Source organism: Pteropus medius, unplaced genomic scaffold (genome assembly GCF_902729225.1).
Source record: "Pteropus medius unplaced genomic scaffold, Ma_sr-lr_union100, whole genome shotgun sequence".
NCBI classification, from domain to species: domain Eukaryota; kingdom Metazoa; phylum Chordata; class Mammalia; order Chiroptera; family Pteropodidae; genus Pteropus; species Pteropus medius.
Window position 1 is genome coordinate 18147023 of NW_024342473.1, and position 144179 is coordinate 18291201.

The following is a 144179-nucleotide window of genomic DNA, read 5'->3' on the forward strand; positions in this document are numbered from 1 at the left end:
TTGGTTTAGAACTTTACCACCTGTTTTTCCATCCCTAATGATATAATTTGCTTGTATCACACTATATATATTTTTGTGTCTTTGTGCAAATGCACAAATCCATGGGTGCCTCTTTAAATTTCCTAACCTAGCTGACTCCTTGCCTCACTCTTGTGTGTGTAGCTTGGCTCACCTTTTTCACTGCTGTTTACTATTCCATTAGTAAGACTATAACACAGCTCATTTATTCATTGTACTGAAGGACAGTTGAGCTGTGTTCTGCTTGTGATGATTTCAAGGCTAATAGGAATATTTCCTTACGTGTCTCCTGAAATACATATGTATGGACTCTCTAGAGTATATACCAAAGAGCATTTTCAAAAAATGATATAGTAGTCCCCCCTTATCTGCAGGGGATATGTCTCAAATCCCCCAGTAGATGCCTGAGACCATGGATAGGACTGAACCCTCCAGACATCATGTTTTTTCCCCTATGCATACAAACCTTTTCACTGAAAGGAAGCGCTTTATGGCTGCTCTTTGGCATATCTGAATTACCGGCATCACTACTCTTGTGCTTTGGGGCCATTATTAAGTAAAATAAAGGTGACTTGAACACACGCACTATGATACCATTACAGTCAATCTGATAACCAAGATGGCTACTAAGTGACTAATGGGAATGGAGTGTATACAGCATGGATACGCTGGACAAGGGGATGACTCATCTCCCCAGAGTGAGGTGGAGCGAGACAATGTGAGATTTCATCATGCTGCTCAGAACAGCTTCCAGTTTAAAACCTAGAATTGTTTATTTCTGATACTTTCCATTTAATATTTCGGACTGTGGTTAACTGAGGGTGACTGAAACTGGGAAAGTGAAGCCAAAGATAATACTACTGTATTTTAAATGCATTCTGGATAGTTAATGACAAAACATGCCAGCTTAATGCAAACATGATTTTATTGTAAATCTTAGCATTTTAGCCATAATGGGAAATATTGTTCATTTTAATATCTATCATTTCTAGACGTGTGGTCAGATACTTTCGCAGGCAAGATTAGCATTCAGGACCCAATGCCACCTTGAGCCAACTCTTCTTCCTCTCCCTTCCCCCATGTTCCTTTGTTGTGTGGGTCTTCCCAAGGGAAATAAAAGTGAATAATCTTAAATTGATTTAGTCAGAGGCAGATATTTCTTGGGGATTTTTGTTTTCACCAGCTCTGACTTATCTTGCTTTGATGAAGAGCATGTGAATTATGAGCTCTGGGGAGCCGAGTCTATGCAAATGTCAGGTTAGGCTGTGAAATGTGCATAGTGTGCTCCGTCTCTCTGAATTTCTTGAAACACATATCCAAGTGATTACCACACTTAGTATTTCCTTCACATGCTCTGTGATGGATCAAACATTAGCATTAATGATTATTTATTAATAATTATTAGACAGTTTGAGATTTGATATCTTAACTCTATGAGATATCCCAAGTTTTTTTATTAGCTTTTAAAGAAATTATTTATTTATTAAATAATTTAAAAAATTCGATTAGAGTTGATAATTGATGTTATTTTATCTTAGTTTCAAGTGTATAGCATAGTGGTTAGACATTTATATAATTTACTATGCGATCCCCCTGATTAGTCTAGTGCTCACCTGGCACTATACATGGTAATTACAATATTATTGTAATAATAATTATTCCCTATGCTGTACTTCACATCCCCATAACTATTTTGTAATTACCAATTTTTCCATTAGATTTTGTTGTAAGCATTAGGAAAATTGGGACACACAGCTAGTGATTAATTGGAATTTCACTTTATTGAAGCACTTAGTTTTGTAATAAAGAAGTACCTTTCCAGCATGGTTCAAAAACTGATCAGAATTAACTAGCAAAGAAATATGGGAAATTTATTTAATTGAAAAAGATGTTTTAAATTATAACAACAGATCTAAAATGACTCTTATACTAATTTGTGTATATTGCATTTAATCAGAAATAAAATTGGGAAATTTTTGGTTATACTAATATTTCAATAAAGTTACATAATATGGTTTTTAAAAGCTTAGTTTATAAGAGTGAAACACGCTTCTCCTTTAAATCTAAACTTTATTTAAACTTTATGCAAAATTCTTTATATAACTTTGGTTGCCAAATAAGGCAAGTATTCCAAATAAGGAATGAGATCATTTGTTCTTTACATTGGGTCTCTATTAAAGCTCATTCGGTTTTTTGCTTCAGTTTTTTAGAGTTTCTGTCACATCTCACAAAGATTTTCTCCTGGGTTGGGTGCAGTTGTTGGTCATCCATGTTTTCTGAGCAAAATGTTATTCTGAATAGAAAACATAAAGCAAACACAGCATTAAGTTTTAGAAGGAGCTTATTGAAGTGTTTCACCCTTTGTCAAATACCCGATTGATGTGACACATGCTATATATATATATATTTTTTAATTAGATTCTTATGTTGCAAATATTTTCATAACTTCAGAGAAAAGCAAAACCCAAGTCAGTGAAAGCAATCAGTAAAAGGCTTTCCGGAACTTTGCTCTGAGATGATTTCAGTTCTATAAAAACAAAGTCCTAGAGGCAGTCTTCCCTTGTTCTAACCGCTCATCAAAGATTTGAGAGTAACTATTGTTCTTTTTACTACATCACCCTGACTCTAGGGCAAACATTTGCAGTTCCTTCAACTGTTCCTCACAGGTAGGCTTCACTCCTCAGCCTTCTTTTTTGGACTTAAAGGTCCCTGGGCATGAAGCCATTGTCACCAGCCTCTGTCTGGCTGTCATGTAAGCCCCGCCCCTTCCTCTCATTGGTGCAGACACTGTCCAGCCAAAGAGGTCGTCACATTTGTTTTAGGTCTCTCTTGGAGACCTGTCGATAGACTGATTTCACCAGTTGCTTGGCCTGAGGTGCTATTTTGTGTTACTAACTTCAATTGCATCTATTAGAAAAAAATTAACTGTAGTAGCAGTGAATTCTAGTTTATGGCTTTTTTTTTGGTTTTGTTTTGAATTACTCGTCTTTATTCAAACAAACTTTTTAAATTAAAATAGTGTATAAGCCAGACAAAGACAAATACCTACATGTGAAATCTAAAAAAAAAAAAAAAAGTCCAACTCATAGGAAAAGCATAGAAAAGTGGTTCCCAGGGCCTGGGGAGAGGTGGAAATAGGGAGACGTTGGTAAAAGGGTACAAACTTTCAGCTATAAGATGAATGAGGTCTAAGGATCTAATGTAAAACATGGTGGCTGTACTTGGTAACTGTATTGTATAAATAAAATTTGCCGAGAGGGTAAACTTAAATATTCTTAATAACGACAAAAAAAGATAAATATGCGAGCTGATGCCTGTGTTAACTAGATAAGGGGGAATCCTTTCATAATCATTTGTATATCAAATCACAAATGCTTTAAATATTTTATAATTTTATTTGTTAAATATACCTCAATAAAGCTGAAATTCAAGTGTTATGAGTAATTTGTAAATGCATCCTTGAAAAACTGAAATGGTAAACAAATAAAGTAAAATATTAAAGATCCTCTTCTCCATTCTCCTTCACCAATGTCACCTCCCTCTGTGCTATCATGGTTTGTTTTCTGTCTTTCCAGATCTATTTTTATGCATTTACACATATATTGATGTTCACATGTGAATATAAAGATTTTTGTAAATATTTTTCTGAAAGTTTTCCTTGTCACCAAATAATGTACTTGGAGACCTGTCATATGAGTACATATCAATTTAATTTTTTTCACCTGCTGCATGGCATTCTACTGTATGAATATAGCACAATGCATTTAGCTATTTTTCTATTGATGAATACTGAGATTTTCCCAATGGTTTACTATTTACAAATAGTACTGCAACAAACATTTTTTGCACATATATTCTTTGTGAACATTTTTAGTATTTCTTTAAGGCAGACACCTAGAAGTAAATTCTGGATCACATTATATTCCAGGACATACATACTATGCATATATAAAATTATGATGATGTAAACTCCGTGAGACCAAGGCCTTTGTCTCTTCTGTTCACTGTTGTGTATCTAGTGCCCACAACAGTGACTGGCAGAAGGTAGATAGATACTCATCAAATATTAGTTGTTGAATGAAATGCCCCTGCAGAAGCTCTGGAATTTATACTCTCACTACTAGTATATGAGAATGCCCATTTCTCCACACCTTTACCAGATGTTTTCCGTCTTTTAATTTCTGCCAAACCAATGGGTGACTGGAGATAATGCCATTGATTTTTGTTTTGCATTTAGATGATTACTGTGGAAACTGAACATCTCATTGCATTTAGCCAATTGCTGTGAGGCTAATACTTTCTGCCTTTTCTCTTCATCCCGCAACAGACCCTCTCATTCCTTACTTTGTGCCTTGGAGAGAAAAAGTCCCCTCTCACCGTATTCCTCCTGTGGAGTCACAGAACAAATGACTTAACCAGTTTTTTTGTTCTTTGTAGTCAGCAGAGAGATTATGAGTACAGGTCTCAGTGTTTGCATCCTGGCTCTGGGATTTTGGTTTGTAGAAGGTAATTAAAAATTGGTAATTGTTATTAGTCTCATGAGATATATATTATAATTCCCATTTATTACTAAAGAACTTAGTCTCAGAAAGGTGCAGTTATTCTGAGTTATTCTACCTATTTATTCTACGTAGATGGTAAGCAGTGAGGCCAAAATTAGAGTTTAGGGCTGGCTGATGTAGAGGCCATCCGGTCCTGTCTAGATTTTTCTTTGCTTTCTGCCTAGCTCTCTGGGAATGTCTCCTGGCCTCCCCAAAGCCTGTTATGGTACAGGTTCAACAGCACCAGCCTGAATGCATGTCTTTCTTCTTAGACTTCCTAGGCCATGCAGTACTAGACTCTTGCTCATCAAAGTGTGGTCCATGGACCAGCAGCAGCAGTAGCACCAGGGAGCTTATTAGAAATACAGAATCTCATGCTCCACCCCAGACCTGCTGAAGTAGAACTGTATTTTAACACAGTTCCCAGATGATTTATGTGTACATTAAGTCTTGAGAAGTTCTGGGATGGAGCACATTATTAGTTAAATTAAGGCATCTTGTTTTTCTAATTAGGTCCTAGAGTTCCTTATGCCAAGAGCCACAACTGAGATTTTTTTGGGTATCCCCCAATGGTATCTGATATTGCGAAGACAGGTAGGAGGCACTGAGTAGTTACAACTTAAAAAAACCTACAAGCCCCATTGTCCTTCCTCTCTTTTCAGCACGTACATCCTGTAGCCATAAGGAAGGGTCGATGTGCATATATATTAATGTCCAGCGCCACCACTCTGCTAGATTGCACTGAGGAAATCAGATTAATAGGGCCGAGAACAATGGAGTAAGGAGCTGTTGGAAGCAGTGCATGGGCAACAAATGGACAATGAATCAGACAAACCTAACTCAGATCTGGGCTTGGACAATTACTAGCAATGTCCACAAGCTGTGTAACTTCTGTGAACCTTAGCTTTCAAATCCACACAGCCAGTACTGCCCATTTCACAGGGTCATTGGGAAGATTAGACGAAATTCATGCTCTAGAGCACTTAGTTCAATGCCCACTGTGCTTTGGAGCTCGGTAAATGCCTTTCCCACCCTTCTCCTCTTTCCTTCTTGAGAATCATGTGAGTAAGCTCTAGTGAGGATGGTTGCATTGTCATTTATACTACCTTTCAAGTCAAGTCACATAGAATTGTCAGGGTGAACAGCCACTATAACTGAGGAATTACCCTCTAGCTGAGAGAATGTGGGGAAGGGTGGTGCTCGGAAGTAGAGCTGATCTCAAGTGCCAAAAAGTTGCATAAGAATGGCTAAGCGTGAAAGAGGAGAGGAGCAGTTTAATTTTCTCAAACCGATCATGTGGATAAAATCTGTTGGTAGACTGCAAAGTTTGCTCTTCGTAATTGCCAGGATTTTGTATCCCAGGAAGATAAGTCTTAGAGAAAGGACTCGGGGGAGACGAGGGGCGCATTGCCCCTTCCTGGCAATGAAACCTGAGGGGTGAAGGAGGAGTGTAGTTCAGAGCTGAGAAGCCTACTGTTTTCCTTCCCTACTGGGGATAAGCCAAAGAGAGAAATGGGCTTCCCAATAAAGGAAGGTGGGAGAAGAGAGACACATGTCCTGAACACAGGGGAGAAAAGATAGGGAAGGCTCTGTGGGAGAGAGAATTCTCCCTTCATGGAGACCTGCAGAACTGCAGACAAGTATAGTTGCTGTGGCAAAGTACGTTGGGCATCTCTTTGCCTGGCTGAGAGGACTGAAGTAGCAGCTGGACTGTCCTTTCTTTCCTTTATTTCCTACCCCTTCCCTAACTCCTTCTTGTCCCTGGAGACCTTGGGGCCAAAGGAGAGGTTAAAACACACAGAGCAGCATTTCCTAAGGGTAATCCATTGGTCCACATCAGAATCTCTTAGTAACAAATGTGTGTCCTGGGTCTCTTTACAGACCACAATGAATCAGAAGCTCTGTAGGTGGGATCGGGAATTCTGCATACTTAATAAGCTTCTCAGTGATTCTTTGGCACTCTAAAGTTTGAAAGGTGCCACCACAGAGCGAGATTTTGAGACTGTGATCATTAAAAGCATTTTTCTGGGTAAACAACAAAAAAGAAATGTCACATCTGGGTCATTGCCACTCAAAGTGTGGTCCTTGGATCAGCAGAACCGACAGTACCTGGTGATTCATTCATACGTGGGATTTGAGACGCATTGGGCCAGTGAGGTGGTTCTCAAACTCCAGAGGCAGGAAGCTACTAACCACGGGCAGTGGGAAGAGGCTAGACTGGGACTCAGAAGACCTGAGTGCAGGTCCTTTTGTCTATGGCTGTGTGAAGTCAGGATGGTCATTTCACCTTTCTGAGTGTCTGTACTCCATCATTAGGACCTAATAGTGTTCATTTCATAAGATAAATGCAAGTATTAAATTGTGAAAGTGCTGGCATGTGTAGATCTAGATGTTAGGAGGAGGTTAGCTAATCACTCACCTTTGCTGTATTTCTCCTGCTTTGACTCTGATGTTCTTTAGAACAAGGCCTGAATTGAGGGGCTCTCTCCCCCATGGGATGATGGTTTGAACCGTGTTCCAGACATTGGTCCACACCGCGCTGTTTTCCTGCTTTAACGTGATCATGACCAGCTCACCAATATCCATATCCAATGTGATAAGAAAGGAATAGGTTTTATTACTAATAATTCCTTCACTCCTTTGAAGACACAAAGGAAACCAGACACAGTCAGTTTATTTGTAACAGCAAAGTGATGCTTAGACACATTTAGGATGTGTTAGCTTTGCCCGAGTGACTTGAGATGGTCTTTTATGCTATATTTCTCAAACCAGATTTGTACAGATTATTAGTAGAGATAGCAATAGATACGCCAGGATAAGAAAGATTTTACAGACCAGTAATATTGGAAAAATCATACTATTTTCTGAGTTAGCATATTAAAAATGCTCCAAGAGTTCCACGATAAAAATTCTAGTTAACTTTGTTTAGCTCGGGCTTCCTAGATTCTAGGTTAACAAATTAGGGAAACTGCTCCTGCAGAGACAGTGAGGCTCTGGCAATGGCCTCCGCACAGCTATCTGTAGGTCTGATTAACTTCGTAGAGCCAAATCACACTCTTCTTTTCCTAGTGATGCTTTTTTCCTCCCCATCTAAATAGAATCTTTTATTAAGACCACAAAGCATAACAGTAATACAAAACCACATATTAAAAGGATGCACCAATTTAGAGCAAGATTTAATGCATATTCATGGATATCATTACTAGGTTTACTCACTAAACTCCAAGACATTAAAAATGTCCAACATTGACAGAACACCTAGATGCCCTTTCCACTATTTAGAACAATTTCCTGGGGAGAAATTTGGGAGAATGTACAGGTAACATTGGTTTTAGGGTGAGACAGATGAATGGAGGGTTCCCTTGAGTGGCTCGTCATAGCACTTCTTGCAGAATGTTGTAGAGCAGCGGTCTCCAAACTTTTTGCACCAGGGACCGGTGCTCCTATGAGAATCTAATGCCTGATGATCTGAAGTGATGCTAGCGCTGGGGAGCGGCTGCAAATAAAGATGAAGCTTCGCTTGCTTGCCTGCTGCTTACCTCTTGCTGTGCAGCCCGGTTCCTAACAGGCCATGGACTGGTACCGGTCCACGGCCCGGGAGTTGGGGAACCCTGTTATAGAGAATCGTTTACCAGTGTCCCCACCCCACTAGGCTGGGAGCACAAGGATAGGGTCCTCTCTACCTCTAGTGCAGAGCACCAACAAACACTTGCTCAGTGACTGCTTCTGTTTGATGAACAGAGATCATCAATTTTTGGAAGCTGAGGACTGTCCCCGGAGTTAGTGGAGGGCTAGTGTCACTTTCCAAGAAAAGCCCATGCTGAGAGTCGAAATGCTGAAGAAAAGCAGCTAATGGGCCTTTTCTGACCAGTGAAATTGGGGTGCTTCTGAAGGAGGTGTGAGGCCACTGCTTGTGTTGTGAGCAGGTGTGTAACAGGGAGGGCAGATGGGAAGGGCTGGCAGGGCAGGCTAATTGGGATGGGAAATTTGTGCCAAATTGAATGATACCAGTTTTATTTCTGGGCTACTTTTCAGAACTCACTGGAAAGGCACTCAGGGCCTTCCCGTGGACACCTGCTTTGGCCCTCACCACTCCTCCCTGCTCAGATCTACTTTTGCACTGTGAACATGGACTGGGCCGGCTCTGGCTTCCCTCTGCCCCGAACTCATGTCGCAGTGGGCCCATCACATACATAGGTAGCACAAACATAAAGCGATCGGTGAGACTGGGTGAGGCTGAGGAGGGATGGTGACAAGGCATTGGGCTTGGGTGAATATCCCATCTGACCGGGTGTTTGGGGCAGTCGTAACGGGCTGAGAAAAATAAGTTGTGTCTGGCCTAACCTTTGAAAAAATTAAGACAATTAAGCTTGTCATCGCCATAGACAGGGCTGCTCCTCATACTCACAGAGTGATGGGAATTTTCTGCATTTCCTCTTTTGTTCCGAGGAGTGACATGGTAAAAGTTGTTTCTACTGGTTTCTCAATTTGGTTGAAGAACTGCATCTTGAACTGGTAATGATAAACTAGGGGTGGAGGGGGAGGAGAGGAGAGAATGAGAGAAAGAGAATTTAAGCAAGAATTTTTAAAATTAAAAATCTTATATTTTAAACATTTAAAAATGCAGAAGAAAATGTCCAGATGGATAGAGACCTCAATTTTTTCCCCTTGGGGGCTAGGATTATGAATGCTTTTTCTTTTATTTTTTTTCCTTCTCTATATTTCCTGAATGTTTACAGAAGACTTATATATTGTGTTTGTAAAAGAATAACAATAAGTATTACCCAATAAAAGAAGGCAGAATAAGAATTTAGCACATCTGGCATCCTCACCCATTCTTAGATGCAATCCTGTTGGATTGTTCCATGTATCTGGTAGGGGTCCCCTTTCATAAATCAAAGGATATGTGTCTTTTAGGCACCTGACAAAGGCAGGAGGACACACTGTCATTCTTCACTTTTGCCTCTGTTCGTTAAGGTCAGTTTTGGGGTGGGGCAGAGCTTCAGCTTACAAAGATGCCCTAATGACCATGTCTGTATATTCTGGGGCAGTTCCTGGATACTAGCTCAGTAGGGAGGCGGGGCGTGGGGGTGGGGTGTCTCAAAAAGCACATTTTCCAATGAGATAGCTCTAGTTCTAGTACTTGGGCCTATAAGTTTTCTATCTTATCAAATGTCCAGAATGTCCTTCTACTGGGTTGTTTGGAAGAGAAAAATTTATTTTATTTTATTTTTTTACCCAAATACAGTTTATATTAATAAAAGCAAATTGTTTACTATCAGCCTGCATTGTCACACCAACCAGCAGTGGGATTGTTTTCAAAATTCCCCCACCTCATTCAAAATGGCTAGTGACTGGCTGCTTGGACTTCTTTTTCTTGCTCTCTCCATTTTTTCTAAGTATCTGTAGTGTTTTAGCTCCAAGATTGCAAACAGGTTTAATAAGGCATGTTAAAATGATTGATAGGACTTCTTAGAGCCCTATGTTGAGACAGGTTCTGAGACCTTATCCAGGCTCTTGAGAAGATTGGTGTCTGCCTTGGGCAAAGGATAGGGAATTTATAGTATGCTTGCTGTGTATTTGACTTTTTTTGTTCTAGATAATGATTAATCTGTCAGTCCTGATACAGTGCCTTGCACATAGTAGGTGCTTAATACACATTTGTGGGATGAATGACCTTACAGTTTGCTTGGGAGCATCAGCATATGTATTAACATTTAGCCAGATGGAAATCACCTCTGAGAATGTAAGGCCTGAGTTTAAAGCTTTGTTATATGAGAATTCCTAGTGGAAAGCATAGATGATGAAGCTAGCCACATGAGCATCCATCCCATGTAGCCAGCATGTGAAATTCATCATCTTCATGAATCAATCTACTAACTTACAAATGGTACATTTCCACTGGAGGTTGGTAGCTACACACAAACCTAGCAGCTGTAGCTAGTGACGTGTTGCCAATACTCCAGCTGCAGGGTGTGCCTGTGTTGCTGGGTTTCTGGGCTATTTACACAATCCTACCCTTTGGCATAAACCGATCTTCCCATCTGGATTTTGTGGTGGATTTGCTCCAGTGCCCTGTACATAATAGGTGCTTAAATCCTCCAGCCTGGAATAAACTAGTTTGATGCTCTCAGGACTATAAAGCTGTGGGTGAGAAATAAGATAAGGGCTGCGACTCGAGGAAGGGTCCCTAAACCCTTGGGTGGCAGTGGTGGAGACAGGGACTCTGGCCTATCACCCCAGAAGCCTCTGGAGAAGTCTTACACTATTCAGGGTCTGTCTAGGGAACTCTGTAACAAATGGGCACTGTCGTAAGTTGAACTGAGGCAAAAAGGAAAGGTCCGTTCAAAGACACAGGCCACAGGCATGAGAGGGGAGGTGGTGGGAGCAGCGAACCCGGGGTAACCTCTTAACGAGGAGGCAGGGCCTCTTCCCGAGTACCCAGAGAATAATCATAGCAATCCATTTTAACGCAGCTTAATATATATTAATTGGAAGTGTACTGGTGCTTAGCCCAGTGCTGAAAGCTGTCAGGGCTAAAAAAGTAATAGAGCTTAAATGGTGGTATGCATGATAATAATATTGGCTAATATTTATTTTGTTGAACTGTGCCAAACATTATGTATCTATTATCTCATTTGATCCTTACATCATGATCTTTTAGAGAAGGGGTAACCGAAACACAGAGAGGTTAAGTGACTTTTCCAGGACTAGACAGCTAGTAAGTAGCATAGCTGGGATGTAAGCCCAGGCCACCTGCCTCCAGAACTTGAACTTTTAAAAATGTTTATGCCTGAGACCAAGAGCTTTATATACCCTAAAGTTGAAGTGTGGAAAGAGATTTAAGTTTAAAAATGTCATAACAGAATTATTTAATTAAAAATAAATCAGAAACACCCTAATTCACAAATAGAGAAATGACTATGGACTAATAATGACGATTATGATAACTACCATTTAGCTATTTCCTGTGTCCCAGACCTTGAGCTAATAGTTGCACATAAATAAATATTTCTCTTTACAACTTTTAAGATGCCTGCTATATTCTCCCTCCCTCATCATTTTCCAAATGGAGAAGCTGAATTTAAGTAACTTGTCCACTGCCATGAGGCAAAAGCCTGGTGAAGCCGCACTTAGATGTTAGTCTGCTGATTCCGAGCTCATATTCCCAACCACGAGATTTACTCTTATGAACTCATTAAAAGATACTTTTGGAATGACTTCAAAGCTTATAAAAGAAGTGGGGGAAAAAAAACCACCAAACAACAACCAGGCTATGAAATTGTCTATGTGATACGAGACTAACTATAAAACAGAATGCATAGAAGGAGGGGCACTCCCAAAAAACGTTAGGAGTGCTTATCTCTGGAGAGTGGAGAGAGATAATTTTTATTCTCTTCTTTATGCTTTTCTGCAAGTTCCACATTTTCTACAATAAGCATGTATTCTAATTAGAATCTCGTCGGGAAAAGAAAAGCTTTCAGAAGTATTAAACTTTCAGAAGTTTTGGTCTTGGCCTTGGAGAAGCTTGCAGCTGGGAAGCGCCATCGCTTCTGTGACTCTCCTCGCCCTGTGCCTTGTCTCGCAGGCGTCGATGTCAATGTCTGATCTTTCTGAGGACAGTCTTGGGGTTCTATTGATGCTCGGATCTCTACAGGTCACAGCACGCACCAGGCATCTAAGGACTGCTTAGGGGCTATTTGTGTGAAAACAAGGCAGGGCACATCCTGCAATAAAGACCCTACTTGTGAATAGGACTAATGAGAAAATAGCTTTCTTTTGTTGAGATCCTACTATGCATCAGGCTATGTACTAAGTGTTTTACTTACGTTATTTCTGTCCTCATAACAAGACTAAATAAGGACAACAAGCTGGTTAGGCTCTGTTTTCTATACCTACCCTGCTATCCAGTCTGCCCTGCTCTGAATGGCAGGGTGTGACCCCACAGCCTACAGCTCCCAGGCTGCCTTGCCAGATGGTTTCTGGTTGAGACTGACCTTGGGGAGGCACCGGCAAGAGACCAGAGAGAGGTCAGGATGTTTTTTTCTGTGCTCCTTCCCTCTTTGGAGCCTGACCACACAGTAACTGCACCCCATGATTAACTGCTGTCAGTGGCCCCTCCTCCACAACGCCCATTCTCCTGGGCTATTCCCTTCCCTCACTCATTCTGGTCTGTTGTTAGTTTTGGGGTGCATTGATACCCTACATTTGTTTCCTTAATACCACCTGCCCTCTGTAAGGAGCCCCATCTGCTTTCTTCTGCTGACCAAGGCCAGTGGAGTCCTATTTTCTGCTGAGACCTAGACAGATAGGGTGTCAGTGATCCTGGAGAGTTACAGATAAGGAAGCAAGAGATTTAGAGCAGAGTCCAAGGTCACCTAGATAGTGAGAAGTAGAGCAGAATTTGAACCTAGGTGTCTGTCTGATTCCTAAAGACCCTTCTTCCCACTGTCTGCTGGGGCTCTGGTTCTGCAAGCTGACTCTGCCCTTTGAACCCAAATGACAGACACTCGGCTCCTGAAGAAATGCTGCAGTCAAAACCTGCTCAAATGAAGCCACTAAGATAAAGTACCTGCCGGCTCCCACCCATGAACATCCATCCTGGGCTATCACTGCTGCAGATTCCTCCCACCTGTCCCCTGAATAGACGTTAACCCTTGAGCAGGGATAAATGTTTCCTGTCTCTGCCCTGGAGATGGGCTTTTGTCTTCCTTAGCTCTTAAATTGTGAGTTGGAGGAGATCGATTTCCAGGTCTTAGATGCCATGGTTCCCCAAATCTGGGGGAAGGTGCTTGTGTAAAACCCAGGTCGGCCTGGTTGATCCCAGAGGTCCCTTTAGCTTTCACATCCTCCAAATGAGTATTATCTGTCCCTTTGCAGTGTCTCCCTGGGGCGGGACCTGTGCAGGGAGTCAGAACCTCCAAAGATGTGTGAGCCGTGAAGAGCCTGAATGAGCTCATAAAAGACTGTGGACTATGGAGGAAACAGAGATGAGCGAATCAGGATGCCCTTATGTCTTATCTGCAGAATGCATAGCACGTTGATAGCGCAAGGAATCCCATATTACCTGTCCTAGGAAAGTCAGTTTTTTAGAGAAATCTTGAAATTAATTTTTTTTAAACAGGAAAGAGACTTTGAGACTGAGAACTAATTATTTGTTCTTATTTTGAATTTTTCTAAGTGTTTTTCTTAGAAAAATAAAGACAATTTGCTTATTATCCCCCCATCCTCCTTCCAGGATGATGATGCTCTTATAAAGATTAAGGAAAAAAGCGTGACTAATTTTGCTCACTTTACCTTATGACATGTTTAATAAGGATTTTACAAAAATGACTTAGGGAAAATGTTTTTGATCCTGTGACTGCAAACGGGCCAGCACAACACATTCCTCAGTTCAGTCAGGAGAAATTACTTTAGGTCTTAAAGATGAAATGCATGAAATAGTCCATTAACCCTGAATGTGATCAGGCAAACCACCTACAGCAGGGATGTGAGGCCTCTGAAGATTCTCCCCACCGGAGTCCTCCCGGGGTTCAGATACCCTAAAAATCCAGGTTTTAATCTAGTGTGAACCCCACTGGTGCCATTTAAAAAAGAAAAAAAACTTAAATTTATTTTCACAAGGCAGCCGCTGTGAGCATCGGGTTGTGGAATTTATGAAGAGAGAATATTTTTTCTTTTTCTTTTTCTTTTCTTTTTTTTTGGTCTCATGGAAAAAATGATTTCGAATCATTAGATATTGGCTCTGGGAGATATTATGACTATCATTGCAAACATCAAAGGGGCCTTTTTTCCAGTGTATCGATTTTCTCTTGTGGAGATGGTAGGAATGAGATCTCTTATGTTTCCCTGCAGCACCAAGGGCTCGCTCCTAGATTTGAAACGCCTCTAACTCAGGAGGAAGGCTGAACATCATGGGGTTGAGAGGCTCACAGACGCTATTGTACAGAAGGCCACCACCTGAGGCAGCCGGTGCTGGCAGGGGGGTTTGTTGAATTAACTCAGAGTAGGCTCAAGGGAGGAAGAAGCAGAATGAGTGGTTTTCTTAGCATATGTGTGTGCGCATGTATGTGCTTAGGTTAGTGACCAGCCACATGTGGGCTTAACAGTACCAACCCATTTAACTTATGTCTGATGTCACAAGATTGGATGCTTGCCCCTTCTGCTAGGGGTGGAGATGGAGGAATGTGTGTGTGTGGGTGGGGGAAGGTAAGAAAAGTGTGTGTGAGTATGTGAGGGGTAAGGAGCGTGTTTATGTGTGTGCGCATGGGTAAGCAGAGGTGTGTGTGAGGGGTAAGGAGTGTTGGGCTGACTGGCGTCCTGCCGCCCACTGTTTGTGCTGTAGGTGCTTCATGTGGGATGGCAATGAGAGCCCTCAATCGAGGAACAGAAGCCCTAGGTTGAAGTGTGACTCTGCCATCTACCACCACATGGTCGTGAACACTTACAGCTTCTCTGCAGCTCAGTTTCCTCATTTTTAAAATGGGTATTAAGAGCTCTCTCACACGGTTGTTGTGACTAAAAGTGCCAGGCTTCTAGAAGATATTAACCCAGTGACACCTGTTCCCTTCCTACATGCTGGAGTGACCAGATATGGTCCTGAGCCCCACCCATAGGTGCCAGTTTTAGTGGTTCACTCCCATGCTCATCCACACATAATTGCTTTGTGCCTCACAATGGTTTTATCACTAGGTCAAGGTCACATGTGTGAATGGCAGCAAAGCCAAATTCTAGACACATCTGATTGCCATCCCAAGCCTGCTCTCCCTCTCTCCTATACTTACTGCTTCTCCTGGAACTCTCCCTGGAAATGAGTGAAAACCTTCCAAAGAAGTAGCTGAGAAAAGCTAAAGATATACAGACTCCTCAAGTCACAGTCTGGCTGGTTATCTCACCAGCCAGAAGAAAAGAGTGTTCTCATCAGCTGGAGCAGCAACAGAAGCAGGTTCCCACCGGCTGGATGAGTCCCAGTGTGCAGGGAGAAAGTGTGTGTGTGTGTGTGTGTGTGTGTGTGTGTGTGTGTCAGGGGCGGTGGACTGGCCTTGATCCTACTATCAGGAGGCCCTGTAGAGTGAAAGGAGTAAGGGCCATGGAATCAGAGAGACCTGTGGCCAAATACTGCATTTGCTACTCACAAACAGTATGACTTTGGGAAGATTTAACTTCCATGACTCTCAATTTCTTTATTGAACAGTTAATTAATCCCCACCACCGCCACCCCACCACCTGTCTCTGTCTCTCTCTTTGGGTTGTTGTGAGGATTAAATGATAAATGCGATAATTTGTGCAGCTCATTCAGCATGGCACCTGGTCAGAGTAAGCCCCCATAAGGGCCTCTTTCCTCCCCTCCACCCACTTACCTCATCTGACTGCTACGAGGATTAATTAGATAAGTCCTTGCTAAGCAGAATTTACCCAATACAGATTCATTTCCCTCCCCTCTCTCTTAAAAGACTGGCTCCCAAACTGGTAAAAGTTCCTCCTGAGAGAACGAGGATGGAAGTGGGTGATAAATTGCCTCGTTTCACTCAGTGACTGTTTCCCAATTCTCCTCTGCTACGGCTGTGCTCCCCCAGTGTTTACCGGAGTTCTGGCAGACGATTGTAGAAAATAGATCCTTTGATGGCTTTGTCAACAGATCTTGGAGCCAGAGGAATGAGCGCCAAGCTAGTCATCTTCTGTGAAACTACAGCTGGGAGGCGATGTTTATCTTGCCCAGCTAGACCCTGCACTAGAATATATAGTACAATTAGACGTCCTTGAAAAATATGGATTGTGGGTTCTCTGTAACCAGGGTTGAACAAGTCTATTCTTTTACGAATCGATACGTATTCATCAAATGCTGGAGGTGGCCAGTGAAACAGTCTCCAGGGGCTTAAATCAGAGATGATCATGACCATGATGGGTGGAGAAGGGTACAGTTAGGGTGACCTAGATTAAGGGCTTCATGCTAGCACAGAACTTTCTGTGGTGATGGAGATTCATTTCTGTACTCTCTGATGCAGCAGCCACGTATCTGAGTACTTGAAAGGTAGCTAGTGTGACTGAAGAATCAAATTGTTGATTTTATTTAACTTAAGTAATTAAAATAGCCACACATGGTTAGTGGCTACCACATTGGATGACATCGCATTATACAGACTGCAGCATCTCGTGAGCAGCCACTTCCAGACAGATAGAGTCTCACTCGAGTGTAATTCCCGGCCATTTCCAGGGCAGTTTGGTGTGACCACAGGGCTGCTTCTTCTCATCAGTGACCAGATTAGAACTTTGCCCATTACAAGGACTGAGGCAGAACTGGGGAGAATTTGGAGGGCCTTGAGGAGAGGAGGGTGCAGTGCAGGCCACAGCGCATCACTGGAACCTCTGTCAGGGGCTGGAGGTTTATATTCTGTCAGGTTCCAGGCTGTCCTGCCTTGTAGTCCTGCCTCCATATCACCAACCCCATGGGTCCTATTCTCATCTGTTGTCCCTGGAGCAAGATGGGTAATTGGTAATAAAGAGACCTAAGTGTTGTTTCCAAGGGACTCATGGCCTGTCTTCCTTGGACAGTAGTTAGCACGTACCGCATGGCAAGGGTTTGGTCTTCACCAAGTCTCCTGAGGTAGGGACTCTGCCTATGTTGGCTAGGCAAAGAAACGAATGGATAAGAACATTGATTTTGGTAGCCACAGGGTGAGTAATGCTGCCCTGACACGATGCTTTGGTCTCCATAATAGGAAAGGAGCTCACATGGGCAGCATGGAGTAGCCGGGCACCCAGGGTCCTTGGCAGGGACGAACTCAGCCTGGCTTGTACCTACTGCTCTTTCTTCGCCCTCTTCCTTTTCCTCATGCTCGCTTCCCTTCCCCATCTCCAAACCCCCAGCAGATATCCTGGGGCTGGACCGAGCCCCTCACTTCAAATGTACAACACAGCCCTGGAAGGCAAAAAATGACCTTCTTTCTTCCCAGCTGATCTCAAGGAGAAAGAGAACCCCTCATCCTCTCCTCTTTCCCCTCCTTCACCCCACAAACAGACCAGGGGCAGGTTACTGAGATGAAAAAAAAAAGATCACTCAACTAGTTGTTTGGAGGTCTGGGTCTAAAGGTTGGCTCTGCCAAGAATTCACTTTGTGGCCCTGGGCATATACTTTTCCCCGTCTGGGCCTCGGTTTCTCCATCTGTGAAACTGGAGAGGTTGAACAGTCTCTCGAAATGCTAACCTTACAGGATTAAAGTAGATCCAGTGAAATGTGATTATCTGAGAAGCTTAATCACTCCAGGCGGCTTTACCACTTAAAAGAGGAGCTGGTTAACCCAAGCGAGAGAGTGTCTAACCCACGCCTATGGCAGGGGAGCTCTCTTAAGCAGGAGGCCTTCCAAACACCCCCACCTGCTCCCAGATATTACTGGCTCCTCTATCTTTAAGGCACAAAGAGTGAAGGGGACATGCCAGACCCTCAGCGCCCTCACTCCAAGTGCTCTCAGAAGCTATCAGCCACCCACGATGGATTTCTGTCATTCCTGGGCCGTCTTGGCTCACGGAAAGGAAATGTGGCTGGAGAGCAAAAGTTCAGATAAACAAGGAACCCTGCGCCTAAAGAAATAAGTCACCTGGGAGACTGAACTTGGGAGTGTGATAGTAAAAGAAACACCGCACTGGGATGCAACCCTCCAGGCTATGGGTAGGTCACTCCACCCCAGGTTTACCCTCCTCCTCTTAAAATGGGGGAGTAACCAGCCCTGCTGACTTTGTTTGGCTGTTGTGGGAGCCACAAGAAATCAATGGCTGCACCTAATGTTTTGCATAAAACGCTGTGCAAATGTGTAGTGCTGGTGACAATGCATTCACCTTCCGCAGATACAAATATTTGCACGGTAATAATCAAACAGCACAACACCGGGCTCCTCCCAGTGCTGGCAAACAGAACACGTGCTATGAAACCGTAAGAAGCTAAATCACTCACGAGCTGTTTTAAGGATTAGGCAGAAATGTTAATGGCAACAGATGTTGCCTTGTTCCCTCCAGGAGGATTTAGGCTTCGGTGGAGTATTTCTCTGCTGGCTTCAGCCCAACACATGGCCACAGGCCTTTTTCTGACCTCCTGTTCAACCCAGAGAGTAGCAGGGGGTTGGTTTCTGCCTGAGGTAAAGGATCTGACTGGGAAACACTGGAAGCTGACCTTCACCTTGAGAAGGCCTCAACGGGACAATGATATGCTGTAAGATCAGCTGATTCAATCTTTAGAGGAAATAGGAGCTGCAAATATAGCCAGGGGGGTTGTTTTGTCATAGGGGTCATGAGCAGAGATGAAAGCACTGGGTTCTGGCTTGGGTTTGGGGATGACTCCAGGTCCCTGTGACAAGAAGACCTGGGTGGTTGAGGTAACTGTTCCGGGCCTTCTGGGTCATACATTATAGGGGACCATGAAAATGGATGAAGAGAGGCCAACCCAGGGGTAATTCCAGAAAGTATTAAGGCTTCTCTTTTAGCACTTGGCAGCAAGTTGGCCACATTCTTGGGAAAAGAGAGGCTGTGTCAACATTGCTGTCTGGAATCTGTGCAGTTTCAGAAACACTAAAGTAGCAGAACCTGAAGACACTGCAGAGAAAGACTGTAGGGAACTTGTGAACCTTCAGACAGGTGGCTGCATCCTGTCCTTCTGAAGGCTCCAGGCTACCTGTACTCACTCACCTCTGAAGGGGGACTGGGCTCTTGTCACCAGGAAGAGCCTCCTGCTCTTCTTGCCGTGCCACTCCTGGCGGATGTGGTAGCCCAGCGTGTTGCAGTGGCCCTTCTTGCAGCTCAGGCACAGGCCCTGGCTGAAGCTGTTCATGTCGCTGCACAGGTAGGCCGTGCTCTGCATGCTGGTGTGCAGCAAGGAGTCGATGAAGAGGTGCACTGACCGCTCGTGGGAGCATTTTATGGTCTGGGTGATGGCTGGAACACAGGGCAAGAAGGTCGTTATCACCCTTTAATCTAAAGTAACTTCAACTCAAAGGATCACCTTGTTTCTCAGTGCAGAGTAGCAGCACGTTAGGAAGGAGGGGTGGGTGCATGTAACGACGGACCAAAACCGACAGAAAGAGTGGACCCATCTCAGTCACTTGGTGTGGAAGCACCCTGTGATCAGTGTGCTATCGTAGGCATTTTAAAAGGAACCTAAGTCACTAAGAAAATAACAAATTATTTCAGAAAGCAGGATAGTGTGATTTTTTTAAGGAATATTTCTTTCTTGGATGGTTAAAAATGCACAAGTGCCTTTACTCATCCACTCCCTGTATCTTCACACAGCTCCTTGAAGCAGCTGTTACAAGTGAGAAAATGGAACTCCAAAGATATTCACTAATTCATTCGAGCTCACCTAGTCTCACCTAGGTGGTTAGGATGACAAAGCAGTTACCAGGTTACCTTCTGTTCAGGTACGGTTGTGAGAACCACCCTAGAATAGGATCACTTTTCAACATAAAGGTAAAGAAAACAGAAAAACCACACCAAATTTGGGCCAACTACATAAACATACTTGGTCATCACCTTGAAGTTTAGCATAAAAGAGCAAATAGCACTCATTGGTCAGAGATTCGTTAACTAGGCAGCTAGTTACCGAACACCATCCTAGAGGCCTGTGTTGAGCTTTGGGAGGATGTAGATCTGGGAGGAGGACTAGATGAACAGTTAGCCAGGAACTATTGGTGACGAGAGGGGCGATGACTCCAGGGAGATGTACAGAAAGATAAGGGGAAGATCTCTCTCGGGGCCTGGGTGGGTGGAAGGCTGGGAGTCTAGCCAAAATGAGATAATGTCGAGTGGGAAGGTCATTCTGATACGGTCATTCCCATATGGGAGAGGTGCAGGTGGTGATGTAATCGCAAGGGAGTGTGTTCTCAGTTTGGTTTTGGATGATTGGGGTGAGAAGGTGGTACGTGGGGGTGGGGTCTCCAGTTGGCTTACAGTGAGTTGGCATGTTTTACTCAAGATGATTTTTTATAATAACGAGAAATTCAGAATGCCTGGGGGAATGTATGGTTTTTGCTGTCATTTGTGTTCTTTAATCCTGTGCGCCTTATAAATGTAGGTGTTAATGTTTTGGTTTTAGGATTTGAGAGAGAAGTGGGATCACAACCCAGATAATGCCACATTCAGTTTTTGCCCCGAGGTAAAGGAAGTCACAAGGACATATTCAGAGCTGAATTTCGAATTGGAATTTCAGTACTGTCCTGGAGGCTCAGCTGACTAAACCTCTCAGGGGCGGAAGAATTACTTCCACTCTTGTGTGACCAAGGATCAAGAAGCCATGATCTGTTAAGTGGATCCTCATGTGGCCCAGAACAGTGGAAGCTGCCTGAGTGAGGAAGCTTCTGGAGAAGGAGGAATAATAAGCTCAGGCATCAGGAGTCAACTTTTAGAAAGGCTACTTAGCCCGGGAGAGACTTTGCATGGATGCCCTGGGTGAGGGTTAGAGGTGGGGATTCCTGGTGGTGCCCTTGGCTCCTACTCAGAGCTCGGGCTCCAAGGACCTCTGTCTGATAAGAGGAGGGGGCTGCTGGAGAAACACCAGCCCTTACCCACTTCCACAAGCCCTCTCTCTGGGTGGACTTGGTGACCATACACGTTGCGCCCCCCTCCTTGCCAAACTCTTCCCAGAATCCACAGAGTTGGTAGATTTCACTGGATCCAGAGGCCCATGCAAGTGTGGAGAGTGCAGGCCAGTGCAGGCCAGTGGCTATTCTTTTTCCTCACCATTTAGGCCGTGCTTGGTAATATGTCTGTAGAGCTCCAGGAAGTGGCAGCCAGGCTGGAAGGAGCCCCCATTGGGGTAGAAGTCATAATGTGCTATGGGCTCTTTGATGCCCACACTCAGGCCCATGTGCCCCCGAGTAAAGGTGTGAATGGCATCCACAAAATTGGCATCATCTGGTGAAAGACGGTCACTGGGGGGACTTCCTTCAAATAGAGGGCCCGCAGCATCCAGCCCTAACAGCAAAGCAAGGGCAAGTGTTAGGTGTGAACAAAGGAAGAGGAGGAAAAATGCTTTTTTTTTAGCTTTTTGATGTTATTACACATTCATGAGCTAGCAAGAAGAAGAAAATCCTAGGACTTACTCTTTCTCTAGAAAATCTTGCCGTAACCTTTTTGCAGTAAAACCATGATGCTGAAAATTGGACACATGCTGGGTGTTATCTAAGGGGAAAAGAGGTTTGCAGGAACTATCCAGTATTAGAAATAAGGTTACAAGGGAATGCTTGATTTATTTAAGCAAATCAATTTTAAGTACCTCTCAAGCTAGTTTCAAGAGCATCTGTTTGCATACAAAAAACCCACAGTGCTTATTGTAAGTAGTTCTAACCTACTCATCAAAGAAAAGAATTTATTTGCCTGCATGTCGTCATTAATTTCCCTAAACAAGCTGGCTTTTCTTGTACACTAATGTCATTTCATTGGAATGTCCAGAACAGACTTGGGACATCACTGTTCCCTGGTGAAAATAATGTGAGCAAATAGGACTACTCAAAGCTCTGGTTCTCAAGTGACAGATATGTTTGCATGAGACAAGTGGCAGCTCCTGGCTGATTGTAGTTGGGGAGTACCTATGTACTCAATGTTTTTTTCTTTCTTCCTTTACCTTCTCTGGAGGATGCTTTGATGTCCCACGTCAGCCCTGGCTTTCAACCCTGTTGGGGGCTAAGGAATTGACAAGGGGCCATGAGAGCACCTGTTACCAATGAAGGATGTCTTGGTGCGATTTATATTCCTTTCTTCATTAGGCTGACTACAAAAAGACAACAGAATAATTAGCCATCCTGCTGCCTCTGATGTGTGTGGGCCTAGCTAATAATGCCTAATATGACCCACGACACGAGCCAGAGAGGAGAGGGTCCTGGGCCTGATACCACCTCTGCAATTCTGATTCAGCCTTCTAGCCCTGGAATTTCGATGATGGACCTTAACAGCCTTTCTGTGGAAGGCCTGCTCACGCTCAGGCTATTGAGGGTCAAATCATAGGTGGGTATATATTACCGGTCAGGACTCTGCCTTCCAGTCACCGCAAGATGAAAAAAAAAAAATAAGAACAAGGAAATGAATTCTCATAATGAGAAATTTACTTAATTTAAATGTCTGCCATTATCTCTATCTTTTTCCATCTTAAAATAAATCTCTTCTTTTATGAAGTAATGATAATAGTAGACAGTAGTCACCAAAAATGTTCTTACTTGATAAAATAAAAGGGCATGGCAATGCTATTCATCTTAAACTTTTTTTGAATTATTTTAGACTGTGAAATATTGTCTTAGCCTGACCAGTTTCGAAGGACGAATAGGAGTTTGGTCGGGAGACTAGGGCTCGGTGGATGATGGCAGTAAGATATTCCAGACAAAGAAAATAGTACACACAAAGGCCCATAAGCACAGGAGGCCACAGAGCATTTGTGAAGTGGAGAAAAATCTAGTGTCATGGCGGCCTAGAACTACTGGGTGGAAACAGTGGGACAAAAAGCTGAGGAGCTCTGGGGACACTGCACTGAAAAGGTCCGTTGCCTGGACAATTGTAGGAATCAGTGGGTCTTGGGGACTCGGCTGGAGAACCATCTGGTCAGGTGTGTTTTTCCTGCTGTAACTCCAGGGCAGCGTGGGGGATGAGGTTTGTGTCAGGGACCCTTGGGGGAAAGGCCCTGCACGCCTTCAGCTCTTCCTGGATATCTAGGGCCATTCCTAAGATGATGTAAAGCTTGGGATGAGGTGGTTCTGGGTGCAGAGTTCCCTCCCTCAATCCAAATGGGCCCCAGAGTAAGACAGATGTGGAAACTGAGGCACAAACATGGCTGATGTTACAGCAAATTTAGAGCTGTGATTCTTTAACGTGCTCACATTAGACTTTTTAAACTATTGGTTGAAAAATAAACTCTTTCCTGCTATAAACGTGCATAGAAAATCTACCTTTTCAGTCCTTTTTGGCCTGTCTAAGAGAGGCATTCATCTGAGGAAAGGCAATAGGCATGGAGGCTGTGATTTCTGAATTATCTTGGAACAGCAGTCTATGACAGCACTCGCGTTTGAAATAGTGCTGCACGTCCTCCCTAGAACACCAGGAAGTGAAGGAAGTGAGGATGTGTTAATTATGAGACCGTCGGACAAGCAGGTCCTTGCTCCGTGCCCCCGTGCAATCATGGAGATTACAGTTGAGGGTTATGAGGCACGGTTACCTGTAATTCTCCCAATCTTGTGCTTTCCGCCGATGTAACTGCCAGCGAATCCTGAGACGTGTGCACCCAGGCTGTACCCAATTAGATGAACATTGCTTCGAGAAAATGGAACAGATTCCTGGAAGACAGCGGTAAGATGGTTGCAGGAGAAGAGCTGCCAGGTAAGAGCCTTTTGTGGGTCCAGCTCGCTCAGGCTCCCACCCTGTTCTTTGCGCCCAATTGCAAATGAAGTGCTTAATTTATACTCCAGACCCAAACTGGTTTCTCACCTTGCAGACTCTGTCCTCTCCCCTTTCAGCCTCAGCGACCTGGGACCCTGCCTGGTGACGCTGCCTCCTGCCTGTCTGTTTTGAACTGTACATGAATGCCCTGTAGAAGCCATCCAGTTCATTCGTGTGAGGTTTGGTTGGTTCACAGGGTGTGTTTAGATCCCTTAGCACATCCAAGGGGGTAAACATAAAAGGAATAGTGGGTGGGATGGGGAAGAAGATGATGATTCTACAAAACAGAGGTGCAAGTGAGGCAGCTGAGAGAGCCTTGGGGCCTGGTCTCCATCCTGGCCGTCTCATTCCTATGAGCTTAGCAGAAGTGGTTCTCCTGTCTGGGTTGCTATTGGAAACCAGCTTAATTCAGTTGGTCTTTGAGGAAGCGTGAGGAAGGGAGATCAGGGCAGGTCTTACCTCCAGCCATCGGAGAAGAGCCGCAACCTCCTGGCCCACAAGGCGGGTATTGCGGACAGCAACGGTGTAGTGATTTTGGGCCAGGGTGATCCAGTTTGCTAGCCCCACATTCACTGGCTGGGCCAGCTGAGACTTCAATGCGGCCACCATCTGCCAGATCCAGTTTTCCAGCAAGCCGTCCACCTGAGGGTGGTCCCACAGTGTAGTCAGCCTCCCCAGGAGGGGACGGAGGGAGCATTGCACTAATTTCCTCTTTCTCCCTATTCACTTCTTTTTCTTCTCCAACTCTCTGCTAATGCTGGAGCCTTCTCTCCAGAAGAAAGGGCTTTATAAGGGGGTTCCCAGCCTCAGCACTATTGACATTTGGGGACAGAAGCTTTTTTGTTGTGGGGCCGTTCTGTGTTTTGTAGGATGTTTAGCGGTCTCTCGCCTCCATCCATGGGATGCTGGCAGCAGCATGCCACCCCCTTCCCCACCGCCCAGCCAAGTCGTGAAAACCAAAAATGTCTCCTGACTTTGCCAGATGTTCCCCAGGAGCTACAACTCCCAGCCTCCAACTGAGAACCATTCTCTTAACATTTTCCTATTTTTAGGACTTTCTAATCCTTAAAACAATGGAAAAGTCTGTGGAAATTAGGTACTGAAAACTGACCCCTCCTTTGAGGGCCAGCTCCCACACCAGCTCCTCTGGAAGGCCTGCTCTGCTGCACCTCTGAATCCCACCCCATTGTCTCTCACCCACTGCATTCTGCTTGCCTTAGAGGGACTAGCACTAGGAGACAGAACATACTAAATGCTCAACAAATGTTTATGGGGAATTGGTGTATGTACGCGCCTTGTTTGAGAACCAATTTGCAGGGAACTGATGGGTTCACAGAGCAAAGGCATTCGTGCTGTGTCTTAAAGAATAAAGGCCCTCTCTCAGAAGAATAGGGCTGGACAGGTGAATGTGGTGGTGGTGGGGTCCAGGACACCCCAGACATAAGGAAGAGCACGTGAGAGTGTGGTATGTCTGGCAAGAGGAGAAAAGTCATTGAAGTGATTGAATACTAGACTACAGAAGTGAAGCTGGAAAGCAATGCTGATGACTTGGCATGTCACCTGGGGTAAGGCGCATTCATTTAGTAAATGTTTACCCAGTGCCTTCTATGTGGATGCAGTATCTTCGATTCAAATCCAGACTTTCCCGGTTACTAGCTCAGTCAGTGATCTTGGGCAAGTTATTTAACATTTCTGTGGCCCAGTTTCCTCATCTGGAAAATAGGATAATAATAGTGCCCTCCTTCCAGGATTGTTGTGAAAATGAAATCAGGTAATATACGCAAAGCACTTAGAACAGTGCCTGAAGCATAGTAAACACTCAGTAAATGTCAGTTATTGCAGCTGTTGTTATTGTTTTTTAATTTTTTATTATTTTATTTTTTGCTGTTATTATTATTACTAGTAATAGTAGATGTATTCCAGTCTGGACAGGATTTTGAGAATAAAGAGCTCATTCTGATAAAAAGACCTTAGTAAGAGGACTTCATATTGCATTGGTTAACAAGATATTTACTCAGTCACTAATTCCGTTAACAAGTATTTTTGGAGCACCTAATATATAATGACTAATGTCCCACAGGAGAAGAAGGGAAAAGATACTCTAGGCAGAAAGCACAGTCTGAGCCAAGGCCAAGAGGAGAGAAATCACATGGTATGCAGAAGGAGCCATAAGCACACGGGCGTTGCTGGAGCTTAAAGGGGGAAGTAGGGAGAGTGAGGGGGAGGCTGAGAGAGTGAAGATTAAATAGGCTGATGTATAATGTAAAGGGCCTAGATCAAGGGCCCATTTTTCATTCTAGGGTAGAAGAGATGGGGGTTTCAAGAATATTTCCAACTAGATGGCAAGGAAAGTTTTCTGAGTCACGAAATAGATCCCCAAAACTTTAAAGGTTTCATATTGTGAACTAAGCTTCAAACTGTGTGTGGTCTGATAACCAAAGAGTCAGAATTTTCTCTTGGGGACAAGTCCTCATTTAGTTTGACTTCAATTATTGCCCACGGTATTCTTTCTCCCTTTCTTCTATAAGTAATAATATTTTCAGTGTCACTGAAAGGCTACACTTTCTCTAAGAGGCTATATTTCTCAGCCACCTTTCCAACTAGGTATGGATGTAATTAGTAGCATTTCATAGATGCTTCTGGGAAAGTTAACCTAAAAAAACACTATTTTATACCAAAAACCTTTGAATTGAACACTTTAAATAGATGAATTGTTGGTATGTGAATTATATCTCAATAAAGCTGTTTTTGGAAACTTTGCTCTTTGACTCCTTTGTGTACACCCTTTACTACATTGTGCTACCTGGAATAAAGATGTGATGGCTAGTGCTCTAGCTGCCATCTTGGACTATGAGGATGAGGGTCCACATCTAAGGATGGCAGAGTAGTGAGCTGGAAATTAGCTGGGTCCTTGAGGGCTTCATTGACTAAAGCCCTTTAACTAGTTTTGGACTACGTATCTCTGAACTATTATGTGAAATGGAAACAAACTTCGGTCTTATTCGAACCATTGCCAATTGGATTTCTGTTATTTAACCAGCTGAATTTAACCCTGACGGACACAACATTTCATTGTGAGACTGTCTTCTGGCTTCCTAATTCTTCTTGTGAAATATGCAGTGTCACCTGCTTGGACTACAATGGCTATGGACCCTCATTTGCTATGTGACCTCTTTGAGTCACATCTTATCATCTGAAGCGTGGAGATAATTATACTTTCCTCCCCTTGCTTACTCATGGAATCGAGACAATCAATGAAATAATGTGTAGAGAAGCACTTGGAAAATTAGAATGTGCTCTCTAAATATTAGGCATGAAGTCATTATCACTGGCTCCCTATCTTTTTATTAAAATTGAGTACACTAAGGAGAAAAAGAGAAAATGTAAAAACAGAGAGAAAAAGGTGTGTCAGAATTTCCTACCGACCACCCGTGGATTATCATCACCAGAGGCAGAGAGGAGTTGAAGCCGCACTGTTGTAACGTGTCAGGGTGATGGAGCCGAATCTGACAGCCCTGATCATTTTCCCCTTCGAACAGCAGGAATCTGGTCTTTGTGTCCTGAAATGTCTTCTTTGTTTCAACAGCTTGAGAACTTCCAAATGGCTCTGGAATATAAGATTGGGGGATGATGGTTAGCCTGGCATCTGTTCCACTTCTGTCAGCCCTGGGACAACCCAAAGATTTCGAAGAGCACCAGCCAATGGGGTTCCTGTGAGGTGATAGATATAGTCATGAGCCGCAGCTTAGGGAAATCCAAAAGAACATTTCTAGGAAATGGCCATGTCTTTCCTGGAGAATGGAGAGTGATCTAGGAGGACCCAACACAGAGGCGGAGAGGGCCAGATCCTCTGTCCTGCTATCTTGCTATCTTGGTGACTATGCTAGGGAAACAGTGAATAATGCATCTTAGATGCATTCTCTCATGTAACTCAATCTGTTCTCACTTGCAGACAGATTATATCACATAGCCTGACAAAGACCAGGTTGGGTTGGGGTGAAGAGAATCGCCAAAGGAGTTGTGGATTCTGCTTAATGGAGAGGTGGCTTTCAGAGAGGACTTTTCTGGGATAGTGATGCTCATGCTGGCTTTGAAGAATGAATGAGGGCTCTTGTGTATGTATGGGTAGTGGGTGAGTGGTAGGAGAGAGCAGGGCTTTCCAAACTGAGATAACAACTGAGTATGGGCATGGGACCTTGTGGGCATAAGGAGGCAGGAGTCTGAGCAAAGCTGGGCAACCAGAGAGGGATGTTGAGGAATCTGGACCTTATACTCTAGATCAGGGGTCTCCCTGGGCCGTGGACTGGTACTGGTGGCCTGTGAGGAACCGGGCTGCACAGCAGGAGGTGAGCGGCAAGCGAACCAGCGAAGCTTCATCTGTATTTGCAGCCACTCCCCAGCACTAACATCACCACCTCAGCTCCACCTCTGATCATCAGGGATTAGATTCTCATAGCAGCACCGGTCCCTGGTGCCAAAATGGTTAGGGACTGCTGTTCTAGATGACAGGCTGCTGCCAAAGAGTTTTTTTTAGCAGAAGAGGATAAACGAATATCCATTTGGAATTTTTTAAAAACTATGTGAAGATGGGGTAGGGAGAGAAAGATTGCTTTTAATATTTCACCTTCTTTTGTTAGCCTCTCTTCTGGGGGGACCCATCCTGACCCTGAGCCACTTTGGGGTGGGGGTGGGCTGTTACCCAGCTCTGCAGTGCAACCCAACAGCTATTCAGGCCATGGTGTTGGCCAAGGACACATACCTCTGCTCAGGCGCTGGGTGAAGCCTGAGGAGGTGCCATGTTCCCAGGGTTGTGGCACTCCCAGATAGATGATATCTTTTCTGCCAAGATTAGGAATCAGGCCAATCACCCTCCCTTCCAGCAGAAGGTGGGCTTCCCTGTGGCTGAGGGGTATACACAAGCCACTCAAGCATTTTTGGGACAACCTAAAGATTTGTCCCAAACATTTAAATGCATCCCAGTTACTGAGGACCTCAATCATTCTTTCTGAGCATAAAGTCATTCAGGCTTCTCAAATAATAAGTCTTGGGCTCTTGGTTTCAGGGGACAGCAGGACTGAGAGATGATGAACCTACAAAGTGCAAGGGGAGGTATTAATGAAGCCAATTTTCCTACCCAAAGGTTATTAATTTGAAAGGTTATTAATTTTCAGCAAAGGGCAATGATTTTTCACCATGATGACAGAATGAAATGTGTCATATTTTATTAAAAGGAGAGGTGAGCAAGAATCTGAATAACTTCTCTGAGATAATGAAAAAGATTTCTGCTGCCCAGTTTGGCCCTTCCAAGCTTAGGGCCTTCTGAGCTTGTCTTTGGCTCCTGGTCCGTGTCCCCTATTTCATGGTGTACACTGCTCTCCTGTAGTCTAAGTCAGAAGCCGAGGTGTCATCTTGCATTTCTGTACCTGCCTTCTAATCAGTCTACAGCTGCAGGTTCTCAAATATTCCTAGACTCCAGTGCCCTAGTCCAAGTGCTTGGTTTGTTGCCACACCTCTGTTCGGTCTTGTCATCCTCCCACATGCTGTTGTTCAAAGAATCTTTCTAGAACAGAAGTGACTACTAGACCTGTTAGTGACTTTAAGCTTCTTGGTATTGCAGCCAAGGCTACCACCCTGATCCTCCAACTCCTTACCTCTCTACGTCCTCCCGCTACCCCAGACTGCCAACAGTTCCCCCAGACGCCTTTTCACAGCCCCTGCATCTTTGCACTCTTCGTTCTCCATCTCTGCTGCTCCCTAGTGAACTCTGGTCCATCCATTAAAAGGGAACTCAGACATCGGCCCCTCCAGGAAGCCTTCTCGTCTATCCAGAGATAGTTACTTCCTTTTGCTGCCAGTTCTGTACTGGGTCCCTGATCCTAATGTCCTTGTCTTGTGCTTTGGTAACTTATTTTTTTCAGGCATGTAGTGTTTCCTCCACCAGTCTGTGAACTTACGGAGGGCAGGGCTAGTAGGTGTTTAATAAATGCTTCGTGCACGATGTGGTATCTGTGGGATCCAGGTCTCAGATCAAAGGCTAACGTGTTTGTCAGCCATTTATACATTGGAGCTAAATGTAACTAATTTCCTTTTATTCGGTGGTGGAATAGCTACATATTCCTTCACTTCAGGATAGCTGACTGGAATGCTAAGATGACTATATGAAAATAAAATGAGGATAGAAATAACACCTATCCTATGAAGTCGTTACAAGGATTAAATAAGACGATATCGGCGAAGAGATCAGAACAGTACCTGGCACATCATGAGCACCTGGAGAGCTGTGTTGTTAACATAAGTACAGCTGTTCCCCAGCGCTAGCACCACCACCTCAGCTCCACCTCAGATTACCAGGCATTAGAGTCTCATAGGAGCCAGTATCTTGCATTTTTGATCTGTGAGATCCTTTCTGTGAAAATGTATCCCAGATGCCCTCACAGGACCAATTTTGTCTTATGTGTATGTACTCTAGATTTAGCTGGGAGAATAAGTTTTGGTCCCTGTGCCTGGGGCTTCAAGGCTGTTCAGGAGAGTCTTACAGAAAAAGAGTTGTCAGATGGAAAGGCCCATGAACAACTGAACCAAACTGTGTTCTACTTTTTCTTCCTGGAGGCATGGCTTACTTTTAGCATGCATATGAGAGAGGAAGTTGTGTATGTAAATTCAGGTATTCATTCATTTCCACAACAAAGACTTATTAAGCATATATTATTATATTGTGCTCTGCCTTGGGCCTAGGTTAGGTATAGTTGGAGGCAAATAGGGCATGCCCTCTCTTTTTTAGGAGTTCCCAGGGCAGCAGGAGAGGTAAGCATGAGAACTAGCCACTGCATATAGCTTCTGTGAGTGCTACAGTGGAGGGATCCCCTGAGCAGGGGCTTTAGAGAAGATGCCAGGAGAAGATGAGTCTAGATACTATCAGTCGAGTCTAGAAGAATGAAAGATTCTTTAGGAGCTCATATGTAGGAGAAATTGTTGAAGAAAGTGAGGCTCTGGTGCTTGAAAAAATAAGATTTCATGGAGGACCTGGATGTTGAAGGGCTGCCATAGGGAAGAAGGCCAAGAATTCTTTTGTGTGACTCCAGCAGGTAGAAACAGAATCGATGGATGGGTATGACATGGAAAAAATTCTTGACTTTAAGTGGGTCACAAAAATATGTGGTAGAGGAAACAGGGACAAAGAGAAAATAAAGGCAGTAAAACAACAAAGACAGAAATGTGAATAGATTAGTACCCACCCTAACATGTACACTATGTGATCCCATAAGGCTGCTGGAGATGGGCTATAGATTTTGTTCTGAGCTTCCTATTGGCCAAATCGAAAAAGGAAACAAGAGCAGTCAGAGGATTCATGGGGTTTACTTGATTGCACTTTCTTTGTCTTGAAGCCTGAGATAGTTTTTTATGGGTTATTGTAAAAAGAGGTCACTGGGTAAGAAAGTGGCCATTGTCTTGAATATAATCCCTACATAGTAGCGAGCTTTATGTGGTTGACTCAGAGTGGTCTGAAATCCTTAATAGAAGCAGTGGCCACAAGCGCCAAACAGCATTTAAGTACAGAGAGTCTCCGCGAGGCTCTTCAACTATAATTTAGCAGCAGTCCCATGGATGAGGGAGGCAGGGGCCACTTCAGGCCACATTTTGGGTGTGAAGAGTAGAGCCCGAGTTTATGAGTCTCCATGACAGTCTGACTGTCCTCTTCACAGAACACATAGAATACTGGAACATCCTCAGCTGAGTCATGGCTTCAAGGACTCACTGCTGTCGCCCGCACCCATACCTTTACTGAAACCTCTCTCCCAGGTGTTAGCCCTGCACAGAGCCAGCTCGACTGGGCATCTCTATCTGGGGAAACTTTTGGCACTGCAAACCCAGTGAGGCCAAAATGGATTGTTTTCTTTCCTCCCAATCCATTCTTCTTCCTTCTTTCTGCATTTCCTATTGTGGTTTGTAACACCATCATTTGTCCATGCTGTTTTTCAAGCTAGAAAGCTTGGAGCTGTCCTTGAATGCCCTCTCTGTCCCCTTGGTAACCCACTAGGATCATCAAATATTGAGGACTCAGACTTGGGATTATCTTCTCTGCTCCCTGATGCTGGCCTAGTCTAGGACCTCATCCTTTTTTTTTTTAGTTGTGGTATTGTAATAGACTCTTAACTGTTTTATATTTTATTTGTAGAATTAATACATACTAATTAATATATACATACAATCTGAAAAATGCTGATGTGAATAAAGAATCTCACTATGCAGGAAAAACCCACAAGCAATATTTGGAGTGTTTACTTCCAATCTTATGGCAATGTGGGTATTTATTTGGAGTGTCTATAATTGAGATCATATTATGTGAATGATTTTGTGTCCTTCTTCACCTGTCATGATAATTTCTTATAGCATTAAAATTCTTCAGAAACATGCTTTTGAAAAGTGGCATAAGTTGCTTACTTATTCCATTATTTTTGGACATTTAGGTTGTTTCCAGGTTTTTTTCTTCAGTTACTAACAATGCTCTGATGACCATCTTTATACATAAAGTTTTTATCTGAATCTATGAATATTTTCTTAGTATAGATTCCCAAAAGTATAGATTTCTATTCGATCATGGATGTGATCTTATTTATATCTCTTTTTACATAGATATCCAAATTGATTTTCAGCACTTTTCAAGCTAATATTTATTGAGTGCTTACTCTGTGCTGGGCACTTTCCCGACGGTCTTATTTGTATTAACTCATTTAAACCTCACAACTACTCTGTGAGTCAGCTAAGGATTCCATTATGAGTGAGGAAATTTGTTCCAATTGTATACAGTAGGATCAGCTCCTTCTCCAGGCATGTTTTCTGAAATTGTCATTTTCTCATGTCTTTAGAAGAGATAAAGACACAGCAATGATAAGAATCTGGGGATGAGGCAGTGGTTTTGAGAGAGAATATTTACTAAGATAAGTGGTCAAATCCTTTGTGGGAGTCAGCCCCTGTCATTTGGAAAGTGAATTGATGGGCCGAGGAGGCCTGGGCTTCCCTCTGCATGGCAGCAAGATCCTGAGGCAGTAAAGTTTTCTCAAAATTAGTCAGAAGAAGTCAGGTGCAGCCATTACAATTCTAATATTAGGTTCCTTGCAGTAATGATTTCTCTAGTCTTAAGGCAGCCCTTAGGTTTGAGGGTTCCTAATATTTCATACAAGAACAAATTATTTCATTTTCTTTTGGGTAAGGACATCATTATGTGAGTGACTGCAGGCAATGAGCTGGCATAGAAGAGAATCAAGGATTCTGCAGGAATCAGGACCTGTCTTCTTCCCATGATGCCTGGGCTGGATGCTCCTATTAGTTCAATGTTTGTTGAGCGCCTCCCATGTATTGGCCGGAGCTGAGGACACGAGTGCATAGACAGCAGCTGCAAGTATTAATATGCCCCTCGCAGACTTGTTAGTGAAATATCTTCACATTCATGATGTAAATTGCTAACACAAAATGTGCGTGTGTGTGTGTGTGTGTGCGCGTGTGCACGTGTGATTTCCCTTTGTTAGCCTGAACTACTGAAAATATTCCCAGACCTGGGACAAATGCGAGGAGTCCTCTGGAAGTCCATAATTTCATGATTACCCTTTAGGCCATGTCCTCTGCTCAGGATGGAACAAACCTATGAGATGAATGTTGCCATAGCTCTGACCCTGGCTGCTGTGTCAGGCCCGTGATTTGTACATGGGCAACATTGACTTCAGAATTTCTAGGACTACTCATTCATTCATTCTTCTTACTATCAACACTTCCTGTGTTCCTACTCTGTGCCAGGCATTTTTCCACAAATGAAACTTGCCTTCAGCTAAATTGTTTCTGGAGCAAGTATCAGGTTTTCTTCCTTATTCTTTAAAAAAGTGTATTTGGTGCAAAAAAAGCAAAGTAGCAGCAGAAAACAAAACGTTTAAAAATATACTTGCATTCTCTTCATCTTAATGGGTTGACTTTTTATTTTCTTGTGTTTCATTTCTGTAACCAGAAGAAAATATATTTTTCATGTGACTGTACAAATATAACTGCTTTTTGCTTTTTTTATTTTACATTATATAATAAACATCTCTCCCTATTCCTACAGTGTTCATACTCATCATTTTTAAAAGCTGAGTAATATTCCACTAAGGGACCGTTTTGTAATTTATGTATCCATTTCCCCCTCTGGGACAAGCAGTATATTTCCAATTTTTCACCTTCATAAGTAGAGCTGCAGTGAACTTCAGGCAGCAAGCTTTTCCTTTCAGAGAATTATTTCCACTGGGATAAATTACCTGGTATAGAATTACTTGGTTAAATGGTGAGACTGGGGGTGGCTCCATAGTGTAGTGGTTACCACGCCTGCTTTACATGCAGCAGGCCCTGGGTTCACATTCCAGGTACAGCCACGGACCACACCCCGGGTGCGCCAGGCCCCGGGTGCCCACATGAGTGAGCGTGTGGGAGGAGATGCCCCGCCTTCAGAGATCAAGTTCTTAAGGGGAAATGGCAACATCCATAGGTCAGAGGTGGAAGTGGGGGGAGTGGGGGAAGGAATTAAAGAGGAGAAAAATAATAATAAATGGTGAGGTTGTTTTCCTGACATGGGAGGTGAAGCAATCTTGGAGGTGAAGCAGTCTTACAAATAAGTCCTCCATGGGGTGTCAGCCACAATTATTACCAATCCAGAGAACCCATAATACCCAAAAGTTCTCATTAAAAGTGATAATGGGGTGTTGGGAGCAGGTGGAAATGGTAAGGCAGGTTGAAGAGCTCTTTATGTGGCTACCATTTACTTTTTGCTAGTAACTCAGAATTTCTTATTTTATTCATTCTTCACAATATCCCTACAAGGAGGTTATCTCAAAAGGAAACTGGGTCTCAGAGAGGGTAAGTGTCTTGACCATGGTCACAAGAAGTAGTTGAATTGTGAGTCTCATGCCAAGAGGGGCTCCTTTGCAGTCCAGGGAGTTGACGTCACTGGGACAGACCCATAAACCTCCTTTACCAGGCCTTCAGCACCCCACAGGAGGCTGCCTAACCATCAGGTCATTGAAATCAGTCTTTTCACAATTGCACTCCCATGGACTAGAGTGTGGCTGTGTTGAATTGCATTTATGTGGCGACTTAGAAGAGAACTCAGAGTCTGAAGTGGAGGCATATCACATGCAGCAGGCAGCTGAACACGTTCTTGTTAGGTCTGCTGCATCTGCTTGAAGAGACAATGTGACTTTAAAAGCTCAGAACTATTTCACTCATATTTAGCTATTGGTGAATTATGTGCGATTGTGTATTGGCAGATCTCCATGAGGTCCTAGATTCTCGTTAACTGATCCTGGTTGACCTTGAGCAAGTCATTCATGTTTGTAGGCCTCAGTTTCCTCATCTGGAAAATGAAGAGTTTGGACCAGCTGACTCTGAGGTCCTGATGGTGGTACAGTGAGATGTCCTCTGCTCACTGAACCAGCTGGACCAGAGGTCTAGAGCTTACTTTCCCTCCAAACCGGCTGGGCCTCTCGAAAACCAAGAAAACCATTCCAGGGGCCCTCCGGTTCTCAGATATATGTGTCCTAAAACTGTTCTTTCTATCTCTGATTTTCAGTAAATAAAAGATGCCAGAAAGAAGTGTTTTTGAGGCTGGAGTTGATCAGGCAAAAGAAAAAAAAAAGTTACAGAGCGGTGGTGACCTGGGGACTCTTGGCTCTGTTCCCATGGGAATGCTCCCTTCTCTTGTGCTGGAATCTGAGCTTGATGCTTTACAAAGATATGCACTTGCAGCATGAAGAAAGGATTCAGCATTAACTTGGTCAAACAGCCCAAGGTTACTCTTTAAGGCAAGAGTAAACCGTGGGTGGAGAATGTAAGCCGAACACGTGAGATATGTTCTCTAGGGCAGGGCTTTGGGGGCCCTCTGATGAAGAAATAGTCCTGACTCACCAATCCCTGAGTGTTCCTGGGGCTTCCCTGTGTTTCAGCTTGGAGCAGAGGGGGCAGGTCAATGGGCCCTCTTAGATCTTACATGTTAGAGACTGAGGGACTATCGTGATTCCATTCAGTCATGTATTCATTTGGCCATTCCATCACACATTTGGTGAGCACCTCCTCTGTGGCAGGGATTATGCTTAGTATTGTGGATACAATAGTAAATAAGACATACTGTGCTTTCAATAAGTTCATGGTCATATGGTAGAGGTGAGTAAATAGACAATTGTTCCACAGCTTGGTAAGTGTTTCGATGGCTAAATGATAGGACAGGTATCTATCCAGCCACAGAGTGATTAGTGTGAAGGCAGCTAGAGTACCCCATTGGTGAGCAGTGTCACCAGTTCCCCAGATAATCTTCGGGATTCCAAATCAAAGGCTGGTCCTGAGGGGAGGAAAGGACTATGGAATGTGGGAGGAAGATGAACCCATGTGTGATCAATATGTCACCTCAAGACTCATAGAGCTTGAGGTCATAGTTATAGCCTATTTCCTGAGACCCTTGGTGCCTCTCATCTCCTTTGAGACTCCTGAGGTCCTGGGGTCTGCAGCACATCTGTTCCCATTCTCTACATGTTCATTTCCTGATGATGAAATAAGGAGGGGTTCAGTGTCTGATCCAAGGCCAACAGCTGGCTAAAAATATCACTTTAATCCCCTTTCTCTATATCACTCTCCATACATCTAGGTTCTGAGGCTGCCAAACTGTTCTGAGTGTGTTCTTTTGTCCTTGTTTCTTAAGATATTCTTTTGGACCCATGCCCTCCCTTCACCGCCTATGTCTGGAGGCACTGTTGATTGCTGCCTGCCCCCTCAGACCATGACACATACCCCAACAATTTCTGGGGCACCGTGGAAGCAATGGTAGAAGCGGGATAGAGTAGTGGAAAGGGCACTGGCTTTAGAGCTAGTCGGCTCTGTATTTGATCTATCACTTATTAATCAATAACTCTATCAGTTAGCTGTGTGCCTTTGGAAGCTCACTTAACCTTTGAGAGCCTCAGTTTCCCTCTCTTAAATTGCAGGTATGAATATCTCATAGGGTCATTGTAAGAACTGTATGAAACTTGGTGAAATGTCTGACACAGAGCTTAGCAGTCAATACTTCACTTCTCTTTCCTTTTTAAAACTTACCTAAGATCTCTTCCATCTTATGTCTTGATCCAACATAAGTTCTTCCAGTTACGTTTTGGTACTTATTTAACAAGGTCTTTGCCAGCCTATTTAGCACCTTTCTGTGAATTCTGTATACCTCCTTGAGGCAGCACATTACATGTCTTGGCAAGAGCGTTATGTCTTTGTGCCAAGAAGAGGAGGGCCCTCTTTGGAGTGAGGATTTCAGCCTCCCCTCTCCCATTCGTCCAGGCTGTTTTGGGCAGTAGGTCTATCGACCTTATGTAGCAGCTTTGGAGACTACTAGGCTGGTTCTCTACCTCTACCAACCGTGTGCTCCAGCCATGCCATTCAAATTAGGCAGCTCCAGGAGCCAAACCAGACTACAGATCAATGGGAAACAAAACTCTGACTGCAAAACACACCCAGCCAGGGTTCTGCCCTTAAACCACTACTAAATAAATATTTCCATTTCAGGATCCCTTATGTTTTACTTAATCTTCTATATTTGAGGGCAGTGATTCTCACATATCCACATGCTTAAGATTCAGACTCCTGGGCAGAATCCTCAGAGCAGCAGATTCAGTAGGTCAGGGGAAGTTTGAGAGTCTGCATTATCTCAAGGTGGCAGATCATTCTGAGAATAACTTGCCTAGTGATTGAGAAGCTTTGGATATCCCTAATGAATATAGGCAAAGATTCTCAACAGAATATTAGCAAATCAAATTCAACAGCATATTAAAAGGATCATACACTATGATCAAGTGGGATTTATCCCTGGGATGCAAGGATGGTTCAACATATGCAAATCAATTGATACACCACATTAATAGAAAGAAAGACAAAAATCATATGATCATCTCAATAGACACAAAAAAGCTTTTAAAAGTCAACATCTTTTCATGATAAATGCTCTCAACAGATTGAATATGGAAGAAGCATACCTCAACCTAATAAAGGTGCTGTATTACAACCCACAGCTGACATTATATTCAATGGTGAAAGGCTGAAAGCTCTTTCTCTAAGAGAAGAAACAAGACAAGGATGCCCACTCTCATCGCCCTTATTCAAAATAGTGCTGGAAATCCTAAGCAGAGCAAATAGGCAAGGGAAAAAAAGGCATCCAAATTAGAACAGAAGAAGTTAAATTGTTTCTGTTTGCTGATGACATGATCTTGTATGTAGAAAATCATAGACTTCAGCCAAAAGAACCATTAGAGCTAATAAATGAATTCAGTAAAGTTCTAGGCTACAAAATCAACATACAAACTTTAGCTGCATTTCTACACACTATCAATGAACTATCTGAAAAAGGAATAAAGAAAACAATCTCATTGTTTAATGAAATCCCTATCACAATTCCAATGGCATTTTTCACAGAAATAGAAAAACAATCCTAAAATTTGTATGGAATCACAAAAGACCCCAAATAGCTGAAGGAATCTTGAGAAAGAACAAAGCTGCAGGCATCACACTCCCTAATTTCAAACTATATCACAAAACTATAGTAATTAAAACAGTATGGTATCGGCATAAAAAAAAAGACACATAGATAAACAGAACAGAGTTAAGGGCCCAACAGTAAAGCCATGCATATATGCCTTCACTGACCTTAGACCCAGAGGCCCTTGGCTTCAGCTGTTGAATATGTCAGGGGGTCAAGCTCCTTCACACGGAGTCCTCAGTGACCTAAAAGAGTAAAAGTGACCCCCACAGGGAACTTCCCAAGTAGGCAGCTTTCTCTCAGGCAGACCTGGGTCTGGGGGATGTAAAAGTGCTTTGAGCCATGGAGAGCCCGGTATAAGGAATTCTACACAGGAAGCTGCCTTAGAACTTGGAAACTGGGCAGCGAGGGGTGTGCTGGGACCCAAAGGTGCCCACTTGTCTGGCTTAGCTTCAGAAGGGGTGGAGGAGGTGAAAGAAATCACATGTTTCTCAGTCAGGAATCTTCTGCCCAGGGCCTCTTAGAGGCCTTTCAGAGACTGATGCTTTCCCAGCCAGTCCATCTGGGCTGGTACTCATAGAGTGTTGGGAGCGAAGATATTTTAAATGTGTCAAAAATGACAAATGTTGAAAAGTGCCATTGACATCTCTGGGAACTCACAGTTCACACTGGCAGCAAAGAAGTGCCAAGCTCTTTGGAAGAAATTGAACTTTGGAGAAAATTGGAAAGTCTTCAAAACAGGCAGCTCCTGCTCACGCTCCCAGATGTGGGTGGCAATGAGGTGGGCTCTGCATGCGACAAAGAACAAGGAGATCAGTGAAGACGGTACTGGGGTGTACCAGTGCCTGAGGTCTTGGCAGAGGGAAGAGGCATTCAGAGAGGACAGCAGGAAGGAGCAGGAGCATATCCAAACAGAAGTGGGCAAGCGGGGCCTGAGGCTGGAGTTAGCAGAGCTCACCGCCTGTAGCACTGGGACTGCAAGACTGGCCTGTTAAGTGCTGCCTGCTGATCTGAGCAAGGGCAGCAGCCAGAAGCGTCAGAGGCTGGAGGTGAGCCCAGGCCTTGGCCCAGAGCGAGGCTGGAACAAGGCTCCAGCGTGTCTGGATTTGAAAACACCCCAGGGAATGTTACTAGAATTCAACATCTACCCTGAAGATAATGCATCTTAAGAGGAAGGTGCCTTGGTATTCTGTTTTCACCATAACCTTGTTCTGTATGTAGTGTTACTGGGTCTTTGCTTCTTCAGGGAGATGGTTCACCCTGAAGCTGGGGATAGGGCAGATGAGGTGGGGCCACTCTGGACCATGATCTGCCAGAAGAAGGAGGGTGCAATCACCCACAGGGGTTGGGGTAAGGCCAGTCTTAAGTGAGTCAAGGAAGCCCCCAGGTACTCTCTAGAGAAGACACAACTGCCCCAACTCCCACAGCCAGAAGAAAAAGAGGGAGGAGAGAAATTTCACAGTCATCTCATTGTCAACATCATCATCATCATCATCATCATCATCATCACTATCATCATCATCAATGCTTGGGCTTCTTATATAACCTGTTGAACTCGTCAAGGACTTAACTTTTCTTTCCTTTTCCTTCTTCCAACCAGATTTACCAACTTCCTTAATCTGCTCCCACATCTCTCTTCTTCCAGACATTCACTCATTCCCCCCACCTCCCCAGTCATCTCCCACTCTTCCCTCCTTTTTCTGCCTTCCCTCTGCATCAGCAACTGCAACTCACTGTAGACATAACCAGCTCTACTGCTTCTGGGCAGGATCTGTTCCACCCTTCTCCGTCCACACCCTCCTCATCCCACCAAACATATGTGCTCTTGCAGTTTCCTCTGCCAGTCGTCCTTTCTCCCCTTCCTATACCTCAGCCCTCGACCTGGAAGGAACAAGAATGTGTGCTTTGGGGTTGAGGCTTCAGGAAACTTCTGACAACTGGTCAGACCAGGGGCCCCTCTGTGTGCTCCCAGGCTCCTGTGCACATCTGTGTAATTCTTTGTGTCCTTGCTGATATTACCACTAGGCTCTAAGCTGAACGTGGTCCTAGCATCTGGCACAAGGCTGGCACAGAGGTAGGTTATTTGCTGAATTGGATTAATAGGATCATTTCTTTTTTCTGCTCTTCCTAGGGAAAGAGTTGTCACAATGAGCCAATATTTAGAGGAAGAGAAGGGCAGAGGCAAGGAACTCACACAGTGTCACTTTTAATACCCACAGTCCCCTTCCAGGTGGTCATGAACTATTGGACCACTAGCACAGAAATCTCTACCTCTTCCTCCTAAGAATGAGCTGGGGGAAAAAAAGCACTACCAAGATATGAAGAAAGTTCCAGACATTCTTTGGAATTATGGGTAGTCCTTTGTTTTGTCCTGTCTCAAAGTCCTCCAGACCCCAAATCAGTTTCCTTCACTTTCTCTTCTGTAATTCCTCACTTATTTCAAGTCTTATCATTTAGTTTTTAAAAATTGTCTTCGTGAAGGCTTTTCTGATCCTGAACTGTTTGTCGAGATAGTATCAGGGGTTATGGAAAGAGAAAAGTTTTATGGTCAAATAAATTTGGGAAATGTTGTATTAAGCAACATAATCAGGCTTCTTGATGGCCAGAGATTTTAAGACAGTACTTACTGTGTATTTAATCTCTAGTAGGGGCAAATGATATGCAGTGTTCTTAAACTCAGTTACTTCAGCATAGGCTGTACCTATCCCCCATTTCTATTTGTGGCCAGGCATTTCTGGGACTGATATCTCGGGACACACTTGAGGAAATCCTGTTTCAGGACAGTTTTCCACCACGCCTATATCCTGTGGAGCTGCACTCACCCTCATCTGTGTGTGTCGGTGTCTCAAAGGCTGGTTGGTGCGAGCTGCTCCAGTGAAGGCACGGCTTTATGTGTGAGACACAGGCCTGGACACTTTGAGAGATGCAAGGATCTTCTCAGATGTTTGTTATAGGTGGTGATGCAGGAGAGTGAGAACCACACAACACCCCGCTGCAATCATTGTTACGGCATTCCCATCACCCAGAGATGACCGCTCTCTTAACTTTTTTGTGCATTTCCTGCTAGTCTTTCCTATGTAGATATATGTCATGTAGGATTTTACTTATGGGTTTTCTTCAAACCCAGAGGGTCTGTTGATTAACATTTCTGGAATAAATAGAAATAGAGACACTTTAGAGAATATTTTAGCTGGCTGGGAAATGATTTTTTTTTTTAATAGGCAAATTTAATGGGTTTCAAGTTGTCCTCCTAGGATCTGAAGCCCCCAGAGCTCTGCAGAGGTACTTAGGGGGCTTCTGTAGGGGTAGGGAGATACAGAAGTGGAGAGGGTAGGTTCCTGACCACCTACCTTCATTTCAACCCAAACAAAAGTGCTTTCAGGTTTTAACATTTTCTGCTTGAGATTCTGTTTGTTGGAGGGCTTCAATTGCTGACATATGTTCAAAAACCACAAATCTAGAATAATTACTCATTTAACAGATTAAAACAAGACGAAATAAAAACTGGGGTTCAGACAACTTAAAACACACGTTAATCAATTACATCTGGATACTGGATCTAGAACCTGGGTTTCTTGATGCACCATCAAATCCTTGATCGACACACTTTCACATTTATTTCCTTCTGACTCAGCCAGTTTCTAAAGAGAAGAATAAAAGCTAGCAAGGAACAAATAGCAGCAAAAACACCGTAGTAAATCCACCGAGAAAAGGTTAGGGGAAAGATATGGAGAAATCCCATCTGCTCCTCATTTCATCTGTTTCACTGCCGTTCTTCTGCTCGGCCTTGAAATGTAAAGAAGCGTATGCTAAGAGCAAGAGCTGCTTCTGCCAAGAATAACTCATGAAGAGACACAGTACAGTACCCCAGTCTCCAGTGAAATGAACTGTTTAATCACAATATTCAGCCTATTGATGAAGCACTCTGTAAATAGGAACATCTTCTCAGCAAGTCTCCTGTGGGAATTTAAGAGAAAGAATAATAGAGACTTGGTCTGTTGTGATTTCTGGGGTCAGAGTACCTACAGAGGTGGGGGCCACCTCTGTTCAGTGCAGTGACAAGGTGGCCTGGAGGGGACAACAGAGGGGTTCAGAAGAGCCTCTTTTAATCTTCCACTTTGCCTGGCTGGTTAGAAGTGTGGTTTATTTAATTATAATGATGCTTATACTTACTGTGCACTTCTTGTGCCCTGTGCTGTTCACTAACTTCTCATAAAACACTTTGAGGCAGCCAGAGACGTCCTCGAACTCAGGCAATTTGGTTCCAAAGTTGACATTCTTTTTTTTTTTTTTAAGATGGTGAAGCTTATTCATTTATATGAAGTATAATGCATGCACAGGAAGGTGCACAAATCCTAAATGTATAGCTCCAACAGTTTCTACATATGTTTACAACCAGTGTAGATACCACCCTGAGCAAGACAGAGAACATTTCTATTCCCACATGGTGCTCTTTAACCTGTCTCCAGGCAATGCCACCAAAGATATAACCACTATTCTGATCTCCATCACTAGACATTGGTTCTGCCTGTTCCTGAACTTCATGTAAGTGGACTCATACAGCACGTGTACTTTTGTGCCTGGCTTCTCTCACTCAACAGTATATGAGGTTCTTCTATGTTGTTGCATGTACAGACTGCATCTTAATAACTATGCCATACTGCCTCTTGTCAGGTTAACTAGCTCCATGTTACCTTCTGAAAATGTCTCCTTGGAAAGTGGTTTGGGTTATGCAGAGTTGGCTGAGCCTGAAAGGGTGAAGTGAGAACACAAAAGATTAAGTTCAAGGGATAGTTAAGAAGAGAAATTTGTAGATAACTTCCAGGTGTTGTACAGTTCTCAGTCTCACTGGCATAAGTTCTTCATTTGCTTTTCTCCTTTTACAGAACAAGTTTTGTCACCTCCTCAAACAGGTGGGCAGCATTCTTGGGCATCATTTAGGGCAGTGGTTTTTCAACTGCCCCATTCACCCTCCCCTGCTGGGGGCATTTGACAATATGGTAGCATTTAGAGACATTTTTGGTTGTCAAGACTGGGGGAGGGGGGATACTGGATTCTTGTGGGTGGAGGCCATGAATGCTGCTAAACATCCTACAATGTACAGGACAGCAACCCCAACACCCCAAAGAATTATCCAGCCCAAAATGTCAACGGTACCCCCATTGAGAAGCCCTGATCTAGGGTCAACATGGAATCTGTTCCTTTTTCTGGTACAGGAAGAGAAGAAGCAGGCGGAATAACACGAGCTCTCGATCTAGAGTTAGAAGACCCCTGGAAGTTCAAGGCTCTACTTTGTCACCAGCCAGCTATCTGATCTTATTCAAATCACTTCACCTTTACGAGGTTCTCTTCCCTCATCTTTCTCTGGGAACTGTGCTACCTGCTTCTACTTACAGGCTTGTTGTCAGGATCAAGTGAGAATGTCAATGGAATCGCTTTGAAATGCTTACATGCTATTATTCTATTTGACTGCGATGGCAAATCAAGCTCATATGGGTGTTTTTGTGTCTAATGTCAGTGCAAGAATATTTTCAGCGGGGTTTCTGTTTCCCTGTGTTCAATTTCCAGGGTCATAGCCTCACTCTCACATTTGTGTGGGAAAGGAGCTCACATACAAAGGGTGTTTCCTGCCACTGTGGGCAGGGCTTCAAACAGCCCTGCCATTCTCTGAGGCTGCAATTCTCAACACTGGACTCGCAGTCCAGAAATTCTCGTTTAAATTCTAGCGAAACCTCCAAAGGGGTTCGTTTCATAAAAGCAAGGTATTTTTAATGCTGAATCTTGGACTTGATTCTGTCACATGAGAGGTTGAGGGCTATAGGCCCTCCTGGGTGAGGATATGGAATGTTATGATAAGGCTCAACTGATGGAATATTGTTCAGGTTAGTGTGCTGTGCTATGTCACGCAGAGAGGAGCATAAGTCTCTGTGAGCAAGAGGTAAGAGGTCTGGTGCTGTGCAAAACTTATGCCAAAAATATGTTAGGTATTTATTGAAACCATGGAGACTTTGCTTTGTGAGTAAATAAGAGAATGAGGTGGGATAGTCAACAGTTCTTATTTGAATACGGTGCTGAAGGGAGACTTAGTGTGGTAATGAATAGTGTGGGACATGGATATTTTGACATCATATTGTAATTATTAATAATGTAAGTATTGTTTGGAATCTTAATACAGGGTTGAGGTGAGTTGAATTCTTTCAAGCAAAACATCCCAAATTCTAGTATTCAAAAACATATAGCAGAGTTCTACTTTCAGCCAAGATAGAATAAAAATATTTAGATTGATCTTCTCACCTTAAACAACCTGACAAAATACATGAAACAACAGTTTTCAAACATTGGGCAATAAGTAGCATAAGACAGTGAACTTGAGAGAGGGGAAAAAATGAGGAGAGCTCTACCATCGCCCAGTTTGCAACCTGAAGAGTTTTTAGCCAATTGGCCTCCTCCAGTGGAGGGGGAGACAGGGCTGGGAGTCAGCTCTAAGGCAGCTTGAGCTTACTGAGAAGAATCCTAGAGAGAGACAGCTCTAGATATCTGCAGAGGGTCCCCCTAGAGTCTTCAGCTGATAAAGATGAGCACAGGCATGTGAGGAAGCTATAGGAGGCCAGGGTAAGAATGACCAGAAAAGAGCAAGGGGAACAAATCCCCTGGCACTCGTATAGGGCTGGGAGGAGTTTGTGTTCCCTCCTATAGAGTGAAAACGCCTTGTAAACACAGGATATTGGCTAGAATATGCGAAAGGTTATCACCTCAAGAGTGGGGCACATTAGCCTTAGACTAAAGGTTACTCTGGTCCCACCTAACAAAGCTTTAAAGCAAGCCTCAAAAGGATCAAACTGTTCTCAAGTAATTTAACTGCATCTTAGAATAAAGCTAAAGAATATTTAAGATAATGCAAGACTACCCAGCAGCAAGATAAAATTCATACCGTCTTATATCTAATTGAAAATGATCAGGAATGCAAAGAAGCAGGAAAATACAACCATAATGAAAAAATCAATCAATTGAAACCAATCTAGAAATGATACAGATGATAAAATTAGTAGACAAGGATATCAAAATAGTTGTTATAACTATATTCCATATGTTCAAAAAGGTAGAAGAAAATGTAAGCAATAAGGAAGATACTAAAAAATCAAAATTAAACTTCTAGAGACTGAAAATGTCTGAGATGAACGACACATTGTGTGGGATTAACAACAAATTAGACATTGCAGAAGAACAGATTAGCAATAGAAACTATCCAAAATAAAGCACGCGGAGAAAAAAGACTGAAAATAAATGAACAGAGCATTAGAGAGGTGTGGGCAATTTTAAGCGGCCTCATATTTGTGTAATTGTGCATTCCAAAGGAGAAAAAAGATCCAAGAAGCTCGATGAACCCCAAGGATAAGAGACATGGAAAAACTACACTAAGGCATAGCATAATCAAATTGCTTAAAATCAGTGATAAAGAGGAAAATTTAAAAGCTGCCAGAGTTAAAAATAACATTACATACAAAGGAACACAGATAAGAATTTAACAGATATCTCCCTGGAAACTATGCAAGCGGACAGTGAAGCAACATCTTCTTCTTCTTCTTCTTTTTTTTTTTTTACAGGCAACCATTGATTGACCTAACAGATTGCAAGGACCTTGTCAGCTTACAATCCCTTTTTAAAATTTTTTTTTTACCCTACAGCACCTGCTCTTCCTAGGTGGTCTCCCATCCAAGTACTAACCAGGCCTGACCCTGCTTAACTTCCAAGATCAGATGAGATCAAGATCAAGCTTGTTCAGGGTGGCATGGCTGCAGATGAAGCAACATCTTTAAAGTTCAAACAGAGGTGTGCAGTCAACCCCTTTGCTTTTGGGTCAAATGTAAGTTGGTGGGGGTTAGGACACAAATGTCATCCCTAGAGGCTAGCTCAGAGACAGTAGGAAAGAAAAGCACCCATGGCAAAACTTTGGAGACAGTAAAAGGATCAATGGTTGTCATGGGCTAGGGGGAGGGAAAGATGAGTAGGCAGAGCACAGAAAAATTTAAGGACAGTGAAACTACTCTGTATGATACTATAATGGTGGATACATGTCATCATACATTTGTCAAAACCCCAGAGAATGTACGGCACCAAGACTGAATCCTAATGTAAAGCATGGACTTTGTGTGATGATGATATGTTAATGTAGGATCATTAATAATGGCGAATGTACCATTCTTGTGGAGGATATTGATAGCGGGGGAGGTTATGCGTTTGTAGAGACAGGAAGTACATGGGTACTCTCTGTACTTTCTGCTCAGTTTTGCTGAAACCTAAAAATGCTCTAAAAATAAAGTTTATTCATTTTTTTAAAAAAGCACTGACATGTGGTGGTCAGCTGAAGATATAGCCCAGTGTCCACACTCGTGAGAGATTACGAAGAGAGAAAAGAAAAAGTAATGGAAATTTTACAATGATGCTAAGCTGGTCCTACAAAAAGGGGTTCAAATTCCAGAACACATTAAAAGACATTATTTTCCCTAGAAAAATGTGCTCCTTCTGCTCTATTTCCCCAGCTCAGTCAATGGACACCCCTAAGCTATGAACTTCAGGCAGCGCGAATCCTCCATCTATTTAACCCCATCTCCAGCTGGTTACTAAATCTCACTGATTTTGTCTCCAAAATACTTCTGTTTGCTTTTCTTCTTCTTGTTCTAATTTGGGCCCTCGTCATTTCTCTCGAACTCGCTCTCTGACATGGGGGATGTCATAGTACCCCTCTGGGTCAGAGTTTGCCCCTTTATAAAATAAGAGGATTGATTCATGGTTTCCCAATGTCCTTTCCACTTTTTAAAGTCTGGTTTTCAGATTTTAAGGATACGTATGTGCAGATCTTTATTTCTCATTAATGAAGCTTGATTCCGACGTGGTTATATCTAGAGAGAAGCAGGTTATAAATTATACATGTGCCCTGCACAAAGTTTTTGCTGAATGAATAAATGAGAGAGTTTTAAGCAAAACCCAAACAAAAACAAGCCAACGAAAACAGACTCAAACCCAAATAGTTACATCTTACAGAACAGTCTGTGGTCAGCTTAAAAATGACCCCCACCCCCACCCTAAACTATCCACATCCTAATCCCCAGGACCTGTGAATATGTTTGTTACCTTATATGGCAAAAAAGGATTTTGCAGATGTGATAAAGTTTAAGGATTTTGAGATGGGAAGATTTTCCTGGATTATGTGGTTGGGCCCAATGTCCCTATAAGACAGAGTCAGAGAGTGAGATGGGAAGACTGACGCTGCTGGCTTTCAAGACATTACGTAGGACGGGGCCACGAACCAAGGAAGGCGGGCGGCCTCTAGAAACTGGAAAAGGCAAGGAAATGGATTCTCTCTTCAGAGTCTCTGGAAGAAACAAAGACCTTCTAATGCCTTGATTTTAGGACTTTTGACTTGCAGAACTGTGAGGTAATAACTTGTGTTGTTTTAAATCATTAAATTTGTAGTCATTTGTTACAGAAACAATAGGAAAGTAATACACAGTCCTTGTTTCCCATTAATGTCTTACATTTATTGGGAAAAACATTTAATCTTTCTGAATCACTGTTTTACTTTCAACCAAATAGGATTAAAACTCTCCTAAATGAGGTGAAGGTAAAACGAAATAGTATATAATACTAGTTTAGATAATACAAAATACTAATAATACCAACACTACCACTACTAGTGTTATTTCTAGTGTACAAATGCCTAACAGATGTTATTTCTTTAAAAAATTCAAAACAATCTTACGAAGTAGAGATCATTATCTACCTTGAATAGGTGGAACGCCAAGGCTCAGAAAGGCCCAGCGAGTTCCTCAGGGTCACACAAATAGAGAGTGGAGGAGCTGGAATTCTGTCCCAGGTCTGTCTGACTGTGAACAGGTGCTCTTGCTCATTTTGTGATCTTGGCAATTACAAATTTTATGTAAATGGGGGCCATTATGATGATTATTATTACTGTACCATTCTGTGATTATTCTCTCCTCATGCCTCTTTCCTGTAACAACATCTGATTGCTTCACTCATCATATTCCAGCCTGTCACCAGCTTGTCACAGAGTGATTGAAATGCTACTAATTCAGCATTACGACTTTCCGGCTGGGTGAAGTTGGCAAAGGCTGAGATGTTTGTTTATTTGACAGCAAACAGCTCCGAGGTTTGAAAATCGAAAGGCTCCTCCTACCACGCCCACCCGGGAGAAAGGCAGTTGCATTTGGTGAGGACAGGACTCGACCATTTGTGAGTGGAGATAGGATGCAGATGCTGCTGCTTGGGGATCTCTCCAGACTTCTCAGTTGCACACGAGTGAACCGATGGGGCTTTTCGTAGGGGGCCGTGCCATTTGAGCGCTTTATCTTTTTTTTTTTTTTTTTAATAAAATGAGGCATCTGCTGTTGCAACTTGTTTCCAATCCCCCTCCCCTTCTTTCATTTACCTGCTTCCTCTTCCCCTTCCTTTCCTCACCTTTGATTTCCCCCCATTGTTCTGAGATCTGTTTATTTATTAGAGGTTGGCCGGACTAATGGGAGTTAGGGCCAAAGGGGCTGGCTCTGCCTGAGCTGTGCTTCCCCGAGCCCAGAGGAGCAGTTTACTTTGAAGGTTGTTGAGAATATTTGGATTAATCACATTCGTTCTAATATTTTCCCTCGTTTCTGATCATCAAAGAGCTCAGAAAGGTTTGAGCTGGTACAAAGTTTCTTCTAGTTTGTCCTTGGAAGCAAGTGCCTGGAACAGGGTTGATCTAAAAATGTTTTCTGAGTGGAGCCTCATTAATGGGGCAGGCTGCAAATACACATCAAGGGAGTGTCATCTTTCAAAACAGCCTCTTGGCAGAAAGGGATGTGGAATTTTAGAAAAATTTGAATCTGCTAAGGTTCCATTAAATAAACTTTTTGATTCTAGACTGTGTGGAGTAGAATTTGGGGCCCGGGGGCTGTGAAAAATTGACTGCCTCAGTGACAGGGTGCCTCAGAAAGGTAAGGTGTCCTTTGAGATGAAAGAAATCAGTTTGGAGAACTATTTGTTTGTTTGTTTGTTTGTTTATTTTTGTTTTTCTGTGTTCATGTCTCCTTTTCTATGTACTTTTTTTTTTGGTAGGTGTTTTTGTTTTGCTGTTTAGCTTAGTTTAATGGAGGTGAAAATCTAAACTTTTGTACTGGGATCTGGACCATGTTTGTGGAGTGAGCTTCACTGAAATAGGCCCTCTTTTATGGCTTTCTCACTTAGGATGATTGCAAGCACCTTGAGGTTGGAAATGGGGCGAGGGGCATGATTTAACCTTTCATCTCTGCCCTCACCTTATAGCTCATATTTGGTAACTGACTCTAGATCATGTGCATCTGCTAAGACTTCGACTCCATGACTAGGCCATTTTAAGCTGGAATGGGAAAGGCTCAAGGCTCCATCTGCTTTCTTAAAAGACTGTTGGATCTAGAGAAGTCTCTTGTGGCCTTCGATCCCTGTGCCTTTTCCAAGCAGTCTGGCTGACTCAGCTTCCTCAGATCACACAACTTTCTTCCTGACATCTCACCTGAGTCAAAGACTCTGTTCGTATTTTTCACATCTGTCTCTGTCTCTGACTTGGATAGCCTTTTCTCTCTTAAAAAGCAAAATAAACAAACTAAAAAACCTAAACCAAGTTCTTGCTGAGTTTCAGGACAGCCTCTGAGTTTGCACCTGCCTGGCACAGGTTATCAGAAACTGGACTAAAGGATATAAATGAGGATTTCTATTCATCCCACCGATACCCTTAGCATAGTCATTTCTGCAGACTTTGAGGTTTCTAGAAAAGGAGACATGGTCCCAGGCCTCGTCATCCAGTGACCTTATGAACATTGCCAAATCATGTAACCTCCTCAGAGCCTCAAATTCCTCATTCATGAAGTGAGTGATAATGCCAAAGTGAACAGGGTCCTTGTATTCTCTCGGATGTGTCCAGATTTCTTGCCAAGGCAGGGTCAAGTTGGAACACAGAAAAATAATGAGAAAAGCTAGTTTATTGAGTGCCACTCACGTGCCAAGCATTTTATTAATGCTCCAACAATGCCTTGATTCATTCTAATATATATATATTCTTTTCTCTTTCTCTTTCTTCCTTCCTTTCTTTCCTTCCTTCCTTCCTTCCTTCCTTCCTTCCTTCCTATTCCTTCCTTCCTTCCTTCCTTCTTCCTTCCTTCCTTCCTTCCTTCCTTCCCTCTCTCACTCCTCTCTCATCCTCTCTCTTTTCTTTCTTTCTTTTTTCTTTCTTTCATAACAAACATTTTCTTTCTTTCTTTCTTTCTTTCTTTCTTTCTTTCTTTCTCTCTAGAACTTACTCTGTTTTAAGCTAGATGCTAGGAATAAAACAAGAAACGAGCTAGACAAAGTTAGTGCTCACAGACCTATAATAGTGCTTTATATTAAATAAGAAGTTTGTAAAATCTTTAGCACAGTGCCTGGCATATGAAGGGTTCAGTTTTCTATTATTTTATATGGTTGTAGATTAAAGAAGTTAATGTAATTTTCTACAGTTGGGACAGTGAGGAGATTAAGGGAAATATGTGAGAATTTATCCTTCTCTATGAGAATGCTGCTGGAAAAGACAATCTTTCTTATGAAAGCTGTTCCCTCTGCTATGAAAAGCCTGCCCAAGCTACAGATAAGACGTGGGCTGGGCCTGCGGAGGGAATGTGTGATGATGGTTCAAAGGGAGGCTCCTGTTTTGCTCCCCAAATGTCTCTCACAGCTTGGTACTCGTACGCTATGGGCACATCATTGTGCTGCTTGGCGGCTGGTTATTTGGCTGGAAGGAAAATTAAAGGTGCCAGCAAGGCCTCTGGTTAGGAAGCTGTAGAAGATTGTGAGCCAAAGCGAAGGTGCCTGTCTTCCGTACGGCACGTCTGTGCTGTTTCACAGAGGCAGGCCTAGGTTAGATGACAGAGATAGAATGAAGCGCCCATTCATTTGAGGCCACTGAGGGCCAGGCACTTGGCAAAGTAATGCTGTTCAATCCCTCCATAAATTTCTTTTATGGGAGGTGTTAGCACCCCACTTTAACAGATGGAAGTGCAGAGGCTCAAAGACTTGCTCATTATCCCATGGCCAGTTAGTGGGAGAGTAAGGATTTGAACTCAGGCTGGCCTGAGTGCAATATAGTCCTAGAGGGTCAAGCTAGGTATCTGAATGCAAGTAAACCAACAGAGAAGGCCAGTTTATCATGGGAAATTAACTAGTTATCAGGATACAGGTGAATTGTAGGTTAATTTACTTCTTAGCTCTTGTAAGTCTCCTGACCTAAACCATCCATTAGTTTGAAGAAATTTATGGCATTTCTGCAAAATGTATGGTTGTAAGGGACACAAAAATAAGGGCACAGGAGAATAAAATGCTCAAGCTAGAGAGGGCAGAGAAGTGGGGTTTGCCTCATCTGAATTGGGTATTCATTTCCCCTATGGTTATTTACTATTGAATTTCTTTGTGGGCAGTGCTGTCAATGGGCTTCGCTTTTATCAGAGTAATTAGACTATATTGGACTCCACATACTCATCAGGATGAACTGTGATAAATGTTTTTTTAAAAATTTCAAATTATTATTATTATAATGTTTGCTATGTGTCAGATTAGCTATGTGTTGGACAGACTTGTGGCCTTATGATACTGTCATGACATCTAGGCAGGTGGGGACTTTATCGCCAGTGATAAAGTCCTCATAAACGCAGGTGCTCTTTCCCATCCCAGGGCCTTTTGCTGGAATGTTCTTTGAAGCGCTGGCTTCTCTTCAACTTCACTTCCTCAGGAAGGCCTTTTTTGACCCTTCTATGTAAATTAGGTTGTTTTGTTGTTCCTATTATAGCTTATTGTTTCTTAACATTTCCAGGACCTGGAATGATTTTATGTTTCCCTCCCTTGCTTATTACACTGTTTCGTTGACTCTAACATGCCATGGCTAGTATGATACACCATTGTTTTATATATCACTAAAAAGAAAAAAGAAAGCTACAAATTAAACTGTGATGTGATACCTTAATGATAGTCCTGTGCCAAGCAGAAATTGGTTACAGCAGTCTCTCATTGCTTTGAGATTTCTTTGATCTATTTTAAGGGTTTAGCAGTTTCTCTTCTGTCAGTTGCTTTCCTTAGAATGTGATGATGGGCAACCCTTTGCACATACAACAGTAAAACACGACTTCATATATTGTGATTACCTTTTCATAAACACTTGTTTGTTATTTTGTAACAAATTATGGGATGGCAGTCATTTCTCCACTGATTAATATCAAGTTTATGCCTTACCACCATCTCCATGCCTTTTTGCATGCAAATCATAGATTGGTCTTTTTAAAAACACTTTTACTGGCAATTAAGCTTGACCCATGCAGTCCCAGCCATGCATATAACTCAATTGAAGTATACGAGCTCTTCTGAGCAACCTCACAACATGTCCTGGCCCAAAGCATTTATAAGATATATTCCAATTTCATAGATATTTTAAATATGAAGAAATGTATGCCTTAGAATTGATGAAATAAAATACCTGTTTCTCTACCATGGAACTGAGTCCTTGTCACTTTTTTCTGCCACTGTGTGCCTAGCATCTACACAATGTTGGCATAAAGAAGGTATTAATAAAAATGTATCAAATGAATGGAGGAATTAATATAATTGTGTACTTGTATATTTTTGTTAACTATGAAACTGATTGAAGATTTATGGAAATAAAATGGTATATAAATAGCTTCTGCTATTTTTAAAAACTTTTTTGTTCTGAATTTATTTCATCGGTAATACCAATTACAAGGACTAAAATTTGACTGGTAGATATAATGGTAGATGCCCATTGATAGAATTCTCATTATCATATTTTGAAATACTTTTTGTATAACACTTGTCAGTTTCCAAACTTAGACATGCTATCACTGGATTTTAAAGTTACTGGCAAATTGCCCTTTCTGCATTCCAGAATTCAAGAAGCTGAAATTTGTCCTAGGGTCTGCTCTTTTTTTATTTTGGGGTGGACCACTTTAGTGAACTCTTTTGGTTATCCAAGTAAGGCAAGTACCCATAATTTTGGGGGTAGACAAGGAAGCCCTGATTCAAAGAAGTAATTCAAACATAGGCATATCGCATGATCTGCATGCAAATGAATGATCACATTCCATTTATACGCTTGATAATGAGCCAAGTTAAGTCACTTTGGCTTATATTTATTTCATTTTTTTTTTAGAGAGAGAAAAAAGAAAGACATATTTTTCCCTTTTAGTTAGAAAGACACCTGAGTAGATAAGAGAAAGAAGCAATTCCAGACAGCCTAGCCATTGTGAAAACTAATCTCATTTCTGAGCTGATCGCTGCAGGTAAACGTGCTGGTGTTTGCCTGGTTGGCTCTGCATACCTGTAGCCTCTTCCCTAAGCAGGAGGTGGGGGGTGGAGGGAGCCAGTAGGACTTGGGAGTGGGAAAACAGAGCCAGCTTTGAGCAGAGCACAATCTGAGCCTTTGTCTCCTGGGAGAACACTAGTGCTTTATTGTAGGGACCTCTCAGTAGTTGGTATCATCTGGAGAAAGAAAATATTGACGTCCGTATGGGTTTCTCAAGCTAGAGGTCTGGATTTAGAACTGTGGGCAGAGATGACTGGGAATAAAGGGAGAATGGGCACAGGGGCCTGGACCCCCTTTGCTGTGCCTTCTCCTCAGCCCCTATGCTGCTGGAGGGCCTAGACTCTTCAGCTGTGACTGTCACTGGAACAGCCGATCAACTGTCTTCCGTGGAATCGGGCCCTGCCAGCAGTGGCAGAAGAACTGATGTCAACATGCCAGTCCAAAGCAGGCTGGGTGTGGCTTCTATTTCTGGGCTCCAGCATAGCTGTGGTTTTACAGATCAATGGAGGCAGCAAAATGACACCCTTGTTCTCAGCGATGCATGGCAGTGTGGCTGTCATCTTCTAGGATGGTCTTTACTCTCCTGGGCTAAAGAGAGCCCAGTTGTAAAGCACAGATGCTGGAGGAGTCCCACAAATGTGTTTGTATGAGACTAGAACAGGGCAGATAGGTACTATAGACGGGTCTAAGCACAGCCTTGGCAGGGCGTATCCCACGAGGACAAGGTGGAGGGAGGCAGATTGTGGTCAAGGCAGGTGCCATCCCCTCTAAGGAAGCCCTTCCAGGTTGGCTGGGTAATGAAGAGATTCCAAGCAGTTGGGTTCTTCCACCAGAGGCCTGGGAGGGCCGGCCAAAGGAGGCAACGGCTGTTTTCCTGTGAGTAGGAAGCTCAAGGGACTACGTAGTGCTGGTTCCCCCAGAACTGACCGATGGCCTGCAGCCCTGAGAATGCAATCCAAAGTCTCAGGAATGGAAGAGGATAGTCAGTGTTGGAGATGATGGTTTTGGCCTTGGAATGTTGGTGTGGTGAGAATTGGTTTTAGAGATGGATATTTAGTAATTTAAGCTTTTTCCAAAGAGAGTGACTTAAGAGTGAGGGGTCTGAAAACCATGTTGCTCAAGGGATATTTAGCCAAAGAAGAGAAAGGTTGGTGTGGGGCTGGGTGGAGCATGAAAGAAATGGATCTTGATATAATGAAGGGAGGAATAGTCTAACAGCAGCAGGTTAGATCATCCGAACGGCCTATCTTCATACTCATGAAATGTTTGTGCCACCTCAAAGAGATCACGTCTCACTGGGCCAACTGTCCAATAAAAGTAGCTATTGAGCTATGCGAGTTCTGTTCTAAACAGTTTTTTTTGTATGTTAAATCATTTAATCCTTACAACACTATGAAGTCCATCAAGCTTTCATTATTCCACCTTTTAAAGATGAGGAAACTGAGGCTCGGAGATGATATAACTTGCTTGAGGCCACATGGCTAGTGAGTAGTGGGGCTGGGAACAAATGCGGTAGGCTCCTGTCACTACGTGGGCCCATGTCTGCTCCCTGCCAGCTCCACCTCTAGCCAGCACTGGATAGCTTTATGGCCTCTCTACCACCTTCGGTTCCTGCCTGTTTATGGACTGTTGGCCTTTGTCAGTGCCGTCACATTGAGTTTCAGATGGCCCAGAAAAGTGGGGATCTCCAATGCTTAGGATCCAGGGAATTTGTATTCTCTTTGCCCTAGAGTTTACCCCAGTTTCTATGTGACTCAGGATTTGAAGTCTGATATGACTGAAAATAATTGACCTTGTGAGTTCTAGACTTCCTCTGGCTGTGCCTCATGTCCCCAGTGCCACTCCCATAAGAACTGGGAGATCATTTCTTTGCTACCAGAAGCACAACAGGCCATATAAACCAGAGTACAGCTTGCCCAGCTCTGTGGTGCTGATACCGGGGCCATCTGGATGCACATGCACTGGACAGAGCCTAGAGGTCCGTTGGTGTGCTGCCTGCTGGTGGCGAGAACACTGGTGTTTGATGGTGGCGTGTTATTTTCGTCTCGTTGTTGATGATAATGGTAGAAATGTCCCCTCCCCTTTTTTGTGATATATTTGAGATTGCTGGGAGAAGGAGAAAAAGAGGAAGAGAAATCCAAATTTGTTCTTAACCAAAAAACTAGAAAATGAGTTGTTAAAAGTGATGAGACCAGGCCGTCCAGGGCCTCTGGACGATGGACAGAAGAGTGCAGTCCTTAGACTAGGCTCTGATGTGCCTTTGCCTGTCGAATGCTGTCTCTGACCACCTGACAGTCCCCTTCTACACATGAGTGAGGCGGGGGGGAGTGCTGACCTCTAGAGATAGAAATGGATAAAATTAGAATTTCTTTGCAGCTTTGGCTTGAAGAATTGCCTGCTTGAGATCCAGAAGCCTTCTCTTTTCTGAAAGATCTAAAGGTGGCCATGTGGTATAACAAAGAAAAATTTAGAAGGGACAGCTCTCATCATTTCTGCCCCAGAGTTTCTGACAATGGCATATTTAGTTTCCTGTGCTCTGAGAGGTCACTGCCCCCCAGGGGCTGGAATGACCCCTACACTACAAAGGAGATGTTTATGCTGGGGCCTGGGTTTTCAGCTGAGTTTAGATGGAGCTCAGTCACTCCAGCTAGGACACCACATGGCCCCGCACTCTGTCTGAAGAAGATTTCTAACTAGGGTATGGAGTCCTGTAGTAAATAGGATTTTCCGAGAATTTCTTTTCTTCTTTCCACTTGGAAATTATGTCCGGTCAGATCTAGAAAGAGATCATGGTTTTATAGTCTGGTTTTCTCATGAAAATGCTCACCTAAGGAAACAGGACTGGGGAAATTGTGTGTGCGTGCAGCGCAAAAGGCAGTAAAAGGCAGGTATGTGTGTGTGTGTGTGTGTGAGAGTAGAGATATGTGCTGTGTGTGTGTAGCGTGTGTGTGTGAAGTCTATCCTGAGTTTTCCCTGTGGTGTGGGTCCTAGTGCCTGGAGAGTCACAGGCTGGGGAAAAGCTGTCTGACATGCAGCTTTGCCATGGCTTCTGCTTCTGCTCTCTCTGCTCAGGTAACTTGCTCTCAGGTGCTTGCTCTGTGCTTGGTCCCTGGCAGGTGAGGGGCCTCATGGAGACAGGAGTCGATAGAAGCTTGGGCAGAGCTGTACTGTCATTCCGGGAGCTGCATTGCCATTAAGGCCTCTGCCCTCTGCCTTTGGTGGGCACCTCGGGGCTGGGCCCTGCTCCTCACCCGGCTCTGGGCTGAGCAGGTGGATTGGAAGCCTGACTCGCTGGTGGCAAGAAACACCCGAGGTGGTGCTGGTTTGAATGGCAGATAGAGTGATGTTGTGAGCCAGGACCAGATGTGAGACTCCACCCATGCAAACAAAGCCCTTGCTTCCTGGTATCCTGCCAAAGATCCTTGGTGTCTGTAGAGCCCTGGGCTGCCCCTAAAGTCCTAACACAAACCACCTCTCCCGACTCCTTCTAGTCTGCGACCCTGGCCTCTGCCTTCCTCTTCCAGCCTCTGAATGGACAGCAGGCAAATTCTGTGACAGATTCTGACCAGAGTTTAAGGGACACACTGAGTTCTCTTATCTCAGGGGAAAAAAAAGTCCCGATTCTACCACTTAACAGGCTGTGTGACTCTGAGCACATTAGTTAACTTTTCTGAACCTCAGTTCCCTCACTTTTATCATGGGACTAGTAATCTTTTCCTTATTCAATTATGAGGATTAAAAGAGATTATCTATCTGTATTAATAGATAATTAATTGTACCTCACAGAGTTGTTATAAAGATACTAGTTAATGTTTATAAACTGCCTATATAAATGATTTATAATGTTTATATACCATCTTCAATGATGCCTGGCACATATAATGGAAATGTTTGTTTAAAAGAAAAAAGAAAGGCCAAGTGAAGTGTTTCAGCACCTTATGGCTCATTAAATGCTTTTTGAAAGATTAGGAAAGATCTACAGGCTGAGGATTTTTTGAGATGATAGTGACCATGTCTTATTCATCTTTATGTCCCCAAAGCCCAATATGCTGTCTGGTATATCGGAACACCCCAAAAGTTGCTTATTGAATACGTAGTAGATGAATGAATATGCTCTACTCATTTTATACCTTCTCTTCAGCATTGAAAGTCTTACTTTTAGAAAGTTTACTTCTGATTTTGGAACATGTGCCCTTGTGCCCACACATTAGTGACTTAGAGCTAACTACTTTGACATTTGTAACCTCAGAGCAAGAGCAATGACAAGCTGAACGTCATTTTGGGAGAAATAACACTTTTTCAAAAGAGGGAGGGATTTACGTGGAACTGAACATAAAATTTACAAACTGGGTAATGATGCACCACAAACGTTTCTTTCTTTTAATGGAACACATACTTAGCACCTACTATGTGCCAGATACTGTTGAGGATATGTAGACGAGTAAGTTGCAAGCCTATCACCCAATTGCACACATTCTGGTAGGGAGGGTGGGTCCCGTGCGTAAAGGGCAGTGTAGGAGTGCAGAAACACGACAGGAGAGGTGCAAACAGTATTGTGGGGCTTCCGAGGAGGGAAAGGCTGATGGTTTCTGAATGGGGTTGGGGCACTGGAGGAACAGCAGAGAGAGAACGAGAATGTATTCTGGAGCATCAGCTCCTGCTTGCTGCATGCCAGGAGTTGCACTGTCACTAAGGTCCAGGCAAGTTTCCTACTCACTGGCCTTGCCTTTCAGTTACCTAGCCAGGCCTGAGGTCCAGCCTGAAGCATCTTCAGGTACTGCCTCTTTCTTGGCCCACACATCTCAAGGGTCCCATTAAATTCTAGTTTATGCAGGAGGGTGGCTGAGCTGGGATTTTACTGCCACCCCTAACACCAAGAGATATAACACATGTCTGGTTTGTCATTTCATCCTTAAATTTCCCTACGTATCCAGGTTATAGAAACTTCCCAAAGGTTAGAGATCCAGAGGCTGTAAGACTGCACTGATGTCTGTACTCAGAATATAGTGTTGGAGCCAGATGAATTGATTTAAGCTTAGAAAGAAGTTTTGGGTTTGCTTATTCTAAAAAATCATGGTAGGGTAATTTTCTCATGAGGAAAATGGCTTTGTGGAGAGTTTTAAAACTGGTATTGTAAAAACTGGTAAATATATTCATGGCAATTTAGTGTACACTTTCTTCTTGTGATTAGACGCAATCAGATGTCACATCCCAGTTCAACCAGCATGAGTGAAAGTTCCTATAAAAGCTGAAGCTAATTAAGGTCCCTTCTTTTTACCTCCCCACCCCCTGTCACCAGCTACGATTTCTTTGTTCACTGACACAGATGTTAAAAATAAATTGAAAATATTTCTGAATTCTTTGTCATTTTGGGAGAAGATCTGTCATCTTCTGTCACCAAAGAGATACTAGAGTGTAGAATTGAAAAAAAAATTTAAAAACTTTAGACAAAAAATAGTAAGAATGGCCTCCTGGTAATGATTACACTGGGACAAGGTAGATGCACTTGAATATACATATGCTGAGCTGCTTCCAGTCTTTTCCAGAAAGAGTCTGGGTATAAAGGTGAAAATACCAATTAGGAAGCTACTGCAGTGGTCTAGGGGAGATAATACAGGCCCTGATGAGTGTGTGGCTGAAGAGACATAAAGGAGGGAGATCTACAGGAGGCATTTTGAGGTGTAATCAATAGGATTCAGAGGCTGATAACTAAGGGGCGAAGGATGGAAAAAGACCGAAGGTCCTGAGTGGCATATCTAATACAGTTTTTCCATATCCTTGTGGAAAGATAGGAGAAATATGGACTGGCTACCAGAATGGTTAGGTTGATGGAGAACTGCCTGGACCGACGTGCCCAACGTACCATTGAATGAATTGGTGGGTCTTCGAAAGGAGGGTTCCTGTGCGTCAATCCTTGGCTTTGTCTTAGCAATCTTATCCTTGATTTGCATAATAATATAGAGTATAAATTCATCAAATTTCTGATGTCAAAAAGGTAGAAGTGATATCAGAAACAAAATCCAAAGTAAATTTCACGGGGGTCGGAGAAAGAGAGAGAAATTAAAGTGAAGGATAAAATTGAACAGCAGGTTGGTTACACTTGGTACCTAAGCCCAACTACTCCAAAAAAGGACAGTGAGCTGTGGCTTAGCACATGTGGAAAGACCCATGGGTTTGATTCTAATTTTCAACAGGAGTAAATACTGTACAGTGTCTTCTCCCAACCCTCGTGTGACCGTAGACTGCACTGTCTAAAGCATGTGTTTTGGAAAAGGGAGGTGACAGTACTCAATTCTGTGTTGGTTAAGTGACAATGGGACATCGCATCTGGTTGTAGACATTTAATCTAAAAGTGTCACGAAGAAGCCAGAGCATGTTCAGAGGAGAGCAAACACGATCATGAAGAGACTAGAAATAGTCCCCCACCCAAGCATGATCAACACCACGTCCCTAGTGCTTACATCTCACTCAGCCATTGCCACAACTTGTGAAGCAGACATCATCATTTCCGTTTTACATAGGAGGAAATTTGCCAGTTTGCATGAGAGAGAACTGATACCCCAAACCATGCTCTTTTCACTCTTCTTGACTGCCAGAGGAACTGTTGGGGGATCTAGGGAATCCTCAAGTTTTGGTTAGAAAGCAGACCTGGCCACCAGCCCTGTCCCTGAGGTTTAATCACCACGCCTCCTCATTATTCTCCTCTCCCTACTCCAGCTAGATCCTACTTCTGCATGTCTGGTACTGAATCAGATCTCCCTGACCCATCACCCTGACATCACCTCACTTGAGAAGGGCTGCTGCCTAGAAGACCTTTAGTCACATCCTAATCACCCCAGAACACAGCTGACCTGAAACATCTGTTACCCATCCTTGCTCAGGCCAGGGCTGTGCAGTTATGATAATTCAGTCTATCTAAAGAAAAACAGCTTTGGGGTGGTTCATGGGTTGGGCAGGCAAAGCTGGGGCCTAAATGAGAAACGGAAGTTATCCAGAGAGACACAGAAGACCAGAATCCCCCAGAGGGCTTGTTAAAGCACAGCTTGTTGGGCCCACCCTCAGAGTGTCTAGTTCAGTAGGTCTCAGGCAGGGCTGAGAATTTACATTGCCGTCAAGTTTCTAGGGGCTGCTGCTTCTGGTTTGAAGACCGTACTTTGAGAACCACTTTGAGTCCATACATTCTCAACAGGGTGACATTGCCCCCAAGAGGGTGAAAAGTGGTTCTTGGGGATGCAACAAAAAGATCGTATATTTTTTTATTATAAAGCCAATATGCATGCAGTGTATAAAACAAGGGCATAGCTGAGTAACAAGATGTCAACTTTGAGAACCACAGGATTAGCTGATAGAGGACACCATCGGTTCTTTTTGGTTCAATGACAGAAGAATTATTAAAGCCTGCCTGAGGGAAACACAACTCTTCCCTGTCCTGTTACCCACTGACTCCTAGTTAATTATAATCATAATCAGGATCCATTGTTGTCAATCTTTACTGTTATGTGAAAGGTATGCAGGGCTCTTTGAAGATCACTGTGGGCAGGAAGAGCCAGGTTCTGTGGGCCCTGAATTGCAGATACAATTTGGGGTCCTCTATGGAATACAAAATCATGAGCACACAATTGGCTAGGGGGCTTTGGAAGGGGCACACAATTGGCTAGAGGGCTTGTGCAGGTGAGGGGTCTTGAAACTTGAAATCCATCTGCTGTATGACAGGTCAACACAGTGGAGGACCCAGTGGGCAGTGACAGTACTGCAAGTCGTGGCGGAATAAAGACTGCAGCCAGGTAGGGCTGAGCTACCTACCACCAGCCAGGAGCGCGAAGAGGGTGGGGCGCGCCAGCTCCGGTGATGGAGGCACTTGTGCAGTCGGAGCATGGAGTGGGGAGGGCGTCGCCCTGATGAGGAGCCTGGGAAGATCATCCTGTGGGAAGTGTCATTTGGGTTTGGGAAGAGGCACACCTATAGAGAAGGCGGGGAACTCCAGTGGCATGGGTGCTGGGGAGATTTATGAGCAACATACAAGGACGTTTCTATTCGACGGTTTCTAGGTATTTTTTTTGGTGCTCACCCTACCTCATTGAGAACACAGAGAAGCACTGCTCTCCTCTGGTTGGCCATGGAGACTTATTTTCCACAAAAGACAGAAGCTGCATTTCCCAAAGTCTCTGGGCTCAGAGACTCCCTCTCTTTGCCCAGTAACCATGGGCAGATTTCCTCCTTCCCCCTCTACTACAGAGAATTAGCAGCTGCTGACAGACTGCCTCGCAGTGGCAGGCGGGGTAGGGGGAGTGGTGCATCGCCTGCCAACTCTGACAGGGGAGCCATTTGTCATTGGTCGGGAGCTGAAGCATGAACAGCACTTGGATATTTGGATTTACAGCCCACTGGCCAGCCCTTCTCTGTAGCTTGGCTGCCTTGGAATGAGAGCTGTCTATTATGTCTTCTCCAGTGGCAGCTGTAAGGACTGCAATTTTCCCAATGGACACCTCTAAGGAACCTGTTATTTGTAAAAAGGGCATTTGTACCTCGCTGGCTCTATCACATCCATCAATCAGGACTTATTTTACTAGGGGGAAATTTCTGTAGCATGGCTGGGTTCTCTCCTTAATGCACTTGGTTAGTATTGGTCCAAATTATTGCTGGAGCATAATTAAGGGATTCAGAGTTAGTCTTCTCTCTGGAAGGAAATGCAAAAATTGATTTCAAACAGTCGATATTCTTATTTTATGAACAGAAGTCTTGATTTATAGCATTTGACTTCCTTTGTCCACAAAAGAAGCCTGATATTTTTTTCTGTCATTCTCTCTCTTCCCTCCTTTCTTCCCTTCTCCCTCCCTCCCCTACCCTTCCCACCCTTTCTCATTTGGTGAGCTTTTACTTCATGCCCAGTACTTTGTTGGGCACCGGAACCAAGGGTGAATAAGACAAGGTGTTCACCTGTAGATGACTGCATGCAAATGAACAGGAGGAAAGAGCCTCATAGGGAATTGGCGAGTCCCATAGAGAGGGTTTCTTAGCTTCAAAACTACTGGTATTTAGGGCCAGATAATTGTGTTTTGTTTTTTTTTTTTTGATGGTGGCGGGGGGTGGGGGAAACTGTCTTATGAATTGCAGGACATTAAGCAGCATCCCTGGTCTCTACCCACTAGGTGCTATTAGCGCCTTCTTCCCCAGCTGTGACAACAAAATGTCCCCAGACAATACCAAATGTCCCAGAGGGTGAAAATCGCCCCAGTTGAGGACCACTGGGAACCACTGCCCTAGGCTAAACCGACAGGACAGAGCTCCTGTCCTAGCTCCCACAGTGAGCTGCGATCAGAAGCAACTAACTTAATCTCTTCAGGCTTCTCTTATCTTATTTGCAAAATGAGAGTTGAGAAAACTTTCTTTCTAAATCCAATGAGTATCTGCAAAGTTTGGATTTGTCTGTTATAACATATTGGATCATATGCTCTCGAAAGGTAGGGATAGAGTTTATACTTCACCATATGCCTAAAGTGCTTAGGACAGAAGCCTGTAATCAATTAACAAATACTTACTGATACTGACTGTGTGTGAAATAAATAGGACCTGTGATCAAGAAGTTTACATTCTCTGTAGAGAAAGAAGTCAGTTTCAAGAAAGCTGATCCTAGACTACTCGTGTTTGAATCCTGGCTCTGCCTCGCACAAGCTGGGTGACTTTTAATAAGTTACTTACCCTTTCTGAGCATTAGTTTCCTCATCTGTAAAATGGCGATGATGATAGTTATGACTTTGTGACTGTTGTGAAGTTTCAATGAGGTAGAACAGTGCCTGGCACACAGTGAGTGCTCAGTAAGGATTAACTATGGTTGTTGTGAAGATGAGGCTGAATTACTAGGACAAAGTCGTGATGGTTCCAGACCCAGTGTGTGACACACACAGGTGAATCCTGCTAGTTCAGAAGGAAAGAAAGATCCATAAGGAGAGAAATAGGACTATGAGGAATACTTCAGAAGGTTTCGTGTACTTTGTTTTTGGTAGGGGGCTGTAGGGCAGGGGAAGGTAACAGGCTCAGAAGTGCTCAGCGAATAACAGGAAGAATGACCAAGTCTTAGATAATCAGATCTAAAATGCTCATAGCAGTGAAGTGACCTGCCTAAGGCCACATACCATAGACAAGGATCAGAGCGGGGTCAGCACTCGAATTTCTTGACGCCTATCCAGACTCCTATCATTGTCTGACCAACACTGTGGGAGTTCTAGAAAGAAGCATTTTCTAGTGAGAAAGTTCTCGGTGTCCTTCATGCCTAGAGTTAAACCAAATCTTGTCTTGAGAGCTCTTACGGCAGGGCAAGGGATAGGGAACGGGACAATGGCTGGATGGGCCTCAGTCAGAATCGAGGACATCAGAACTGGGTAGTGTCCTATAAAGGCAGAGAGTGATGAGCTGATGCTTACTTTCATCTTGTCTATTAAATAGAAAAACCAGGGCTGCTAAATGAGATGAGGGAGGACATTTAAATAAAGAGAACAGATCATTTCCAAGCAAGAACCAGCAAGAACTTCAGGCTCCTTGTTTACATTCAGGTGAAAGGCTAGTTATAAATCAGTCCTAACGGATCATTGAATAGGTTCTACCCAAGCTGTATTTTGCAACACTTCATTATCTGACATTGGGTATTGGAAATCTGAAATGCACGCTGTCTCTCATTTACACATGTGGATCAGGCCCGAGAGCTCAACAGAGTAGGAGTCCCCAGAACTGTGTGCCATAGCTACTGCTAATGACAATCGAAATACTTGCTGCCTTACAGAACACTTCACTTTGTTCAATGTGCTTTCATGGACATCATTGATCCCTGGTGACTCTATTCCCCTCATTTTATATAAGTGCAAATTGAGGCTGAGTGGGGTTAACTGACCTGCCCAAAGGAGTATGGCTGCGATCTAGACACCTGCACCTGTGGACCTTGCCATGCTCTGTATCCTGCTGGGGTAGCCAGCCTTTGAGAAGGCTTCAGAGGTCCCCATCTTCTAGTATGGACACCGTTGTGTGGCCCCCTCCCACATAGTACCAGGGTTGGCCTGTGTGGCCAATAACATACAGCAGGAGTGATGATATCTCACTGCTGAGATTAGATTGTAAAAGCCTGGGTCCTCTGTCTTGGATTCTCTTTCTCTCTCCCTGACCTCTTGCTTTGGGGGATGCCAGTGCCACGTCACGAGCAGCTCTGTCGAGAGGCCCTCATGGCAGGGAATGGACACTTCTGCCAAACGGCCAGCAAGGAACTGAGGCCTGCCAATAACCCTTGCACCCCAGTTGAGTCTTGAGGTGATGACAGCCCCCACTGACTTGCAACCTCATAAAAGACTCTGAGTTAGAACCATCCAACTAAACTGCTACCAGTAACCGTGAGATAGTGTTTTTTGTTATAGGCTGCTAGATTTTGGAGGTAATTTGTTAAACGGCAACACATATACCCTCTGACCTAAGAGGTCAGATGACCTCCTCCAGAGCCCCTTCACCCACATCTCAAAACATCTTCTCCCCTGGGTTGTTCCAGGAACAAAACTCCACCACAGGTGGTTCATCCTTTTGGATTCGCCATGACCACCTTCTCAAGCCTTCTAACAAAGATGCCCCTGGGAGATGAAGTCACTACTTAAAGAGCATTTTTAAAAAAATTATCTTTTTACTTTTATAGTGAGTCATTTATTTGTGGCCCTATATTAAAAAAAAATTGAGAACCACACAGTTTAATGTATGTGTATTGGGAAGACTCAAATATGGGTCAAATATATATGGAATTTTTATCGTTGGTCTGTTTCCCTTAGTTCCTCACGGTACCCCAATTTCGTGACATAATTTTAGCAAAATTAAAGTTGAGCAGATCAAAGTGATGTGCTGGATCCTACAACCCCTCAGGCTAGTCCAAGTGAGCAGACAGTGGGAAGGCTGTGGTGAAGCGCCAGGGGAGAAAGCAGCCGTCAAGGAACTTTGCTATTCATGTGAGCTTCCTAATCCTCCTTTTCTATAAGTACAAACTGAGGCTGTGAAGTTTATTTTCCTAAAAAATCTCTGATGGGGTTGGGCGAGGTGCTTTGGGTTTGATGAAGATGTGCGGTATACCATGGCGTGGGGGATGGGAAGCATCCTTAGTATGAGTTTATTATTTAAATCCATTTTCTTTATGACAGGATGAAAGTACGGATCACCAGGAGAATGGAAAAGCATGAGAAATGAGAGGCACATGGGGGAAAACAAATTTTGATGAGATATTGCTGATTGCTAACGGCCCCTCTCTCCTGGAGGAAAAGTCCTCATAAATAAGTCCTATGAAGGTATCTGATTGTGGATTTTGATCCTGTCCAAAGAGATATTTTCCTTTAAGAAAGAGAAAAAGCTTTAAAACGAAGGAACACGCAAATAGAGGAATTTCAGGCACCAAGTGAAGATGGCGGGGAGTGACACTGTGGGGCAGAGAACATTTCCTAGGCCCTTAGATGTGGTCTTTAGAACTCTGCCACCAGCACAACTAGCTTGCGAGTTTGGGTGCCCACATTTACAGAGCTGAGTGGCATAGGACTGAGGTCAGACTGCCCGAGCAGGAATGTGAGCTCTTATGGACTGTGTGGTCTTGGGCAAGTAATTTGGCCTCTGTGGGTCATCCTCATCTCTAAAATGGGATGGAATGATGGTTTCTACCTCATACGTTTGTGGGAAGTTTAGAAAAAGATAATGCTTAACACGGACTTGCTATGCAGTAAGAATAAAGATTAGCTATCACAGCTACAGTACATGTTTATATTATAGATATATAATAGTAATATTAATTCTAGCAATATTGGTTAATTATAGTAATATTGATATATTATGGCTAATAATAATAATGGTTAGAAAGTCTCTCTGGTCATGAGCAGAGAACACAGTTTAGGTTTCATCCACTGGCCTGACCCTGCTACCTGCCTTTCGCAACAGCCGAGTAGACAGACTGGTGAATCTTGCAGGAACTGAGGGCAAGTGGGCCCCAGGCCATGTGGGTGAGGGGTTGGGGAGCCTCTCTCTGCTGCCAGAATCTGGGTGGTACCTCTGAAATTGGCAGGCACAGTCCCTCTCTGGGACTGGGAAGGCTGAACAATGGGTGCTCTGTTGCCTGCTGGGATCGTGTCGAGGTATCCAACTCGGTCAGAAATGCAGCTACGGACAGTGGGTTCCCGGTTCCAGGTCATGTGTGAGAATGCGGGCAGAGGGGCCTCCCAGTCTCAGATCCCCAGAAGAATCAACCTGGAATCACGTGGCTGGCAGCGTATCTGGTGCCACTGAACTCTCACTGGGATAGAGTCCCATGGTGCTCCAGCCTTCTTGTGATGACAGTGTGTGGTCAGTCCCAGGATGAGGAGGAGGGACAGTGCTGTGTGTCCCTCGTCAGGCAATGGCAAGTTCCCATTAAAACCTGGATCTCTGATTCTCATTTGTGAAGTTGTGCCACACACTGCACGATGGGGCAAAAGGGGCATGACTGTGGAGTTGTGGCTGCCTGATGGCTGGTTACAAACTGTAACCGGTATTTAGTAGAAATATCACTTCAATATCCATCAGGAATTTGCATCTTAGTGTATGAGGCGAGGTGAAGAGGAACAGACTAAACTAACCCTGGCACCTCTTATGTTCCAGGGAGTTTGCCAGGCACTTCTCATCATTTTGTCTCTTAAACCTTACAACCGAGGTAGTAGTATAATTATTCCCACTTTACAGGTGAGGAAACTAAGGCTCAGAGAAGTTGAGTGACTTGTCCAAGTGACACAGCTAGTAAGAGGTAGAGTCAGGATTAGAACCTGTGACTGTCTGGCTCAAACCCCTATGCTCCAACCACTCTATGGCAGTGCCTTGCTGCACTGTGCCGCTATTATTCCTCCCTTGTGTTTGGACGGAGGGCACTGTCATCTCTTGAAATGCCAGCTTCTTAGCTTCCAGTTTTGGGGCTTTCTTGGGCTATCGGAGCAGGGTTGTGGAGACAAGATGTCTGTCCTGTTGTGGCCATGCTGTCAAGAGCTAAGGAGTGGGCAGTCCTCCCTTCCTACAGGGCTCCCTTTATAGGTTCTTCAAGGGTGCTTTTGTTCCTTCACCTCCAGATTTTAAGGGATAAATTTGAGAATGACTTTGAGGCTGCGATCTAGAAATCTAATCTCCTGTGAACTCCATTCCTTCCTGACTATTTAACAGGATCACTTTTTCCTTAGCAGGTGAGCTGCGGTCAGGCTTCCACCTGGGTGTAATTATAAGCCTCTACACTTCCCAGTTCTGGGCTCTCAGAGACCTAAAGTTTTTGAAAGTCCCTTTCCCCTCCTTAATAACTGGTTGGCAGCCATTCATCAGAGCAGGAAGCGACTAGGTATGGCTTCTCCTGGCTGCCTTCCTCTCCCCGTTGCTTTGGAGACAAATCAGGGACTCCACCCACTCCTGGCCCTGGGTTCAGAGAACTGGAGATTAGGATGGGAGAAAATATTTCTCCATAGTTTATTGTTGTGTTTTAATTTACATTCATCTGGAGAATGACAGATTAAAGGTTGTGAAACTATCAGGGAAAAACAGCTTCTAAAAATACAGTGTTGCTAGCATGAAGGGCCAGATTTGGAAAAAGGGCGTCTTGCATTTTTCCCCCAGAGGTGAGAAAACAACAGAGTAATTATCCAGTGAGCGGTGCCGCTCTCAGAGGAGCAGCAGTGCCAAATATTCATGATGCCTATCCACCCACTCAGCTACAAAGGGTCATTCCAGAGGCCTGTAAATAATATTTCCAGATTAGCCAGAGGGGATACGCTGTTTCAGAAAATAAGCAGCATGAACATCCTTTATTTCTTTCCTGGTGGGGATTCTAGGTCTCTTCACAGAGGTGACCTGGACATGCGGGGGCACTGGGCTAGTGAAGTGGGCTGAGCATTGCTGGTGCTGGTGCATGTCTCCTACAGGCCTTCTTCCCTTATCAGCTGTCCCTTGCGTTAACTTGGGCCTTCCCAACTCCACTCAAGTTCTGAGCCCATTACTCACGTGGGCCATTAGCATGTTTCTTAAACTTTCTGAGGCTCAGTTTCCCATTAAAAAAATATATTGAGTAATAATTCCTTTCTTGTGTATTGGTTTGGGGTAAAAAAAAAATAAAAATAAAGTATTACAAAGGGCCTAGATGTGGCAAGGTCCCAGTGAATACAATTTTTCTCTTAATAGAAGCAGGTAGGTCACAGGTGGCAAAACTCTTTAATAAAGTGCTTGAAGGAATCACAAATAGTTGAATTTCAGGCCACAGGGAAGATATTTTTGCGCAGGTGAAATTTTCTCATGTCCTTCAAATTCTAGGAGATGGCCATCTCTTCAGCTTATTTGTAGGGTCAGCTCTCTATTGTTATGAAGTGGAAGAAGGCCTAGATGGACCACAGTTATTGTTTTTAGAGTCTACAGTGCACTTTCGAAAGCACACTTGGCTTTATCAAGCAGCCATCAGTACCACATGCATTTTGTAAATGACAAAAAAAACCAGAAGTCAAGGTTAAATCTCTTTCTCAAGTGATGGAACTGGGACCTCTAAATCCTGTTTTCCTCCCTCCAGAAAGATGTAATGAGGAATTCATCCCTCGTTGACAGAAGACGATGGCATAGGGCCCTCACAGAGGGGATCCCCAGGTATTGCCAAAAAATTACTAAAGGGAAGAGGCTTGCTCATCTGTAGACTCACTGGATAATAAGAGGCCGAAAACAATCCCAGGATTTTTTTCTGTCTTGAAACTTTTCCCTCTCTTAAGACCTGGTCCCTTCGTGCCAAAGGCCCCAAGCCTGGGCTTCACTCCTTGGACATATTGCAGAGGATAGGGCAGGTCAGACAGGCAGCCGCTGATGATTTCAAACAGAAACTGGAAGGCAAAGGAACTAAAAGGAGCCTAATCGAAAACAAAGACATTCTTACAGGGTGCTGACAGGATGAACATGAGAGCGACTGTTGCGAGCCCCTAGCACAGTGCCCAGCGCCTAATAGGGACTTGATAAATAGTTGCGGATGCATGGCAGAGATAAGAAAACCGAAGCATACTGTAACAACGTGTAATTCAATGGCAAACTCAGTCGTGGGCACTGGTCTCCGCGGATCATCCAGTTTCTGAGTTATTAAGTAATATAGCTGGGATTCAACCCCAGGGATGTTCGACTCGATCCCCTTAGGGATCAAGTAGCCTAATGTCCTTAGTTTACTGATGAGGAAACTGAGGCCCAGAGTTTTGGAGCAACCTGACCCAGGCCACACCATGACTTGGGGGCAGAACTAGATTTTCCTGACCTCTTAGCCTCCCTGCCACCCCCTCACGAAGCTCCCGACAACATATCCATGACATATCCGTGGTAGCCAAAAGGTTACCTCAAACCCCACAAATACCTTAACTGAATTTTTCTAAAATAATTGTTGTGATCAAGTTAAAGTGTTAGAGGCACTGGGGGTGTGGTGGGGGAAAGAAAATCCTGTGAAATCTGCTAATTGCCCATGTTTTTCAATTCTACCTCCTGAGAAAGCTGTTTCTGAATGACCGTATGTGCTCTGGAGATGCTATAATTAGTCTGTTTGGGCCAAACTGTTCTAGAACAAGAACCATCAGGTAGGAAATAATAAGACTAATAACTGAGAAATAAAAATGCGGGTAGCTTTCAATGACAAATTGTCTGGAAGCTAATTATTAAGGGACTGTATTTTGCTTCAGGAACATGGGGGAACGCCCAGACTGACTTTATGGCTTTTTCATTTTTAGAAGGTTTTAGGTGCCAAATAAAAGCGATATTGTGACCACTGTTAAAAATAATAGGTACTGTTTATCAAGCACTTACTATGTCCCAGGCACTCTGCAAAGTGGTGTGCACGCATTCTCTTCATTTCTTCCTCACTGCAAGCCTGTGAGATGCAGCTAATACTGTCAGCCCCATTTACGCAAGGGGGGACCTGAAGTTCTGCAGGTTAAATCATTTATCAACTTAAGGTCATTTAGCTACTAAGTATTACAACTGGGACTCAAACCCAGGGGTGTTCGACGCTAAGCCCCAGAGTCTCACTCACGAGGGCCCTCAAGTCGGCATGTGTGTGCAGTCAGAACTACCTTGAAAATCTCTTCATCACTCGTAAAATATGGGATTCTGCCATATGTTTCCCAGTTGGTCATTGGATGAAGGCATTTCCTTAAATAAGGGGCCAGGCTGTGTGGATTGTAAGTGTCTTTGTATGCCGGAATCACACTCAGATGCTCACATGACGCGGGACCTGCAGGAGGGAAGTGAGCCTCATCTTTCATTTCATACCTACTTCAGACACGTGCTCACCAAGTGTCCTGGCGAGTGGAACCACCCCTTGGTTTATTATGTGTCGCTATTTCCTTCTCTCTTGTGCTTGCTCTGGTTGTTTGTTTGCCAGTCACCTATAGCTGAATTCTTTCAAGTTAAAGGCATCTTGGAAGGGATGCCACTAAATTATCCCCCAAGCTTCCAACTGGCAAATGAAACTAATGAAAAGCAAAACAAATTCTTTGTCTTCCATGGGCCAGAGCTCCGTCTTTCTCAGGCCATGGAATTTGGTCTCTGACTGCTAGGTGGTGGGAGCAATCCTCTACCACGCTCCCTCTGAGCCTGGTCTCATGTCATACATTCATTTCATGGCACTGACTGCACACAATGCCCAAGTGTATAAGGGATGGGATGTACAAGGCACAAGACCTTATCTTGAGGAGTCACATTGGCTTTAGAGGAGGGGACAGAGGAGAGAACCAACGAACACAGCTTGGACATCTGGGCTTGCAGAAAGCTGAGACAATCCAGTTGCCTGAGTAGGGTGACTAATCATCCTGGTTTACGTGGGCCTGCCTCATTTAATACCAAAAGTTCCACAAACCGGGAAATCCCTCAGTCTGGGCAAACCGAAAAACTGACCACCCTACACCTAGCCTAAGGAGATGTGGAAGGGATGCTCCGAGTGAGACTGATTCAAAGAGTAGGACCTGTGTAGGCACATAACAGGGAGAGAAAGAAGGAGCCAGGCAGAGGGATGGAGGTTAAGTCTCCTTTAAACCAGTTTTACCCACCCCCACCCCATCCAGGGGACCATCACAGCTCTCTCCTGGCTGCTGCCTCCCCATGGGTCTCCTGGCTTCCATTCTTGCCCCCTCCCAGTCCATCAGCAGCCAGAGTGATCAGTGGAGGATGCAAAGCTGAAGTTGTCATTCCTCTACTCCACACCCTGTGATAGATTCCTGTTATTCTGGGAGAACTCAGCTTCAGCTGTAAGACAACCTTTGGCCTGTAGGGAGGGTACTGAATGATATGGTCCCTGCCTGCTTTTCAGCTGCCCCTTGAGCTGCTTCCCTCTTTCCTCTCCACCCTCCTGCTATGGTGGCTTTGCTCAGTTCCTAGAACACATCTCACTCTTTCTCCACCCGGAGCCTTGACTTGAAACCCACTTCTTCTCTGTTAGCCTAGGTAACTCCTGTCTGCCATTCAGGTTATAGTATAAATGCCACTTCCTCCCGGTACTCTGTAGCATTCTCAGTCAGTGGACTCCATTTGCAGCTGATTTTAAGTAATTAATTACTTTTGAATTAGGGGCAGAAGGTGTTTTGAGAGGCGGTGTCACCCCATGGAAGGGGCATGAGCCTGGGAGCCAGATTTCCTGGGCTCAGAACTTGGTGCTGACTCTTACTGGCTGTGTGACCTTGGGCGAGTTATTTATCCACCCTGTGCCTCGGTTTCCCTGTCAGTAAAAAGGGATAAGAGTATCCATCTTAGTGAGTTATATGAGTTAGTATAGGTAAAGCTCTTACTAGCACCATGCCCGGCTCATAGGAAGACCTCTATGAGCATTTGTTACATAAATAAAATGAACTGCTCCCAAACATTTTGCTCACACCTCAGAAGTGGCATCTATCATGTTGCATGTGATCAGATGTGCTTGTCTCTCCTTCCTCTTAATTGTAAGTTCCTTTTAAGGGCAGGGACCAGAGCTTAGGCATCGCTCTGTATGTCGATGCCCAGAAAGGTGCCCAGTGCACCGTGGATGATCGACAGAGCTGGAGAGGAATAACACATGATGAAGAAGAGTTGAAATGCCAGGGACAGAACCAGATACTAGAGGCAAGCCTGCAGGCTTAACTGCCCATACCTGTCAGAATGGCAAGCAAAAGACAGGGTCAGAGGGGACGCTCCTCCAGGGTTTTAGTGGCCTGCCCCCTCAGGTAGATGCAACACTCCTGGTAGATTCACCCAAAATTTCCATAGAAAATTACTCCGACAGCTCTGTCCTCAAGAAGAGAACCCATGTAGGACATAAATTTTAAAACAGACAATAAGACTCAAAGAGTGATCTGAAATGGCTAGAAACGTCACTTAAAAATGCCCTTTTTAAGTATGGAGGGAATTAAGACATTTGATTAACAGATAAATCTTTCAGAGAATAAATTAGAAAATACTCAGTTTTCTACCTTTAATAGCACTTTTTGCAGCGATATTAAATTACCAATACCAAGTAGGAAAAAAAGGGGACTCATTACACAAAATTGATTTAGGACAATTTGCTAAGAGATATTTTTACTCAATGAGCATGGTATTATTGGAGGCAGCTGTGCTTTTTATCTCCCCAAATTTACTTAAAAAATAGATGGAGAACAATCTTTCTGCTTTATATCTGTGGTTTATTTTTGGGAATGGATCTGAATGCTAAAGAGTATATGGCAGTGAAAGAGACACAATGAAGGGATACAGGTTACTCTCTTCTATTGTGACACCTGGGACCCCTCCCTCCCCCATCTACGACTCTAGTGGGGTGTGTGTGTGTGTGTGTGTGTGTGTGTGTGTGTGTGTGTGTGTGAAACTTTGATAGGTGCAAAATCCTCTTCTATCTTCAGGATCACAAGAATCTCTCTAAACTGCAGTGCCAATGTGTCAGTAGCTTACTTGTCAAATAAGAGCCCCCTTGATTTGGAAGGAATCCTAGAATAGGTCTCCCCAACTGCCACCTCATGGTCTGCAAAACTTTTGTTACCAATGGTCACTTCTTAATTTTTAGTAGCCTGGCATTGGGCAGAGGGAGTGTTATATCTGAACCTCTACATAGTCCGTATGATTTGCATTTTGTTTTAGTAATGATAAAAATGAATTAAAGATAATGTAAAATATTTGCTCCTTTTTGAAGAATAGAGTTGGTTAGCTTTGAAGCATTTAATAAGTGCTCATTCTATACCCATATCATTTTATAAATACGGAGATCATAGTTGAGGTTGGAAATCACCCTTACCTCCTAGAGACCTACCCAGCTGCCATCCCACAGAGTGAATGATTTCCCTAACGTAGCCCGACGTAAGGTTATAAAGCTGGCCAGGGTCTGAGAAACCATCCACCGAGTCTGTGCAAGGCTCCGAAGAGAAGTGAGTCACTCAAGGAGGCCCACTTAGTGGTAGAATCAGGTCTCAAAAATAAGTTTCCTGATTTCTCACCCTAAACCCTTTCAAAAGTCCCTAAACTAGGGGTGAGGGAACGATGTTGACCATTAGCATGACACATACCACAAAGTTTTCCACTTGCTATAGATGTTTGCCATAGAATGTTGCCTCAGAAACATGGGATGCGCTTATCAGCGGGTTGGAGAGGACACCCAGCTAAGTAACCACCTGCCTTTCCTGAAATGTTTCTTACCACCTAAGAAGTAGGTGTTACTTCCCCATTTTACAGGTGAAGCAATGAGGCCTAGAGAGGGTAGGTAACTTATGGAAGACTCAGGGTCTGCCTGACTCTAAAGCCTGAGGAAGCTCTTCCTAGGACTCCCCATAAGTAGACAAGCCTGTGCAAAAGATGACTTGACTATGTGAGGTAAAGTGGGATAGAGCATGAGCTGGAGAGAGGAGATAAGGCCAATGGTAGCTGGCCGTCACCTGACTTAATTATGATTATTTTTAAAGAGCATACCTGCAGTGTGTAGACTGCCTCTAAAAGGGGATAGAAGAAAGAACTACAATTAATTGCCTCTGGGACAGATATCAGGAGGCCGGGGACTGCGCTGGGAGGGACATTTTTCACCATACACCATTTTGTGCCTTTTATAAGTGTGTACACGTGAATGTATTACCTTATTAAAAATAAATAAAATTTTAAGAGGAAAGGAGGGGGATGATAAAACATGTATTTGCTAAAGAATTTATTCTGTACAAATGGGACTACAAAGCAGAGTGACAAGTCTCTTCCTGCCTCTAGCCCCCAGGCCCTCCTGCCTGCCACTGACCCTCTGCCATCAGCCATTGCTATTTTTCTAAAGACACTTTTTGCACATACAAGCATACATGTGTACATGTCCTGTTTTGACATAAGTTAGATTAGGCTGTACATACTGTATCGCTTAGTGTATCTTGGATGCTACTCCATATCAATACATACAGGTCTAATTCATTCATTTAAATTGCTACATAGTGTTCTTCTATGCCGATGTCCCATGATTTATTTATTTGGTTCCCTGACTAGACATTTAAATTATTCCTAGTCTTTGCTACTATAGATAACCCAACAGAGAATATTCTTAATATGTCTTTCCATACACGTGCAGGTCAATCTGTAAGGTAAACATTTAGAAGTACAATTGCTGGCTCATTGGATATTTGTGTGTCTTTAATTTTTAAAAATTGTATATGCAGTCTAAAATTGTCGAGAGTGCCATACTGTCTCCTGAAGAGTTGTACAATTACTCTTCCACCACAAGGCAGGATGATATCAGTTCCTCACAAACAGGAAAGTTTTCTGCAAAGTGGAGCAAACGTTCTATGGAAGAAAAATCTTTAGAGACACAGCATGTTCAGTTGAGAGCTGTAAGGATTGGGGCCTGTCTAGGACAGGGTCAGGAATCTAAAAACTCCGTAGGCATTTGACCCTCTCCGTGAGGACTGGGCTTTCCCCTCATCAGTCAGTCCGTGGATATTTATGTAGCATCCATTGTGTGCCATGCACTTTACCAGGAGCTATAGGGAGCTCCAGAAATCAAAGACTCTGGAACTGCCCTCAAGAAGCTTGTGGGCACCTGAGAAATCCCTTATGAGAAGAAAAGTGACATCGCAAGGCTGCGAGCTCAAATTCTACGTGAGGCTTACGGACAACAAATGTCTTAACAGTTAGCAGGGAGTCAGCTCATTTTTTAGCTGGCGTGGTTTTAGGAAGGCTTTTTAGAGGAAACAGAATTTGATGTTGCTTTGAGGAATGGATAGGATTTTGCCAGCAATTACACTTCTAAAGAAGAATAGGGTGAGTGTTAGAGGCAGGGGACAGATTCTTAACTTTTAAATAACAATTAATTTGCGCTGACCACATGCCAGATACTGTGTGAGACAGTCATTCATTTGCTCAAGAAACATGTCCTGCATGCCTACTGTGGGCCAGGCACTGTCCTAGGAGCATGGGGAACTTAGATTTTAGGCACTTTCATACGTGTATGCCTCATTTTACAAATTAGCAAACTGAGGCCCACGGAGGTTAAATGACTTGCCCAAGGTCACCTAGCTAGTGAGTGGCTAAGCTGAATATCTAACATTTGTCTTCTGATCCCAATTGTGGTGTTTTTCCTTGCTAACTGATGGAGAGAGAGCAAAGGCACAAAAAGAGAAATACAGAAGACACATTTGGGAGACAAAATATAGGTCATTCTATGAAAGAGAAATTGGGCACCAGACCTGAGATCTATTTTAGTTGTCCAAGCTGCATACCCTTGTAACAAAATAATTCTGTAAGAAAAGAGGGCATTTCTGTGGTCTGAAATTTAATGCCTCATGCAAGCGATATTTATTTTTTTCTGTAAATTATAATCTGCATTGACATTATTAAGGAAATCACATGGACCCAGCAAAAAATGAAGAATTCAATTGATTATTTTTATTGCTGTAGAAGTCCTTTGTTGGCGGGCTGGGCAGAGACCCAATTTCATTTGCTTGTAATATTGCAAACGCTGCTAATTGCCTATCTTTAGGAAAGGACAGAGACGAAGGAACAATCAAAGGTATTTATTAGAAATTCTGTTTGGACAAATTAGCTTCACATTTCAGTGGCCCTCATCTCGGTGCCAAACACCAAAACTCCATGCGTTAATAAATGACAGTCGTGACATCACCTTTCCTACTGTTTGTACACTCGTTTCTGGCAATATCTCTAAAGTAACATTGGATTGATTATTTTCAGGCTGATTTCTTTTTTCTGCAGAGGTTGAACTATCAGTGGATTGCCATTCAATTCAATTTAGTAGTTATGACAGCTGGAATAACTACATTGCATCTTAATGTGTGTGTCTCATGTATAAATCACATTGTTTGCCAAGCGATAATGAGCAGAGAAGCTGCTAGGAGACTGAAAATCAGTCCTCGATAGACAACTGGATCTTGTAGTCTGGAAAGTGAGAATTCATGGAATATTTTAGAGTCCAGCGGACCCCGGCTTCAATTCTGGGGCCAGGGCCCATCAGAATGTGGGCCACGTGGTTGGTGCTTAATGAATCTTTATTAACATGACGATGAAGATTCATTAAATAAAATCTTTTGAACGTTTATAAAAGTTGCCTTAACTCTTTAATCTGATGTACATTTTTCCATCAATTAATTCTTTCATTCTTGAGAGCTCGCTGTTGGAGGTATGAAGAATCATGCATAGTCTCTGCCTACTGAAATATAATTGTGTAAAAGTTACAAAATAAGTGCATGGTAATCCCAGCAGAGCAAGGTGGGAAGTGGTCTGGGCATGAAAGCAGTGTCCTTGGGAGAGATAGCATGCCATATGCTTAGAACCAGACCCTGAGTTTAACTCGTGGCTCCTATGCGTACCAACTAGATGACCTTGGACAACATGTATAACCTCCCAAAGTCCTAGTTTTCTTATCCGTGAGATGGGGATAAATCACAGTAACACCTACATGATGGGGCTGTTAGAGGAGTAAATGAATGAGAGCTTATAAATTGCTGGCACTCAGCTCGAGAGATGCAAGTTATAACAACAACAACAACAACAACAACAACAACAACAATTTCTTCTTGAGATTCAGTTATTACTTTTAACTTGGTGTCAAGGCAGGTGGTGGTGGTGGTTTTCAGAGATGGTTTGGGCAAGGCCAGGCTTGGGTATAGTGAGCTGTGGGGAGGATGTGGATCTTCTGGAGGCAGGAGCTGAAAGCCAGAATCTGGGCAGGTAGGTATGGGGTGAGTGCAGGGTGTAGGTCCCTCTGATTGGAGCGAGGGGAGGCGAGATGAGAGAGGGGAGGTGGACTGGATCATGGAGGGACTTGTGGACCCCTGCAGACTGTCTTGTGGTTCAAATTTCCCCTAAGAATCGGGCCAGTCCTCATAGGTCAAGGGGAAGTGATATGGTGAAAATCAGTTGCTTGAGGCTTGGCTCCCCTGGAGATGAAGTATTTTATCCTAAAATTGAAATACTATCACTATGTAGCCAGGCAATTTTCTAACTCTCACGTCATCCATCTCTAAAACTGTGGGAGCTTCCAACAGGGGCAGTCAGGGTAAGTGGAGACACATCTTCCACAGGCTTAAAGGGAGAAGCATTAGCAATGATATTCGAATTCTTTAATTTTCTTCTGGGTGGAATTTTGTGTCCTTTAATATGACGTAGTGAATATTTCCCCCCTAAATTATTAGATTTCAAAAGCTCTTTGGCCCATAAAATCTCTGTAAGCCCCATTCCCATCTCCTCTTTCTCAGCCCTTTCTAGTTAAGTCCCCAGGATTCTGGTCCATTGTGGATGAGGCATGGCAGTTGTTTCACCTTCTTTCATTTCTTTCTTCAGCTATAACATGGCTCATGGAGCCTCAGAAGCACCTTACTCCAACCAAAGATATACCTTGGCAGAGAAAGGTAAGGCAGATTTTGTTTACAAAGGTAGGAGATGGCCGAGCCCCTTTCCTCCCTGGAAGAAACTCTACAGACAACCTGCTGGCTTCATCATGCAACACCTGTGGACTACACGTGAAGGGAAAATACCTTTAAAAAGAAAACGTAAAGGGGTGGAGGTGAGGTGCGGGGGTGGGGCGGGGGGGACTCCTACTCGGAGCTCTTGGTTGGTGCAGTTTAGATGGAATGAGCCTGATTGTTGCTGGGGTGCAGGAAGAACTCTGGGCGTAGTGCAATCCAACAGAAAGGGAAAGGCTACGGAGTTCAAGACTAACCGAACTTTCCTCTGAACTGACTGCTAACAGGCAGCAATTGTAGAACATTTTATAGCGTCCACCTGATTCTGCCCACAGCCTTGTGAGGAAGGAGGTCTCAACCTTGTTTCGTAGGTGAGGACACTGAGGCTCAGAGAGGTTAAAAGGCTTGTCCAAGATGTCACAAAGCTAGCACCTGGCAGAATGGGCACTTCCGAGTCCAACTGCAAACCCCGTGCTCCTTTCACACAACCAAGGGCACTAAGCCGCTTGCTGTGCAGCCAGCAGAATGGGGTCCAGACCTGCTGATGGCTGGACTCTGGCATCTTAGCTCTTGTGAGTCACTATAACTATTTGGGCCTCAGTTTACCCAACTGAATGGAGGAGAGGATTGACTCCAATTTACATTATGATGTTTAGCCCAGAAGGAAGGCATAACTACTTGGCACACAGAAGAAATCAAGAGAAACCAGTCTACTCTGACATGTGAGTGACAGTAAAGGAGTTAGATCTGGACTCAATATAAGGGAGACTTTGTTTTCTTTTCTACAAAATGGTGACAAATAATCCACATCAAGGGTGGAGGCGGGTGGCATAAGAAATGCATGTAAAGCACTCTTTACGACTCGCTAATGGTCAGGATGCCCCTGAAGGAACTGTCCTATCTCTCCCTTCACCCAAGATCCCCATGTTCCCTGCTCCAATCCCTGGAACTTTCAGCAGAGGAAGGACAGGCCCTTCACCATTGATGTGGAAGGACTTTGCATCAAGTGGCCTAGATGTTGTCTTTTCACTCCAAGAGTACCATTCCTGGGTGAGTAGATGGATCTGGGGTGGCTGCACCGTGTGTGAGCTGACAATGAATCATTTATAAAAAGAGATGGCGAATTTCCTTAACCAGAGTCTCTTCAACACAAGAAAGAATGTAAATCTGCTGTAATCTACCAGTAAAACTGGAGTGATTGGTCCTGACTTGTACAGTTTGAGGATGGTCAGGACACTTGATCTTATCGGAGGCAGCTTGGTACACTGAAAAGAGTGAGACATTTGGGGTCAGGGAACCTGGGATGGAGCCCTGCCTTTGTCCCTTAACCAGCTCCGTGACCTTGGACAGGTCACTTCACCTCTAAGACTCGTGTTCATTTTCTCAGTGTTGTTAAAAGGATTGCAGGAGTTGATGTACACAAAGCCCTTCACTGTGCCTGGTATATAGTAAGTACACAGGAAATTTTAGCCAAATCTGTAGCTGAACTAGCCGCAATGTGAGAGAAATATTATTAACTGGAACAGTTTCTTCTCCTCCTACCTCCCGGCTGCATCTTTGGATGCTGTCCCCTGGAGTTCTGTCTGTGGGTTGTCATTTGTTTGCTTGCCTTTCATCCTCCTAAAGTCTCGCTAATCACACAGGAAGTGGGTGGGTAATGGGCTTCTCTGTTGTTCCACTGGCCTCCCAGTGAGTCTTACTGTTTTGCTTTCCTCACCACGGGGGCTTCTCACACCCTCTAATGACTGTTTTCCTTTTAGAAATGACATATTTTTAGACAAAAGCATTTCCTGTGGCTCTCTGGCAGATCTCTGATTTCTCGTCAGTTTTCCCCGCCTCTCTCTGGTCACATAAAACGCACCCTAGCAGCCCGAGTGCAGGAAATGCAGGAACCACATGTTCCCAGCAGCCTTCTCTGTTCTGAGCTGATACCCAGAGCTCGGGGCTGGGCTGCGCGGGGGTGATCTTTGGTTGAGGCGATAGATGTAAGTAGTTGGGACATCAGTGGATATTCCTCTGGTTGCTGTCCTGCCCCTCCCTGGCTGTCCAGCTCCCCTCTGCCAATGTTGGAGGGTGGTGGTGGTGGTTTCAAAGTTACCACCAACACACACCTATATATTAGTTAAACCCAAACTGAAATCACTCTCTTCTCTTACTAATAATATAGACAGACATACTTGGGTTTGAATCAAGTCTTCTTCATTGACTAAGTGAATGATTTAAATGGGCTAAGCCTCAGTTTTTTTTTATTTGTAAAATGGATAATATTAGTCAACTAACAGGGTCATTGTAAAGAGTATAAGAAATACAGTATGTAAGCAAAATGTTCAGTACTATACCTGAAACTTAGTTGCTCTCATTATCTTTAATTTAAATAATGATAATAATTTAACCATAACTGCATTTTAAATTTATAGCATTTATAATTTTATAATTTCTTACTTAATTATAATTGTGTATGTGCTTTACTCCCCTCTCAGACGATGAGGCCCTTGAGGGAATGGGCCAGATCTTCTCCACTTCTGAATGCAAAGGGCAGAGTGAGCTCCCAGTAAAGGTGTGGGGATGAGGAGTGTGGCCCAATGCTTGTAGGACTCCTACGAGCTTACTTACATTTGTTAAGTATGGAACGCTCGCAGCCTGCGCAGGGACACTGTGCAGACACCGAGGAAGGTAACGAACGAGAAAAGAGACACGACGGGGCGCTGCCCCAGGGAGCTTCAGTGGGAAGACAGCAAGAGCCAGAAGGACTGGGGCCCAGGAGATGTTCAGGAGAGGGAAAAGGCATGTGGCTGGACTGGCCAGAGGAGCCCTGCCAACAAGGACAGCTAGAATTGGGCGAGGGGGGAGGTGGGAGGAGGACCTTCAGGTACCTACCCTTTCTAAGTCTCTCTACACGGGGAGGATTGGATAGTCATTCATTTCTATTTGGTTTAACTAATTTATTCAATCGATTCATGTTTTTGGAGCATGGACTCTAGATGGTTCATTTAGACAAATCTTCATTCACTATTCATCTCTCTCCTGTATCACTGTGACATGTGTGCAGCACTCAGATTGTCCCTCTTCCCTCCATGCCCATGATAGACATGGCTAATGGGTCACAGCCTTCCTCTACACAAGCCTGGTGTCATCTTGCAGTCCTCCTTACAGCAGTCCTCCCCGATGGAATAGGATTGTTACTTGAGCTGAAAGCCACTTACCACCTTCGGCTTAGATTCTTAGATCACCGTGTACATCTGGAGGCTTCCATAAATTTCAAAGGCTTATAATTTCCCCCACAAAATGTTACCACGCTTCAATTCTTTCCAATTTTCTTTATGGAAGCCCATTTGAAAGATAGGCAGACAAATGGACAAGTCTCCAAATGGACAAGTCTCCACCTTTATCTACTCATATTTGGAAGGTGTTTGGAAAGATCTAAAGTTTCGGCTTTGCATGACAGGGTTAAATTGATTCTTTCTGTATTTTTGTTTTTTAAAATTCTGTATTCAGCAAGTATTTCTTTCTTAATAGAAAAAGAAACATTTTGTAAGCATGTATTTTATTTTAAAAGTTTAAAAAAGTTATTCAGCAAATAAATTAAAAGCTGATCTTTGTGTTTGTGCATGTGAAATACCCTCTTTTATGAAAAAAAAATTCCCATTTACAGAGTCTTTTAAAATTCAAAGAACATATTATATAAAGATAATGAGGATGATGGAAAGTCATCCAGCATTGAGAAGGATGTTTACTGGGGGTAACTGATTTTTTAAAAAAATTCCAAAACAGTTTTAAAAAGATAAATTCTAGGTGGAGGTAAATTTACTGTGTAGCAAATGAAATTAAAACTTAGCTTCTCACTTGTAAGGCCCTTTGTTTAGTTTTGCATTTGTAATTCTGTATTCTTTTCCTTAAAGTAAGCCTTCTCTCCTCATCCCCAACTATATGGGGCTTCAAACCACACAAAATATGGCTCTGCCCCTGAACAGAGAGAAGTTCTTCTTGGTCCGTTCAGGGTTCAGTGTCCACCAACTCCTCTGTTCTCTTCAGGAAGGGCTGGGGAGGGAGCACTTCTTTCCCAGAGCCCTATTTCTTAGTAACTAGAATCTATAGGCCATGTTTGTACCAGAAGGCAGGATTACATCTATTGATGGAGGCCTGAAAAGGCTGGGAGCAGCCTCTGCTCTGGACCGTGAACATGGTGGCCGGTCCTGTGGTGAGTGAAACAGCCCCAGCTTCCAGCCTCCTTACCTGAGTAAGGTGGGCAAGGTGGGGTATCCCTTTTTGGAAGCTACTGATTTCACCTGAGAGGGAATGGAGTAGAAGGCCTCACTATGGCTTTGAGCCCATCAGATTCTCCTGCCCCTCAAAAAAAGTCAAAAGGCTGACACTATGCTCTTTCTTTGGTTTCTTTATTTTATGTATTGTTGTGACACTATCGGGCCAGAGAGTGAGCTTAGGAAGCTTAATACTCCAACATGCTCATAAAACTATTTTCTTTTATCCCTTCTAAGTTATTAGAAGAAAAATAAAAGCTTTAGCGAGTCAAAGTTTAATGTTTATCACACCTTGTCATTACCTTTTTAGATGGTGCAGGATAGCCCTGGGTGTGGACGGGGGCAGCAAAGCTGAGATGTATAAAGTAAATACCCTGTACAAATGCTAGCTGCCGTGTGAATAAGTGGGTGATGGAGCATTTGACCGGGCAAAGGACCCAAGTGCCAAAGGAAGGCAAGGAATCAATTTATGGCAAGTAGATTATAAAGCACACTAACCTTGATAAGGTAAAAATACTCCTGGCCTGGTAGAGTTCCATTGAGACTGTACAGGGCAGCTCTGTAGTTCTGTGGTTCTCAATCCAGGCTGTCTTTACAACTGAATACTAACTGGTCTGGGATGGGCCTTTGTGTTATTTTTAAAGTTTCTTAGATGATCCTAATGTGCATTCAGGGGTGAGAATCTCTCCACAATTCAATAGTATCAGTAGATATCAATGACAAATTCCCAGTGAAGACAATGTCATGGGGCTGGAAGGGTTAACTCACGCTGGGGATCACACTGGAATCTGCGGACCACCCGTCTCAGGAGTGAGAACAAGAGACAAATGATTATACCATAGAGCAGTGTTTCTCAAACTTGAGCTTTCATCAGTCTCCTGGGGGGCTTGCTAACATCTGGAACGCTGGACCCTATCCCCAGAGCTCCTGATTCATTGGCCTGGGACTCAAAAACTGACATGTGTGACAAGTTCCCAGGTGACGCTGATGCTGCGGGTCTAGGGACCACACTTTGGAAGCTACTGTCATAGGAGACACAGGTCTTGGTTCTGAGAGATGTTGCTAGGGAAGAGTAAAGAGCTAGACTCTAAGAGACAGAGGACCTGGATTCAAGTTCTGGCTTTGCTGTGGCTCGCGCATGTGTTGTGTGGCATTGGGTGATCCATGTGACCTCTCTGAGCCCAGTGCCTGCATTCGTAATCTGAGATAAGACGAGTTTCTCTGCCTATCCCTTGAGGTTCAGTGAAATACTTGGTGATAACTCTCATTGGGTACTTACTAGACACCCAGCATTTTCCATGCATTATTTCTATTATTTTTTTCAATTCTTCTACGAAATAGGACATATTACGTTTATTTTACAGGCTTTGAGACTGAAGTTTAGGAAGCTTCAGTACCTTGTCAAGAGCATTATTTCAGAGGTGGCTCCAGCTGACCCCATAGCCCAAGCTCTCCACTGCTGAGCTGTCCCTGGCCCTCAGTGGGAAACCCTGAGACTGGCCAAACAAACTTTAGCTGTGGTTTTTCTAAGTGGTGAGTATGATTTGATGTAAGGGAAACCTGGTGGTGGATTACTTTGCAACAGTAAGCAAACCCCAATTAATTCAAGTCTGGGCAGATCAGGAAGGTTCCAAGAGAAAACACAACAAAACACATCAATTACCCAGTTACTCTAAAAACAGGCCATTCTTGATAAGATGTAGGCATTAATTAGGAGGAAAAAGGAGCAGAGCAAACAGTCAGCAGAAGACCAGAAGGCTCTTTAACAGCCTGACGGAAGCCCAGGAAACTTCCTCCCAGAAAACTTGGCAGCAGATCACAAATGATGCTCCTGATTCATTAAATCAAAGCAGCCATCTTGGGGGAAAGGGCAGCTTCGAAGCAAGGAAAAAAAAAAATGCTCATGAGAGGGAACAAGGAAAAGCTACCAAATGGGACCTGATATATGCAAGTTAGAAAGTGTGAGCTTAGGAGTAACTGAAGGGAGCTTATAGAGATAAGAGTTCATAATCAAAGGTTTTATACCTCAAATGAGGAAGCCCCTGAGAGATGAGTACATTTGGTCTTTGAGAACAAGGTCCCATGTTCACGGGCGGGTGGGACAGATGATCGCTGAAGGCCATTTCAGCTCTTAGTTCCAATGACCCTCTGTAAGTTAGATTCCTGCTTCATCGGTCTACCAGATTTCTTTTCCCAGGTAAGCAAGCATTTGGATAAAAATACAATGAATGAAAAAAATTTACCATCAGAAAAAAATTGATGAAATTTCATGCTTAAGTTTATTAGGAAGAAAAGTTGTTACAACTATTCACATGGGTAGAAATGTTATGTAATAAATGACTATTAAAAATGGGATTGTTGTGAGGAGTCAGATAAGGCAATTGATGTCTGAAAAATCCTTTGAAAACTGGAATTATTAATTATTAGAATAAAGGTATGCACAAAAATTGGGGTAATTCTCTAAATGAAAAAATGTGAAAAGTGACTTTACTTAGTAATTGCAATAACTACCATATAAGTTTTTTATATGATATGGAAAGAGAGAAAAAAAAAATCCTTATGAATTCCAGGAGGTAAAATACTCGGCTAATGGTGATGATGGAAAGGAGCCACGTGAAAAGTGGCAGAAAAATAAAAGATGACTTTCAATGTAGACAAGGTCATTATGTGTTTAGCAACAAGTAAACCCAAACAATATATAAAGTGGTTGGCTCCGACCTAATGGGTATGAACCAGAGAAGAATTTCAGTTTCTGTAGTCTGTTTCTCACCTGTGACACTAATTTGGTCAAAATAGTTAATAAAGTATTTAAAACAACTCTAAAGTCTTAGAACTTAAAGGAGGCTTAGAGATAATGTAGTCTATTGATAAATTTTGAGAGAACTGAGGCCCAGAGAGCTAAGAGACTTGTATAAGGTGGAAAACATTAGTCTACCTTTCATGAAACTAGATTTCTGATAAAGGCTACCTTAAAGAGTGTGGGGGTTTCTAGAACCTTTTTAAGTTGATGAAGTGAGAGGTTGACCGAATATTCCTTCAGAATGCCCTACTGCATTGCCATAAAAGACAAATCACTGAGGTGGGTAGATAGATACCTCATGACCAGTAGGATTTTCCAAATAATCTTACATAAGTGGTTCTTAATAAATCACACTGACAGAACTTCATAATGAAATCACAAGTGAGTTTAACACAGGCATAATGATGACAGCTCAAACATTTGTTGGTTTAGGGAGTAAGTCTTCCTATTTTAGAACTGGTATTTAATCTTAGGTGATAAGGATCAATAGAACATCAAAGGATTTTTAGATATCCACCAAAAGATCTAACTCCTTTGCCCCTGTGTTAATTAGAAGCAACAGAGAGCAGCGGCTATGATTTTCCCTCTAGTTTCATGTGCACCTATACCTAGTTTGATCACACAATACAGAGAGTAGAGAGGACAACAGAGGACAAGGAGCTTTAGCATTCTTTGGGTATGTTACTGGTGATGATTGCACCTTCTGACACTAACTTCCCTGTCTTTGGACTGCCGAGACTTGTTTGAGACTTCTTGCTCTACTGATTCCCTAGGTGCATAAACGCCTGACCCAAGCTCTTCGCTCTCTTCCTTCGGCTTACAGTATTCTCTTTGAATTTCACCCATTGGGAGTCTAATCTGTGATCCCGAAGGACTCACCACTCAACCCCACTCTTTGTCGAACACTTGGTCTTTGTCTCTTCTGTCCAGCCCAGCTCCGCATGTCAGTAATTTCCTATAATCTTTATTTAATTGGTCACTTTAATCTCCCATTTGAAACCTTTGAAACCTTTCCCTTTGTTTACATGGAACTTCATGGAATTCTTTTTAAGTGGGTTTTTTTTTTTTTTTGAGTCTTAAATCTCCACTAGGACTATGTAAGAGCAGAGTCTGTGTCAGAAGCCAGGGTAAAGACTGTCAGCATTCATATGTACCAACTGCAAGTAAATATAATCAATAAACACATCCTACTCCAGAGGGCAAAGAGCTGAGGTTAGGGAGGCAGTAAAGTGAGGGAAACTAGCCCTTCTGATAGGTAGGTTGGGAGTGATATGGGCAAATGTAGGGCATATGTGACAGTCCTCTTCTTCCTCTGGTCCCTGGTGGGATAAGATATAGAAACTCCAAACACCCAGAGAAATGATAGAGCTGCATAATAGGGCTTTTCTTTAGTTCAGTGCAAACCACTAATAGTGATATTCTTTTATTTGGACTTTAAAGGTAAAGTAGAAGAAAGGTCCCATCTGTTTTGATGCCTGGTAAAGCCACTGAAAGTTCTAGGAAAACAAGAAGGTTGGGAGGGAGTGACCCCAAGAAGGTTGAAAGTGAGCTAGAAAATTGCATTTTACTCAAATTTGAGAGGACTCAAGGACTGGCTTAGGCTGCGGTAAACAGCTGCTAAAGAACAGTGGTTCAGATGCTTAATATTCATATGTCTTTAAATCTTGCTCTAAATAAAATGCTTTATTTGTACTAGTTAAATGTTTGCCATTCTGTGCTCTTTTAGTGAAAGCCCTGTTGAGCTCTAGTTGTGTGGGAAAGCAGGCTGGACTTTGGCTCCGCTCACCATGTGGATGGCGAGTTACATTCTTTGGAGCCTAGTTCAGTCACTCTGGTGGCACCACCCACCCACAGGTGTCTATCGCACTTAAATTTACCGGCATCACCAACATAGGAAAACTAAGTCGCAACCAAGGCCAAGGTACTGAGAGATGGAAAGGGACACATACACAGAGGAATAAAAACTCAAGTAGGTGGCAAGTGTGTTTTCCTTTCATCATGATCTATTTTAATACAAAATAGTGCTCTTGGCAATTCCCCGCACACCCCTCCACCCCCTAGAATGAAAGCTTTAGATTTCAAATAGGGTTATATGCCTTTCATCTGTGTTTTTTCTACTGTTCTATTTTCTGATCCATTACTTTCATCTTTGAAACCTGTCATTGTGACTCTTGTATCAATGTAACTATCATTCAAAAAGCTTTTTACTCTTTGGGTTAGAAGTGTTTAATATCAGGCAATTTAAATGATTTTATTTGTATCGACCTCATATTCGAGAGTCATGTAAGAAGTACTATGAAATCAAATGTTTAAAGATAATCAGTACCTTTATTTGATTTTTCCCCGCAGATGAGCACAACAAGTGAGGGTTTCCAAGGGATTGATGGTAAAATGGAAAAGTTGGTAAGTACCCAAAGCTGGTAAGTACCCTCAGGGAAAGGGCGGGAGCGGGGCTGGAGAGATGGGACTGGAGAATATGAATACAGGCTCCATCTCAAAGGAGAGTGGAGGAGATCTGATGAATTTTCCTCTCTCTTTCCTGGAGAGAGGAGGAGCGTGACTGACCTGGGGAGAAAAGGTAAAGGACTTTGAGATGAAGGTCAGTCTCCTGGAACATGTGTGTGTGTGTGTGTGTGTGTGTGTGTGTGTGTGTGTGTGTGTGTGTGTGTGTAATTGTAATAAGCGAAGAAGTAAGGGGTGTAGGGTGGGTGACGGGGAGACGTTTTTCCCATTTGAAACCTATGATGCTTTCACTGGGTTAGAAACGATAATTACCAGTTTTCTTTACTCTTCTCTCCTCTCTCTCACACACAGAACAGACTGACACCCAGTCTGACCAGACATATTAAAAAATTAGATCGCCACTACAGCACTCCAACCCGATACCTGGTTTTGTTTGTTTTGGTTGTGAGGAGGTGCCAGCCCAAGACACTTGGCACTTCCTTTCTCTCCTTCCTTGGTCCCCCAAGCTCCTGTCCGAGATGACCCAATGGTGGCACCTGCTCGGGGGCCAGGGCGAACCACGAGGCGGGAGTCTGTCCTCTACAGTTTGTCTTCCGTGATTAGAGCACCCCATAGATAGCAGAGAAGGAACCAGCTCTTCAGGGTGGTCCTGACTATCTATCTGCGGTCAGGGGTGAGGATCAGGCTCACGTCCCTCTCTCCAACCTGCCTGCTGAAGTATAGTGAGAGCACAGAGAGCTTTCTGTGACCCCCAAGTCAAACTGACATGCTTCTTTATACTTCAGAGTCTACTACATGTGTGATCACAGCTCTTTCTATTAAGGCAGCAGAATGGGTGCTAGAGAGGAGTGTTCAGAGGGGCTGAGCCCCTTTCCAAGATCACAGAGCCCATTGAAATGGGCATCCAGACTGCAGGCCCAGCAGCCTTCTTTGCTCCAAGTGAGTAATAAGTCAGGACTCTGGAGTAAATAACACATGATTTCCCTCCCATCCCAGTGGGCCACAGAAGACAAGAACAAAGCAGCCAGGCAGGGAGGCCCTTTGCTTCCCTGAGATGAGTGTGTCTCATCTATCCCTGGAACTGTCCCTTAGCTTCCACTCTCTGTAACAGCCAGAGGTCCCCAGTGCTGCTCTAGCAGGGTTCCTGCTAGGAGGGAATAGTTGGAATCACCTTCTTGGATTCTCCTACAATAACTTTGAAAGCAAAGATGAGTCTGCAGTATTCTGGGGGCCACTTAGCAATATGGGAATGATTCAAGAACTCGTGCAAGTGTCGATGAGTACCAAGAGTAACCCCGCTGACCTGTCTCAGTAGGCAGGGCCCAGCAGAGAAGCAGAGCTGGGCTGGACCTTGGAGGGGTTCTGCAGGCCTGCTCCCTCCGTCTGGGCCTGCAGAGGCTGGAACTCAGCCAATGGATTCCCACTGGGACTGTCTAGGAGGCGGGTAATGTGGAGTGGCCTCTGAGCCAGGGCTGTGCCCCTCCCATACAAGAGGAGAAGGCCAAGAGCTGCCATGCAGGTGAGAAAAACCAAATTGGAAATTACTCTGCTCCACAGAGCCTCACTTCTAAGGTGCTGGTTCCTGTTCAGCTAGCCAGTCCCTGCCCTGCCTCGGTTCATTCCTGCCGTGCTTAGAATTAATTTGTCTGAGTGGGAACAGAGCAGGGGAGGGACATTTATTTCTTTGGCTTTGATTTGGGGTTCAGTCAGAGAAGTGTGTGTGTGCTGCAAGGTGGTGTGTGTGTGTGTGTGTGTGTGTGTGTGTGTGTGAGTGCGTATGTCTAAACCAATGGGATAGATTACAGACAAGGCAGAAAGTGGAGCAGTGGTACCAACTCTTTAAGAAAGATACAAAAAGCCTTTATGATCCTGTTTAGTGGGATGAGATTGGAGCCAGAAGGACCCCTCTCCTAGACCCAGATTCTTTGATTCATTCAATCCATCAATCATGTTAATTTACACGTCAATCCTTATCTAGCACCCACTACATGGATGCACTGTGCACAGATTGGTCTAAAGCCCAGCCTCTTTCTGCCTTCAGAGTGCTCATAGTCCTATAGGGAAGGTGAAAAGATATATAATAAACACAGCATGATACATCTAAGAAACAGGTAAAGAAATAATAGAAGCAAAGAGGATGGTGAGCCTGACTCTGCGGGGCAGAGGAATGCCGTTTGGTTGTGTCTTGGATGAGGTGTGGAGGCCAGATGGGTAGGAGAGGGGATGTGTGAGCAGGACACATTCCAGGACTCCAAGGAGCTGCCCTGGAGTGTGAGGAAAACCGTGGTAGGTAGGTGTGGAGGGGTGGACAGAGCAGCGTGAAAGTTTGAAGTAGGAACTGAAGTCTGGAATTTGAAGGGAATGTGGACCAGGGAGAGGAGGAGGCATCTTAAGAAGGTCAATGTGAATCAAAGGCAGAGTCTTATTCTCCTTTGGCACATAGGCAGGAGGCAGTATTGAGTGGGGATTAGGAACATGGGCTCTACACTAAGATTGCTTGAGTTCGAATCCTCCCTCTGTTGTCTGTCTCTGCTGCAAAGGATAAGTCAAAGCGAGACACAAGCTCTGTGACCTGGGCCAAGTTCTTTTGCTTCTCTAAGCTTCAGTTTCATCAGGAATGATGATTATGGCAGCGGGTCATTGTCAGGACTGTGCAGTTGAGCACTTGGTGGGATAACTGGTATAGACCTTGGTAAATGTCAGCGTTTATTACTGTTATTATTCTAGTTCAACTCTGAATGCTCTGAGTTTTTCCTTTGAAGTGTTCCTTGTGTCTCGCTTTCACTTATCCTTTGCAGCAGAGACCACCTCAACCTCTGCAGCTGAGCACTGCCCTCTGTACTTCACACCGGGAGTTCTGCATATCTATGAAGCTGGCCTTGCCGGCTTGCTTTCTTCCCCTACAATCTACCTGTGGACCAGCCCCAAAGAGGGCCCCCTTAGTGTCATGTTCTCATCACTTCTTTGCTCAAAAGCCTTGATGCTCTCTATTTCAGAGAAGCACCAATCTGGCCTATTGTCCTCTTACAGATGAGAAAACTGAGGGTCAAAGAGTCTAAGTGACCAGCCATACTCCAAAGGTATGTGGCACAGGATCCTTGGCCTCCTACTCCTGCTTCTGACCCCTTCCCCTCTAATGGGCTGCCCTGTCCCCCACAACTTCCTATTCTGGTGTCTTATTATTTTCCTGATCCAAGCTTCTAGAAACCCTCCCTGAGTGACATGGTAGAAAGGCAGAAATGGACAAGCATGAGCCGTGCAGTCAGTCACCTGACTGCAGTTGAGTGTGCAGCCCAGCCCTGCCCCTTACCAGCTGGGTGACCTTGACCAAGAAAGGTACCTGTCTTGACTTTCCCAGGGTGGGAGTGAGGGAGGCGCATGGGATTATAACCTATGTGAGGGGCTTGGTAGGATGGCTGGCACACAGTGTAGGGCAGGAATGTTGAAGCCTCTCCTCTCCGATCGGGTAGGTCTAGGAGCCCACCACGACTGTTTGCCATGCTGCCTCCCATCCGGCCTTTCTTCCCTTTTCATTTTAGACACCCCTAGTCACCGTGACTGCTCATCATCCACTTCCGCAATGAGCTATCTCTGCCTCCTGAATTCCTAAAAGCCCCTGGCTCACTGCTTCACTGTAGGCATAAGCCCAAAACTTATTTTAGAACTACGTTTTAAATGTCCTTAAAGACAAAAGCAGCCAGACTGCTCATAGGCCAAGGCTCCAGGAGCTGAGGGGTTTTGGGTATTTTGAAATAAGCTTGAGTGGTGCTTATTAGGAGCTGACAGGACTTCCAGAGCAGACATTCACAGGACCGTCCTTAGACATCTACAGGCGGGCTTAGAAGCAGAGAGGCCGGAACCCACAAAACCTTGCATTGGGAGCTTTCAGGATAAACTCCAAGAGTGATTCTCCTTTCTTAGGAAAAAGGAAGAGATCAGTTCTTGTCAGGTGAGGGCCAGCTACACCCACATCTGACTGCTGTTCTGATTTCAGAGGAACCCAGAGGCCCCGCCTCCCAGGGGCCTCATGCCACGGAGGAAGCTACACGCTTGTGCAGGGCCTGTGAGGCCGCAAGATAACTCTGTTCCTCCACAAAGGGTAAATGGAACCGGAATCTGTTCTAGTTCAGATGTCCTTGGGAAGGGGGTGTGGATTATCCGGTTCCTTCCTGTGGCAGCTGCAGGTGGTGCTCAGAGTCCAGGGCTAGTTTTTTACTTCACTGGGAGCTAAGCCCAGTTTGGGGAAATGTTTATGCATTTTCTCCTAAATGTAAAAATCTACTTATGTGACTCGAGGGATTATAAAACACCTGTTTGCTGGTGGACTCTCATCTTGTTTACTTTTTCCATTTTTAGGCGTGCATAGGACTTCCTCCAGAAACTGCTATTTTCCTGAAAAACTGGATGAAGCCTGGAACTTGTTATGTCGTTTTAGCTTTTATTCGATTTATGAATGCATGTATTTATTGTTAAAAGGGACTCCAAAAGGAAAAAAAAAACCCCAAAAACAAAAAACAATGAAGCTGTTCTCCAAAAACTTTGAAAAGATGGTTTCACTCAAACTTAGCAAAGGACTAAAATGCACTCGCCAGCAAATATTTGCCCCCTCAATGAGCACTATCCAGAGCAGTGTCTCTAAGAAAACATCTTTTGTGTCATTTTCTGCTCACTGGTAAAGGTCAAAGTTTGGGCACTAAATTTTGATTAGACTTCCCAGCGGTCTCCTTGTCCTAGGAGAGTCCAGCCCCACCTCATGTCCACTGGGTCATTGGCTTTCAATGACTAAAAGCTGTTTTTGTTCCAGCAGAACTAGAAAATACATTCTTCAACTAAAAAATATGAAGAGAGTCTCCCACCTCTCTCTCCTAGAATGTATTGCTTCCATAGCCAAAGGGAGATTTATATCTTTCTCAGTGTTCTACGATCTATTACCTTTTCCTCTTAAATATTCATTAGAAAAATAACAAAGCCATGGACATAAGAACTTCAGCAGTATTATTGATGGCAGGGTTTGAGGTTGACTTAATGCACCACTTAAACCATTTCCTGAAGACCAGAGACATAGCTGGCCAGGGACCCTTTTCAGAAGGTGCCATACCCTCTTTATCCCCATTCTGTTGGGACACTGGGGTCAAAGACAAGGGACAGGATGGTACTGGGACAGAGATGAGTGGTACTCAGTGTGCAATTCCTGGGGCATAGGATAACCCAGCTTTTATTGGGAAGAATTCAGACACAGGGAGTTGTTTGGGTTTCTGAGCTTTTCTCACAGGGAAAGGAACCAAAAGTGTTATTTGGCTCTGCTGAAAAGCTGGTCTACAAGCTGAGAAGACATCCGAGACAGAGGGTTTAGAGGTGGGAAAGCTCAAATGAGACTTCTTTGGAGGGTATCATCTTAGATACCTTGACTTGAAGAAAAGAATCAGGGATGAGGGCGACCTCTCTGTTATAGATGACAATAGCTTGTACACCAATACGATTCTAGTTGTCCTTGTTTTCTTTCATCTCCCTGGGTTATGCTGTAATTGTACAAGGTAGAGAGACGTGCGGGGGAGGCTCACCTCGTGTAACCAGAGCATACGCCGACCTTGCTTGCAGAAGTTCATTGCCAAACTTTGAAGATCAGTTTGTGAGCATCACATTTAGTAAGCTCTTCCTGATGACCCTATTTGAAATTTAATTTTTCTTTTAAGAGGCATGGCACGAGATATATGGGCACACATTTTTCTCCAGAATTTCCCATCTCTGTAGTAGTAAAAAGCTGAAGTAGGTGCTTATTTAATTTTTTAAGGCTTTCCAGCTACTGGAGACAGCCAGAACTTTTGCCATTTAATTTTGTTATTATCAAGCTCATGAAAATGTATTTCTTAATCCTTTAGCCGCAGTTGCTCCTGATCAGCAAAAGCATAAACTGATATGTCCCCTGTACTCCAGGAGCATATAATTTAAGACTAACAACATGCATATGCACGGAAAGACGTGCAGAAAATACCTAAAGAGCCAGCATCAGTGGTAGGATGAAGACATGAGCTTTGGTTCAGGAGGGAGAGGAAAGAAATTGTGTAGACCACAGAGGCTGCTAGGTGTTTAGATGCAAGATGAAAATCCTCACCTTATATCCAGTTTGGTCAAATTTACATGGAGAAAATGACCAAGCCAGTGTTTTTAGCACTTTTGATTACCAAATGAGATTACCTGGCTGTTCTTGACAAGTAAAGATAATAACAATGAAGGTGACTAATTACGAAATGACATGGCCTTTGTAGTAGAAAGACTTTAAGGAGAAGCCAGCTTTAAAGGTCTCATTCAGCATGGTGGGGAGGAAGGGCCCAATGCACCGAGGGAGATATTTCAGGTGTGTGCTACACAGACGGGGAAAATGCCCTACTGCTGTAGCTCTGTCCTGGAAAAGCGAGTGGCCTATGATTAGCAGAGTGACTGGTAGGCAATTCTGCTTTCCATGGGCGAGCTGAAGAAGGGTGAGAATCTTCCATGCTCTGATGCCTGGGGCTGCTCAGCACCTGGTGATGCACCTTTGGGCTCATTTGACAGGACTTGAATGCTGAGAACTGAGGTGCCAGGTCCCGGGTTCCACCTTGCTCTGTGCCCTGAGGTATGTATGACATTTGAACTCCTTCATGTCTATTTCCTTGTTAGTAAAAGAAATGAGTTAGAATAGATGTTCTCTAGAATCCCTTCCAACTCTATGAAGCAGGTGCACTTTTAAAAAGGTATACTTCTTCAGTTGGGAAAACAGGTTACCCATGTGCTCCTGCAATCCTCCCAGGAGAGGAGGATCCCCTCTTTGTTTCCACTGCACCCCTCCTCAACACCTCCCTCCAAGAGCCTCTGGGCTGCGTCAGGCTAGAGGTGCCCTGTCCCTGGCGGTGGCTTCAGGTTTAACTAGGAGCTCTGGGGCCGCCTGCTTTTTGCATTTCATACGGGAAAACCTTTTTATTTTTCACAATTATCAATATACAACACTTTGGAAAAATAGGAAGTTACAGAGAAGTATTAAGAAGCATGAAAACAAAATTAGCTGTAATCTTATCACCCAGAACTCTTTATATTTAAGTGCATTTTCTTCTAATGTATTTTTTCAATCCTTAACCCGAATGCACAAATTTTGCAACCTGCTTTTTTGTTGTTGTGGTTGTTGCTGCTCAACCTCATAGCTTGTTTCCATGTCATTAAATGTATCTGGCCCCTACTTCATCTCCCGTGCTTCCCAATGCTGACTCTCTTCTCTCCGTAGCCCTGACCAAGTCAGTCTATTCCACCCCACACCTTTCCTTTGCTATTTGCTTGCCTGGAGGGCTCTCCTGATTGTCCCTCCATCCCTGACACTGTGCATTGGACTGTGCCTCTGCTCCTTAATGTGTGCTGCTCTGGACAGTTAGGTCTCTATGCAGATGTCCCTCAGCCAGTGGTGTGATGGGAAATATTTAACAACTGGCTCCCTGGAAAAAAACGTGTGTGTGTGTGTGTGTGTGTGTGTGTGTGTGTATTATATATTTTATTAATATCAAAATGTATATTACACAATTTACAAATAATAATAAAATATACAGTACTCTTTATTATAAACTCTATATAGCCAAATGACCCTTCTGAATACCGTCAGCAATTTTTGCTGAACTTTTGTATTTTTAGCCAACCCATAGTCGCAAATGACAAACATATATAATTCTGATGTGAATGTTGGTTGAAATTTTCATTTACATTAATGAGTAAGACAAAACTGAAACAACGAATATGTATATTGGAACTTCAATCATGAACTACTTCTTTGCTGTATTAGATAATAGATTTGAATCCTGGAAGAATAATCCTGGAAGAAACTACATGTTTCTGTAAATGAAGTGTTATTGGAACATGGCCATGTCTATTGGTTTATCTAGTGCCTATAGTTGCTTTTGTGCTGCAATGGCAGGGGTGAGTTGTTGCGACAGAGACTATATGACCTACAAAGGGAAAAATATTTACTATCTGGCTCTTTATAGAAAAGGTTTGCCGATCTTTGCCTCACACAGTCAACAAAACAATAAATAAAACCCTGATTAATTTTATTCATTCATTCATTCATTTATTTATTTATCTATCTTTTTTATTTAATTATTTTTATATTTATGTAAAATACATTTGTAAATACCTATTTCCATGTGTAAATACAATCATCATGGCTGCTATTAAGCTACCAGAATGATGTTACTAATGGGAGTTAGGAAAAGATACACTTTAGCTCACCATTATAGAGTATTTCCACCATAAACGCCAATAATGTCAATAACCTTAAAAACAGAGAAAATAGTAAAATGTAGTAAAATAATTAGAAATGGAAGAATTTTGAATATTTACTACCGTGTTTTAACATAATTATTTTATTTAATCGTTAAGTTTTTATAATTTAATTTTTAAATAATGGCTGTAAACTATCCATTTGCAAAATTCCTAAAAATTTAACAACTGGCTCTGTCAAGGGTGAGGACTTTGATCTTTGGTGGGGAAATATGATCCCAGCCCATCTGGCTGGCTCCCACTGAACCCTAGCCCTCGGGGAAATTATGCCCAGAATGAGGGCATGGGAGTGTCTCATGCTTGTCATACGTCTTTACTTAAACTTAAAGAAAGAAGCCTGTTGTGTATGGCAGGGGTGCAGATTCATCTGTTGATTAGAAAATTGCCATGCACTCTGGCCACTGTGGGGAGTATAACCGTGAACCTTCACCCATCATGTGCAGAAATGAGTCATTCTGGGCAGAGCCGTGTACGCAGCCCAGATGGTGGTGCCCTGACCCCATATGACCTGAGCTGGGTATTCTAGAGCACAAGGTCTGTCAGCCAGCCAGCCCTGTCAGTTCCATGCCCAGCTTTCTGCTTTGAAAGTACCAACTCATATCTTCCCATCCCCCGGAAAGGGGCTGGCTGACAGACGTCAACTTAAGGTTCTCTTGAGATCATGTGGCCTTGGCATGAGAAGACGATGGTCAGGACCCATGATCTGAACCAGTTCGGGTGTTCTCTAAGGAAATCCCGTGCCCTAAACTCTCCACTATCAGCTGCTCGATAGCCTTGGAAACAAGGTATTTTTCTGGCTAGTTGCTCTAAGTTTGCCTCGAGCTTCTGTAAGACAAGTGTTCCTGAGGCATCTGCATGAAACAGCAGGGAGAGAACAGGTGCCCAGGAGCTGCAGGGTTGGGTTCCTCTCCCACCATTACTACTAGGCTATGTAACCTAGGGCTTGTCACTTAACCCTTCTGAGCCTATTTCTTTGTAGATTAAATGCTTCATTGTGAGGTCAACTGAGATAATCTATGTGAAAACATGTTGCGAAAAGCATGCGTAAGAGGACAAGCGAATAGGACTGGCACCAGAAACTCTGCTGGAAACACCAGGTGTTAAGTAGCTCATATTCTCTAAAGAGAGTTGTATGCAAATGGGGCCAGATACCCCCAATCCCAGGGGTCTCAAGGAAGCAGGCCCAATTACCATCACCACCCTACCCTGCGTTATGTAGGGGAGCAAGCAGGAGCAAGGAGGTGGGAGTAAGCAGGGGGAAAATTGACTCTGTCTCTCCCACTGTGACTCTCATCTTGAAGTCAAGTTGGGGAGATCTATGAAAATCACTGATGGAGATTGCAGGGTGAGGGTGCCTACAGGAGGTAGCAATTGTCTTGTTGCTCTAGGCTGGATGCTTGCTGAGATGTTGAGACTCTTGGCCCCATCTGGTGGTGGGGATATTGTGATGGAGTTTTGGGGAGAGTGTGACCTGTGTTCATAGGAGTTTGTGTGAATGTGAAGACAGGAGACTCAGCCGAGGCAGAAAGGACTTGGGGGAAGTGTGCCTAAGGGGGTGGGATCCTCTTTTACCTCAGTTCCCTTCAGCCCTCACAGGGTTGGGAAAGACCCTAGTGGTTTCTGAGGCTCTGTAAAGGAGGGACATGGAGAAGCCAAAGGGGGCGACTACCTCTGTCTTTCTCAGTGATAGAGAGGCTGGGGTCACATTGAGAAGCATTCAGAAAGCCATGTGCAAAGGACCGGCATGCAGCCAGGGCCACCAGCAGCAGATGGGCCTAGAGTGAGACCAGATAGCTGATAAGCAGTTAGGATCTGTATGTCCCCCACCTGTACCCCACTACCAGCTCCCTTAGGGAGCAATTCCAGAACCAGGCCTGCTCTCCCACCCACCCCACGGTGTTGCAGTGAGAAAGGGAGTGATAGGGTAGGATTCTCTCCTCTGTCCCACAAATCCCACCTCCTCCCAGAGTCTACTCGTGAAGGAGGAAAGGAAGAATGTCAAATCAGATGTTAAGACTGCAGCTTTAGATTTAGATAATATAAAAAGACTTTTAATAATAGAACTGATCAAAAGTTAAGGAATATGCCCAAGATGTTATTAAGGGATGGAAAAGTGTGACTTGATAGTACATGGTTGAAAGTAGGCATGATCATAAAACCGTTTCATATTTATACCCATCTACATTCAGACTGATCACTAAAACCATAAGTCTTAGTTTTTATAGTAGGTGGTTCGTTTGAACTTGGTGAATTGAATCAAGTACATGTATAGAACATTGGTTCTCAAACTTTAGCCTGTATCAGAAGCACCCAGAGGGCCTATTAAAGCAAACACTTGGCACCACACCCAGTATCTGATTCAGTAGGTCTGGAGTAGGATAGAGAATTTGCATTTCTAGCAAGATCCCAAGTGATGTTAATGCTGCTAGTCTTAAAACTACAATTTGAGAATCACTGTGATATAAATTAGAGCATCAATGAAGTGTGTCTTTAACACAGGCTTGTAAATAAGCCCCTAAACTTCCTAGGAATCCAATAAAAATGCTGATTTCATTTGTTTCACCCATCTTCTTTCCCTGGAGGGAGTAATGCTTGAAAGTTGCACTGGCGTTCCTATATGCTAGAGAACTAATTGAAAATGCATTGTCCTGAGTCTATAAGGTCACTCAGGATTTACCCCATGCTCATGAGGCCAGTTCTACCTCATGCCCGGATAGAGTAGCTGCGAGCTCACCTTTGAGCAGAGGCCCAATGTGTAGTTAAGGGTGTGTATGCCGGGACAGAAAAAGCACTCTGCTTGCCCCCATGGAAGCAGGAGCCATCCTTGCCTCTCCTGTCATCCTCGTGCCTCACAGCCTCTGTGGTCTGGCTGGCATCTCCTCCTCAGAGGAAAAATACTTTTCATGTGGACCCTGCTTGGTCAGGTTTGGGTAGAGCTGATTCTACTCAAGATTCTCAAACTGGGCCAGTTGGAGATTTCATCCTCCTGGCCATTGTCATCTATTTAGGGCTGAGCACCTGGCCAAGCAGAGTCTTTTCTGGATTGTTTGCTGGAGGTATGTGATAAGGTATTATAATTTCTCTGGAATTTTAAGTTCTAAGGACCAAAGAAATTTGAGACTCCCAAGTGCCATCATGGAGGGAGGGAGAGAGAGAAAGAGAAAATGTGAGAAGAAAAAGGAGAGAGAGAATTGAGAGATATAATGACTTTATTAAAGGCATAGATCCAGCTGTAACCGACACCTCTATTTTGGACATCACTGTTATTTGAGTAAATAAATTCCCCTTTTCGCTTACGTTAATATCAGTTGGATTTTTTTGTCCTTATGACCCAAAGTCCCAACTAATAAAATCATTGGGTATTCTTATCTACATTTTTCACATTTCCAAATATGCTGATTTTCCTCCAACCCCACACTGCACTACCTGTCTTAATAACAGTTTCCCAGCCCTGTGAAAATCAGAGCCTTTGATTGCTTTGGGGATGCTCGCCTCCAACTAATGAATCCCAAGTGATGCCTTGCCCAGTCCACTGGCTGGGACTTTGATGGGGAGCGCTTGGGGCAGCCTAGCTTCAGTAGGCAATGACTCTTTCTAGCATATTTCCTGGGGCAATCACAGTCTTATGACTTATAATGTAAGGTCCCAATGCAAAGGAAAAGCTATTATCTGCCTCCAATGAACTTGTGGTGTTCAATGTAAAATTCCAGGGTCTTTAGACTGTGCCCCTTCATTACCCTAGGCCAAGTTACACCTGTAAATCTGACTACTGTATGGAAAATCTCTTAGGGATAATGGCGTGTGAATCAGCACCATAGGCGCTGTTATCGACACTGGAATTCCTTACAACTATCACCCAATAAAGTTATCAAAACATCCCAGTAACTAGACCATGACTTTCCTAGTAATCTAGATGTAGCAGACCACCAGTGGATGGGTGGCCTGGGTGGTCGCAGACCCATTAGCACTTCAATACATTTCCAAAACAGATCCAAATTTACAGCTTATTAACAGAAATCGACCTCTAACTAAAGAGTTCATAAAAAAAAAAAAGACTTAAATCATGCATTGCCAAGCAAAACTTAATAAAAATTCCGCTTTAGATGTTGCTATTCTTTTCCTAGAGTGCCAAACACTGCCAGTAGCCCTGTCTCTGCCACTCACGGCCTCTAATACTTCCCACTCATAGCATAGCCTCCATTGCCACTATTTATTACTCTTGTTCTAAGGAGATTCTTCAGGTGGGCCCCACAACCAGCATCAGTATTAACATTACCCGGGATCTAATTAGAAATGCAAATTCCTGGGCTCTATCTTAGGTCTACTGAGTCAAGAAGTCTGGAGTGGGGCCCTGAAATCTGTTTTAACGAACTCACCTGACGATTTTGATGTAGGCTCAAGTTTGAGAACCACTGTCAAAACCTCTGATCTAAATGATTCAGCTCCTGCCTCAGTTTCCACACCCTGCCTAGCAATAGAAAAGGCCAGAAGTGTTCAGGACAGTGCCGACCTGTCTCTCCTCAAGCAAGCTCCCTGATGGTCTCCACTTTAGCCCCAGATTATGTATTAGTGGCTTTGGCCCATAAGCCAGGGCAATTTTGCTACTAAGGTGCTAAGTCTCTTTGTAGTGTGACACTGGAACCTGGACTGAGGACAGACTTGCTCCTCTTGTCTCTGTTCCAGAACCTCAGAGACATGAGAGTGTCTAAGAGGGGCAGGGTAGGGCTGACACCACCAGACAAAATAGAATGAAGTGGAATAAAAAAGTCTCCAAGGGAAGAAACAAATGAACTTAAAAATCCATTCCTCCCAGCAACCCGCATGGATTATAAAGCCACATTTATCTTTCAAAGTAAATAACAATCAGTCCTGAGGAGCGAGACTTTCAAATAATGGCCAACATGTGTTGACATTGACAGTGATCCATAAATCTCAATTTCTTTGAGAGAAAATGTTCAGCAGCATTTTAATTCCAAGCCATCAAATGAAAAGGAGTGAGATTTACCTCTGCCGTGGATCTGAGTGGAGCATCCTTAGAAATACAACCCAATGAATGTGGAGTTAAACACTAATTGATGGCCTCCAACATTCTTTATAACACTCCATTACCCAGACGGGGAGTGTGGCAGCTAAAACATGGAGCAGCCAGGCCTGGGGTGAGCAGCCATCTAGGAAGGACAAAGGGCCCTGGGGCTGTCATCACCACCCTGAGCCTCCCCCACCATGACTAACTGCTGCCACCTCCGTCAGAGCTTGCATTGCCCTTCGCATGGGCTCTGGGCGCTTTGGAGCCTGCGAGGCCCTCTCAATGAGGGTTCTTTTGCTTATCTCCTCAGCGGTCTTCTCATCCTGTGTGGCCAGTCCCAAGCCTGGGCTTTGTCCTCCAGGGAAGACAAGAGGCCTTTCTCTAACTTGTCAGTTTGTTGTGTCTGAGAGTGAGCATAATTGGCTCCTACTCCTATTTAAAAAAACATTTTAGTTACCATTTATTTATGGCTTGCTGGACACTTTCTAAGTGTTTTTATAGACATTGTCTCATTTAACCCTTATTAACCATGTGGCATTGGACCAGTCACTTGACCTCTGTGAGCCTCAGTTTCCTCATCTTTAAAATGAGACAATAATAGCACTCACCTCCTAGGGTTGTTGGGGGATGAAGTGGAACATTCCAGGGAAGCCCTGGCATTCACGGAAGCTGCCCCGTGGCTCTGCCTGTTCCACCCATGCTGAGTGAGGTGCTTGGCACCACATTCTTGGGGCCTGAGCCGGGGCCATTCCGCTCGACACCTTCTGTCTACATTGGGTCTTCCCTCAAAGGGAGGGGATGCATCTTATTGCCCTTGTGGTCCCAGCAAAGGAAAGGATCCAGGGCAGAGTATGTGCCCAGTAAACATGTGTGAAGTGAGGACAGAAAGGAGGAAGACTACAAGGTGAGCTCCAGACACTCCTGGCCTTGAGCTAAAAAGTTGGGGCCGAAGGATCCCAAGTGGGGACATAACTATGAGCCTTTCATTCTGGCTTACAGGAAGAGAGCTTAGAAATCTTTTATTAGAGAGGAAAGGACTTGAAGAGCTCCCAACTCTGAGTTCAGGTGAGGGCAGTGATTTATCCAAAGTCACAGCCATTTGGTGACAAAGTTTGAGCCATAATTCATGGCTGAAGTTTGCTAGCCCTGGGCAGTGTTTGAGCCACCATGTTAGAAAAATATATTTCCTGAAATAGGCAGAAGACCCTAGGGAAGGCAGTCTGGAGCAGCCGGCTAGGTCCTAATTCCTCTCTGTGGTGCATATTTAGAACCTCCCTCCTGGTACCACTCCACTGCCTTCTCCCAGAGCCATTGCTAAGTCTGCCTCCAGAGCTCTTCCTGTCTGAGGACTTGATGAGAAGTGCATCAAGACCAAGTGTTAGAAAAGTATGTGGAGGAAAAACACAGGCCTTGGAGTCAAATAGACCTCAGTTCAGTTCTCATTGCATCCTTCTACTAGTTTAGACAAGACAATTAGGCTGCACACGCCCCAGTTTCCTCACATGTAAAACAAGATTAGCAGTATGCACTTTATAGGTTATAGGTTGTTGTAAGAATTAAGCCTACTTAAGCAAAATGCTAGACATAGTAATTAGGCATAGCCAGCTGGATTTGAAGCAAAGGATTGTGTCTCATTCGTCTGTATATTTCTTCCCATTTCCCTGTTTCTCGAGTGCTAGCATGCTGCCTTATGTCTAGTAGTAGGTGCTCATTACTGGTTTAGTTTATTGAGTAAATGAGGAGTTATTTTGAGTTCTTTAGAACTTTGGTTCTCAAAATGTTGTTTGAGGACCAGCTGCATTGGCACGACCTGGATGCTTGTTAGAAATGCAAGATCTTGGAGCCTGTCCCAGATGTACTGAAACAGGACATTTACTTTACCAAGCTCCCTGGGTGATGCACATGCACGTTAAAGTTTGAGAAGCTCTGCTTTAGAAAGCATTGTGAAGCTGAGGAAGCTTAAAACTCCTATTAAGGTAGTGAGCACTATGGGGAATTTATGGGCGAGAAAACAGCAGAAGCGTGATATACATCTCCTCTTCTATTCTCACTGGTCTGGAAGTGGTTTCCTGGTTCCATGGGTTAGGGTTAGGGTTAGGGTTAGGGTTAGGGTTAGGGTTAGGACTCACTTCTATAAGATCCATAATGGGAACTGAGTCAGCTCCTATGTGCAGCTATGTGTGTGTGTGTTTTCCAGAGGAGACTCGTCCAGAGAGCATTTCTCCCTTGCAGATCGTAGCTGCATCACAGATGTCGAGTATAGCCTCTAATCAGGAGCCCCAAGGAACTTCAGAGTCCCCGTGTTTTTAGCTGGGGAAGTCAGGCAGCACCTGAGCTGATTCTCCTGTTCCTCTGGGTTATTTTTTATTATTTCCAGCAAGGGTGTTGAATTTGCTAGATGAAATGACTTAAAACTCATTTACTTCACAAAAAGTGTAAGTCGCCTAACCCTTTGGTGGGGAAGCATATACTCTACAGTCACTCGCCATGTGCCTATTTCATACCAGGCCTATGCGTGTCCTGGGGATAAAATGATGACTGAGACTGGCCCCTGCCCTTGAGGTGTGCACAGTTCAGTGGGGAGTGTGCCAGCTGGTAATTAAAGAGCAATGAGGCAAGTGCTATGGACAAGAGGCCTCCAATGGGTATGGGACAGTGCGCTGATATATATATGAGAGGAAGAGAGACAGGTGTGAGATACATATACCGTCATGGGCCACATTTTGACATTTCAGCCAACAGCAGTCATGACCTTGTAGTGCAACGCGTTATTCACGTGTTTGCGGTCATGCTGACGTAAACAAACCTACTGAGCTGCCAGTCCTATGAAAGGATAACACAAACAATTATATACAGTACATAATACTTAATAATGATAAGAAATGACTATGCTATACTATATGACTATACTATACTTTTAGAGTGTACACTTTCTACTTATAAAAAAAGTTTGCTGTAACAGTATGCCGTGTTACAACAGGAGCAGCCTTGTACATCTTATGTTTGTTTACTGTGTCTCTTGATTGCATCATTTTCTCTTGTGCTTAATTTAATCTAATTTTTTTTTTTTTTTTTTTTTTTTGTGCAGTGACATGTACAGGCTTGTAGCCTAGGAGCAATAGGCTAAACCAGATAGCCTAGGTGTGTAATAGGCTATACCATCTATGTTGTGTAACTGCACTTGATGTTCTCACTGTGACAAAATCACCTAATGATACATTTCTCAGAACTTATCCCCATCGTTAAGCAGTGCATGACTGTATTCATATATTCATATATCATAGCGAGAGACAGAGACAGAGAAATCAAATGGTTCTGTACACAGACATGCATATATAGACATGCATATATATATGTATATATATGTGTGTGTGCATATATATATATATATATATATAGAGAGAGAGAGAGAGAGAGAGAGAGAGAAAGCAAATACACTAAAATGTTAACAATTATTAAATCTACCTGGTGGCAATATGATAATTCATTGTACTATCTTTTCAACTTTTTTAATATTTGAACACTTTGTAATAAAAAGCGGGGAAAATTTTAGGAGTCGTACAATGAATCAAGTGAGTGTTATAATAGTAGGATGACTTGGTAAATAGTAGATGCTTACAAAAGTTTGTTTTATGGCCAGCAACACACAGTTGCAAAATGCTTCCCCATATACGACCCCTTCCAGCCTCAGACAACCCTGTGGGGTCTCTAATAGTCATCCCATTCACTGGCGTTGGTCCAGAGGCTTCAGTCATTTGCCCAAGGCCACCTGCTGTTAAGTGGTGCAGCCGGGACCGAGACCCAGGTTTTTAGACTTCAAATCCAGTTCTCTCATGTCACCCAGAGCCTCCCGCAGGAGTCTGTGGTGTATTTCCTGCCTGTGCCAGGAACCGAGAACCCAGATGCGCAGAGGAGCTTCCTTGCTTCTCCGCCTGGTCCTACTCATCCTTAGTCACAGGTCATTATCCCCTCCTCCTTTAGGGCTCTGCGAGGGGTGAAGGGAGGGCCCCCAGGACAGGATGGCAGCTGACCTTGGGCCCTTTCTCCTTGGCTGAGGCCAGGGTGAGTCTAGGCAGTGGCCTAGTTGATGACCGCCTGTGTGGGAAGGTCGCCTCTCCAGGCCAGAGAGAGCAGTGTGGGCTCACAGGGAGCACCCACCTGGAAGGAGGATCATTCCTTTGGGCGCCCTGCCAGAGGGCGTTTTATCGCTTACCCGCAACATGAGCCAGATAAATGGCTCCTTCTTGGTGCCCTGCCAGTTATTGCTTGTGCTGCCAGAAAGTCTTAATCGTGCTGTTGAAAGGGTCTGGGTCCCCTCCCCCTCTAGCTGCCAGCTGGCTCCTGTGCCCCTTGGCTGGGCCACAGCTTCCTGCGCCCCCACTGCAAAGGCCCCCTGCCTGTTTGGGCTTGGTTCAGGACATGGAGACTTAGACTCATTTTCTAATCTCGTGTATATTTATAAGCCTCTTTTTCTAACTCTGAAACCCCCAGGAAGACGCTGAAACCCAAATAGAATAATGATATACTTGCGGTGTCTATAGTGTCCCCAGTGCCTGGCTCAGGGTCCAGGTCAGAGCAGGGTCTTGAAAGTCTTTGCTGGATATTATGGGCTGAATTGTGTCTTCTCTTCCTCCTACCTCCCAATAATGTATTGAAGTCCTAACGCTCGGTACATCAGAATGTGACTGTCTTTGAAGACAGGGTCTTTAAAGAGGTACTTACAGTTAAATGAAGTCATTGAGGTGAGCCTTAATCCCATATGGCTGGTGTCTTCATAAGAAGAGGAGGTTAGGACACAAACTGTCACAGAAAGACGACTATATGAAGATGAAGAGGAGAATATGGTCATCTACAAGCCAGGGAGAGAAACGTCAGAAGAAATCAACTCTGCCAGCACCTTCATCTTGGACTTCCAACCTCCAGAATTGTGAGAAAATAAATTTCTATCATTTGAGCCACTCCTTGGCCCTTTGTTAATGGCAACCCTAGCAAACCAATACAATGGGTGAATGTTGAATAACGCTGGAGTCAGATCACAAGATCTGACACAGAGCTGGTGTGTGGCTAAATCTGTGAGTAAATCCTTCCTCCCAGTGCGGACTTCCCTACCTGAGTCAGCCATGTGGACGTGTCCCTTGTGAGTGGGTAGGCTGACCCCCACCCACCCTTTGAGTACTTTCTCCAGTCTTCCTGCTGCAACGTCACCCGGCCTGATCACGAACCTCAGTGACAGGAGCCTCTCTCTGTGGCATGAAAGTGGTGGCCTAGGCACAAACAACACGCCAAAGGGAACTAGTCATGGGATAACTGCAAGACCTGTGTGACAGGTGGGAGAGAGTCTCGTGAAGGGAGACTTCTTGGTGTTGTCTTGATGGTGTCATTAAGCCACAGAGAAGCCGGGGAGGGTCTAGCTCAGTGTGTGAAAACAATCTATACTTGGAATATTCTTGGTGAAGAAAAACATTTTAGCCTTTTCGAAGTACCCTTGGTTTCCTCAGCTTGGCCCAGAATTTTCAAACTTGACATTTTGGGGCTGCTCCTTTTTTTGGGCTGAGCTGCCTGGGTTTGTATTCACACATTGTTTCTGAGCTTGACCTTCTGGAAGCAGAGACTGTGATGTGACTGAGATGTGAGGGGACCAAGACTTTGTCTAGGGATGGATTTCCTCCTGGGCCAGTGAGGAGGTGGCCATCACTCATAGTGGGTAAGGTGAGTGCAAACTTCTAGATAGAAGTAGCTAGGCCCAGAGAGGCTCAGGGTAGGTCCCAGGCTCCCCTGGCATGGACATTTATAGCGGGGTACCTCTGAAGGCCAAGGTACCCAATCTCTCCGGCTTGCCAGAGAGCGGTGGGCCTGGAGTCAGACAGGCCTGATTGTGGATCTTGCCTTGTCACTCACTAGCTGGGCAAGCTACTTCATCTCTCTGGACCACAATTTCCCCATTTATAAAATGGGGATAATGATACTTATCTCACAAGGTGGTTGCATGGATTAAGCGAAATAAATAGGCAAAGCATTTGACACATTTAAAAGTTCTTAAAAATAACAGTTGCCGTTATTTCATAAATCATGGTTCTACTCAAAGCAATATAAACATTCCTTTCCAAAAAGCATCATATACATGTTTTCATTGTTAGTACTTAATCAAAAACTGATGTGTATGGCCCTGTATAAAGCAGCAGTGGGAAAGAAATGGTTTAATGATCATTTACTGCTTGGATTATTCTTACAGAATCAGAAACAGAATTGTGCCTTTGTCCTAGTACCTGGGAACCTTTAAATCGCTCAAGGCAACTGAGTCTTGCTAGAATTAAGGCAAGAAGCGATATCTCAGGTTTAAAGTGGGCAGAGCTTTGCTTTCATATTTCTCTCTCCTATTAATGTTTAAATAGCTGATACGATATGAGGCAGCTGTTGAAGGTCTCTGGGCACTGTGACCTCTCGATGAGCCCTGTCAACACCCAGGATGTCAGTGCTGAAAGGGACTCCTGCATACTAGTCATGGGAAATCAGAGGCGCGGTGGGTGAAGGCAGCTACCCAAGCCTGTGCAGCCAATGCTGAGGTATGGAGACTTCAAAGATGTTACCTGAGTTTCTTGGTGCATGAGAAAATGAAAACAAAGCACAACAAAACCAGCCCTGCCAGACTATGATGTACCCAACATAGAACCCACAGAGCAGAAACAATGTACCACGAGGACTCTCCACATCTGTGTTTGCAACCAGACAGAGAGGAGGCCACTCTGAAACCGAAAACATGACTAAATGGTCCCGTCTTTGGGCAAACAGGAGTGATTGTTGTGCCTGTCCCAGGGCTGGCTCAGGTCCTGCTTTCATCTTCCTGCCTACTCTATCACTATGGATTAAATTAAGCAATCATGAGTTGACAATAATGAATTAATCGTTAAATTATGAAGCTACCCGATCATCAGATTGCCCACTTCCCCTTTAACAGACTCCAACCCAGAATTGCCCCCACTTCCCCAACCTTCTCTTAGTCTCTCCAGCACAAGCCCAAATCTTCCAAGAAGCCCCTCTCGACTCTTGGTACTGAGATACCCCTGGGTTTCTCTAGAGTGTGTTCTCCTTGCTGCGGTGAGCCAAATAAACCCTACTTTCATTTGACTTCAAGTGTGTTCCTAGTGGTCTTTGGTTGGTAAGCTTTTATATCTGTAAAATGGTCATAATAACACCTGCCCGATATTCTTTACACAGATATTATAAGAAGCAAGCAGTATCATGTGAGTAGGAAGGCGTTTTTAAAGTTGAAATTGCTATAGGTCTATAAGCTAGTATGATGAAAATGTCCAAATGGCTCTTTTCAGACTTAGAATAAGGTAAATGGAAGGTTCCTACTCAAGCTTCATGTGTAAATGGAAGGTTCCTACTCAAGCATTTATTATGTGTTCTTGCCTCAGTTTCCTTTCGTATAAATTCCTCTTATGACTTAGTGTTAGGAATAGCAATTAACAAGAAAACTTCAAAGAGACTTGCTCATGCCTGGGGCCTGCCTAGGAGGAAGATCTGAGTGTTTGTGGGTGTTGGCTGGGTAAGGCTGCAGAACTGGTGACTTCTGAGCCCTATCTCTGCTTTTTTCTGTTGATAACATTGCTTTCGATCAGGGAGAGGCTGAGGTTTCAGCCAGGCTGGGAGATAAAGCCATCTACCCAGCAGGAGAGGCAGCCAACTTCAATGGTGGCCGCACTGCTCCACAGTAAGGGCCAAACTCATTATTAGCCTTTGAGGTCCTCACTTCCAGCTACTTCTTTTTTTTTTGTGCCCCACTCTGGACCACAACAAATGTCTTGGGGGTTCCCCATTTCATGATCTGTTTTTCAAGGCTCCAAGATGGGTTCATGCTTTTCCTCCTGCTTGTGATGTCCTTCCACTTCTTTTCCTTCAAGACTCAACTCAGATATTATTCCCCCTTATAGAGGCTTCTCAGCTAACCTCTCCTGCCTCAAGGACTTGAGATATTTTGTACCTAATTGTGCACTTATCACACTGTGTTGAAATTATGCCTCTCCTAACCTGTAATACACACACACACACACACACACACACACACACACACACACATGCACGGCTGTAGGGGGCCAGAGATCCTGTCACTTGGGAAGCTTCTTGATAAATGGTGGCATGCTTTTTCATTTTTGTATAATTAGGGATACATTTGTGTACTGATCATGGGGCCTAGTACACAGTAGGTAGTTAATAAATGCTGTCATTTGCTGCTGCTGATCTTATTATGTTTCGATATAAAGCAGGATATTATTTTCACTCTTAGTTTCTCTTGGGACAAGGAAGTGGAAACATTTGTCACTGGAAAGTTTTTTGCAATCGTAGAAAGGCCAGTCCTCGTCAACTGAGAATCAGGCTCTGCCCAGCTTTTAGTAATGCCCAGCTCATATGAAAAGAATTTTCTTGATCATATTTTCAGGCCTGCCAAAAAGTGGTTCAGTGTGGATGGTTAATTAGTTATTGCAACAAGTATTTTTCCACCAATTATAAGTAAGTCTCAGTTTGGGAATTTTTTCATTTCAAGAATCATTTTCTTTTCAGAATGATGGTATTTCGTTTTAGAGAAATAAATTGTCACGAATATTTTGGGATTTTATATTATTTGGGATATAGCTACCCCCGAGGGAAGTCAACACCCAGGACCAATAGATATTAATAACTCTTCCCCAACCAGAAGAGTTAGGAATGAAGTCAGGTTTGCCCTGGAGGCTAGCATTGTGGGCAGAGCCATAAGCCTGGAAGTCAAGAGACCTGGGTTCAAGTCCAGTTAAGGTGTTGTCATTAACTGTCTAGTTTTGTTTCTCTAGTCCTTCTCAAGGTGTAGTCTTCAGATCTCCAGCAGCACTTGGGAACTTATTAGAAATGCAAATTCCTGGATCCATCCCAACCCACTGAATTAAAAACTCCACAGACCGGGCCCAGAAGTCTTATTTTAATAAGATTTATTTATTTATTTAATAAATTTAATAAAATTTATTTATTTTATAAGTAAATAAGATTTAATAAAATCTTATTTTATAAGCTTCTGATGCACACTAAAGTTCAAGAACCTCTGATCTAGTCAAATCCTTTCATTTTATCATTTTTTAGTAAATCTATTTTTTAATTATTCAAATCATTAAAGTAAATATACTATATACATTCTATAATATTACATCAAATTTGGAGGAGATAAAAATTTAGATATAAACTCAACTGAAATATCAACATTTTTGTACATTTTCTTCTAGTATTTTCCTTTCAAATATACATATTTTCAGAATTGTAATCACAGGACCCACATGATTAGATATACTATTTTTGTCCCACTGAGCACTGGAACATAAACACTGTTCAGTGTTGCCATCTTTATATCTTCATAAGAATTATTTTTAATGGCCCCACAACATTCCACCAGGCCCCTGAATGTGAACTTGCATATGTGGAGGTGGAAATGCTATGGACAGACAAGGAGGTCTCTCCTTCGATGCATTTGATCATCTTTTCTTTATTTCTCCCCTTCCCCCACACCCCCAATACCACTGTGGAATCTATGGGTGTTTCTGGAAATACAGTCATGAACAGAGAGAAAAGGGAGGTTAGCCAACAACTTTGAGATTTCCAGAGTCAACTGGAAACCCTAATTCTCCAAACCTGAAATCCTTCCCTGAAACTCTGAAGCAGCTAGGAGGACATCACTGCGCTACCTTGTGGCTATGTCTAGGAATTACACCTTCGCTTGAGAAGCGTGACGGGCACCCTAAATCCTCTAGTGCGGACACAACTGGAGTTTGTCTCTTTGCCCTAAGCTGTGAGCCCCAGGCACCTGCTCACCACTTTACCATGGCAACCCCACTCCCTGCAGGACTAGCTGGGCTTTGACCCATTGTTCTGGTTTTCGCACTGGAGCTGAAATCTGGCAGGGGTCCAGATGTAATGCCTGCCAATCTGGACAGCCCCTTTCCTTATTGAGGTAAACCCTAATCCCCAGTTGGGCCATGCCCGATTCTATAAGGGATACCCTCCTTGGAACCAGCATACTCCCACCTTTCTGGTTATGAAAATTGTCGTGCCTCCTGCCTTGCCTGGACCCCACGGATGTCAGGGGCACCCCAGGCTGTGGTCAGGGTAGTCACATCCCCTTGGAGAATGTAACAGACTCTTCTGCCCTGTCCTGTGAACCAGGCCTAAAACCAGGCAAACCTCTGACCCAACCCCTCCTCTCCTCCCCGTTTCCCAGTGCGAAGACCCAGCATGCTTTGCAGCATTGTGGCAGCTGGTATGGCAAACAGGGCAGAGAGAAGGTGTTAGTGGGGGATTTGGTACCGGACAGTTGACTTTTGCCTGGGTCACTCTATGATTCATGTGTTCGGGTCAGTTCTTTCAACAATCAGCCGTCTCAGTTACTCTGAAAAATGGACTATTTACCTGGACTAGAATTAAAGAGTAAGGATTCAAGTCCTGGATCCCTTGTGAAAGGCAAGCAGGTGGAAGACAGGCTGCTGTCCTCTCACTTCAGGCTTGTCCTCTCCAGGTACGAGACCTTCAGGAGGGCTTTAGGCCATCTCAGCAGAAGGGCCAGGAAGTCTAGCAGAGGGCAGATAGAACTTCACTGGAATTGGCTTTCTGCTGAATTCAGTTTCACGGACACTCCCAGGTAAAAGAGTTCTATCTCTGGATGCCACCTCCAATATTACTCATGAATGGTGTTCCCTGAAAAGGTGGAGACCTGTCAGGAATTTGCCCGCCCTATTGAGGGAGTAATTCTGGGCCTGGCTGAGCCTATGTGGATGGGTGGAGGTGGCAGGTCTTAAGGGATAGTGCAAGGTCTCTTTCTCAGTGATTCCCAAGGGAAAGCAAATCCAGGACCAACCTAATTGCAGATAATCAGGGCCTTTTTAAATTTAAATTTAATGTTTTCGTGTTTTACATTTATTTATCTATTTATTTATCGCCCCCCCCCCACCCCGTTCCACCTCTGACCTCTTGATGTTGCTGTTTCCTTAAGTGGATCTCTGAAGGCGGGGTGTCTCCTCCCATGTGCTCACGGTGCACACCCAGGGCATGGCACACCCGGGGCCTGGCGCACCCGGGGCCTGGCACACCCAAGGTATGGACCGCGGCTCCACTGGGGCGAGAACCCAGGACCTTCTGCATGTAAAGCAGATGTGCTAACCACTACTCTAATGAACCACCCCTGTTTCACATTTAAAAACTTAACAAAAAACACAGTCCATGGCCTTAAAACTCTTTATGTATCTTTAAATATACTTCGCATTTCTAGTGATATACAGGTATATAGGTCTTCAGTCATGAATCAATATGTAAGTTATTTAGTCCTGTTTTTTCCCCACCTTATCACATGTAAAATTGCCTCATACTCATTTCTAAAGCTACATGCCCAGTTGTTATTTAACTTTTTAAAGGTCACAGGTCCCTCAGATAATTTGCCAAAATTTTTCACCTCTCTCTCACTCAAATTACACATAACACACAGCCTTGGGGATCATACAGGAGGCTTCCAGACTTTCTGAAACCCATCCCTGTGCTGGGTTAAGATCCCCAGCATTTAACTGTGAGTGTCTAAGCACCAGCATTAAGCCTTTTATTTCTGAATCCCATCATTATCGCCCCCCAAAATTCTTGGAAGTTTTAGTACTGGGTATTTGAAACAATATTTGTTTAAAGACGGACTTAGTAATAACTGGACCCTCCATCCTTAATGGCTTATTGTTGGGCGTTTAAATTGTTTCCAGCTTGTTGCAGTTGTGACCCATGTTGCTGTCAACACTATCCTGTAGATTTTTTTTTCTTTTTAATTTCTTCTTCCCAGAGGGCCTATTTTTGGAAAGTGTTTGGGCTTGAAAAACATGTGCACCTTATCGGCGCAGTACCCTTGCTTATGCATGAGAAAAGCTTCATTCTCTTTTGTCTAGATTGCATCCTGTAAGACCTTGCTCAAAGGCTGCTTTCCCCTAAAAGCCCTCCCTACATCCACACTTGGAAGTAAACTCTTTTGCTTCCTTTTGTGGTGGAAGGAGAGCAAGCTCTCTGGGGTTCCTTTTATGAGGGCGGTTATCCCATTCACAAGGGCTCCATCCTCACGACTGAGTCACTTCCCAGAGGCTCCACACCCTAACACCATCATATTGGAGTTAGAATTTCAACATAGACTTTGGTGTGGGGGGACGCAAACACTTAGTCAGTTGGACTGCTCATCACATTCCATGTTCCATTTGAGAAATTCTATATACATGTCTTATTCCCTTTATTAGACTCAGTGGTATGCTTCATGTATTCACAACCCAGAATGGATCATTTTAATACCCCTCTGTTCTGTAAGACAAAATTATTTTCAGTAATATTCATGCAAAATCAGTAATCATCACTATTTTCTTGATTTGTTCTTTAGTTTTAGAGAAATAAACAATTTTAAAGAGAATACATTTCAACATTAAAGATACTCAAATGCATTAAAAGTACTTCCTTAAGAACCAAAATTTTTACTTACCAAACAAAATATTATACCTTACAGTTCACTGTAAAATGTTTTACCATTCAAAATTTTAAACACAAAAACTATTAGTGGTCACATAGGACAACAGAATTGAAGTTCTCAGTTCTGTTTCTTTGCCTTTACAATCACTATGTATCATTTTTTACTTTGAATTTGTTTAAATGCAGGAACACACGTTAAGGACCCCAGAGTTGGAGACATGAAATGACCAAAGCGAGTTGAAAAGACTCTGAATCATTACACACTCGCTCTTGCAATGAGCAAATGTCAACGAACCTGTGAGTGTCAGGGGCCAACTGCATAACTGGGAGTTCTCTAAATTAACGTCATTGGAGAACATAATATTTATTAAAGAATAATAAAAATATGATTATTTGAAGTTTACATATATTTTAATAAAACTCGATAGTAACCACACGTTACTTATAATAGTGACCAAAAGCCTTTTTTTTTTTTTTTTTTTTAGCGAAAAGAGCTTTATTTATTTATTTATTTTTATCACCGACGTTATTTAGAATGTGATAAGGAAAGGAAGGCCAACTTTTAGCAGGGATATTCTTGTATTTACATTCTCTACAGATGACGGCCACCTTCTTGCCAGCTTTCAGGGTAGATGGCTTCCACCTCCCAACCCTTGATTTGACACCGAGCCCTTGGGAGGGCAGGGACCTGCTCTGCAACCCACTGCCGTGCAGTGTCTCCTGCATGAGCGCAGTGGTCCTGAGTGTGGACCGCGGCCCCAGAGGCATCTCTGAGGGTGTCTTCTCTTTTCCTACATGTGAGGATAATTTTCTTCAAACGGAGCAACGCATCACAACAGATCGAATACAGAAACAGATGAAAGAACCCAGCTTTCTTCCATGAAGCCAGACATGAAAGAAATTAGCAAAATTTCCTCGTGAAATAATATCTCACTTTTGCTTTTGTTGTTGTTTTTTGGAAGATATAAGTTATTTTCCATACCATGTTCTACATGCTAACGTGTGATGAATTCGCTATTTTTTAAAAGCATTAAAATGTCTCGTTTTAGTCTCTAATATGGTAAATATTGATAGCTGTATTCCGTACAAAAAAAATTTGGGGGGGTTCTAAATAATTTTGAGTGTAATGGTGTCCTGAGACCAGAAAGTTTGAGGACCACTGTCTTACTTGCACTGCGTTCTAAATGGCAGATGTTTGTGCACACTTGTTTAACGAATGAGTGATTGAATGAATGGGCTTCAGCTGCTTCTAGGCTTTGGAAGCTCTGACTGGAACTGGGGGGAAGGGGCAGGCACCTGTAGGCTGTGGGGGTGGATACCTAGAGGGCGGGAGCTGCCGGGGTCTGAGCAGCAGCTTCCATTAGAAACAGTGTTGGCCCTGATGGCAACACCAGTGTCGGGGGAGGGTCCTGGACAGTGAGGTCTGGGGATGAGGGTGATGGTTGCTCTGTGTCCTGGGGGATTCAGGAGGCTCACCATATCCTGTTCTCCTTGGTGCTGACAGACAGGAACAACTGCCCGAATCTGCCTCCTAAGAGAGGAACTGATTGGAATGGTATTCTAGGGACTGCTGGGTGTCACATCACTAAGAGTGAACACAGTGGAGAGAGAGGCCTGTAGCCTCAGTCAGATTAACCTCTAGGTGTCTCTCCCTGCTCTTCCCTGAATAGCCCTGGGACCTCCTCAAGTCGTTTTACCGCTAGCTTACTCAGTCACATGGTGAGGGTGGGATAGAAAGTCTGTGCAGGTCTGCCACACACTGGGTGCACAGTACATTAGCAGGTCTGTTAGTAGAGTCATCAATATCAATGAAGAGATGTGGGCTAGGCGGGGCGGGGTTAAGGAGGAAGGATCCTTGAAGGAATTCTTCCTGGCCCATGACTAGGGATAGCTGAAGCGTGCTACAGACCAGAGTTTCTCAACCACAGCACTATCGACGTTTCACCCCGGATAATTCACTGTTGTGGAGGTTGTTGCATACATGGCAGGATGTTTAGCGGCATCCCTGGCCTCTAACCACTATATGCCAATAGCACTCTCTCCCCAGCTGTGACAACCAAAAATATCTCTGGACGTTGCCCGATGTCTCTAGGGGCGATGGGTGGGTTGGGGGGAGGGGCAGTTTTGCCCCCAGTGGAAAACCACCGGTATAGATCCTCATCAGACAAGGTCTCCAAGAGGGATGCTTGCTTCCTGGCAGTGCCTGGGAGGATTTGCACAGCCTCATGCACACAGATCGGACTCATTTCTGGCAGAAAGAATTCTGCTAAGAGATTTTGCTCTTAAAGGAACAAGAGGCCTCCTGACTCTGATCCTTTATTCTGAGGAATCCTCCTGCTAACTGTGGCCACTTCTCTCAGCTTTTGGACAAATCAGGACCTGAGAAGGCAGTGGCTGACCAGCACGGGGTTTGTTGAGGGACACCTGGATGGTACCCAGCAGTCAGAGTGGGGGCAAGGGGTGCTGTCTCACCCTTTGACCTCCACCCCAGCGCTGATGATTTCCAGCCCCCAAGCCTCCACTGAAAACCATAAACAGACGATAGTTTTTCACACAAAGAATGCCACAGCAGCCAGAGTAAACGAGCCACCAGCATATGTGGCCACAGGGAGGAATGTCACAGACATAAGATGGTGAAAGAAGCCAGAAGCAAAAGAGTATATACTGTATGCTTCCATTAACAAGAAGTTCCAAGATAGCAAAATAATGGATGTTAAGTCTCCAGGGTTGCACAAGGGAGGCTTCTAGGATGCGGGTTAAGATGGCAAAAATTGATTAAGCACTTATTATACAGTCACTTTCCTATATATATGTTATACTTCGATAAAAAAAATAAACAAACAAAACAACATTCTGAGCCAAAGTTCAGGGCAGGCCCTTCGGCAAAATGACTATATTGTGAACCCAACACATACAAATTGTCTGCAATTTTGCCTTTACAGTTCTAAGTTATTATCATTTTTGGATATGACTTTGTAAATGAGTTGATGTAATTTTGCAAAATAATTAGAATAGTGGTTGGCACATGAAATGCTCAGTGGATGGTAATAATTAATATTACTAATAAGTTATTAAGTGACCTAGGATACAAAATAATAATTAAATGCAAAGGATAGCCCTTTTTCTTAAGGAGAAAAAATGGTTCTGGAATTTTCAGGTTACATCTTGGTTAGTAAATTCCTGATTCTCAAAGTTTTTGGAGCTCCTTCCAAGCATAGCCTTTGAGGAGAGAAAAATCTAACCCTCTATCTTAGAATTACTAGCTTCTGATCAGTAACCAGCATAAAAAGAAAATCCCATATGCCAGTCTTATTTGATCAAATCGTTCAGTTCACTTCATATCCGTCAATTATTGATCCTGTGCGCTGTTTAGCCAGGAGCCTGGAATCCACCTACCTGATCAAGCATTTGGATCTTTTTGGCCATCAATCTAGTTTGTGAATTTACAGACTGAAGAACATGACTGCTGTCAGATTCCTCAGATTCAGAATAAAAACTCTGGCAGAAACAATAAAGTCTAGAGAATGTGCAATGATGTCTCTGCTTTAGACTCGACTGGAAACAGGACTCTACACATTCCTGTCTCTTCTGAGAGAGCAAGCAATTAGACAACTTCAGCGAGACGGAGCATTTCATTGCAAGCTGATGCAAATTAGATGCCAAATTAACGCTCAGAAAGATTGGAAACACTTTCAGATTATTCTCCACTGAAGAAGTCTTAGCACAACTATTTCTGAACGAGATATATGAGACTTCAACACCAGCTACAAGTGCTTTTAGAAGACTTATACTTGCAGACTGGTTTCCTAAAATTTCAGTCCTGTTATAAATGTCTACATGTCCTTGTGACTTGAGATGCCACTAACAGACCACCAAGTACACTGTGAAGCAAGCTCTGACCCACACAGTTAAGAACACTTGGACTCTTTGTGACATACATTTAAAAAAGGAAAAATCCATGCCCAACCCCAGAGAAAAGGCAGGCTCTTACCTAGTCTCAGGCTTTGTCCATGGACACTTGATTGGATAAAGATGCTCAAAACCAAGAAAATGGAGACACACAGGGGACTTCCCATTTCTTAAGTCTCACCCCGGGGTCCGAGGTCTTCTTGCTAATTTCTGAAGCCAGAGAGACCAGATTGCTTATTGATGCTTTGTTAGGAAAGCCTGCCCATTAATAATTAACCTTTAAACATGTTATCTAGTGTTCAGACTTTCCTTACTAAGCCCGATGCCAAATCTAAGTATATCTAATATAAAAAAGGTTGATTTACAAAAGTGTTTTTTATCTGGATACATTATGAAAGTAAAACATCTTGTCATGTACTCTTACCTTCTTACGCCAAGGTCATAGTTCCAAATTAATCAATTTAAAGTTAATGTGTTGTGTTTGGAAATTCTGTCAAAGGTCGGGGTGGGTGACTTCCACACGGTTGCTTAAGTTCCCTTCTGTCAGCGCTGCAGAGGGGATGCAGGCTCATGGCAGTGGTATTTTAAATTGCAGCTTAAGCCCAAAGAAAAAGCAAAGGGCTCTGCTATGTGGAGAGCTCCCAGAGGATCTGTTTTCTGTTGAGTTTAGCAAAATTGCTGGTGCCTGTGGTCAGTGTGGTGGGACAATGTTTCTAAAACTGAAAGGAGCAGAAAGCCTCTAACTTCAGTGTAAGAAGGAGTGAAGATGCAAAACTGGATGCCTTTGCTAGGACCCCATGGAGAGATGACCCTAGAATAAATATAATCTTTACTCCTCTGTGTTAATTAATGCTCCAACTGTGTGGAGGACTGAGAAGTAAGGCCGCTTGGCAAGATCAGACAGAGGAAATACCACTGTATATAACTCTTATAATAATCCTTGAGTCTCTAGTTTTATTTAAACGTTATTCATTTGTTCAACTTTTTTTTTTTTCATACCTGCTTTATGCCAGGTACTGTTCTAGGCATTTGGGATATATGAGTGAATAAAACAGATCAAGATTCTAGTTTTTGAGAAGTTTATGTTCCATTGGGGGTGGGAGGAGTCAGATAATAGACGACAGACATAATAAATGAGAGATTTATGTAGATTGGTAGAATGTAATGAGAACTGTGAAAAAAGAAAAGTATAGCAGAGTTAAAGAGGGGAGGAGGTAGTGATTTTAAATAGAATGATCAAGGTGAGCCTTGTTGGAAAGCTGAACTTTGGGCAAAGGTTTGAGTGAGTTGCCCCTGTGGATTTCTTGGGGAGGAGAGCTCAGGCAGCCAGAACAGTGAGTGCAAAGGCCCTGAGGTAGGAACATGTGTGGTATGTTCCGAGAATAGCAAGGATACCAGTGATTAGGGAGACGTCATTATAAGGACTTTGGCTTTTATGCTCTGAGACATGGGGAACCATTCTGAGCAGGCAGTTAGATAACTTCGTGGTCATTGCTCAGATGAAACTGATAGATAGGATCTTCTGAAGCCACAAACAGGTTTGAACAAACTGACCCTAGGTCAAAGCCTGACACTGTGCTGTCCTATGGCTGCAGTTTGGAGACCATTTGCTGAGATGCATGATTTCTGAGCAGAGGCTTCTGCCCTGGCTCCCTGGTTGGCTTTGTCCTACCCGGCACAGTTAAGCAGGATCTCTGCAGTTTCAACTTTACTTATTTCCCAGAAATCTGGAACCTAAAATCAGCTAACTGTGCACCTTGGGCTCCTCTGCCCTGGGCCCACCTCATCTCTTGTTTTCTGGGTACTGTAAGGAAATACTCCCATTCCTCACTTCATTCTTCCGGTCAACTCGCCAAGACACCAGTGCATCTGAGTGCCTTTGGGATCTTGGGTCTACTATCTACTAGCTGTGCAAAATGTTACTTAACTTTAATGAGGTCCATCTCTTCACCTGTAAAATGGGATAACATGAATCAGAAATAATATTTCAAGATATCACCTTAATATTATTTTCCCCCTAACATCCCTCTCTCCCACTTAAGAAGGGCGAAGTAGAGGAAGGTCAACAAATTTTTTTATCTTTTCAAAACTTAGAACCTAGGGCAGGTGAATTTAACCAAGCAAAAGGCTAAAAATGCTTTAAGGGGATGTGAAGGGAAAAGGAGCACTCACACCTTCCCACCACTAAGAAGAGTCTCTTGGGCTTTGCAAGTGGGTGAGGGAAGGGGAGACTTGTCCATGAGGACAGAGGGAACAGTCTCTTGCTTCCCAGGAACTCTGCCAGAAGGTGGTGAGAATCCACAGAGGAAATGGCTGTGTGTGTGTCAGCAGGTGGACAAATGATGCCCCCTTGCCTGGCATGGGGTAGGAGCAGCAGTGAGACTCCAGAGCCGACAGGTCATGTAGATGGGGAGGACAAGCTTTTCAGTGGTCACCTATGTGGACTGATGACAGAGGACCAGGTGCTTACTCCAACCCCAGGCCTGGGTATTGTGTTTGATTCGGAACTGTGGCATAACTGGGGATATGGGATAGAGGGAAGGAATCGAAGAGGTCCTGAAAACTAAGAGTTTGGAGTTGTAACTCAGGTGGATTACAGAAAATAAAGATGTTTCTTGCATGGCAGAGCTTATGGACTGAGATTCACACTTCTATAAACACAGGTATGTCTGAGTATTAGAGATTTGTACGTGGAGTGTCCAGCCAAGTGCCTGGTTTGTAGTAGAAGTTCTATAAATCATAGTGACTTATTCTGGAGGGAATATGCTTAGTGATCAAGAGTCCAAGCTTATGAATCAGACAGATCTAGATTCAAATCCCTGGCCTATCACTTACTAATTGTGTGTCCTAAGGCAAGACATTCGTGATCTGAAATTGACAGATATATATATATATATATATATATATATATATATATATATATATATGACAGACATATATATGTATTCTAATGACACTAACCTGATTGGATTAAAAGAGGTAACTTAAAGAGACAAAGCCCTTAGCTATCCAGGCAAGTAGGAAGTAATAATGGCAGTTTTATTATTTTTATTGTTGGGATCAAGTGGATGTCCAGGAGGTAGATTACAGCAGGACCACAGTGATTAAATTTTAGCGGAAAATGAAAAGAATAGGAAAACAGAAGGGTCTGGACCAGTGATTGAGCATTGGACTCAGAGGTCGAGAGCTTAGGAAAAGAATGAGTTACAGGCCTATGCCAGGAACGACTGAATCAAAACTTCTTGGGCTGGGGCCTGGAGAATCTTCTTTTTAAACAAGTTCTCCAGGTTGTTCTTGGTCACCTGAAGTTTGCAAACCAAACTTAAGAGATCTATTGGAGTACAAGAATAAAATAACAGACCAATCAGATTTTTTTTTATATCACCGGCTATAAGCTGAATGTTTGTGTCTCCCCCAAAATTTGTATGTTGAACTCTAACCCCCAAAGTGATGGTATTTGGAGATGGGGGCTTTGGGATGTGGTCAGGTCATGAGGATCGAGCCCTCGTGAATGGTACTAGTACCCTTATAAAAGGGACCCCAGACGGATCCCTTGCCTTTTCCTCCATGTGAAGTTACAATGAGAACATGACCTCGTCAGACACCAGATCTGCAGATGACTTGATCTTGGACTTCCCAGCCTCCAAAACTGTGAGAAATAAATTTGTTGTTTATAAGCCACCCAGTCTGTGGTATTTTGTTATAGCAGCCTAAGATATCACCTTAAAAATTTTCATTTGTATATTTATAATATTTATTCTATATTCACACTATATAATTTATAAGTAGTACTATGCAATATATTAGTGCTATATAATTTATAAGTAAATAAATATCCATATAATTTGGGAAGGGCGCTCAAAAAAATTTTTTAAAGCGATAACTGCACTCCATTAAAACGGTGTGACTACTCCGTCATAGAGGAATAGAATGGCTCCTAGATCTTTATGACTGTGACATGGTTGACTCCATCAGTACCTTGGAATAGTCAATAGATCCATTAGCAGAATCTGTAGTCGTTGCCACACCCAAGAAAGCCCAGCAGTCTGTGGGGGAACTCTCATTTCTCATGAGCTGAAAAGGAGGCAGGTCTGAGCCCCATGTAACCTGGAGCCACCAGTAGTTATCAGCATTGCCCATGGCAGTATATAATGGTTTTACAATAATAATGGTTTTATAATTAGATTCTTAAAAATTGTCCAGTTTTTGTTCTCTTTTAATTTGAAGAGCTTCTCGAAGAAATTGAGGCTTCTATGGCACTGGACACCTGAATGTAACTTTTTCCTTAAATGCAATGGTGATAAGAAAGTTAATCAGGAGAAAAGAAATACATATTTTACAGAGATAAAGAGAGCAAGTCCCAGGAAGAGAGGAGCCAGGTTTTACATTCAGAATCAGATTTGTTTGCTTTCGTCTTCAGAAACTGGGGTTACCTGAGAATGGCAGCCTCAGGCTGGAGTTCTAAGAAAAGAGTAACCTAAAGAATAACTTTCGGATTGGTATTCTTAGTTTTGTAATTTTACAGCTGAGATTTCAGAGATGAATAACCGAGACAAAAACAAAAACCAAAAACCAAAAAGCACAAAGGATTGCGAGAGGGCAAATCAGGGCCATACCCAGGCTCAGTTTTCCTAGCCACGAGTCCTTCGTTTCTGCACATCTGGCTTTCCTGGGGCTGCGCTGGGCTTTCTTTCCTACACCTCAACCCTCTTCCACCTCCAAGATGAAATTTTTGAAGTTTTCAGGATCATGTCATTAGAAAACGATGACCTTCTGTTATTCCGGCTTGGGGCAGGCTGCCACTGGGAGAATGACCAAGCTTTGGGTTGAGTCACCGATCAATCTGTGTGGACATTCTTGTACCATATGGGAATATGGCTAAACAAGTAGGGACACTTCCTTAATTTGAGTTGGCTTGGAACACGTCCTCATTTGGGAATGAGTTGGCCTGGAATTTAACCCTTTCCCTACTTATTTTTTTTTAAAGACTAGTAAACAAATGAAAGGTGAAAACGGGATTTGCAGATGATGTTTTAGACTAAAAGAAGGAAGTGTTTCAAGTATTTCAAGCAGGTATTTATTCATCTTAGATCATCACTCCTCACTGATTAACTTTTGCAGATTGACCTTTGTATCGGCTCTGCCTCTGACCCACTGTGTGAACTTGGGTGAAGTGTGTAACCTCTCTCCACCTCAGTTTTCTCATCTGTAAAATGAAATTGTGAGGTTGAAAATTGTCTCATGGAATGCACTTATAACAACTCTTGGCATAATCAGAGCTCATTTGATTTTTTAAACAAATGAGGTAGAAATTATTTCTTTTATTTTACAGGTAAGAAAACGAAAGTTCCAAGAGTCCTTGTCCCAGGTCACATGTTTAATTAACATAGATCAGACCTAAGGACTTCTAGGACCCTGCAAGCTCTATTGCTCTCTCATTCTCCATAAGAGCAGAGTACTTATGGAGCAAAGAGCTCAGATCTCTTTCTACACGTATGTGCTGGCCCATTTATTCTCTCCATCAGAATTTCAGCTACTGGTTTGCGGAACAATTGAAAAACCAAACCAACAAACAAACCCCATCCCCCACCCCCAAAACCAGAGCAGTTTTGTGTGTGTGTGTGTGTGTGTGACTAGATACTTTGGAACCAATAACGCATTTTATGATTTTAGTAGTTCCAGTAGAATGGAATACTCTTTTTCTTGGTTTGCATTATGCTTGGAAGCAAAAGGAAGTAAAGATTTTATGTGGGTTTTGAACAGACAGATAGACATCGAACATTGCTCAATCCTTAAAGTTTCCCAAGGGTTTTCTCCTCTGTGAGAAAGAGGGCAGGCATAGACTAGGTTGTGTCCTATGTCCTCCAGCTGCTTGGGGTGTTGGTTAGGCCTGTCGGAAGATGATCATGCTGGGGTCCTTGACGAGATCAACCAAGCCACGAACTAAATTGGCTGACTGCAGCAAACCAAGGGCATAGTTTGAGAAGGTGGGCCATCAGCATGCTGACTCATACTGGGTCCCAGTGCTTCTGATGATGGGATACCCAAGAGCACAGTCCAAATCCTGGGTATCTGGCAAGGCTGGGGCATTGCTAAGATCAAAATGGCCCAAGTCTCTCTGCAGCAGCTGATATTCGCACCATGTCACATCCTCATCTCACAAAAGCTTTCTGGGGTGAGCAAATGAAGTCCTTGGCTGCAAGAAATCAGGAACAGTTCCCAAAGATCTGCTTCAAGTGCTGCTGATGGCTTACTGTTTTTCCGACAGGATGTCTTGCTAACATGGTTACTGGTTGATTGCTAGGCAAGCCTAGAAGTCAGGAGTCAATAGTTCAGGGGCCAGCTCCCAAAATGCCAGACTCTCTATGTGATCTCATCAAAACCTCAGGAACAATCCTCTGAATCAGATATGATTATTTCCTATGTACAGAGAAGAAAACTGAGGCATAGAGAGATTACTGAGTCACACAAATCTACATTCCAGTAAGTGGCAGAATGGGATTTGAATTATGTTTGACTAATTCCTAAGTCCACCCAACTAAAAGTAGCTGTGCCATCGGAGGTGGGACTTGGCAGTGAGATCTTCATTGCTTAAGGTTAAAAAAAAAACACAATTGTATTGTGCTCTTGCACTGTAGATAACAACATAGATCATGTGTTTATTATTATTATTTTCAAAACAAATGTTCTTAAGCCCTTTCTTAGCTATTTAATGAAGATAGCTTGAAATAGCCTGTAAGACATAGCAGAAGATAGATGTCATGGAGATGTTATGATGGGATAGAATTATATCACTTATATACAGAGTAATTTTCCCCCAATCAACAGTAAAAAAAGACCAGCCAAGATAAGGGAACTGGAGCCTTAGACCATGAAGCTTTGTCATGAACCAAATGGAGTGTTTGACAGGAAATTGTCAGGGTGAAACTATGCTGCGAAAGACCTAATTTACACACCGTAATCAGTCATCTAGTTATTCTTGAAACCCTTTGGGTTAGGTCATACCTAAGGTCCCCAGAAAGCAACCATGAGAAGCTTTCATATGCTTTGATAATTCTGTCAGGAGATAATTTATCTAAAAAGGTAAAATCATGACTCTGTTCTCATATAAAAATGGTATGTTATTTAACTCAATAATAAGGAAGCTGTTAAGGACATTATAATCAGTTCCAAGGAGAAGCCAAAAACCTCCACAAATTTATACGAATAAAGAAATGTAGAAAGGAACGTGTAAATGGAAGCAAAAATACTTCTTTCACAGTATGGGAGGGAAGTCAATCGAACCTACCAGACAGGACAGAATAGAATTTGCATTTTGCCTTGCTATTGTTACCCACAGTGTATAGAGTTGTAAAATACCTCAAGGGCAGCGGACACTAGAATCAGATTACCCAGGAGGCTGTGCTGTGTGTAGACAATGCTAGTTTTCCACTGAAGTACAAAATTTCTCCCTGTAATTCTTATTGCCAAGAAATGATAAAGAAAAGTACTTAGCTACAGAATTTTGAAGATAACAGGATAAAGTTTCTTCCTGAAGAAGGGCTGTCTCTTTTGGTAGCTTTGTCTCCTGAGTGGAGTCTTTGTGATAAGAGAGAACTGGATTTCCAGGCCGGCTTCTCTCTTCTCAGCCCTATTAGTGGACAAATTATTTAAAATCTTTTCCTCAGTTTCCTTACTCTAAAACAGGGGTGAATACCCCCATGCGGTTTGAAGGAAGACTAAATGAGAAAATCCATGAACTGCGCATAGTGCCCAGCACAATATATGTCAGCCATTATTATTTTTATTGATTACAGTCTTTTGTTGTGCTTTTTATTTCTTCTATCCTTATACATCCCTTTCCTTTCCTTTTCTCTACCCATTTAACTGACTATATTAAAGAATAGGAGAACTATTTATAGTGCTGGGGTTCAGGGCAGGCTGCCCCAGCATGTGCCACTTGGCATGTAGATGATTTGGAGCTGAAGACAATCAAGGCCCAATGGACTCAAGAAGAGTCTTTTATCTCTCCCTTAATGGCCTAAAGGAATTTAGATAGAACACCTACCTATACAAGGTAGAGAGTTATTACCAGAGATGACTTTTTACATTAAAAAGACTTATCTGCGTGTGTGGCAAACATTCGTTTACCGAACATTTGCTCTTCCCATCTTCCTGTGAATTGTTTTCCTCACCCTTTGAAATCCCAGACCCCTACCTACTTCTCCTTATTCAGGATGGCGTGTGAGCCTCAGTTGCCTAACTGTCTTGGAATCTCTCATGTCTTCTTTGTGGGGTTCCAGTAGATACAAAATTAAATTTGTTTTTCTCCTGTTAATCTGTCTTTTGTCAATTTAATTATTTGTCCGGCCAAAAAAACTGGAAAGGAGAAAAGTAAAACTTTTCCTCTCCTACAATAAGGTTTTGGAAAAATTTTAAAAGTATAGACAGGGTCTATGTTTCCTGTTCTTGATTTTGCAATTAACTATATAAATTGTTATATATTCCTTTCTATTTAAAAAATACACCCCCCAGGAAATTACTTCCTTGTTTTCTGAGTAATTCCTATCACCTGTCCTGAGCCAGCTCACCCTGAATTGAAATTTAAAACTTGGTTCTTTTTCTCAGGTTAATGATCAGGCTCTAGAGTGGGAAAGGCTCTCAGAGAAGGTCCTTACAGGACATGGCCTGGAGAAGTAATCGCTAGTGTCAGGACTGTGTCTGTCCTCAGTCTGACACTCCTCAGACCCCAGGGACCATATCCAAGGGCCAGAGAGTCCATGTGCCCCTGCAGGGGGTGGTCATTGTGTACTGGGCACCAGAAGAAACTGTCCACACAGCCCTGCCCAGGGTAGTTGGTGCAAACCTGCCTTTGAGAACTTTGTTTTTTCCCTTTGGGTCTGGTGGAGGGGGGATCTCTCTTCAGCCCCAAAGAAGAACTCCTACCTGTCCCATGGTCAGGAGGCCTGCATAGATTTGACTCCATCATTCCCCATGTCAGTTCTGAGCCTTGAAAAGCTCAGATTATTCAGGTGGATCCCACAGGTGCTCTTTCCTTTCCCTTAGCAGCCTGTGTGCATTCTGCAGGGAAGGAACAAGTGTTTGCTCTGCTTGAGCCAGGCTGGGGAAGGAGCTTTATTTACATCTGGGCAAAGTTCAGGGAGTGGAGGATGAAAATACCACCATGTCTAGGCTTCCTTTAAATTTATGGCCACTGGAGTGATACCCTGGAGAGAGCCATTTTTCACTCCACAATTCCACTCCAATCACCTAATCTGACTGTCAGGCTACACGGAGGACTCTTGGGAGAGCGAATCGTCTTTTTGATGCCTTAGGAGACAACAGTGATTAGATCTCAGAGGTCAGCTGGTATGTAATTGGGATCTTGGAACTGGGAAGAGAACACAATCAGATTTACAGAGGGCTCCCTGCCTCCCAGGACTCTTTCTATCATATCAGCTCTAGAGCAAAACTACTTGTTTTAGCTCTTGATAAAAAAAAATAACCTCTCTTGTCCGTTTTTCACAGACAATGTATAAACAAAGAAGGACTGGTAGGCTGTTTACGTGTGTAGTGAGACCCAGTCTTGGCCAAACTTGGTGCCACATGGAAGAAAAACATGGATTTGAGGGCAGAAGGTAATGGCTTTGAGCCTAGCTCTGCTTTGGGTAACCTCTAAACAGTGGGGATAATGAAAACTATGAAATCCACCTCATGAGGTCGAAGAGAGAATGAAGGATGAGAACGAGAATGAGAATGAAGTATGTTCAATGCCTAAACATCTTTAAGCAGTAAAAGGACACACGTGAAGCAGAGGCCCCAGACTGGGACATCGTGTGGATGAATGTGGAACAGAGAAATCTGAGAGATTTGAGGGTCCTAGCAATTTTGCTCACCTACCTCAGAGCAAGATATGCCTTGTCACCACAGGGTTCTGGGTGGCCAGAACCAGCAGAGGGAAAGGTCTGGCTTCCCACAGGGCAGGGCTCTCCTAGAAGGCATGGAGGGAGTTAAGTAGTTTAAAGGCTTCAAGGAGGAGGCTGATACATGAGAGGACAGCCTTGCAAAAATAATTCCTTAGATTTGGAGGTGGGGTCAAAGGCAGCTGAGTTCTGGTGTCCTGCAGGTGAGCTGAGGGCTACTGTAATTAGGGAATTCCTGGGGTCCTCACTGGTACTCCCTAGTACATAAATTCTGAGATGTTCAGTTTACGTAAGGGATTCATTTTATGACGAAGTTCACTTTAGTCGTCTCTCTGACCTTCCATGCTGTCCCCTCTTGTCTTCATTCCCCCTTTGACTGAGTTCAGAGCCACTGAATTGCCCTCAAGATCCACCTCACTTCCATCCTCACCGTTGACCATAGGAAAATCTCTGCTCTGGTCTGCTTTCTCCCTGGAAACTCATGAGGAGAGTGGTCTGAGTATACAGGTGAGATCTTCCAAACAGTGCGTCTGGATGGAAAAGAGAAGGCACCAAAGGGCTGTGCTCTGGGAGTTCCAACATTTAGAAGTCAAGGAGATGAGGAGGAACCATTCTGCTTTTGTGTTGAATTATTTTTTAAGAATAAATTCTTAATGGTAACATTTCTGCTTAAGGGGTGGGAGTGATATGGTTGTAAATGAATGTATGAGTCAATTTCTGGGCAGCTTCACCAGCATCGGATATTAGCAGTAGACTTTTTTTTTGTTCTTTTAGAGTATGTAAATTGTCATCTTCAGACAGCTTTCATTTACATTTCTTTGATATCTAGAGAGAATCCACATTTTCCTACTGTTTGTCTATTAATTGTATTTCCCTTATGGGAAAGGTCCTGTCTTTTACTTATTTATCTTTTAGAATCTTGATATTTACTTTACAAATTTGAATTAGCTATTTATGATAGATCTTAATCCTTTGTAATGTTTGATATAATTATTCTCCTGCTTTAAAAAAATCTTTAGTAATGCTAATTTTTATTGTGCAATCACTTAAATTGCTTCAAAACTGAGAGAGTTAAAATTCTCCCCAGAGAAACGGTAAATATTTTCTTCAATTTTCTGCAACTTCTTCCATAATTAGATTTTATATTTAAATCTTTAATCAACCAAACCTTATTTTGGTGAATGTTTTATTTTTAATAACTTTTTCCATTACAAAATGAATAACTTTATTATTGAAAAATAAGAATAAAGAGAAAAAAATCCTCACATTATTAACCAATGTTACACCAATAAATTTAATTAAAATTTTAAAAATATGGTGAAGAAGGTCTATAATTTCACCATCCAGAGATAACCACTATTGACATTTTGATGTGGATACCTCCAAATTGTTTTTCTTGTCTATATATTATTTATTTTAAAAAATACACTGCAAACATATTGTACAAACTCTTTACTAACCCGTCTTAACGACATGTTCATAATATATTTCAGTGGCATTAAACATTCTTTTAAAATATTATTTGTAATGATTATAGAGTATTATGTTTATAGGTGTACCATAATTGACTTAATTCATTATTGTTTTTCTATTAACTTTGATGGATCCAAGATATCGCTATTATGAATAATGCTGCTATAAACATAAATAAGCATAAATCTTGGTCTACATTTCTGATCTCTTCCTTTGCTTAAATTTCTTAAAGTAGAATTGCTGAGGAAAAGGTTATAAATATATTCAAAAATACATTCTGCCTTTCTACATACACTGCCAAATTGAGTAAATTAATATCATTTTAAGTTCCCATCAATAGTGGATGGATGTGCCCTCCCCTCCCACCCTACCCTTCTTTCTTGTTAACATTAACTATGAACATTTTTGCAATTTCATGTTCAATTGATAAGTCAAAATGGTGTATGTATATTTTGTTTTATTTTTTTCCTGGTGAGTCGAAGTTGAATTTACCCCCTCATTTTTATTGGATATTTTCTTTATGAATTACCCATTAATGATATTTATATATTTTGTATACTAGTTTATGTATTTTTGTATTTTTTATATATTTTAAAATTGAGGGTCTCATTTAAAAATTATTAAATGATTTCAAACACACAGCATAATGAATGTTTATGAAAACCACACTGCTACTCAGATTCATCAAATCCTAACATTTTGCCTTATATGCTTTCTATTTTTCTTAAAATGGAATATCTGTATGCCCGTGTACTTCTTCCCAATCTAATCTCATGTTTTCCCTCCTCAGAGATAACCCCATTCTGAGTTTGGTACCTATGTATATGTTTGCATTATACGTATGTAGCTATAATATATATAGCATTATATTGTATTTTGCAAATTTTGACTCTTATTATCTGCAAATTATTTTTTGACTCAGACTTATATTTTTGAGATACATCTCTATTGATAAAACTACTATCCATGGTCCCTTTGTGTGAAGGTATCACAATTTGTCCTGTTGATGGATATTTGTGTGGTTTATTTTTGTTTGTTTGTTTTTTGCTGAGACAAACAATGTCACAATGGACTTACATTGTCCACAAGTGAGAGCTTCTAGAGTTTACTCTTAGAAGTAAAACTGCTTAGCTGTAAGGTACGGGTCTCTTCAGTGTTGCATGATGTTGACAATTTATTCTCCAAAATGGTTACACCAATGAACACATCATCATCAAAATGTGACTGTTTTTCTAATTCTTCCACATCATTACCAACACTTGATAATGTCCAATTATTTCATGCTCACCCGTTTGATGAATGTAAAATGATGTCACATTGTGTTAATTTTCATCTCTCTAATTACTGGTCAGGTTGAGCATCTTTTTATATGTGCTATTGATCATTCAAATTTTCTCTGCTATGAATTGCCTGTTCATATCTTTTGCCCATCTTTCTACTACTTCATTGGTGTTTTCTTACTAATTTAATTCTCCGTGGTTATATGTGTTGCCAATATCCCTCCCAGTTTACATTTTGTCTTTTCACATTGCCTGCGGTGCTCTCTGTTGAACAGAGTTTTAAATTTTCATGCAGACAGGTTCATCACTTTTTAATTGGGAACAATCCCGTAGAGAAGGCAAAATTTTACCTTTACCCTCTTAGGGCCCTTTTGGCTGGGCCTGAGAATTAATCTGATATAAGGCAGCCTAAGAGGAGAAAAGCATACAAACTGGAATGTTTTACATGACACAGGAGCCCTCATGAGGAAATGAAGACCCAAAGAAATGGCTTAGTTTTAAATAATTTTTCTTAGTTTTGAATAATTTTTCTATGTTTATTGGACCTCACATGGATGGAGTGATTAATGAAAGTCAGCAAGTAGATGGTATGCACAAGCTGTTCCTGCCTCTCATGCCCTTAGTGGACATTGCTAATTGACTGCATTACTTTTTTCATTCACATATTGATATATTCATTTATTCACTTATCCAACAACTATTTTTGGAAAATCTACTATGTGCCTGAGCCTGGTTGTAATCTTTTCAAACCAGTTTTATTGGAATTGGCACTTATCTTAGAATTCTCATCCTGTGACGGGGGTTTATGCATGTCTGTGTGTATGTATGTGTTTGTATATGTGTGGTATTTTTCACAGATTTGTGGATAAGTATGATACTCATTTCCTAAGATAAATTGGGTATCAGGTCTTGTTTTTCCATGATTTGGAATTGATTATATAATATGGAAAAATTTATTTCTTGAATATGTAGAAATATTGTTCAGTAAATTTGTTTAAGCCGTATTTCTTTTGGTGGATGAGGTAGCTCTTTAACACTTTCTCAATTTCCTTTTCCTTCATTATTATTTTCATGTTTTCTATATCTTGTTTTGCCAGTTTTATATTTTATATTTTGTATTGTCTGTTTGGCTAGATATTTTGAATTGATTATCATAAATTGTGCATTGCAATCATTTATATTTTAAAATCCTTTCTGTCAATTGTTAAATCACCAGTCTCTTTTTAAATTTTGTTGATTTTTACTTAAAAAATTTTTTATTGTATTTCCAAGGGGTTTAATCTAGTTTATAATCTTTACAGAGAATGAGCGTTTATGTTTATATATGTCCACTGATTTTATGTTTTCTAGTTTATTTATTTCTGTCCTTCATCTTTATTATTTTCTTTCTATTTTCCCTTATGTTGAGTCCTCTTTTTATAAGATTTTAAATCAAGTGCTTAGTTCACTTATTTCATATTTCTAAAATGCATCTACATTTTTCCTTTCAGCCTTGATTTGTTCACATCCCCCTCATTTTTGACAGGTGATGTTTTCAATTTTATAATATTCCAAAATTATTATCATGTTCTTAATTTCTTACTTAGACCTGTTGCTTAGGAGAATTTTCGTTGCTATCGTTAGAAAGTGTCACCCATTTATTTATTTCTTGTTGCTGTACATGTTTATTTTTATATGATTTTAATCTTACAAAAATATTTAAAAATTAGTATGAAGAACTCCTATACACGCTTTACCCAGATTCACTATTTGTTTATATTTTTTGTTTATATTTTCCCCTGATTACTTTATCATTCGTTCTCCTATACATGTGATTTTTTTCTGAACCACTTGAGAATAAGTTGCAGATATACATACCTACCTACCTACTTACCTAAATATTTCAATGTCTATTTCCTGAGACAGACAATTTCTCTTATAAAAACCAGGACATTTAATAGGTAAGGAATTTGGAGATTTCATATGGATATCATATGATTGTCTAATCTATAATCCATATTCAAAATGTCAGTTATCTCAATATATATTTATTTATATTTAGATAAATGAATTTATACAATATATATTTAAATTTATAGTTAATTTATGATTAAATTTAAAATTACTTTAATTGTATATAAAGTAATATATTGTATATATACTACTTTAAATATATTGCGTATATTTACTTTAAATATATTGTATATATACTATCTATATGTGTGTGTATATATATATACAGAGAGATATTGAGAGTATTTTAGAATTTACAATAATGATGATGACGGTGGCAACAACTGAAATGGCTACTTGTTTACAGAAACCACCACCTATACAGCTCTAAATATATTAATATTATTTTCTTCTTGTACTATCTTCTAAAGAAATTTATGTTTATTTTCATATTTATTATTGTTGTATACTTATTATACATTTATAGTAGGAAAATAAAGGGAAATAATGAAAATCACCAGAAAGCTCAGGACATAGAGATAACCATTGTTAATATTTGGATGTATATTTTCTAGACTTTTGATTTCAATCAACAAAAATCTGGACTTTTTTTCTAGTTAAATAAAACTGGAATACCTTAAGAATATGGTACCATATTGTATGATGGTTGGTTTTAATCTTCTTTTAAATCTTAGTATTGTGTTATCTTACATAATTTATAGCTTATATTCATAACAACTTTGCAAAGTACAGCTACATTTTTAGATGAAGAATCCAAGGTTCAGAGAGGTTCCATAAATAGCCAAAGTCACAGAGCAGTAAAGAATGGAATTACTATCCAAACCTTGGACTGTCTGCTTCCAAGCCTGTAGATTAGATCACTATTTTGTTCAAGGCGCCTTTCACTATTTTTACTTATATCATTAACATTTGGTTTCATTGCATTGTGGTGAGAAAATATATTTATATAATTTTCCTCTTGTTTCATTTTTGGGGCCTTATTTGAGAGCCAATATGTATGCACCAATGCCCTATAAATTGAAAAAAGTATATAGTCTGTGTTATTACTGGGTTCAATATGTATCTACTGGTTATAACTTATTAATTGTGTAGTTTCATAACCTGTATGTTATTTTTCAAATTTATATCTATTTTTGTCATATCTTCAGTGTCTTCTAAATTTTCATCTTTTAAAATTCGTCCATTTAATTTTTAAGATTGTCTAATTTTTGTCTTAGCCTGATATAGGTTAACACCTCCCATAACAATTGTTTGTTTTTAAATTTATTCTATTTTTCTTTGCATTTCTAACTTTGGTAATCTATGTCTTCACTCTTGATTTTATATCTTCCATTATAATCAGGAGTCCCTTTGCACCCTCCCTCCACCTTGTTTGGCTTCCAAATCTCTTTATATGATATCAACTTTACCAATTTACCAACTAATTTTGTATGAGTTTCCTTAATAAAACTTTCCTATTTTTAGCATTTCTGCATTTTTTGTTATAGATACCTATTTTTAAGCAACGAATATATTGTTGGATCTTATGTTTTAATCCAATATGAGAATCTGTCTTTTGAGAAATGAATGGCCAAAAATATGGACTCCTTTAGGATGCTGATAGCATAGTGATATGAGATGAGCTCTCAGCTACTGGCTGTGGACTCTCTGTGAAGGAGTTATCAGTTTCCTCATCTGTAAAATTGTGTTAATAAGAGTACCAACTTTATTGAGTTGTTGTAAAGATTAAATAAGATCAAGAACACTTAAGAATAGAAGCATATTAAGGTATTATTTGTAAAATATAACCGTCATTTTTTGCTATTCTAGACATCATGCCCAGATACGTTAATTCAAAGAAAGTTTCTTGGCAATAGTAGATGAAGCAAATTTCTTAAAATGAAGATCTATGCTCCAAATGGGGGTAATCAGCTCTATTCTCTAATCATATCTCATATTTCTTTCTGATATAATGGGAATAATTTACAACAAAATTGCTGAGAAGCAGTGGCCCAACGCCTCTCAGGTTTCAGTTCAACTGGTCTGTCTCTACTTCTGGCTGCACTGTGGAGTTTCACAGCTTGACTTAAATTCAGCCATGTCAGGAATCACTGTCTTGCTTTCCATTTTATTAATTAAGTGTTGAGGTTGTACAAATAAGTTGTTTGCTCTCATGACGGGTATTGAAGCTGCAGGCTAGTAGGCCTCGGCTTTTCTCAGCAGGCGTGTAAAGACTGAAACTAAGAAAAACAAACCAAGCAATGATGGATTTTCTACTTCCTGGTCGTGTAACTTGCTCATCTAATGAAAGCCATCTGGTGGGCAGCCAGACATGAGGACTGATTTTCAGCCTGTGGGTCTCCCTCCAGCAGTTCTCCAGCCCTTGCACACCTGGAACCTCTGCTCAATTAAAGCTGCTAGGAATTGAAAAGGAATTCTTAATCACTTCTGCTCCAGAGGACCAAAGAGAGACAGAGAGGAAAGCTAAAAAGTCTGAGATTTGCACTAGAGCCCATATTTAACTTTCCAAAATGGTCTTTGTATTTAGGATCCAGAGAATACTATATTACTGATCTGAAGAATAAATATTTGGTAATATTATAATCTGACAAATTCTATAATGACATGATTTATTTTTAGTTGACAGCTTCAAATTTCTGATGGCTTCTGTATGATCACTCAGAGGGAGATATGAGTCCTTCTCCCACCTAATGCAATAAAACAGATTTCTTAAACTTCTCTAATAATAATCATCATTTTGTCTCTTGTTAAACATATGCTTCTAAGTTCCTCCGTTGGAGACGCAGATACAGTGGTTCTGGGATGGGACTTCAGATTTGAGTTTTTAACATTAGAAAAGCTGGAGAAATATTGGAGGAGAATAAGGAAATAGTCTGTTTTAGAATCAGACAGCTCCGGGCTTAAATCCTGGGCCTTTCACTGTCTACTTATGTAGTCTCGCACCAATTCCTTAACCTTTCTTAAAGTCATCTGAAAAAAAGGTAGATAAAAACATTTACTCTGTAGCACTGTCAAAAGGATGAAAAGGAGTAAAGCCTTTTATGGCATCCACTTTTCTGGGTGCTGTTAAATCATTTCTACCTGGATTAATTTGAAGATTATCTGTGAACTTATCCTTTCTATTTTTTAAAACTTATCCTTTCTATTTATTCGGCATGTATCTGTAGAACTTTTACTGTGTGCAAGAAACTGGAATTCCAAGTACCGCCCTGATGGTATGGCATGTCCATATCACTCGCCCCAGGCTTCTGAAGGAACTGCCCAGATGTCCTGTGTGAGTGACTTCATGTAGCAGGCCCCTGAGTTTAGGAGTGCCATGTTCTTATTCCTCTCTTGTGCCATAAATTAAGTTTTCTTGAATCCAATCATGTGTACATATCTTTCTCTGTAGTTGAGGCAATTTCCTTCCAGCGTTATTGAGATATTATTTACATATAACGTATGTAAGTTTAAGGTGTACAATGTGATGATTTAGATATATGTATCTATTACAAAATGATTATTGCAATAAGATTAGTTAACATCTTCATCCCTTCACATAAACATTTGTGTGTGTGTATGTATGGTGATAACATTTAAGATCTACTCTCTTAAAACTTTCACATACATCATATGGTATTGCTAATTATGGTTACTGTGCCGTACGTTAGATCCCCAAATCCTATTTATCTTATAGCTGGGAATCTGTACCCTTTGACCAAGATCTAAAAATATGGAATGCTCTATAAATGTGTGTCATCTTTTAACAGGGACCATGCTAATCTCTGTCTGGCTCCAGTTTTAATATATGTGCTGCTGAAGTGAGCACCATTTATATATTTTTTTTCAACAGCAAATATACATTTACATTTTTCCATTTGATTTTTACACAGAGTGTGTTCTAGGTGTTTTGCATTATGTAGTTTTTCCTTCCTGGACTGAAAGGCCTTTGTGCTTTTTTTCTTCCATCTTAATAATACAAATGCAATGGATTTCTAAGGAACATACTTCTACTTTCTATTTATCCTTGCTTCAAAAATATTTAAAGCACTTTTTAAAGATACAAACATATGCAAAGACATATTAAAATATGCAAGCCATGTTAAAGAGAAATGTAGGTAGGGAAGATAGGGTGGAAAAAAGATGAATTTATGAATGAGGTGACACATCAACTACATATTGTACTTTCCTTTTCACTCCCCAGTCGTGGGCCAGACATTTAGCTCTGAACTCTCAAGCCATCATTGCAAACCCTCTGCAGACAAAAGGTGAAGATAATGATCCTCAAGCCAATTACTAGGCTGAGCATCTCTATGAGTCCTGAACATTGTTTTAATTTTTCCGCTAGTCCAAGACTTTAGGCCCTAATCAACAGTAGGGTGGGTCATTAAGAATTTGCGGAAGGCACGTGAAGTACCATGGAAAACAATATGCTCTCCAACATTTTAGCCAAACACAAGATGGATCAAGGAGTAAGGAGGCCTCTTGCTACAGAGGAGATGGTAGCTGGGTGGAAGAGCTGGGCCAAGGTTCAGCCAGTCTCCTGGTCCAGAAGCCATAACCATGGCAACAGTAGTGATGGCAGCTCTACTCCTACCAGCAATAACATTCTTAAGAGGAAACAGCATACTTCTGGCCTGGGCTCTTGGAGATGGAAGTTTATGTACTTTTATGCCAGGTGAAAATAAACAGCCTCTTTCACGTTAACCTTGCAAACCCAAATCTACAAAGTAAAGGCAAGTGTCCAGTGTCCAGGTGTGAGTCTCTTGTATAGAAAACCTGCAGTCTGTTTCAGCTTTGCCTTTTTCTTCTCTTTACTTTCTAGTAATAGTGCTGCACAGAACTTCCAACAAGAAAAGCCCAAAGGATAGTTGCTTTTGAAGCCACCACTCTTGTCTGCCTCATTCATTTCAAAGAGAAGAACTTCTCAAAGAGATGAAGGCCTGTGTACAAACAACAATGCCCACTGCATTCTTTTGCCATTGCTGTGATGTGGTGGTTTTGATTCTGCACAGAAGCTGCCTTGTTTCAGAAACTGATTGATGGTTCTTCTGAATGAAGGAGGCAAGAAGAACAAACGGGCAGGGCTCCTGGTAAGGCAAAGTACTTCAAGAGAATGGGCTTGAAAGCACTTAAAATAAAAGGTAAACAAACACAAGCCTCAATAAAAGTAAAGAATTCTGAAAGGCATTGAACTGTTCTTGGTTGATAATTTGTAGTTCCTAAGGCTCTCCTGTGTTTGTGCAAACATATATAAGCTCCTTGGAGACATCTGACTTGGGATTTTGGACTTCTTGGTGGAGGGAAAAAAGAAGTTAAATCCAAATAGATGTCAGAAAGCAGGGAAATTTAATTGAAGTAATAATAATAATAATAATAATAATAATAATAATAATAATAAAACACAGGCAGTCCGAGTTGGGTTTAAGGCAGTGGAACAGGAGAGGGCTTGTGATTTCTCTTTAGAAAGACATGAAAAGTCTTGCAAAGGCTCATTTAAATACCATAGACAGTGTTAGTACCTACTCTGCATAAGCTCTGAAAGATGGGCCTCCTCTTCCCGTAAATCCTTGTCCTTCCCTTTTGCCTAATAAAACAAACCAGTTAAAAAGTCGGCATGAGAAATCTAGCTATATTAAATACTGAAAAAAAATTTAAGTGTAGTTAGTATACTATACCTAATAGAACAAATCAGTTAAAAAGTCAGCATGAGAAATCTAGCTATATTAAATACTTAAAAAAAATTTAAGTATAGTTGGTATACCGTATTATATTAGTTTCTTGCGTACAATATAGTGATTTGACATTTGTATACCTTACTAAGTCTAGTAATCACCTGTCATCATGCAAACTTATCAACAATGTTATTGACTTTATTTCCCTCCGCCTTTATCAATTAAGTGTCTTTATTGATTAACTCACTCTTAGTTGGGTTTTCTGTTGCTTGAAGCCAAACATATCCTTACTGATACATTACCCTTCCTAAAGAAAAAGTGTAGAGACATCTGAGTTTAAATGAGTGTAGAGATTGAGAACCAGCCTTTTGGCAGAGGTAGGAAAGGGTCCTAGGTGTCCAGGACCTTTCCCAGAGTAGAAAAATTTACATGGTCATGAATCAATGCTATGTACTAAGTACCAGTAGTATGACCTTGGACCTTTCATCTAACCTTGGTAAGCCTCAGTTTACTCATCTTCAAAGTGGTGATAATATCTCATGTCACTTGGTTTTATGAGGATCAGATTTGATTATGTATGTAAACTTCCTTTGGAAATTTTGAAGGGAAGCTCTGGTGTAATGTCAGAGCCTAGCTTGGTGTCTAACACATAGTAGGTATGCACAATAAATATTTGTTGGGTCGATGTGTTGTGCTTGTTGTCCACATCAGGATTGTTGGCAATGCACCATGAGCTTGAGGGTTGGGCTGCTGTCTGACTAATTGTTCCATATAGCACCCACTCCAGACACAACTTTAAGGAGGATTTTATTGAATACTTTCTTCTTGGCAGTGATGTATTGGGTACTGCAGCCTGGATAGAAAATTCAGCTTTTGTTTTCCATGTATTTTCCACTAAATATGCTGAGATGAGGTGTCTGTTTTGATCCGGGCCACTGTCAATTATTCCTGTCCTATCCGACTTTTCTATGATTTAGGGTGTGAAGACATCTGGTGGCTTTAACCTATTACTGTTGTGTGAGATGCTTTGGCTCCAATCAACAGGGCTGTGTCCAAGGCAAGCCGGCCCCCTGTGAACTCCCAGGCTGCTGAATCAGTCATCCGGCATGTGACAGGTGGTGCCTTTAAGTTACTGTAGAGCAAAAGAATACAGTCTCACCTGGTTATTTAAAAACTTCCCTATGCCAGACGAACCAGGAAACTATTTGCTTCCTTCAGGCTTGCCCCCTGTAATATCATCTACTTCACCAACTCCTCATCCATAGTTCATGTTTCATGCATCCACTTTTGGATCTCATTGACTTTTGGCCTCTCCCAGCTAGACCCCTGGGACTGTTGCCTGCCACTAATTCTCCGACACTAAGCTCTCCCTACCTTTGGTCTTGCTGTGTCCCATGTCATAAAATATGTGGAACATGCAGGAACACCACTGAGGCCTGGTTGGCATCTGAAAAAGTCTTGTTTCAGGTTGCTCTCCAGAAGGAATTATATTGGAGTAGGACAGGAGAGAAGATCAGGTGCCCAGGAGCTAAAAAGCATCAGACTAGTGAGACTGGAGACACTGCAGTTGGATGACTTAATGAGTAACAGAGAAGTTGAACATAATATTTAAGTACCAAGAGGTAGATGGTAACACGGATGGACGTAGGATGGGGGAGTGTGAGGTCAGTGATGAGAGGGTGCAGCCAAGGTGAGGAGAGGCAAAGAAGAATATCTCGATGCTAAGGAAGCAACCCATGAGTTGGAAGCAGTGGGATTGAGCATAAAGAATGGGCACTAGAGTCACAAGATGAAAGTTTGAGACCTGCTCTATCTCTTATTCTTTCTGTGACCCAGGAACCCCTTGTGCCTTGGTATCCTCATCTTGTCAAGGGAGACCTGGTGCTTCTGACCTCACGAGTTTATTGTGCATCTTTGATGATCTAAAATGAACATGACAATAGTATAGACAATACTATCAAAATGTAATGTACACGAAATTTCCCTTTGCATTTTTGGTTTATTTCTGAATGTTTGATATGAAGCATGGATGGGGAGTTTTCCGGGCTCTTTGTTGTCACTCTGAAGCTGCCGCCTCTCGTTCCTGTGGCAATGATGAGAGTTATGGGTGTGGCCTTGAGGAGGACATTCTTTAGACAGCAGCAGGAGTGATGACAGCTCCAGGAGTGGGTCGCAAGGGCCTCGCCCTTCCCCAACTGATAGCTCAGAAGTTTAGTCAAGAAAAGTACTGAGCTTTTGAAGAGCTGGATTAAAGATATAGATGGTCTCAATTTACAATCACAGGCTAATTTGGAAGGAAAAATAAGCCATGCAGAAACTGGCTTTGAGAATAGGTCAACGTCTCAGACATTCCTCGAGCTGGAAGAAAACCCAGAAGGTGCCTAAGGATGGCCACCAGGGTCTGAATCCTACCAGTTTAGGGGCTCCCTGCCTCAGGACGCAGCACTTCTGCTGGACACCGCTGGTTTCTCACCTCATCCATCCTACCGTGAAAGTCTCGTCCTCGGTCTTAACTTCTATTCACCCATCCTAAGTCTGCGCTCGGACCCCGCAGCACGCTTATGCCCTTTTCCGCATGACAATCTGTCAAATGTTTGCCTTTTTTTTTTTTTTTAACATTTCTGGATCTCTTACTTTGTTCCTCTTTAGTCATTCTCTTTTAGACATATTTAAGTTTTTCTGAATTAATCTTTTATTAAACTTTTTATTTCGAGATAATTGTACAGTCATATGCAGTTGTAAGGAATGACACAGAGAGATTCCATGTGCTATTTATCCTGTTTCCCCTAGCGCCTGCAGCTAGTAAATATTTACCAAATTAGTTAATTGACTCCCACAAGCATAAAACTGACTGCTTGATTTGGGCAGCACCATGCTAGGCCCTGTAGGATAATGAGGGAAACGCAAAGAGAAAAATATATTGCCCGTGACAAAAACCGGCCCTGCCCCCGTGGAACTTACAATGCCTGACTCCAGCCGTGGTCCAGTTTACCAGCTCTTCTTTCTGGGCCTCCCTGTCTGTGGCGACCAGGTCCTATGTGTGTCAGCCCCAGTGGAATGAGTTGGCGTTTTCTGTCACAAGCCTGTTCCAGAGGAGAGCCAGAGGGCGTGAACCCTCCCCCACCCCACCCACCCAGACACACATACCATTTCCTCAAGGAAAGCCGTTTCTGTAACCTGCAGAGTTGGACTAGAACTGTCTGTCAAAGTATTCAAATCCACCTCTAATCACTGTTCTATTTTTCTCGCGTTGTGTAAATATTATGGCTTTTTCATCAAAATTGAAAACAATAACAAAGAAAACCTGAGAACTAGATGAGCCTGGGCAGAAGTCAGAAATGTCCCAGAGATGGAAGCACAATATTTTAATATTATGGACAACAGCACATGTGGGCACACACCCTGCTTCCTGCCTCCCCCTCCCCCATCCCACGCCTCGTTCTCATCCCTGCAGCACAAAACTCAGTTGGGTTTTTCCCATGGCCACTGTGCCCATGGCTGCCCCACACAAGCGCAGATGGTTGCCTTTGTGATGGCTCTGTGATGCCTCATTACCCATATTATGTATTAGTATGTGCATCCCATGTTAAGTTCACAGTGGCGACTGTGCTGGGGTAATGGATTGGCTAGTGACTCTTTTTCTGAGCAGTTACCCAGGCTTGCCATCTGGCGAATCTAATAACCAGGTGGTGAACCTAAATAACCTCACTTTGGTGGGGGTAGAAGGGACCCCAGTTGGCTCTGTCCTTGCCATCTGTAGCCTCCTTCTTTTGGAGCGAGATGTCCAGCGAATCAGTCATGCTATTTCTTAATTGAGTAGCTATTTGTTATCAGAAACACTCCCACTTCGCTTATGCAGCTCTCTGCTCTCTAGCATCTTCACCAATTTAGAATACACACAGAAACTAGAAGGCAAGCCAAAAAAGGCTGTGTGCCCATGAGATGCAAGGAAACCTGGGCATGAAAGCTCTGGGCCTCCTTTATCAGAAAACTTCCTTGAGCCTTCGCTCAGAAAATACTGACTCCTACTTTACACTTAGTAATAACCATAGACTCCATCTGATCTCCAAGAATTCAGTATATTGGAAGCTGCATATTAGAAGGGAGGAGCGGGTGTGTAACAGGCAGACACTGACAGATGAGGAGGAATGCCTGAAGACCGTGAAGCTATTAAAAGTAGATCCAAGAACTCAAAACACAGAAAAATAGAGTCTTTTAGTGAGGGGCAAAGTGTGCTACAGCCCTTGAATATTATTACTGAAGGATATCATAGTACAATAATGGAGTCTGGAATAATAATCCCATGTCATCAACATTGTTAATTATTATCAGTAGATACCATTTTAGGGGCAGGGGCCTCTGTCATACATTATGGAGACATCACTCTAAATGGTTAAAATAAAAAAGCTAGACACAGGGAATTAAACTCTCAACTCTTTGAGCAAAATCATGTATCCATGAGTAAAGGGAATTAAAATACTACATAAGGGTTTTTAAAAAGACATGGTTTCATTATAATAAAATACAGTGGGTTCATTGAAGAAAATTTAGAAAAATATGTAAGAAAAAGAAGAAAATAAAACATAGCTATAGCCCCCCCCAAGATATAATCACTTAATATTTTGTTTGCTCTCATGTTCTCGCTTCACATATATTTATACATTTATATTCATTGATCTATCTGTTATCTATCTGCCTACCTACCTATAACTAGTTGGAGTTAATATATAAGAAATTGAATCACGCCACTTTGTAACTTGCATATACCCCCACTTAATACACAGGTTAAGAAACTTTTCATGATAATAATAAACCCTCCAGCATCATTTTAATGATTGCATTGTATTCTAATATGAGATAACCACCCAAGGGTTACGATAATGTAGTAATTACTTACAAAAACATATATTGTATGGAAATATCTGAAAAATTAAAAAAAAACAACAACAACTGTGATTATTATGAGCAATTAGGGCCTGGAGACATCCTGTCTACTCACCACCAATTTCACTGCTGTGGTAGCAAAATTGAAGCCTTCAAAGCCAAGCCTTTTTGTTTTCTTGAGTCACACTGGCTGCTTGCCTTTTGTCAGGTACTTAGAACCCTGTCTCTGTTAGGATGCTTTTGGCTGTAAGTAACAGAAAATCCAACTCAACATAGCTTAAATAATAAGAAACATTATTTCACATTATAAGAATTCAGGAGATAAGGCCGATCAGGACTTCTTAATGCAGTGACTCAAAGTCAACACCAAAGATTTGTATTCTTCTCATCTTTTTTCTCTCATAGGGTCCCAAAATTTTGGTTGTTATTCTAGGTACCATATGAAGACCTGATAATATCCAGAAGCAGAAAAGGAGATGGTCTCTTCTTTGTGCCTCTCTCTCTCTTTTTTAAAAAATAATTTTTAATTGTAATAAAACACAAATCACATAAAATTTACCATATTAACCATTTTAAGCATACAATTCAGTAGTGTTAAGGATATTTACATTGTGCAAACAGGTCTCTAGAATTATTTTCATCTTGTACTAATGAAACTTCATATTCGTTAAATAACAACTCTCATTTCCCCATCACCCCAGCTCCTGGCAGCCACCTTTCTACTTTTTATTTCTATAAATTTGATTACTTTATGTACCTCTATGTAAGTGGAATTACACAGTATTTGTCTTTTTGCGACTGGCTTATTTCATTTAGCATAATGTCCTTAAGATTCACTCATGTCATAGCATATGTCGGAATTTCCTTCTTTTTTTTAAGGCTGAATAATATTCCATTGTATGTACATTTTGTTCATCCATTCATCCAACATTGGACATTTGGACTGCTCCTACCTTTTGGTTGTTGTGAATAATGTTGCTATAAACATGACTATACAGATATCTCT

The 144179-nt window shown here is 42.6% G+C and overlaps 1 protein-coding gene, 1 non-coding gene and 1 pseudogene across 5 annotated transcripts; all 3 read right to left on the reverse strand.

Moving 5' to 3' along the window:
• Positions 1-2023: 2023 nt before the first annotated feature.
• LIPC (lipase C, hepatic type) lies at positions 2024-118565 on the reverse strand. 4 transcript variants are annotated; one of them, XM_039865474.1, is made up of 11 exons: positions 118110-118242; positions 106343-106469; positions 93858-93961; positions 27386-27570; positions 24423-24605; positions 23743-23860; positions 21282-21515; positions 19236-19481; positions 8968-9085; positions 6979-7197; positions 2027-2311 (listed from the first exon to the last, which is right to left on the reverse strand). In XM_039865474.1, the coding sequence occupies exons 4-11, from the start codon at positions 27404-27406 to the stop codon at positions 2200-2202; spliced, it is 1251 nt and encodes a 416-aa protein (XP_039721408.1). In that variant the 5' UTR covers positions 27407-27570; positions 93858-93961; positions 106343-106469; positions 118110-118242; the 3' UTR covers positions 2027-2199. The 4 variants fall into 4 exon arrangements, with proteins under 4 accessions (XP_039721407.1, XP_039721408.1, XP_039721412.1 ...); XM_039865478.1 differs by having other exon boundaries at positions 106343-106437; positions 118110-118230; XM_039865473.1 differs by lacking the exons at positions 93858-93961; positions 106343-106469 and adding an exon at positions 118452-118565 and having other exon boundaries at positions 2024-2311; positions 118110-118237.
• On the reverse strand, positions 46167-46291 carry LOC120604692 (uncharacterized; annotated as a pseudogene).
• Positions 118566-136341: 17776 nt separating the features above from the next.
• LOC120604759 (U6 spliceosomal RNA) lies at positions 136342-136443 on the reverse strand. The gene has a single exon (XR_005653410.1). It is a non-coding gene; the product is annotated as a U6 spliceosomal RNA (small nuclear RNA).
• Positions 136444-144179: the final 7736 nt, after the last annotated feature.

Coding starts and splice junctions, on each gene's coding strand:
- LIPC (XM_039865473.1), bottom strand. CDS start 118,194: ATGGGAAGTCCCCTGTGTGTCTCCATTTTCTTGGTTTTGAGCATCTTT. Junction 27,571..118,109: donor TGGACAAAGCCTGAGACTAG/GTAAGAGCCTGC, acceptor CTTATATTCCAG/AGCCATTTGGAAGTTCTCAA. Junction 19,482..21,281: donor TACCAAGCACGGCCTAAATG/GTGAGGAAAAAG, acceptor CCTGTGTTCCAG/CCATCACCCAGACCATAAAA.